A 144,179-nucleotide genomic window follows, 5' to 3' on the forward strand; every position below is an offset into this window, starting at 1 on the left:
CATAATGTAGATCAAGCCTAAATACATAAAACTCAGGAGTTCTGAATAGGATATAAACCCGCATGCTTCAGGGCAGAAACTAACCTCTAATTAACTGGGATTAGGAGAAAACTTTCCCTGGGGGTGGGTTATCCCATAACTGTCTACTCACTGCCTAACCCATCCTCTGAAGCAGCTGGTAGTGGCCACTGCCAGAAATGATATTGGATTAGTAGGACCAACGGCTGGATCCAACATAGCAACTCATAGGTTCCTAAGATGGACTGAGATCATCATCTCCTTTACTTCAGAGAGTAATGGCTTTCTGTTGAGTCTACTGACCTGTGGCCAGACCATGCAGCGGCTGAAGGAGATGCCAGGATATAGAAATGGAAGATACGCAAGTGACAGTCTGACTCCTCACTCTAACGACTGTGGTTGCCTCAAGCATGTATCTCTTGTTACTCCTGCAAGTGTACCCAAGTATCTATGTTTGCCTCTAATAGCTATTACCTTCCAAAGTTTGATGGCCACCTGTGTAAGGAGGTTATCACATGACCACCATTATTCTCCACCAACACCATGATGTATTTTTTGATGTGTTACGGTGCAAACTGAGAATGTTGGGAGCAGATTAGCAAGACTGCATATGGGTCATCTCTTGGCTGTGGCAAGTAAGGACCATTGACTCCCATGTCTTTTCCATACTGGCCAGTGCAGGATCAGTGTAGTTTCAAACTGGAGACCTAGAGGTAACAGCTTTGTCCTCGTCAATTGTGAAGCTTCTGAGCTATCCAGCGCCTCTCCAAACAGAACAGTTGGTGGTGTTGCCCATGAATTCTTCCACTGGTGTTTTAATATGCGAGTACATGATCATCTAGTTGCTACAATTACATTGTGGGACTCTGTTTCTAAAAATATTGCAGTCTGTGCTACCCTCCAACAATAGCAAAAGATAATGTGTCATGTTTCTTAGTTACCAGTAACATACCGGATGAAACTAATCAATACAGCTGTTAACATAAAAAACAATAGTAATTGTAGCTGATTTTCTTTTTGCTTCCGCCTTAAAGAAACCCATCATCATTTATCCTGCAGTATAACACCCTCACTCACACAATGAATTAAAATTCTCACATGGTTCTCTTTGCATATGCTGATTAGAATCTTGTTGGTTTTTTTGCCTGAGAGCATTTCTGAACAGTATAAAGTAATTAGTTTTATTGTGAGTCCCTAAACAAACTCATATTAGATCAGATCATCAGCTGGTATAAATCGGTGTCCCTCCTTTGAAATCAATGGAGCTATGCCAGTTTGTACCAGCTGAGGATCTAGCCAATCATTTTGTCTGTGGGACTGTGTGTCTATGTCGGCCACATCATCTTCTGAAAGACAGATGCAGCAAACTAATGCTTGTTCTTGGGCCTGATTTTCCATGCTGTATCTTTAATTCTGTATTATTTATATTGTATTTTAAAACGTGCTTCAGTAGTGGTATGCAAACACTTTTAAAATAATGTCAAAACCTCTGTTTGCAAGGTTTTATCATTGTGTATTTATTTTTTCTAAAACAGTCTGATTTTGGGGGAGGGAAAAATGTGCCTTTGAAATTTTGTTTTTTTTCATTGTGGACTATTTTTGAATGAAAAAGAAGGTTCTGGTTGGCTCTATTTAGGTATGACATACACAAATATTTCATAATTTTGAATTGACATTTTCTTTTGAACAAAATTCAATTAGAATAAAAATATGTGGAATGTTAAATGTGTTTGATGTGAGAAAAGGCCATTTCATGACAAGAATCAAAAATTCGGGGTCACAAAATGGCGCAGAATTAAAGGATAAAATGTTTGCACCAAATACCAGCATTTTTGCACAATTCTAATAATAAAATGTGCACTTCAATACTATGGAACTTTGAGACTGAGTCTATGGAGACCACACTGGCTGAGGGCCAACTTCTGCCACTTCTGTTCTTATTGTGAGCAGTGCTTTACTCCACAAATGGTCTCCTTCATTTTAACGGAAGTACTTGCAGAGTATCTTACTACTCAGTAGGAATAAAGGTGGAAGAATCTGGCCCTAAATATTTATCATCATAATGAACAGTGTTGTCTGGTGGTTGGAGCCTGCATTCAGAGGTTCACTCAGTGATGGGTTTGCTAAAATATAACTAGATAAATAGAGGTATTCCAGCTCTGTCACTGATGGCTGTGAAAGCCACCTATAACCTAATTCCTAAGTTTTCCTGACTGTAAAATGACACAATAAAAATTAAATGATATTTTGTGAATCTTATTAAGGGTTTGTAAAGTGTTTCGAAATTCTTCTGTGAGAGGTGCTATGTAAGTGAACACTATTATATACATATTCAGGTATGAATGAAGTTGTAAGTGCCTCCGATGCTGTGTGTAGAAAAGAGATGGGTCTGTGTCTCCAAGTTGGGATCCAAATCCAGATCTGAACTCCTCTGGAGCCAGGATTTTTCATCCAGGTCTATCTCTGGTGCAGATTATCTGTCACCATTAAGAAAAGTATGTGAAGGTGAGTGGTGATGAATGAAGAAAAGTCTCACATTTCTATTGATCCTTTCAGTACAATGATACATAGTCACTCCTGGGTTGGCTTTCTCTGACTGTGCATTTGTGTACACTGCTAAAAAACAAAACAAAACAAAAACCCCCTCCAACAGCAATGAGTCTCAGAGCCTAGGTCTACGCCTCAGGCGTGCAGGGCTTGCACTATGGTGCTAATAATAGTAGTGTAGATATTCCCATTCTGGCCCTGAAATCTAGTGTGGGGGGTAGGGTTCAAGGCCCAAGGTCCAGTGCAAATGGGAATATCTGCATTGCTATTATTAGCACTGGAGCACCAGCCCCGCAAACCCAAAATCTGTATAGCTGGGCTATTGTTTACTCTGTGCAGCCCCCTGTGACTTTTTCGCCATGCGCTGGGAGGTAAAAGGAGGCCCGTCTGCACCATCATCTATGTTATCTTTGTGTTTCTTTAATTCAAATATCTTGTTTTCATCTCTAGTGAGTAATGAACCTATTGGCTTTTTAAAAAATTCCTTTTTTACTATGGGTGAAATACCCTCATGGGCTCCAGTCTGTGGACGTTGAATAGGGTTCATGATGCATAAAGGCAGAGTAAATGGGAAGTTTCTTGGGGGAGGGAAAGAGAGAGAGAGTGTGAGGGAGAGAGAGACTCTTCTATCCCAGGCTATGAATCAAGCATGCAGCAGCTTTGCATCTGCTACTAAACTTGTCATGGATTATAATTCTGTGGGCACTGGCAGGGCTGGCCCTACCGTTTAGGCAGCCTAGGCAATCGCCTAGGGTGCCAGAATAATTGGTGGGCGCCGTTTTGCTGGAGGGGGCGGCAGGAGGCTCCGGTGGAGCTGCCGCAGTGGTGCCTGCGGAGGGTCCGCTGGTCCACGGCTCTGGTGGAGCTGCCGCAGTCGTGCCTGCGGACAGTCGGCTCCTCGCACGGCTCCGCTGGACCGCCCACAGGCATGACTGCGGCAGCTCCACTGGAGCCGAGGACCAGCGGACCCTCCGCAGGCACCACTGCGGCAGCTCCACCGGAGCCGCGGGACCAGTGCGCGGGGCGGCGAAATTGCCGTGCGCCTAGGGCACTCAAACCCCTAGCACCGGTCCTGGGCACTGGTTGTTCCCCATACATAGTGGCTTTTGGCCAATGGATCTGTGCAGTCACAGAGCTGCTGGGCATGTCTCTGAAATCTCCTGTACAATAACTCTGATAAGGTCCCTGCAAAACATTGTTTCCCTGGTACACAGGGGGTGAGGATCACCCACCAGGGGCTGATCTTGGTCCACACACCCACTTTCAGTATAGCAGAACCACTTCTGTTGTGCTGCCTTTTGGATACTGTGCACAAGAGGAGGGAACCAAGCAGGGTATGGCCCTATGTCACTGATACATTACAATCTGGTACTGAAGGCCTCTCTGTTCCACTTGAATTGCTGCAACCAAAAGGCGATACTATTCAGCCTCATTGAAAGTTTTCTTTAATTAACCCAACCTTCATTCTACTGGGCAAGCCAACTCCTTCATGCCATATTCAAAATCCTGAGAAGTCCCAAACCTTTATTGCTGCTCCACTCTTGAATCTCTATTTCAAAATTATCATTGGTCAGCGCAGGGAACAGGATGGGGATTCTTTCTGTCACATCAACACAGGTCTTTAATTGGCCAGGTTTGTTGCCGCAACACATCTCCTCCTCCTCAATATCTTTAGTTAGCTGCAGGGGCATTTGTTGAGGTACACCCTCCTCCTCAGGGTCTGAGGTGGCTGCCTCCGCAGCATTCCCTGCCTGTGCCAACAAGCTGTGTTCTGAGGATGTATACATGAAATTTCAGAGCCAGATTTAGATGAGCAGTGAACAGATTTCATACTTTAAAAAATACCTGCCACTGTATTTGCAGTAAGTAGCTACATTAATGGTATTTCTTCATGTAAATCCCTCCACATGAATGGGCTTCAGATGCACTCCACCAAAACGTGGAATAACGTAATCAATTCTCTAGATCACTGGTTCTCAACCAGGGGTACATGTACCCCTGGGGGGATGCCATAGATCTTCCAGTAGGTACATCAACCCATCTACATATTTGCCTAGTTTTACAACAGGTGACATGAAAAGCAGTAGTGAAGTCAGTACAAACTAAAATTTCATATAATGACTTGTTTATACTATTCTATATATTATATCAGTGGTTCTCAAACTGTGGGTGAGTTTGTTTTAATGGGGTTCACCAGGGCCAGCGTTAACTTGCTGGGGCCCAGGGCAGAAAGCCGAAGTCTGAGCCCTGCCATGTGTGACTAAAGCTGAAGCCTGAATTTTTAAGTGAAGTGAAACTTGGGGTAGGCAACACAAATCAGATTCCTGAAAGGGGTACAGTAGTCTGGAAAGGTTGAGAACCACCGCTCTAGATCGAGATGGGAGACTTTGCAAGGCTGAAGTGGGAGTTAGACACTCAACTATCATCGGGAATCATTGGAGGTTAGAATCTAATTCCTATTTCTGCTTTTTGAAAATCTCCCTCTCCGGGCACTTATATCACACTCGGTGCTGTAGTATCGGTTGGGGGGTGACGTCAGCCTTTGTATAAGGTTTTTGCTGTGCCATGATATTGGCATTCTCCAAACAGTGTGCTAAGACAGAGACACATTTCTAAAATGTCTGTGCCTGAAGCTAACAAAAATGGGGTGTGGATTGACCTAAAGTGGGAAGTTTAGCATCTATACTCCACCTATCTGTATAATACACACTGATCAGGAACAAATTTCTTAAGTAATTTATTCTGTACTTTTGCTGGAATAATCAATGCACAGGAACTGGCTGGCTACATATAATTTAATATACCTTTCAATTAAATCAGAGAACTAAATGCAAAATCCAGCTCTCAGGGGCAGCATTTGAGACATATGCTGAAGAGCACAGATGGATAGAATATGGCCAGTTTTCATCTAGTGAAATTCTTGTTCCTCTCTTTTCAAGTGCTGACAGCCCTTAATATAGCAGAGCTACAATCAGGGGCAGCTCTAGACACTTCACCGAAGCCGCGGGACCAGCGGACCCTCCGCAGGCATGACGCTGAAGGCACCCTGTCTGCCAGCCTCCCGCCGACACGTTTGGCGTGCTGGGGTCTGGAGTCACCCCTGGCTACAATAGTCCCACTGCACTGGTGTGAGGATGGTGGACATAGGGAGATGGCCCATGAGGTTTGTATCACCTACGAACTAGCGATCTGCAGGGGCTCTCTGCATCCTGACATGTCTGGGGAAAGGAAAGGTGAACCCACACCTAGGCAGATCTACCAGCCAACTTTGTCACCTCTGCCCCGTCTTACATATAAGGGTGCAGCAGCCCCAGGGGCTAATAAAACCCTAAGTCTACAGTCTGCTGCACTCTGAAAGGGCTACTTTCTTTCTCCTGCCAACACACAGCTAATTTACTCAGGAAGTGCACTTGGTCCACAATGTGAACCTTGGCATTTAAGGCCAGATCCAAAGCCCACCAGTCAAGGGAGAAGAAATGAGCTATAGCCCACGAAAGCTTATGCTGAATAAATTTGTTAGTCTCTAAGGTGCCACAAGTACTTCCAGTCTTTTAGTCAAGGAAAGCTTCCCATTAGCTTTGGGCCCCAGCGGTAGAATAATTCAGTGCAGTACAAAATGTTAGGTCACCATATGGGAGAGAAGCTCACTTATTTGTTAACAAAAGCTAATTTGTCCACCAAGACTGTTTGCCAGTGCCCCTTTCACATGGCTTGCTGGGGTTTCTTACTACACACATTCTGTTTAGAACAGTGGGGAAAAGATAGGGCCAGATTCAAAGTGGGGGCAAGCTGGTAACCCCTTTGATGGCAATGACTTATGCCAGGGGTGAAATTGGTCCACAGCTGCAAAAAGGTCAGGAAAGGCAAATAATTTCCCAGTTCCAAAACCTCCTTTCCATGCTGAAATGTAACATTTTTATTGGAAAAGGTTTACAATGGCTAAGTCTGAATGCAAATTCCCCAGCTGTCCAATGCTGTTTGGATCTGGGGTTTTGACTTGGACCCAGTTCTACCTTTTAGAGCACACTGTTTGCTATAGGGCCCAATCCTTCTCCCCTTGAAGTCAACTGGAGTTTTGACAATAACTTTAATAGCAACAGTATGAGACCCTCGGGCCTGGTCTGGGCCCATTTGGGTCAATATGAAGACGCCTAATGGAGTTCAGTGGGCACTGAAACAAGCTTTTAATCAGCATCATTCATGTCAAAAGCTGAAATATTGTAGTGTTACTTTTCTGGCATAGACCCAGGGCTCGATCCTGCAGGCTTTACTCACAGAATTAATCCTTATGAATGAACGTATTTCCACTGAAGTCCACAGAATGACATGCATGAGTAAGGACTGCTCATTTGGGTGTTGCTTTACAGACTCAGGCCCCTAAATCTTACAGCCAAACATCCATATAGAAAACCTGCTGTCCTGGCATTAAGAGCTGAGTCATGCTCATCTTGCATTGCTCGATGTCAATGGGAATTTTGCATGAGTAAGGCAAGTGGGATTTGCCCTTAAGAATGTTATCTGACTGTCCAGGATGGTGCATTTGAACTGAAAAGTCATTTCACCCAAGCAGCTATCAAAGCTGCAATCTGGAGCAAGTCTCATTTCAAAAATCCACACTGCTCTTTTATTAGGGGAAGAATCTAGAAAATTTTCCGAGGATGATGTTTGAAAGAAATGAAGAGGCTGTGTACTTCGAATAAACCATCCAGGTAAATGACACTACCAATTGACGGTTTCATGTTTTATTCTTATTAGAAGTTCATTATCAAATTGGCACAACACATAAAAATAGATTTGTGGTGAACAATACATATTATTATTGCCAGATTATCTCATGCACACCTCTTTTTAAACTCAGAATGTAATTTACGTGAAGCTTTCCACTGTGCTCACCTCCAAACCAGTATTACCGCAGAACGGAAAGGCCCTACTTTCTAATGGTTCTATTCAAATACATACCGCAGGCAAGAATATTCCCCTACTCATATTTCAAAGTAAATTTAGAAGAATAAAATATACTTATAAACTGATGTTCAAACAGGTCAGAATAACAGGACTGTGGTGTAGAAGATAGAAATATTCTCATTCCTATGGACCTACTCCCACTGAAGTCAAAGAGAATTTTGTCATTGACTTCAAAAGGAGGATGATACAGCTCTGTGCTAACAGACAGATCCAATAGGTCTAGCAACAGAAACTAGGGAAGATGTATAGTAACGTGGGCGTCCTTATTTTGATGTTGCACACAGTTCTGATTATCATACAGCAGGCAATCCCTAGTTACACAAATTGTATTTTTCATATAAATCACTGGTTGCTAGGAGGAGCTGAAAGGGTGTATCAAAACAAGACAAAGTGTCTACAGCTAATTTTTTCCTCATTTGGGTTGGCCCTAGTTATGAACGCAGATACAACTTTTCTAATTAATTGTGTAGCTGAGATCAGAATCTGAACCTTTTCCTTTAACACATCACACAAGCTACACAGCTCAATTTTCAAACACATCCCTGAAAACAGTTTAACACAAACAGAAAAATCTTTACTTTTTCTGCAAAAAGCAGGGAATCCATTAGTAGAGTTCGGTTTAGCTTAAGAAATTAGAGTTTGAAATATTTATTTGCACTCTTCAAAAAGCGGCGGGGGAGGAGATACCTAGATTCTGCCTTGGGACATATGTATGCAAATTGACCTATAGGGCCCGATCCTCAGCTGGTGTAATTGGTGAAGCTCTATTGAAGTCATGCTTACATGTACCAGCTGAGGATCTAGTTCATATATTTTAAGGAGCTGAGCACAGGTATCCAGAATTTGGCCTGTAGTCACCATCAGCCTGATTCTGATGTCACTTACTCTGGTGAAATACCATTGATTTCAGAAAGTTCTTCTTGATTTCCACCTAAGTGAGAGCAGACTCAGGCCCCATGGTGCTGCAGTTCTCTATATAGAAAAGTCAGCGTCACTGACCTAAGTGATCAAGGTACGGTGCACTATGGGTCTGCTCCTGGAACCATTTGGCACATGGTGCGTCCATGGATTTCAATGGGAGGCCCATGCAGGGAGCAGCTACAGGCCCATGTCAGATGTACTATATGATTGTCAGCATTACAGACTACTGCAATAGAATGACTACCATGCTTTTTTCCCCTAAGTTATCTTATTTACCCTCAGTCCCCGTTTCAAACAAGGAAGCTAGGAATTTAAGTATGGTCATGTCTTCCAAACTTAACAAAATCCAAAACTAGCCTCAGGGACATTTGCGCATGGGGGAAATGACTTACAGCATGTGGCAAACATACCTTATCAGAAAACTCATCTTCACTCACTCTCTTATGCTTTGGTGGGCTGTGGGAGAGAACGTGAACTCTGCCTTTGAGCTCACACTCCACTAGCATTTCAGCACAGCGTGCTACCACTGTGCCACTAGAAAGCCAGTGTGATGGCTCCATGGTTCTCATTTCCTCCTTGCGCACAATTTTAAATAATGGAAGATGAAATCTAACCCTGCTCCTACACATTAAGGGTCATCACCAAAACCTCTGGGCCTGCCTCTCCATTGGGTTGCACCAGCTTCACCGATCTCAGTGACGTTACAATGGCCTCAAACTGGCCTAGCAGAATGGAGAATCAGGCTCTCGCTCATGTCACACGCAGTACATTCAAAACAGCCCTCAAGCAAGTCGTTTGCTTGAAGCGGACTTTACACTGGTTTAGTGACTCTGCATATTCTTGTACAAACTGGTCATGGAAACAAGAGGAAATTCAACATCTCACACATAATTTGGAGGTTCACTTACACAACGTGAGAATATTTAGTACAAAATGTTCTTCTAGTTTAGTGCAAATCTCTCTACCTGTGACACAGAAATGTAAGAAGACATACTGCAACATTTGAAGCAGCTTAGCCGTGAAATATTTTCAGAGAAACACTATCTCTACATAATGCTGAAGTATTTCCAGGCTGTTTCTGAGTAGGCATCATTCTCGGATTTAAAAAACAGTAATGAAATCAGGTTGTGTTTTATCACTGCCAATTCCAAATGTAACAGTGTGGATTTTAAAGCTATACTAGTTAAGAGGATAGCATCTACTCCTATTGGTATTTAATCACATGGGGCTTTATTCATTCAACATGAGGTTACTCTCATCATAACTGATGGCACTAAGCAGAAATTTACAAGATACATTACAGCAAAATGTTTCTCTAGTAGATTATTAACCTGCTCACCCCAAGTGGGTCAGCTCAGCAACCAGGAGCTCCTATTGAGAACAATACAAGCTGCTAGCAGTGGAACTCTTTGGAAAACCTCCCATTGGGAGGTCCTGAGTCTTTCTTGGAGTCTGACCCACAGAGGCTGCATGCTAGATCATCCAGCACATCAATGGACTAATACTAAAGATAGATTTAAACAAAACCCCCAGAGCTGAATACTCCCCAAATTCCAGGGAAACTTGAATCCAGACTCTGCATTTTCCCATCAAATCACATAAGGGTCTGGTGATGGATTTGGTTCTAAAACTTACTGAATAGAAACATGTAGGGCCTAATTCTTCTATGACTTATACCACACATCAATTAGTTAAGAGTAGTTCCTCAGCGGAGTTAGCTGGTATAAATCCAGAGTCCAGGAAATCAGAATCTGGCCCTTACTTACACGCCATCTTGATTCTTTATAGCCTGGAACTGCTCAATGGCAAAACATGAAAAGGCTTCCAAGAATCTACTGAAGAGACTAATAGGCATGGAAGCTGTAACTGGGACTTCCTGCAGGTTTCCTCAGCATCAAAGGCTGCATATCTTTATGTTAAGCTAAGTCCAAACATACTATAAATGTGTTTATGATCTTCCCTCTCTCCGGGCCTGCTTCTAAACTCATATCAGTGTAAATCAGGAGGCTAGCCATTGAAGTCAATGGAATTATACTAGGCAAGACTGGAATCAGGCCCTATACGCCTTTTCCTGGGACAGAGAAGTATTATATGTTGTAAAGAGAGACCTGAATGCAGTTGAGAGCCATACAACAGTAGCTTATAAGGGACTGGTATAGCACTAAGAGCCATATAAGGGCGGGAGAATTGGATGGGCCACCTCCTGGGGTCTGTTGATCCACACAGAGCACCTGGCAGGGGCATGTGCTTAAAGTTCACCTTTGCACTCTCTGGTCCTGCTACTGGTCTGTACAGGGCTAATGCTGGGTTACAGCAGTCTGGGGGCTGCTATAACTTATACCAGCTGCAAGCAGTCCCAAGGGGCAGAAAACGCACTCAGAGATCAGCTTAACACAGTGACTGCCAAACCTCTTACCCCAGCTATACAAACAGCGGGGACAGGAAGCGGCCTAAGAGCACCTACACTGGCTCTCTGCTAGCAGAGGATTGTTCTTTCTTCGGCGATAGCCCCCTTGGGCCAGTTCCACGAGCATTATGACTGGATTCTGCTGGTAATAGGGTACAAAGAAGTAGCACCACACCCAAAAGCCTGCCCCTAAATGTTCAAGATTGAGAAAATGCTGGACCAGTTGGCTACTAATGTATCTTCTACCTGCATCTGCCTTGCAACTGTAAACAGTTTCAAAGCTGGGGAATAATCCAGAGGTTTCATGTAAAAGCATCTTTTCCTAGGATTTTATTTTTAAGAATATATTTTTGTATTGAAACACGGCCAACATTCTTAACACATTTGAAAATGACACAGTCATTTCATTACTTATGTATCATGTAAAATGGATAAAAACAAAGCAAGACAGGAACATTTCATATCAAGAATCAACCTGCAGTACAAACAGAGTCCAATTTACATATAAAGACACACACCAGAAAAAGTCACCTGAAAATAACATTTAGGCTCTGATTTAAAAGGGAGGGTGGTGCGGGGAGGGCAAAAATCACAGAAATTCAAAGATAAGGCTAAAACTCCATCTTTAATTTGCACTGTTTGGCTAGGGGCCCAATCCTGATCTCATTTGCATCAGCAAAACTCCACAGACTTTAGTAGAGCTACTTTTCATTTATATTAGTGTAAGTGAGATACAAATCAGGCCTCTATGTTTTTAGCTTATACGGCACCTCATCCAGAGGCCATTGAAGTCAACAGAAGGATTCCCGCTGATTTTAGTAAACTCTGGATCAGGGCCATAGTTGGAATTTTAGCTCACTGTCTAAGGCTTCCTGATTCAGGGCCAGATTAGCTCAAAGTGAAGACAAAATGAATTGACTGACAATTGGTGTTCTAGCTTTAACTCTGGCTGTTTCAGTTTTGGTTGGCTTAAACCAGATCTTTATCATAAATTTAACATAGTTCAGAGATTATTCTTCCTTTTTTTTTTTTTTTTTAAATGTTGTACTACAAAAAAAGGCTTCAAAATACATGTCTTAAAAAGTCCCTATAATACATTTTTATAAATTGTCTAAATAAATGTTTATGTTACTGACTAGAACATCTCAAAAAGACTTGTTGTAGTCCATTGTGTACATCCAAGGAAAAGTGTATGAAGTCCTAAAGAAACTATGAAAAGTTACCGTGTTCATTCGTAGTGTAGAGCAGCTACAGTGTTTAGAGAGCTATATTTATTATTTTAAAAGCTTTGGAAAAGTTATTCATGTGCAGTAGCTGATTTTCAAGTGCTAATAACTTGGCTGTCCACACACTATTTTCAATTTTAATACCAAAGACCAAATTCTGCCCTTCGATGCGAGCAGAGAATTTCCCACTTACCCCCAAAAGGCTAGCGCCCATTATGAACGGATGAGAACAGAATTAAATTCTGCAGACTAAGTTTCAAAAAGCACAATTAAACCTACAAACCTTCTATATAAGATTTTTTTTTAAATCGCTTTAGCTCAGACTTAACATTTACAGCAAAGTTATAAAGTCCTGAAAAACAGTCCATTGTGAATACATGAGCAGACCCCCTACCTTTCTGGGTCTAGAGGGCACAATTAGAATGTAACCGATCGTTCAGCAAGACACCTGTAGTGCTTCAATAATGATATGTCAAGTTTACCCAAAGAATCTAAGACATTTGTACATTCAAAATACGTATACTTTGCTGTTCTTAACTGTCAATAAAATCGTTCATTTTTACTAAGAATACATACAGAGATGAGTATAAATAAATAAACTACGAGTAAGCGTCAAAGTCTGTATTAACGTTCCATTGTGCAAAAACTTGTAACAATCTACATTCTATACAAAATACCCTGACTAAAATATACAAGCCAAATCCTGAAGCCCTTACTCAATTTTTGCACAGTCAACTCTTCCACTGGCATAAATCAGCCTAATTCCACTGAAGTTAATGGAACTATACTGATTAACATCAGCTGAGGATCTGCCCCTTTCTTCGGCAAAACTCATAGAAATCAATGAGAATTGTGCTCAGCTGAAGAACTGAAATTTTGATCATGAGTCATGACCCACTGAAGTCAATGGGAGTTTTGCCATTCATTTAAATGGAGACAGGATCAGGCCCTGGATAAGGATGTCAGCATTTGGCCCTGTGCTGTGCTACACTAATCCACTTCAGTGCAGAAACTATTTGAAAAAAAAAATGTTTTTTAAATCGTGGATCAATCGCTGGCTTTAGCACTTGTTTCAGAAATTGCCTCTCTCTGAGAAGGTTAATAGCTGCTGCAACTTATGACAAGTCTGTAAATCTTTCTGAATCCATTCTAATTTGATTATACTGCATGGAGGGGCTAGTCAGTCTGAAGAAAAATGGCTCAGTGTCTATAAATCAACAGCTTTCTTCAGTAGGATAAATATCCGTTCAATTCATCAACATATTCTTTACTGCACACAGGAAAGAAACAGTGATGCTTGCCTATGATAGTTGTGTCCAAACGCAGCTGTCACTGATCTTCCAGGCAGAAGATGGCACCTGAGCCAGTTTGGAATCCACAGTTTTCACTAGGTCAGCCAAGTTTAGTAAGACGAAGATCTCCATTTATCTTTATTGTGTCAATTGCTGACAGCGTTTCAATACGATGGTAAAAATCAAAAAGCTGATGTCCATCCACAAATACTCTAAAACGTGGGTGCTCACAAAGTATTTCAACCTGTAAAAAATAAAAAGGATGAACCAGGTTCACAGGGTAACTGGAGTGCTTCATTTCCCAGGGCACAAAATGTCACTCAATTATTCTTTACATGATAACTGTTGGCCATTTTATTACTGAAGTACCATGTACCAGTGAGGGCATCGTGGCCAAATTCTGCCTTCCATTACTCTCAGAGATCTGGAGTTACTTCACAGAGATCCTTGAGGTTACTCTGGATATACAGTAGTACAGTCAGAAGCATATTGGATCCCAGTCCTATTGTTCTGCGCACAAAAGTTCCACTGGGTTCAATGGCAGTTCCCAGTTTGGAATAATGGCAAAAAACAGGCCCCAGATGCTAAGTAACATGTAATTACAGAGGGATAGATCATGCCTCCAAGGTCACGTGTGGATTTCTACTCCCTCCCGTGCAGAATAAGAAGGGTAGTTGCTTCCACAGCACTGCCCCTCCCTTCGAAGGACTCTCTGGGTGTTGAAATTCATGACAGAGGAAGAAATTAGGGACAGGTTAAGCTGGAGCAGGTAGAGGATGGTACCACACTGGGTGTGCCTGGAGTCAGGGAAGGATGCACATCATTTCCCCCTACTGCCCTATGGAGACACCTTGAAAAAGTGCTGTAGCCTAGTGCTGTATCATCTGTTCTGCACAGCATTGTCCATGGTGACTACTCACATTTAAGGGAATCCCTAATCTAGCTGCAGTCAGAGGGAGTCACTGGTAACTAAGCTCCATCAGAGCCATATTGCCAGGAAGCAAGGATGTGAGATTGCTGGGGGCACAGAGTGGGTCCATATGATCCTGACCATAACAGATCCCTGGAGATCCTCGAGATATGGTCTAATTGTAATTTTTAAAGGTTAATAGGAGCAAACAAAGCACCCTCAGGCTTTCTGGGGCCTTGTGCAAAATCAGACAGGCAGTGCCTGAAGCATGCTTCCATAGCCTACCCTGTGTGGAAGACTGTTAGCTTTTCGGATTGGAGGATGATTATCTTAGGGCAGGAAGGTTTAGGCGGATTTGTTATGGGGGTCAAAGAGGCTTTATTACTAGGGAGAGGGGTGAGGCTTTTTCTGGGTTAGCTGCACGGAGAAGGCCGCCTGCCTGCCTTTCTTCTCTTTGCACTTTGAGGTTGCTGAGAGCAAGGCCCTGTGCAGAGGCACCCTTTGTTGGCCGTGATTAGCGAAGATGTCTTCATATAATCATAAAAATTAGAGATGGGAAAGGATATTAGGTCAATCCAGTCCATCTCCCTGCCAGTGCAAGATTGTTCCTTAGATATCACTTTCAAACTGCTACATCTTTACATTGTATAAGATTTAACTCCAGGGGACAGAATTACTAATGATACACACACACACACACCCCTCCACCTCGATATAACGCTGTCCTTGGGAGCCAAAAAATCCTACCGCGTTATAGGTGAAACCGTGTTATATTAAACTTGCTTTGACCCACTGCAGTACGCAGCTCCACCCCCTCAGAGTACAGCTTTACTGCGTTATATACAAATTTGTGTTATATCAGATGGCGTTATATCGAGGTAGCAGTGTATATTTTATATATATATTTTTAATCTATTAACACAATGGGCCAAAATCAACCCTGGAGTAACTCCATTGGGGACAAACAGTTACACCAAGGCTGAATAAAGCCCTCTTTAACTATAAAAATTACAAACACTATGTCCACTATGATTTTATAACCTGTATGGGAAAATATTCTATAGCTGCAAGTATGAGTGTACCTATTGGGTTTCTGGGTGCAAGTATGAGTGTAGCGGGTTGGTTACCTGCTTCTGCCCTGAGGGGTTTAAAAGCAGCCCTGGAGAGGGCTGCAGCTCTAAAAGCTGGGCTGAAGGGGGAAGCAGCCGCAGCTGGGCCACACCCCAAGCAGGCCACAGCTGGCCTGTATAAAAAGGCTGGGAGCCAGGAGCCCAAACAGTCTCTCTCTGTCTGTAGAGAGAGAAGGGCCTGGCTGCAAGGAGCTAGAGACAGAGTACCTGAGTGGAACAGGGCTGGGGAAAAGGCAGAGCAGCTGGGGAGCTCCAGCCTGGAAAGCCCCAGGCTGCGGCCTAGTAGAAGGCACCAGGTACTGGGGTTGCAGAGGGCAGCCCAAGGGGTAGGCAAAGGCAACAGGTCCAAACCCCTTTGCCTATGATGAGTGGCTGATACTGCAATCTGCCCCAGTGAACGGGGGCTAGATGGAGACTAGGCAGTAGCCAAAATTGAGGCAAAGTGAGGATAGTGGGTTGAGGGTTCCCCAGGGAGGGGAGACCCAGATTGGTGGGGTACTGCCTGGGGGCAGCACTCCAGTTAAAAGGGCACTGGGGTCCAGGGAGAGACACGGGGCCAAGAGGATAGGCAGATCACTGGCCCCCAGAGGGTGCGCCTGGCAGGAAAGAGAGCTAATTCTCGAGGACAACCAGCAGGAGGCGCCACAGGGGTGAGTCTGCATGTTTACAATGAGCATATGCATGAATACCTACAACTGCTGAGCAGTACCTTAATGCCTTTAGGTCTGTTAGTTGTTACCGCAACAGAGGAAATTCTTGTACCTTAATGTGATTTCTGAACATGCACACGCATCAAGTAACACCTTGTCAAAGATGAAGTATATTCTTCTGCTGGTGGTACTCACCCTAAATGGCTGGTCTGGAATAAATGGAAAGTAAGGAATTGATGACTGTTCTTCGCCCCATTCGCCAGATATACAAGAGTTTCTGAGGAACTGTTTGTCTGTAAATACAGCTTTCAGTTCAATGGCTACATCTGCAGGAGGATCTTCTGATTCCCCACATGTCAGACTGATGTCAAAGCTGAAATAGGAATAAAACTGCTCTCACTTGGCAAGAAAGAAGCAAACAAATCCAAAATGCAGCACGCCTAATTTCTAAGCTTATTCAACAAGCAAATCTGAACTGGTAATGGGAAATAGCTAGTCCCCAAAGTTGAGAAAGGGACCGTGACACAACATACAATCTGCTCTTGTATTAAACTGTGGCCTCCTTTAAAATGTTGGGAAACAACGATCCTTTAAGAAATGCCCCCTCTATAGGTCAAAGGAGAAATCAGCACTCTAGAATCTCTGATTAAAAATAGCTGTCTGCAGGAAATGATGGATGTTTTGGGGCAAATTCTTGTCATGGGAAGGTAGTACTTTCTTGGAGCTCTTCGTTGGGAAAATGCAGACAGGACTGGAGCAGCCCTGCCAACCAGAAGCAAGCTCTGCCTCTGTGTTATTACCTCTCGGGATTGAGATCCACCATGCCCATAACTAAGATCTTCTTTCCTGGCCTCATTCCTCCTTTGATGTGTCCACAAAATGGGACGATCTGGAAAAGAACAGCAGGGAATCAGAGGGAGGAACCCTCAAGCTGGAGACAGACTGAGCCAAATCCAGACCACAAGCACAATTATAGGAAAGGGAGGGGTAGCAAGTCAAAGTCATTTACCAGCCGTGGAAAATACACATCTGCTTGCACTGGCGATCCCAAGGAGTTGTTTAAATGCCCGTCCTCTATTTTCTAAAGACAAAACAAACACACACTGAGACAGAGAAACCACTGCTCCTTCTGTGCGTTTATCACCGAGCCTGCCTGTGATTGGGACGGTCTGCGGCAAACAACAGCTGGGGGAGGTCTCTCTGCCGCCTGCCAATTTAATTTCAAGTCACCTCCTCGATATGGTCCATATTCCGAACTCCTTTGCAAAACAAAGGGTGTTTCCTGCTCTCCGAGGGTGCTTCTGTTAACTTCCCCGGGAGTATTCAGGCTCCAATTCAAAAGCCAGACGTCGAGCCCAGGCAATATTTAGCTACACACATAGTCTTTCCCCCGACCCTCTCCCCGCCCCTACCAATGTCCAGCTGCACAGACACACCAGTATCTTCCACCTGGCGGGGGAGGGGGAGAGCCACACAAGGGGGTGGGTTGCTTCCCCCCATTCAGCCGCCGCATCCTCCCTGACCGTAACACACCCATAAGCCGCAGCCAGCCGGGCCGGTTCACCGCAGGGGCGTTGCTGCTGCTGCAGCCGCCGGTGCTGCTAACAGGTACGCTGGAGACGCGGCGGCCGCTGCCCGGAGCGGCGCTAGACGCCCAGCGGCTCAGTCCCGGGGGTGGGGGCTCTGCATGGCCCCAGGAGCAGGGCCGTGTCGTCCCCCACCCCGGCAGCAGGCAGGAAACGGGGCACTTACCAGCGCGTCCCTCTTCGCCACTGATCCCGCCATCTTGTTGAATCGGTGCAGTTGTGAAGGCGCAGGCGGCCGGTGCGGGGCTGGATCAGCGGGAAGGGGGAGGGAGCGGGACGGGGCTCAGAGGCGCTGCTCCGCGCAGGGCTGGGCGCTGACCCGGCCGGGCGAGGGGGCGGGGGCTCGGCGCTGGACCCGGAGCCCGCCGGCTCGCGTGCAGCCAGACAGGCTGCTGCTGCTGCTGCTGCTGCTGCCGCAGCGGCAGGGGAGGTGGCAGCAGCGAAGGCTGCGCCGCCTCGCCAGGCAGGCGGCATATAAAGCCCTGCCCCGGCCGTGGGCAGCCCGGGGCAGGGGCCGGGTGGCGGCTCGGCGAGGCTGTTGCAGCGTGTTCCACTTGCAGCTCCTTTGAGGCGGAGAGGAGGGGGCCGGGGCAGCGCCGCCAACGGGGAAGCGGAGGCGAGCAGCTGAGAGCCAGCGCCAGGCTCCGGGGGCGGCGATTCACAGGCCTCCTGCCTAGGAGAAGGGTCCCACGGAGAAGGGGCGCTTGGCTCAGCGCCTCAGGAAGAGAGGGGCCTGGATTTCACAAGCTCCAGCAGTCAGGGATGGGGGCCCCAAAACATCTCCTTTGTCACCTGGGCTGCTCCCAAAGCAAGACCCCGAATCTAAACACCCTCCAGCCTGCTGTGTTCCACCTCTCTCAGCCTGGGGTTGGACCAGACGTTTGCAAATAGCCCCTGTATTTATAATGGGCCAAATCAAAAGTCCAGACTCAAATGCCCCTCAAGCTTCGGACTCTTGTAAGCTGGGATTCAGATGTTGTGGCTTCTGCCACCCTGAAGATCTCTGCTCCTTCCTGCTGGAGACACAGCTCTGCTTCCATCACATTCCCTGCTGCCAAGAGTTCTTTGCTCCAGAGAGACACCAAGAGCCAGCTTTTCATTTGCTAGACCCCAAGCTTCCTGAGAAGGGTGTACTGCGTCATGAGTTGTCCCCTTTCTAGTTCCCCTAGCACCGGGGGGGGGCAAACTTTTTGGCCCAAGTGCCACATCTGAGTATAGAAATTGTATGGCAGGCCATGAATGCTCACGATATTGGGGTGTGGGAGGGAGTGAGGACTCGGTGGGTATAGACTCTGAGATAGGGATGAGGGGTTTGGGGTGTAGGAGGGTGCTTTAGGTTGAGACTGAGGGGTTTGGAGGGCAGGAGGGGGCTCCGGGCTGGGATCAAGGGGTTTGGACGGTGGGAGCGGGATCAGGGTTGGGGTAAGGGATTGGGGTGCAGGAGGGGCTCAGGGGTGCAGGCTCCAGGCAGTGCTTACCTCAAGCAGCTCCTGGAAGCAGTGGCATCTCCCCCCTTTGGCTCCTATGCAGACGCACAGCCAGGTGGCTCTGCTATGCGCCGCCCCATCTGCAGGCACTGTCCCTGTAGCTCCCATTGGCTGCGGTTCCCAGCCAATGGGAGTTGCAGGGGCAGTGTGCGGAGCAGAGCCCCCTGGCTGCCCACCTACATGTCGGAGCCAGAAGGGGGACATGCCGTTGCTTCGGGGAGCGGCCCACAACCCTGCTCCCCAACTTGAACACTGGAGTGGGGCAAACCCCAGACCCTGCTCCCCAGTGGGAGCTTGAGGGCTGGATTAAAATGGCCGATGGGCTGGATCTGGCCCTCAGACCGTAGTTTGCCCACCACTGCCCTAGCAGAAGAGGTTCTGGTGAGTGACCAGCTGTTCTCTCTCAGTCTGGTCATGCTGCTGAAGGAGAAGATACGCTCTGTGCCTGGTTGTAGAGCTTTGAAGTCAGCAAGACCTCAAGTGCTTGCTTCTTTCTTGCTTTGCTTGTACCTAGAGCTGGGCCCTGAATCGGCTCCCAAGGTGTCAGGGCAGGGGGATTTGAAGATGAGGTTTCTGAAAATCAGGAGCAGTTGAGCTGGAGAGCTGTTCATTGTGTTTGAACAGTTTGATTCATTTTATTTTAAAATTGTTGCCTTCACAGTTGAGTGGCTTGGGATGGGGAAAGAAAGGAGGTCACGGAGTCATCAGACACTTCTAATGGTCCCACTCCATCCAGGGACAGAACCCTGGCCCTCTAAATATCCGTTTCTTCAGAGAGGGATATTCTAATAGCGGTGACAGACATTTCCCTGCCTTTTCTACCATCCCACATTTTTGGCAGCAGTCTTGCTTCCATGGAAGTCAGAGTTTAAGGAACTGGTTTTGACACTGCTACAGTGTCATTAGGCCTTTTTCTGATACAGATTTACGTATATTTTGTTTACTTTTATACTGATTTTTTGGGGGTGGTATTTTTCTACTTGATTCAGAGTTATTCTGAGATCCACTGTGCCTATGTAAAGGTGCATCCCCGAAAAACAAATGTCTATTGCTACATTTATTTACATTTTACAGTCAATGGCTTTAAGTAATTTCATATATTAAGGGCCTGATCTTTCATCTCTTACTGAGGCAAAACTCTCATTGAATGGTAGTGAGATCTGCAGTATCAGGCCCTCGGTATGTATTTGCTGCTACAGAGTATTAGGTAATATACTAGTCTCTTGCCTATGTCATATAGCAAGTGTTTTGAATTTTTCCCTACAAACATTCTAATGACATAAGCTATTGAGTGAATCAATAGGGTGTTTATTGCTCATTACAGAGGCCCAAAGACTAGCTAACACCTACTCACTTGGAGAGTTCTTGCTTAGATGGTGCAATAGGGAATCCTAGCTCCACAAAATAAAATCTCTTGAACCCATTCTGCTCTCGGTCACACTAGTACAAAACTGCTGAAGTCAAGGAGACCTTAATGATGCTGCACCCGTGTGAATGAGAGAATAACAAAGCACCTCTGGCTAAGGAAATCACAGCTCTTAGTGCCTTGTGACTGTTAGAATTCACTATATTTATCACAAAATGATTGATTTTCTATTTGGGACAGTGTGGTAACTGCATTATTCATGAGCTCAGTGTTCTACTGGGATTTAAAGAGCCCCCTCCCCCGCCCCTGCTGCTAGGATTTGGTGACATGAATGTGGACAGATGAACATAATTTCTGCAGGGACCATAATGAGCAGCGTGGCATAGTGGAATGAGGATGGGACTTTTTCCTGTTCTGTTCAGATTCTTATGCCACTCCCATTATCATGGTCTCAGACTGCCAGACTTGCGGTCAGGAGACCTGACTTCTGATTTTGGCTGGACTGTGTGGCCTTGGGCAAGTCACTTCACTTCTCTATGCCTCAGCTTTCCCATCTGTAAAACTGGGTTGTTAGCACTTACCTCCCTCTCCTCCTCACAAAGGTGTTATTAAGATTAATTAGTTGCAGTTTGTGAAGTGTGGAGTGAGCACGTAGTTGTACTATTATCTGGGTTTTAGATACCGTAGTGAGAGGCCCCTATGAAATAAAGTGGCTGGATAATAATATTCACTCTGTCTAAATCTTCATTCACATCAAAATATCAAGATTCTATTGGGCACAAGCAAATGTTGTGAAAATATTAAATTATTGGACCACATTTTTCAATAATGGCTGATGATTTGGGGGTGCTTTACTTTCTGAATGCCCAGTTTCAGACTTCTTGGGCTTGATTGTCAGACATCCTTAGCACCTGCAGTCCACAGCAGGCGCTCAGCACTGCTGAACTTCACACTCACGGTTTCCTGAGTGGGGCTGGCACAAATTGGGGTAAAGATTCAGGAAGTCATAATGGGCCCAGTCTCAGTGCAGGAGCAAATCTGGGCTGGTTTGTTCAGCTATGGGCATTCACCGCTTGGGAAAAACACTTTCCTCAAATCATGTTAGGAAATTGAACTCGTAAACAGTTCAGTAACATGGTGCCATCATATATTAAAAATTATTGGCTTTGTGGTAAGTTTAGTGCATTTGAATAATCACAAGATACTCACAAAGAGGATTTTCTAAGTGGAAGGTAGTTTATTGGTTTTGTCAGTCCATCTACGACGCCAGTCTGTGCTCTCAGTTATGCTAATGCAGCCACACTGACTCCATTAGGGTTTGTACCAGTCTAACTAAGAGCAGAATTTGCTCTGAGGGTTTTAATTTTGTTTAACGGAGCAGGGACTCGTATTCAGCCATACACTGTGCTTTAGGAGCTCTTTTGTGAAATATTTCACCCCCTTCCATCTTGCTCTCATTGTAGAGGAACCCTCCCCCCCATCCCTTGTAGAGGGAGACCCTTTAAAAAGATTTGAGGTAGCTGACTTAAAATCATATAGGCAAATCCTTCAGGCGAAACGTTAAAAGGGGTCAGCTGTAGCAGGAAGCATGGTCATTATTACAACTTTTAAAAAAAATTAAACTAAATCTTTCATTCCTGTATAATTAAATAATAAAAATGTGGCCCTTCTAGCTTCTTTGCACTACATTTGTTTTGGCTTGTTTACAGAAGCTAGAATAAATGTCTCATTTGTTCTCTCGGGCCTGGAAGGATTTGGTTTAAACAACGTGCACTGTGAGGTGGTAATGAAGGAGCAAATTCCTTACGTTTTAGGTGGAAGGAAAGGACACGACAATCTGTGCCTTTTGCTTTCTATCCCATGTTCTCCTCCCCTACACAGTGGCCCATGCAAACTTTGAAAGGCATGCTTCATGCTACCCACAGGGCCAGCGTGGGACTGTGCCAGGTGAGGGAGCCACACAAAAACCTCACCACCTTCTGCTGCCAGGGGAAGGTCCAGCCCTGTTCCTCCCTCTGAGGAGCAAGACACCAGAGGGAGCAGGGAGGAGGCAGGATTCTGGTTTAGCCTCACCCTCTACATCAGCCCTTCTGGTCAGCCCAGCAGAGGAGCTATATGCTCCAGGCTTGTGATCCACTTGGGCACACAAAGAAGTCCTACATTCGAGCGTGGTTGCTTGAGAAATGACCTCCCTGCAGCTTGTTCTGGAATCATGTAGCTCCCCCTCTACACAGGGCTGTGGTGTAGACACTGCAGTCGAGCCCACAATGTTCTTCAGTAAAGAGAACTCTTGAGCTGAGTCTGCTCCCCTTACATGAGCAGCTCCATTAACTCCTCTGCGGAAAAGGACCCTAGCAGATGTGTGGACAGACCCTTGTGACTGTGTGCAGCCCCACTGGAGTCAGTGAAGCTCTGCGCAGACACAAGGGTCTGACCTCACAGACCTGATTGCAAACCAGGGGCTAGGTGAGCGGTATCTGGCCCCAAACTAGCTACTGCACAGAGAAGTGAGTATTGAATCCTTCACCAGTAGGCGTGAAAGCCAGGCAGGAAGTGGCATGGTGGGAACAAAACTGAGGAACATTTCTCATCCCTTCACCCAGGCAACAAGGCCATTGCTGGGGGCCTGTAAACCCCGCACATCTCAAGTGCTACTCCCCTGAGGGATTTCAAGAGGTGTATCTCATTTTTAGTTGTCCTTCACCGAAAAGGAATGCAGCATGATTACAGTTTTGGTGTGGCATAATTACCCTGCGTTTCTCACCTCATTACATCTGACATGGCTATGTTCATTTACAGGTTTATAGACTGACTCGTCTTGCCACCGTGGGTTTATGAAATTGCTGTCAAGATGTGAGGTGTATGCCGGTTTCATGGAAGCTTTGCCTGGTTTCAGGGTGGAAAGAAACTAGGGTCCATATTTAGTAGCAAGCTGGAGTGCCTGAGCAATGAGTAAGCAGATGCAGGAGAAAGTATAGCTACAAGTTCTACTCATATAAGCAAACTGTGGCTGGAGCCAAACTTTTTAATCGTGTTTTGCATGTGAATGAGTTCAGAAGAATGACAGTAAGGCTCTCATGGTATCATTAAACATCTGTCAGGGTCCCTGGCTTTTCATCCCCAGCTTTGTAACTCAGCCGTTGTAAATCATATGGGGCTGGAACCTGCTACCTGACAGAGGTTTGACAGACCGTCTATAATTCTGTGTAATTTGTCTGTGCTGGTGTGCCAGTTGGGAGAAGGGTAAAAGGTACTTTCCTTTCTCTTTGTGCACAGATTGGAACCAGTCGCAGCTCCTGTGTGCAGCGTGTACAAGGAGTCCATAGCACTAGCATTGCCACAGTGCTAGACTTCCAAAAGTGGGAGGGGTTTGTTGGGGATGAGTCTTTGGTCTTGACTTCTAATAATGAAGGATGTCATGCCAAGACTGGCTTTTCCTAGAGGATATGGGTCCCAACTTTTCCATACTATGTGGTGGTTGTTGCTGGGGAAAATGTTCCCATTAATCCTGGCTGCACTATAAGAATGGCCATACTGGGTTAGACCAATGGTCCATTTAGCCCAGTATCCTGTTTTCTGACAACGGCCAATGCCAGGTATCCCAAAGGGAATGAACAGAACTGGTAATCATCAAGTAATCCATCCCCTGTTGCCCATTCCCAGCTTCTGGCAAACAGAGGCTAGGGATATCATCCCTGCCCATCCTGGCTAATAGCCATTGATGGACCTGTCCTCCAGGAATTTATCTAATTCCTTTTTGAACCCTGTTATAGTCTAGGCCTTCACAATACCCTCTGGCAAAGAGTTCTACAGACCAACTGCGTGTTGTGTGAAAAAATACTTCCTTTTGTTTGTTTTAAACCTGCTGCCTATTAATTTCATTTGGTCACCCCTAGTTCTTGTGTTACGAAAGAGAGTAAATAACTCTTCCTTGTTTACTTTCTCCACACCAGTCATGATTTTATAGACCTCGGTCATATCCCCCCTTAGTCGTCTCTTTTCCAAGATGAAAAGTTCCAGTTTTATTAATCTCTCCTCATATGGCAGCCGTTCCATACACCTAATCATTTTTGTTGCCCTTTTCTGAACCTTTTCCAATTCCAGTATATATTTTTTGAGATAGGACGACCACATCTGCTTGCAGTATTCAAGATGTGGGCATACCATGGATTTATATAGATATTTTCTGTTTTCTTATCTATCCCTTTCTTAAAGATTCCCAACATTCTGTTTGCTTCTTTGACTGCCAATGCACATTGAGTGGATGTTTCCAGAGAACTATCTACAATGACTCCAAGATCTCTTTCTTGAGTGGTAACAGCTAATTTAGACCCCATCATTTTATATGTATAGTTGGGATTATGTTTTCCAATGTGCTTTACTTTGCATTTATCAACACTGAATTTCATCTGCCATTTTGTTGCCCAGTCACCTAGTTTTGTGAGATCCTTTTGTAGCGCCTCACAGTCTGCCTGGGACTTAACTATCTTGAGTAGATTTGTATCATCTGCACATTTTGCCACCTCACTGTTTACCCATTTTTCCAGATCATTTATGAATATGTTGAATAGGATTGGTCCCAGAACAAAACTGACTATTTATTCCTACCCTTTGTTTCCTATCTTTTAACCAGTTACTGATCCATGAGAGGACCTTCCCTCTTATCCCATGATAGCTTACTTTACTTAAGAGCCTTTGGTGAGGGACCTTGTTGAAGGCTTTCTGAAAATCTAAGTACAATATATCTGCTGGATCCCCCTCATCCACATGCATCTTGACCGCCTCAGAGAATTCTATAGATTGGTGAGGCATGATTTCCCTTTACAAAAACCATGTTGACTCTTCCCCAACAAATTGTGTTCATCTACGTGTCTGACAATTTTGTTTTTTTACTATAGTTTCAACCAGTTTGCCCGGTACTGAAGTCAGGCTCGCTGGCCTGTAATTTCTCTGGAGCCCTTTTTAAAAATTGGCATCACAGTAGCTATCCTCCAATCATTTGGTACAGAAGCTGATTTAAATTACAGTAGTAGCTCTGCAATTTCACATTTGAATTCCTTCAGAACTCTTGGGTGAATACCATCTGGTCCTGGTGACTTATTACTGTTTAGTTTATCAACTTTGTTCCAAAACCTCGTCTAATGACACCTCAGTCTGGGACAGTTCCTCAGATTTGTCACCTAAAAGGAATGGCTCAGGTGTGGGAATCTCCCTCACATCCTCAGCTGTGAAGATGAATGCAAATAATTCATTTTGTTTCTCCGCAATGGCCTTATTGTCCTTGAGTGTTCCTTTAGCATCTCTGGTTGTTTAGCAGGCTTCCTGCTTTTGATAAATACTTAATAAATTTTTTGCTATTACTTTTTGAGTGTTTGACTAGCTGTTCTTCAAATTCTTTTTTGGCCTTCCTAATTATATTTTTACACTTCATTTGCCAGAGTTTATGCTCTTTTCTGTTTTCCTCACTAGGATTTAACTTCCACTTTTTAAAGGATGCATTTTTGCCTCTCAGTGCTTCTTTTATTTTGTTGTTTAGCCACAGTAGCACTTTTTTGGTTCTCTTACTATGTTTTTTTAATTTGGGGTGTACATTTAAGTTCTGCCTCTATTATGGTGTCTTTAAAAACTTTCCATGCAGCTTGCAGGGATTTCACTTTTGGCATCGTACCTTTTAATTTCTGTTTAACTAACCTCCTCATTTTTGTGTAGTCCTCCTTTCTGAAATTAAATGCTACAGTGTTGGGCTGCTGTTAAATTTGTTAAATTTAATTTATATTATGGTCACTGTTACCAAGCGGTCTAGCTATATTCACCCCTTGGACCAGATCCTGTGCTTCACTTAGGACTAAATCAAGAAATTGCTTCTCCTCTTTTGAGTTCTGGGGCTAGCTGCTCCAAGAAGCAGTCATTTAAGGTGTCAAGAAACCTTATCTCTGCATCCCATCCTGAGGTGAATGTACCCTGTCAATATGGGGATAGTTGAAATCTCCTATTATTATTGAGTTTTTTATTTGAATAGCCTCTCTAAACTCCCTGCGCATTTCACAGTCACCATCACCATCCTGATCAGGTAGTCAGTAGTATATCCTTACTGCTATATTCTTATGATTAGAGAATGGAATTACTATTCATAGAGTTGCTATGGTACAGTTTGGTTCATTTAAGATTTTATTTAATTCTACAATATCTTTCACATATAGTGCCACTCCCCAACCAGCACAATTTCTTCCATCCTTCCAGTATATTTTGTACCCAGGTATTACTGTGTCCCATTGATTATCCTCATTCCACCAAGTTTCTGTGAAGCCTGTTATATCAATATCCTCATTTATACCAGACATTCTAGCTCACCCATCTTATTATTTAGACTACTAACATTTGTATATAAGCACTTGTCACTTTTTAGCTGTCTGCCGTTACATGATGTAATTGAATAGGACTCTTTTTCATTTGACTGTTTCTCATTAGATCCTACCTGTATTTTATCATCTTCCATCCTCTCCTCCGTACTAGGACATAGAGAATCTTCCATTAATAGATTCTCCCCTAAGGGATGTCTCTGTCCGAAGTACATGCTCCTCCGCACCTGTTGGCTTTCCCCCAGCCCTTAGTTTAAAAACTGCTCTCTGACCATTTTAATTGTAAGTGCCAGCAATCTCCTTCCATTTTGGTTTAGGTGGAGCCCATCCTTCCTGTATAGGCTCCCCCTTTCCCAAAAGTTTCCCCAGTTCCTAATACATCTAACCCTCTTCTCCCTACAACGTTGCCTCATCCATGCACTGAGACCCTGCAGTTCTGCCTGTGTAACTGGCCCTGCGCGTGGAACTGGAAGCATTTCAGAGAATGCTACTGTGGAGGTCCTGGACTTCAATCTCTTACTTAGCAACATAAATTTGGCCTCCAGGACCTCGCTCCGTATGTCACTGGTACCTATATGTACCATGGCTACCAGCTCCTCCCCAGTACTACACATAAGTTTACTGAGATGTCTCAGGCATTTTCCTGTGGTTGCAGATCGCTTATCACACCTGTATGCAGAAAGTCATCACAGTCCCTGGAGGACACAACCCTCTCTAGGCCCTACCATGGCAGTGCAAACCCCCACCAGTTCTTATGCCCCCGTCAAAGTGCTGCTCAAATACAAACGCTGTCCTCTTGCACAGTACTTATTGAGGAGGCTGTTCCCACCTGTCATGCATTTGGATCTCATGGGATGTCCTTATTGCCAGCTGAGCCTAACCCCTGTCATTACTCATTCATCTACCCACATACACTCCAAAACAGTGGGATAATTAAGGAAGGGCAGCAACTGGCTTTGAGAGAGGAGTGGAAGATACTGCATCTCCCTCAGGGGCTTCGCATGTAAAAGACTTTCATGTATTAGGATAAACAGAAGAGTACCTGAGTACGCAATGTGGCATGGGTAATTAAGAGATTTGTTTCTAATGAGCTACTGAGTCAGCATCCATTGGTGATGCATTTGCTGTGTTCACAATGGTCAGTGAAAACTTCTTGCCTGGATCTTCACACAACGCACAGTCAACCTGTGGAAATCCTTGCCAGAGGATGTTGTGAAGGCCAATTCTATAACTGGATTCAAAAAAGAACTAGATAAGTTCATGGAGGATAGGTCCATCAGAGGCTAATAGCCAGGATGGGCAGGGATGGTATCCCTAGCCTCTGTTTGCCAGAAGCTGGGAATAGGGGACAGGGAATGGATCACTAGATGATTACCTGTTCTGTTCATTCCCTCTGGGGCACCTGGCATTGGCCACTGTCGGAAGACAGAATACGGGGCTAGATGGACCTTTGATCTGACCCAGTATGGCCGTTCTTATGATTACAAAAAGTCCTAAGTTCCTTTTTGGTAGGATTTCTGGTCTGTTGTAGCTAGCTTAGATTATAGGTCAGTTTGATGACCATTAGATCATCTAGTCTGACTTGCTGTATAACGCAGGCCATATCATTTCATTCACTTACTCCCGTACTGAGCCCAACAACTTGTCTTTGACTAAAGCATATCTTTCAGAAAGGCATCCAGTCTTGATCTGAAGACTTCAGGAGACGGAGAATCCACTGTGTACTGGTATGATAGGTATGGAAGACATCAAAACTATATGCATTTATATCATTATTGAGCAGAAGACTTGCCTTCAGTTCTTATTCACATGTATTCACGACACAGGAGGCGATGGAGGGGTGGTGGTGTCTGTGGGGGACTGTACATTGTTGTAAATTGGCTTAGCGTTTCGGTTTTCCACTGGAGCTGAATAGCATCAAGATGTTGCTACGGAAGGAGAATGTGTGCAATCGAAGGGGCCCGGAACCTAGCTCATTGCCTCGGGTCTTTCCTGTTGTACTGGTACCTCAGTGGAGTGTACTGGAATGAGCAATCCTGGTGTAGTGTTATACGGGGCCTGATTCTCCTTTCCCTTCACTGCTGTTGCTGTTATATTAGAGTTTGTTGACAGGGGATACTCAGGAAAGTTAATCTGCGTTAACTAAAGGTGTGAATTTACAGTGGATTAGTTAAACTGCATTAAATCCCTGTGTGGATACTGTCATTCAGAATTAAAGTGGCCTTAATTCAGTTTAGTTGAATTTACTTCCAAGGTGTAAAGATGGATGATAATGAGGCGCACCCAATATGAATTGCAGTACTGGGTCAGGCCCATGGTCCAGCCTGTCTCCTACAGTGTCCAGCACCAGCAGCATCATAGAAAACAACATTTGCTTCGATAAACGTCGTGTATAAATGTAGGCAGCATTGTAAGAGCTTGGATGTGAGCAGAACTACTCTTCCTCAGGACAGTGCTGGGTTCCCTAGCCTCTCCCTTCTGCATGTCATGGTTGAGGTGAATTGGGTAACTGACCTCTCCACACATCACATACCATTTGGTGTGTTCATAGACACACTCTCGCACACTCACCCCTACGCAATGCAATTGATGGAGCAGCAGAACAAACAGAACAGGACGGGTATTTAACATGACTGTGTATTGTCATGCGTTAATTGTTTTCCTTTCTGACAGACTGATGAAGGAGGCCAGGATCCACTCCAGCACCAGCTGTTTGTTTTTCATAATTGGCTGACATATTATTTATACAAAGTGTTTTATAATTTCAGATTAAAAGGATCATTTATTTCACTCTATGAACCTTTTCTTGTTGCTCACTGAAATGTTTTGGTATGAGTATCGCCTCGTGGGTTCACACTTGCCTCATGTGCATGGTGGAGAAATCAGCCCTCCAAAGCTCTCAGTGACTGGGACCAAACAAACTCCTATTTGAAGAGATGGGTCAGATGAATGAGTCATTTAACCACACATACTGTTAATCCCCAGTTAGGATACTCTTTGGTGTCCATTTGTATTGCAGAATATTTATAGATTGTGCGATGTGTTTATTAAACAGAAGGAGGCACCTTGAACCGAGAACTTGTGCATAAATGTAAGTCAGATATGGGATTAGCTATTTTTTTGAATAGCAGTCATGGACAGGAGGCTTTTGGATCTTCAAAGTCCTCCCACAGCCACATCCATAACCTCCAAATGCATAGGGTGGGCAGAAGTGATAGTTACAAAGATCTGATAAGAATCAGGATATCCATAGGTTGTGAACCATGTCTTTGTGACCTCAAGGCAGATTTATTGTACTGTGTTTTATTTGGAGCTTACTTTGAAAAACACTGTGTTGCCATCTCTCATGATTTTATCATTAGTCTCATGGTATTTGATCTCTTTTCTTAAGCCTCATCTCCTGGAGTCATGTTATTTCACGAGACTATCAGCTTTTATTTTTTTAATGTAAGTTTTTGGCCCTCATGGGTGTGGAGAAAAGCCTGAAAATGTGACTCCCGAATGGCACAGAAACCAGAAGGAAAATAAAAAGAACTCTTTTTTTTCATGATTTTTAAGCCAATCTCATAAATTTTTGTGGCCTGACTCATGAATTTTGAATGCCTGGGCTTGGCTGTCGCATTGCATCTGCTGTAGCACTTGGAAGCATGCCTGCTAACAAGCTTTTGCCCATAAAGCCCATGCTCCACAACTCTCATTGGCTGCCTTTTGTCCAATGAGTGTTCACAAAAAGGTCCTTGTACTTCTCAATACGGACATCGTGAATTACTGTAGGACCACTCTGCTAGAGAGAGACAACCTGTTGCTTTCTGTGTTCCTTTACAATAATTGGAAATGGCAGGACTGAAGCTCCTGGCAGCCCCCCAACATAAGCTCAAGGGTATTGTAGCTGCTTCTCCACTGAAGACCCATGTGTGTAGAATCTGCTTCTCACCAATAAATAGTGCATATTTATGGCATCTGGAGCTGGGCTCCAGCTGTGAGGTTTGGAGCTGCATCTGGCTGTGAATTTCCCCACCGTTCAGGGCTTTTCAGGTCCATGTCTAGGGTGGCACGGTACCTTCTCAGTCTCCCCAGACTCTGCTGCTTTTAGCCCTGGTGAGACAGGCTTGAGTAATCTGGTCCCCTTGGGACACAGGGGAAGTCTGTTCCTTTCCTCCACCAGTCATTTTTAGAGTATATTTCTCCCTTGTGGGAGAGAATACTGCCTCTCCTGGTGAGGCTCGCTGTCTTGCTGCTCCTAACCTTCTGGCAGTAAGGCTTCTCTTCTCCCCTCTTTCCTCCCAGGGGAGGGTTTAAAAAGGTCTCAGGCAGCCCTTAGTTGGAATCAGCTGATCCTAATTAACTTCAGGTAGCTCTCTCCCAGCTGATTCTAAGTGATACCTTGGCAGCCCCTTCTCAGCTGAACCTGATTGACCCGTAGTTACCCCCCAGTTGATAGGGAGGAGGCCTTTTAACCCTCTGAGACTGGTTTCTACCCCTCCCTTGTAGCTGTCTGTACTGAGTTTGTCACACTAGTGACATCTTGCTGAACAAGCCTCAGTACTTTTTTGTTACCATTGAGCTTTATCTGGGTGGGTGGTTATTTTATTAATAGATACTGGAAGCTGGGTTATTATTTGTTGTGCTAGGTTCGGACAATGAAGCCTTTTAAAAATGTTTGTCAGGTTTTTAGTTACATTTTGTGGGATGCCCAGTTGCCTTTGGCCTTAATACTAAAATATGGAGCTCTAAGAATTCCGCATTTTAATTCCTCCTCACCCTTCTCTCACACTCACTCATGCCCGTCACCCCAATCGGGGTATGGGCCGCCAACAACATATCTCCAGAGTCCTCTATCCTGGGCCATTCGTTCTAACTGGTTCCAGGTATAGCTCATTTTTTGCTGTCAGCCTGAAGGTCACGTCGCCAGGTGTTTCTTGGATGGCCTCTTTTCCGCTTGCCTTGAGGGTTCCACCGCAGTGCCTGTCTGGTGATGTTAGTTGGCTGCTTGTGTAGTGTATGTCCTATCCAACCCCACCTTCTCCTTCTGATTTCTTCCTCTGCTGGGAGTTGACGGGTCCTCTCCAAGAGGTGGATGTTACTGATGGTGTCTGGCCTGCGGATCTGGAGAATCCTTCTGAGGCAGCTATTTATGAAGGTCTAGATCTTCCTGATGATTGTTTTGGTTATCCTCCAGGTTTCAGCTCCATACCCTTGACACCTTTAAATTGCAATCGGAGGTTGCAACTGAAAAATGTGCAATGCTTCACAGCTAGCGGGACTTTGTCTAGAGTGGACGGAGACTCAGCTGGAGTCTGAGACTGGGCCTTGCTCTCCTAACTCACTTTGATGGATCTGAAAATTCCCCCCAACTCTTAACCTCCTCCTCAGCTTTACAGGCCACCACCACGGCCTCTGTTGACCACCATTCCTGTTGACAATGCAGCATAGTGCTACCTCAGATACAAGCCCTGGCCTAAAGTGTGGTTCTGCTTTGAAAAATGAGCACAGAAATAACATCCTGGGATTTCATGTTTATTGTCTCAGAGACTCCATTCCCAATGTGCTTTTCTCCCTATGACGGCCAGCCCTGCAAATTCAGCCTGGAATCTGGGAGTCAAGCTGGGTCTTTATGTCCTGCACATCATCATCAGTAGTAAAGGTTCTGTAGGATAAATTCAACTTCAGTTGCAGCTGTGCAACCCCACTGCTTCTCTTATCTTCCTAGGCTCTGCAAGGCTAGCAGGAGTGAAGGAACAGTAACTGAGTCATGGAAGATGGCAGCTGTGGCTCTGCTGGCACACAGGGAGTGTATATGTTGGGTATGAAAATGCCACATTTTCACAAGTAACCTGAGGATTCCACTCCAATGAAGCCAGGGATTCCATGGCCTAATGGAAAGCCCACTGAAGACAACGGGAGTCTTTCTACTGATTTCAGTGGGCTTTGGATCAGGCTCGCAAAGCATCTGGAGCAGGGCTGAGGAACTGGGCCAACATCTGTTAAGAAACTGAGTATTGCTGGATTTACCAGTGACTGTGTAAAACAGGTTTCTCTATATTTTAACATTTGGTTTTTGGTATTGAATTCTTTTATTTTCCTTCAATAATGTAGTGTTACAGCCTTATCTCAACTTAGGCTTAAAAAATTTTTTGGGTTTTCATTTTTTTATGATAAAAGTGAGTAAACAAAGAAGAAAAGGCAGCAACACAGAAACATATTATCCACTTATAACAATACTACTTAGCTATTATACAGCACTTTCTGTCATAGACTCATAGACTCATAGACTCTAGGACTGGAAGGGACCTCGAGAGGTCATTGAGCAGGACCTCAACTCATGGCAGGACCAAATACTGTCTAGACCATCCCTAATAGACATTTATCTAACCTACTCTTAAATATCTCCAGAGATGGAGATTCCACAACTTCCCTACGCAAGCTATTCCAGTGTTTAACGACCCTGACAGTTAGGAACTTTTTCCTAATGTCCAACCTAAATCTCCCTTGCTGCAGTTTAAGCCCATTGCTTCTTGTTCTATCATTGGAGGCTAAGGTGAACAAGTTTTCTCCCTCCTCCTGATGACACCCTTTTAGATACCTGAAAACTGCTATCATGTCCCCTCTCAGTCTTCTCTTTTCCAAACTAAACAAACCCAATTCCTTCAGCCTTCCTTCATTGGTCATGTTCTCAAGACCTTTAATCATTCTCGTTGCTCTTCTCTGGACCCTCTCCAGTTTCTCCACATCTTTCTTGAAATGCGGTGCCCAGAACTGGACACAATACTCCAGTTGAGGCCTAACCAGCGCAGAGTAAAGCGGAAGAATGACTTCTCGTGTCTTGTTTACAGCACCCCTGTTAATGCATCCCAGAATCACATTTGCTTTTTTTGCAACAGTATCACACTGTTGACTCATATTAAGCTTGTGGTCCACTATGACCTCTAGATCTCTTTCTGCCATACTCCTTCCTAGACAGTCTCCTCCCATTCTGTATGTGTGAAACTGATTGTTCCTTCCTAAGTGGAGCACTTTGCATTTGTCTTTATTGAACTTCATCCTGTTTACCTCAGACCATTTCTCCAATTTGTCCAGATCGTTTTGAATTTTGACCCTGTCCTCCAAAGCAGTTGCAATCCCTCCCAGTTTGGTATCGTCCGCAAACTTAATAAGCGTACTTTCTATGCCAACATCTAAATCGTTGATGAAGATATTGAACAGAGCCGGTCCCAAAACAGACCCCTGCGGAACCCCACTTGTTATACCTTTCCAGCAGGATTGGGAGCCATTAATAACTACTCTCTGAGTACGGTTATCCAGCGAGTTACGCACCCACCTTATAGTAGCCCCATCTAAATTGTACTTTCCTAGTTTGCCTATAAGAATATCATGCGAGACTGTATCAAATGCCTTACTAAAGTCTAGGTATATCACATCCACCGCTTCTCCCTTATCCACAAGGCTCGTTATCCTATCAAAGAAAGCTATCAGATTAGTTTGACATGATTTGTTCTTTACAAATCCATGCTGGCTATTCCCTATCACCTTACCACCTTCCAAGTGTTTGCAGATGATTTCTTTAATTATCTGCTCCATTATCTTCCCTGGCACAGAAGTTAAACTAACTGGTCTTTAGTTTCCTGGGTTGTTTTTATTTCCCTTTTTATAGATGGGCACTATATTTGCCCCCTTCCAGTCTTCTGGAATCTCCCCCGTCTCCCATGATTTCCCAAAGATAATAGCTAGAGGCTCAGATACCGCCTCAGTAGATGTCAAAGTGCTTTACAAAGGGGGTCAGTAGCATTATCTCCATTTTGCAGATGGGGAAACAGAGGCTCTGAGAGGTAAAGTAACTTGCTCAAGGTCACCCAACAGGCCAAGTTGATCACTGTGGGTGCTTCACTGATACCAGTGGTGAAGTGGAGTGGGAACAGCCTGGAATGCCACTCCAGTACGATTTCAGAAGGTTGCCAAAGTAGCAGCTCACATGCACTGCATGGAGGATGCCACTTTGCAGAGGACGGTGCTCCACCCTCCCCATTCTGGTAGCCTTGAGAATGGATGTAGGACTCTCCCACTGCTGATATCCATGTGCACTGGGTGGGGATGGTGCATACCCATGCATGTCTGTAAGAACTCAGGACTTTTCTAAAAGCTGCAAGCGGGAAGATTCTGCCCTGAGTGACACTTTACCATTGGCAATGCTGAAATGTCAGTAGTGATTCTGGGGGACCCAGCCTGCCCCTTGCTCCCCTGGCTCATGAAGCTGTGTGCTGGCCACCTCAACCACACCAGAGACAGATTGAACTACTGGGTCAGCAGGGGCAGGATGATGGATCATTGAGAGTGTTCACTGACTAAATTAGATCTCAGTGAGAGGCATTTATTTCTCCAGTGGGTGAGAGATCCCTAGATATATGGCTTATAAAATACGTTTGGGAATTCCTCATGGAGTGGTTTAAAAAAAAAAAAGAGGGTAAACTAACTAAAACTAAACTCCATATTCCCCAAATGAGAAGTGGGTAAACTCCGTTTACCCTTGACTGCACTATGGCTTAGGATAAAAAACATTATTAGTGTGTTTAGGAATCTTCTGTTGAACGTATTGGTTCAGTTGTGCATTGCTTAGATTTGAGGGTCACTCCCACCCAGAAGACTAATGGAGTTGGAACACAGATGGCAGCTTTGAGGTTTCATTCCCAGTGGCTAATGTCCCTGCACTACCCCCACAAAGTCAATTTATCCAAATATTCCTAAAAGAACCACCAAGCACCCAGTCCTGCAATTGATAGGGCACATTTTCAGCAGTCAGCCCATGCTTATCATTTGCAACAGTGGAGCCCATGTCATCAGGACACAGGGAACGTGTTTGTCCATACATGTTTGTGAGCAGTATTGAGTGTTCCTGGTAATTGCTTTGAAATGTATTGCAGCATAATTTTTTCATTAACTTTAAAATGCATTACCTGTCGCTTTCACTCGTCTGTTTCGCTTATCTCCTCAAACAAATATATCAAGAATTGGATAGCAGGGCAGGGACATGTTTGCATATTAACCCTGAAATGATGCACCACAAGAGAATCAGAATATTTTACCTAGCCGCAAGTCTGAGACCACTCTTAGATTTGGAAGTACTGGCAATACGGATGATGATGATAGTAATTAATAAGAATAATGTAACAGTTCAAGCAAATTCTTTTCATCCTGGCTGTTCAAGGAGTGAAGTCTAATGGTTAGAGCAGGGGACTGTGAGTCAAATAAAATGTTGATTCTAGGTTACTGGGGTTTTTTGGGGGGGAGGGGAGGTTGTTTTTGTTTTGCCAGACCTAGGCAAGGAGGATAATTTATATTTGTCTTCTCAGTCCATGCTTACTCACACAAGAAACATTCACTAACCATCTTATTTAGGGTGACCAGATGTCCCAATTTTATAGGGACGGTCCTGATTTTGGGGTCTTATATAGGCTTCTATTACCCCCCACCCCCATCCTGATTTTTCACACTTGCTGTCTGGTCACCCTAATCTTATTGGACCTGATATTTTTTGTGCTGTAGGCAGTGTAATAGACTAGGCTTTGGCTTTATATGTAAACAAAGTTGTCTATGAATACCCTATTTGCTGACATTCTCTGGTGCAATGAGTGGGTTGATACAATGCACTGATTACTTTGCATTCTCCTGCATCTAGCTTTGACCCGGACTCGCTATGACCTTAAGCACCCTTGTGGTAGCTCAACTTGACAATCAATGAAATGGGAACAGCATTCTTACTTGGCTCATGTAGGTGCTGTGAGGATTAAATAAATTAACACTCATGAAGCTTTTTTAGATCCTCAAATGAAAGGCACTATAGCAGGGCAAATTAGTATTACTGGCAAACACTGCAGGCTCTTTATCGTACGTGCAAGCACTACAATAGCTGGTAACAGACATGAATAATATATTTGCCACTCAAATTAATAATGAGAGCTACACCATGTGATCTGAAAAGACTTTTCTTCTTTATATTTTAAATATTGTGTTGCATTGTGCCCTTCATATCATGCACACTGTATGCTAATAACAGCATCTCTATCATTATGGTATTTAATATTAATGTTGTGGTAGGGCCCAGAGGCACAATCATTGATAGGAGGATTTCAAAGATGAGCATTATTCCAGTTTTACAGATGGGAAGACAGAGGCACAGAGAAGTTATGGGATTTATGTGAGGTCAACCTGTAAGTCGGTGGCAGGGCCCAGCATAGAAATCAAATGCCCAGGCTCTTAGCCTCTTTCTCTAAGCACTGAAAAATGCTGCCTCTTCAAAACCACTAAACACCAATTTGAACGTTAGCGCTGCACCACAATCGATTCAAGGCAAGAGTTTTGCCAGACAAAGTCATTTCCCCTCCCCCTCCTCCCAGGATGCAGTGGCTATGTTGTTACAACATATTCATAGAAGAAGATCATTCATCAGGAATGTGGGACTTCATTCAGAAGACTGGTTATTGGAAATCATAGATCTTTGGGTCCTTTTGTAAATCCACAGGACCAACACATCCATTATCAATATATTCCTCAGGCCAGGGAATAACGACTACACACAAAAGTAAAGGATGGGGTGCTGTGAACAAAATGTACCTGAATTTCTTAACAGAACGTAGCTCTTAACTTATAGTTTCTTCTAAAACCAGAACTCTGTTCATTGTGGAGCTGGTAACAGGGGCATCCGCTATTTGAGCAGTCAAGTAATTTTTAGAGTGTCTGTCAATTTAAAACCGTCTGATGGCAAGGCAGGCTTCTTCCTCTCCCATTATATCCTTGAAAAGTAGCATGGAAGTGCAGGGAAAGGGCTGCCCAATTTATCCATAGAAAGGAAAGAGTATCCAAAGAAGTCTTCAAAGGGAAGGGCGGAGTCTAACACAATTTACTGCACATAACTCAGAACAGGGCCAGTTCTAATGTGTTTGTGCCTTGGGCAAATAATTGTCACAGATGGAGAACCTGGTTTGTTGACTCCCACATCCCTAAGTAAACAAGGCAGGTTCTCCATCAGATCCCATCTGTGAGTCTTACCCATCTCTTTCACTTGCCCCTTCCAACTTCCTGCTGTCCCAGTTTCCTTTGCAATACCTTAGCCTCCCCGCCTACTTTCTCTAGGCTTAGGACATGTTCTTCTGATGACCGTCAGCCTCGTCCTGTAGCTTGCACTCTGGAGATAGGCTCCCATAGCAAGGGTCTTTTGCTCTGGTAGGTTGTTCCAAATGAAACTCTGCCCTGACTGAGGCCACGTCCACACTACGGAGGGGAAATCGATCTTAGATACGCAACTTCAGCTATGTGAATAACGTAGCTGAAGTCGAATATCTAAGATCGGATTACTCACCCGTCCACACCGCGCAGGATCGATGTTCGCGGCTCTCCCTGTCGATTCCGGAACTCCGTTGGGGTTGATGGAGTTCCGGAATCGATATAAGCGCGCTCAGGGATCGATATATCGCGTCTAGATTAGACGTGATATATCGATCCCCGAGCAATCGATTTTAACCCGCCGATACGGCGAGTAGTCTGGACGTGGCCTCACTTATCTTTAAGCATAGCGCCCTGTGTGGTCTATGCCTAAAACACAATGACTCAACATGGAGTTCTGACCCTATGGTGCAACAGTCATGTTTAAATATTGTGTGTCAATCAGTTTATACCAGTGTGCATGCTCCTAGAGAGTCAGTGCATATTTTAAACATAACACTGCTGACCAAATCATCTGCAAAAGAACTAATATTTCCATTCACACTCAAAGCCAAAGCTGCAAATCATCCCAGAATCCATGGGCTGATTATCAGGTTTGGGCCCGTAAGGTGTGACTGATCCTGAAGCAGATATGGCTTTATGGTGCTTGTTTCAGTTGCTACAGTGGCTCCAATTTCCTTGCTAAAAAGTAGGACTTGTTAACTCTCACGATTAACTCAGAAAAATTAATCGCAATTAATCACAGCTTTAATTCACTGTTAAACAATAGAATACGAATTGAAACTTATTAAATATTTTGGAAGTTTTTCTACATTTTCAAATATATTGATTTCAGTTACAACACAGAATTCAAAGTGTACAGTGCTCACTTCATATTCATGTTTATTATAAATATTTGCACTGTAAAAATGATAAAAGAAATAGTGTTTTTCAATTCACCTCATACAAGTACTGTAGTACAATCTCTATCGTGAAAGCGCAACTTACAGTTGTAGATTTTTTTGTTATATAACTGCACTCAAAAACAAAACAATGTAAAACTTTAGAGCCTACAAGTCCACTCAGTCCTACTTCTTGTTCAGCCAATCACGAAGAGAAACAAGTGTGTTTACATTTACAGGAGATAATGCTGCCCACTTCTTATTTACGATGTCACTTTTATAGCCAGCATTGCAAGGTATTTACATGCCAGACATGTTAAACATTCGTACGCCCCTTCACACTTTGGCCACCATTTCAGAGAACATGCTTCCATGCTGATGACACTCGTTAAAAAAATAAAATGTTAATTAAATTTCTGACTGAACTCCTTGGGGAAGAATAGTATGTCCCCTGCTCTGTGTTTTACCTCCATTCTGCCATATATTTCATGTTATAATAGTCTCGGATGATGACCTAGCATGTTGTTCATTTTAAGAACCCTTTCACTGCAGATTTGACAACATGTAAAGAAGGTACCAATGCGAGATTTCTAAAGATAGCTATAGAACTTGAATCAAGTTTTAAGAATCTGAAGTGCCTTCCAAAATCTGAGGAGGGGTGTGGATCATGCTTTCAGAATTCTTAATGTGGAAACTATAGAACCTGAACCACCAAAAAAAGAAAATCAACCTTCTGCTGGTGGCATCTGACACAGATGATGAAAGTGAACATGCATCAGTCTGCACTGTTTTGGATCATTATAGAGCAGAACCCTTCATCAGCATGGAAGCATGTCCCCTGGAATGGTGGCTGAAGCATGGAGGAGTCATATGAATCTTTAGCACATCTGGCATGTAAATATCTTGCAACACCGACTACAATATTGCCATGTGCACGCCTGTTCTCACTTTCAAATAACGTTGTAAACAAGAAGCAGGCAGCATTATCTCCTGCAAATGTAACCAGCCTCATTTCTCTGAGTGATTGGCTGAACAAGAAGTAGGACTGCATGGATTTGTAGGCTCTAAAGTTTTACATTTTTATTTTTGAATACAGTTATTTTTTGTACATAACTCTACATTTGTAAGTTCAACTTTCATGATAAAGAGGTTGCATTACAGTACTTGTATTAAGTGAATTGAAAAATACAATTTATTTTATTTTTACAGTGCAAATATTCATAATAAAAATAAATATAAAGTGGGCACTGTACACTTCGTATTCTGTGGTGTAAATGAAATCAATATATTTGAAAATGTGGAAAACATCCAAAAATATTTATATAAATGGTATTCTATTATTGTTTAACAGTGCAATTAAAACTGTGATTAATCACAAGTAATTTTTTTAATCGCTTGGCAGCCCTACTAAAAAGTAATTCATATGTATCCATCGGTTATGTCTAAAAGCAGTAACATGAAGTGAATGGACTATACCAAAATGAAATATAATGACAGCGCCTGTGGATATTATGCATCAATGTAAAATAACCACAAAGTTACAAAAAGCGTTTATTCCAATGCTCTGGTTACTTTGCATCAACTCATTTATTGCACCAGAGAATGTCAGCACATGGGCTATTCATGGACAGCTTTGTTTACGTGTAAACCCAAGGTCTAGTCTACAAGTGGAAAAGCATTCTAAAAGCAGAATCAGAAAAGCAGCTAAGAATTTTGGGCTATTACAGAAATGCGCATGGCCCGGGGGGAGGGCAAGTATTGTTAAAGTAAAACACATGAAATTAGAAAACGGATGCTGGTAATTAGAGAAACAAGGTAGGTGAAACAATATATTTTATTGGACCAACTTTTGCTGGTAAAAGACAAAGCTGTCGAGCTTACATAGACCTGAAGAAGAGCTTTGTGTGTCTCGAAAGGTTGTCCCTCTCACCAATGGAAGGTGGTCCAGCAAAAGCTATGACCTCACTCTCTAGTATCCTGGGACCAATACAGCTGCAACAACACTGAATACAATGCTGCCAATTGTTATTTTTATTACAATAACATGTAGCGACCTCATCTGAGTTCAGGATCCCATTGGGCCAAATTGTAAAGGAACAATCCTGTACTGAAGAAGTTACAGTCTAAATAGCCAAGCCGAGACAGAAAGTAGTAGTATCCCATTTTACAGATTGAAACTGTCACCCAAAGACCTAAGTGACTTACCCAAGGTCACACAGGGTGTCTGTGTAGATCCTGAGTCCCAGTCCAGTGCATTAGGCACAAAATTCATCTTACTTTGCCTAGAACCCAGCTAGCCTAGCACTATAGTAAGCTTAGATAACGAGGTCAGATTTTTTTCAGTGACAGTTTATTATGTAAGCACACAGGATTTTCAATATTTATATTAATATCTTAGGGAGTTAGCTTGCCTTTCCTTCCCCCCCCCCACCAAAGCTGTGCAGGTAGCCAGCTGATTTTGTCTATTGGCTCATTGAGTTACAGAGGTCAGTGAATGATTGTTAGCCCTCCATATAAGTACACAGAGCTTTCCTTTGCATTCCTTTCTGGGTTTTGTATTCAGAGGTCAAACATTTTCCTTAGCATGTTGGTCATTACTTCCCCAGTACTGTGCAACCACAATTGCATTGCAAAAGCATGTTGCACCTTACTTCCCTGGCAGCGAACAATCACAACTGCATTTTTCAGACTAAACTGTATTGTTATCCTTTCTCTGGAAAGGTACAGTATTTTCATTTTTCTCCTAATTTGTTTCCAGTCATATCACAGAGTGCTGACCCATTTCCAAGACTCTTTGATCTTTTTCATATGATCATCCACGGTGTGACTGAGTAAACATCCCTGAGAGACTTAAGTTCATTAGAATCTTAATAACTGCCTTACCCATGGAAGCCTTAATAAGTTTCCAAGCTGATTAGGCCATCCAGAATAATCCCTTATAGACACAACACTAATATAACAAATATAATGGTGAGCCAGGGATCTTCATTGGAGGTCACATGTTAAAGGAAGATGCCTGCAAAAAAGACCCTCCTTATTTTCATGCAGAAACCCACTCTAATGTGTGCATTTTCCCATTCTGGGGACAAATACGAGTACAAACTTATTGTGGGTGCACCTATTGTGCACACCATTGAAAATTTGGCCCTAAAACTGAAAGCCCATACTTATGACCACCATTTGAAGAACCTGTAAACTTTCAAGGTAAGTGATCTCATTAAAATCAAATACTATAATATATCTTGATTATAGTGCCAGCCAAAACCCCTCATAAATTAGAGTTAAGGTTGTATTGTTCCTTAATTTAATGCATTATTACTATACTCCAAGGGTTCTCAAACTGGGGGTCGGTACCCCTCAAGGAGTCGTGAGGTTATTACATGGGGGGTCACGAGCTGTCAACCTCCACCCCAAACCCCGCTTTGCCTCCAGCATTTATAAAGGTGCTAAATATATAAAAATTGTTTTTAATTTATAAGGAGGATCACACTCAGAGGCTTGCTATGTGAGAGGGGTCCCCATTATACAAGTTTGAGAACCACTGCTATACCCTACTTATAAAACCCGCAAACATTTGAAACTGAAGAAATTCAGAGCAGAAGTTCCACTCATAACCTGATCCTTCTCACCAGCCCCTACCAGCCATACATTCATACTGAAACTCCTACAACTTCACGGATGTTTTAAATCATTGACTACAAACGGGAGCATAATATGTTTGTACAAATATGTCTATTTACTCCTCTATTCCAAGGGAGACAGTAATATCCTGGTCTGATGTAATGAAGAGGACTCTGTGGACTGAGGCCTAACTCTGTGTGTAGCGGACTCGGTAGAGATAGATGGGTAATTTGTATCTGGAGGGTCAGGGTCTTAGAGAATATTGAAGATATATTGCAGTTTCTTCTCCGTATAAGGAGAGAAGATGGGGGTAGTTGGCTTCCTGGAAGTGGTGTCATTTCAGGACTACATAGGACGAGCAAGGTATGCTACTGTGTGGTCTTTCAACCACAATGGAAAGTTGGGGGTTGAGGGTTAGTTGAGCCTGTTGTGTTAATTTAGATGGAATATAAGCACTAACGGTGATAATGTAACCCAGTCATTGGCCAACATTAAACAGTTTTAAATGAGGTTGGGGGTTTGGTACACCGAGACTTCAGACTCTTTAGTACCATGGCAAACACGCTATTAAAAATCCTTTTAATCTTTTATTAAAGATACAGAAAAGGTGAAAGTTAAGGCATTTGAAATGTAAAGCATAAATAAGGCTTTTACATTCATTTGTAAAGGATGCCTTTTTGCCTCTAACCACATCTTGAACTTTGTTGTTTGGCCACGATGCCACCTTTTCTGTCCTCTTGCTATGTTTTTTTAATTTGGGGTATACATTTACATTCAGCTTCTGTTATGGTGTCTTTAAAAAGTTTCCATGCAGCTTGCGGGCATTTCACCTTTGAGACTGTACCTTTTAATTTCTGTTTAGCTAGCTTCCTTAGTTTTTGCGTAGTTCTCCTTTCTGAAGTTAAAGGCTATTGTGGTGGGCTTCCTCAGTGTGCCCCCCCACCTCCCAGGGATGTTAAATTTAATTATATTATGGTCACTATTACCAAGCAGTTCAGTTATATTAATCTCTTGGACCCGATCCTATGCTCCATTTAGGACTAAATCAAAAATTGCCTCTCCTCCTGTGGGTTCCATGACTAGTTGCTCCAAGAAGTAGTCATTTATGGTGTCAAGAAACTTTAGCTCTGCATTCCGTCCTGAGGTGACATGTACCCAGTCAATATGGGCATAGTTGAAATCCCCCATTATTACTGAGTTTTCTATTGGAATAGCCTCTCTAATCTCCCTGAGCATTTCACAGTCACCATCACCACCCTGGTCAGGTGGTCAGTAGTATGTCTGTGCTGCTGTATTCTTATTATTTAAGCATGAAATTTCTATCCATAGAGGTTCTATGGTACAGTTTGGTTCATTTAAGATTTTTACTGTATTTGACTCTATGCTTTCGCTTTCTTTCACATATAGTGCCACCCCTACACCAGCGCAACCTTTGCTGTTATTCTTATTTTGTACCCTGTTATTACCATGTCCCATTGATTATCATCATTACACAATATTCTGCGATGCCCATTATATCAATATCCTTATTTAATACCAGGCACTCACGTTCACCCATTGTAGCATTTAGACGTCTAGCATTTGTATACAAGCATTTATAAAATTTGTCACTTTTTAACTGTCTGCCATTACATAATGTAATTGAATGGGCCTCTTTTTCATTTGACTATTTGTCGTCAGATCCTACCTGTACTTTATTATCTTTCATCATCTCCTCCTAGAGTGACCAGATGTTCCAATTTTATAGGGACAGTCCTGATTTTTGGGTCTTTTTCTTATATAGGCACCTGTTACCCCCCACCCTGTCCCGATTTTTCACATTTGCTGTCTGGTCACCCTATCTCCTCCTTACTAGGATATTGAGAATCCTCTTTAATAGATCCTCCCCTAGAGATGTCTCTGTCCAAACCATGTGCTCCTCTGCATCCATTGGCTTTCCGCTAGCCCTTAGTTTAAAAACTACTCTACGACCTTTTTAATTTTACATGCCAGCAATCTGATTCTGTTTTGGTTTAGGTGGAGCCCATCCCTCTTGCTTTCTCAAAAGGTTTCCCAGTTCCCAATAAATCTAACCCCCTCCCTACACCATTGTCTCATCCACTCATTGAAACCCTGCAGTTCTGCTTGTCTAACTGGCCCTGCGCATGGAACTGGAAGCATTTCAGTTAATGCTACCATGGAGGTCCTTGCAGCCTAAATTTGGCCTCCAGGATATCTCTCCTATCTTTCTTTATGTCACTGGTACCTACATGTACCCATGACAACTGGCTCCTCCCCAGTACTACACATGGGCCTGTCTAGATGTCTCGAGAGATCTGCAACCTTTGGACCTGGCAGGCAAGTCACCATGTGGTTTTCCCGGCCATCACAAAGCTATCTTTATTTCTCATATTGAATCCCCCATTACTATTACCTAACTCCCCCTAATAACCGGGATTCCCTTCCTTGGAGAGGTATCCTCAAGGTGAGAGGATACCATGACATCATCTGGAGGGAGGGTCCCATCTATGGGATCATTACCTCTGCTCCACTTTGATGTTCTCCTTTTCTGAGGCTTTCATCCTCCTCAGTCTCTGAGGGCCATGAGCTGCTTGCACCAAATGCACTCACATGCCACCTGTCCATAAGGCAGGTAATCATCCATACTGCATTCAGCGCAATCAAACTGGATAGCACCCACTCTGTTGCTGGACTTCCTCCTGCATTGTCTTTACTTCTGCAGCTTTCTTTGTTGTTGGGTTTTGGTTTTTTGTTTTGCTTTGTTATTTGTAGTGTGTGTGTATTTACTGCCTTAATTTTTTAGAGAATGTTAATCAGGGATATCTAGCTATCCTCCTCCCATTCTAAAAACTCCTTTGCAAAACAGCTGATTGCGGTCATGGGCTCGGTATTAAGGTGTCTGTAGAAACTTAGCTACAAATGTTTTCACTTTTAAATACTTGTTTAAATAACTGCAGCTTCTTATAATGCTTTGAATTAATAGATCTTTATTTTACAGCTTTAATGGTATTATAGTTATTGTCATCAGCATTCTTTTACCTTAGAATTTCCTTAGGGGTGCTTTTTAAAATTTATTTGCAGAGGCTACATAGGAACTGAAAGCTTGTCTAGGTATGATGCTAGAGCTTTTAACTAGAGTTGCATGAATAATTCACAGAACATTTATTTAAAGCAGTGTATCCCAAACTTGGGATGCCACTTGGGTAGGGAAAGGTTTACCTGCTGCATCCGCAGGTTCAGCTGATCACGGCTCCCACTGGCTGTGGTTCGCTGCTCCAGGCCAATGGGAGCTGCTGGAAGTGGCTGCCAGTTAAGTCCCTCGGCCCTCGCTGCTTCCAGCAGCTCCCATTGGCCTGCAGCGGCGAACCGCAGCCAGTGGGAGCTGCGATCAGATGGGGCAGGTAAACAAACTGGCCCGGTCCACCAGGGGCTTTCCTTACAGGAGCGGCGTCCCAAGTTTGGAAAACACTGATTTAAAGAATTCAGTATGGTTTTTTTGCTCATGGAATGTCCATGAGCACATCACGATTTTCTTGGAACTGTTTGTTGTTTGAATTCGCTAGGTATCTATTTGTCACTTCCCCCCTCTCTGTGGATTTGTATGTTTTTTGAATAGGAGATATTGGTCTTGTAGAACTGATCATCTCTTTTGAGTGTGTCTTTGAACTATAGCCACAAACACAGGAGAGCTTTCAAAATATGCAAGACCAATCCTGTAAAAGTCATGAGGAGCCCATTGTGCTCAGGATCAAAATGATAACTTTTAGATATTTTCAGATCCATAGGCAACATATGTTGACATCCTAAGTTTCATAGCCAATGCCTGCAGACCTTGTAAACTCCATGTTTACTTGGATGGCATTTACGAGGACTGTTGAATGGGCCTGTGCATATTGTAAGGGATACACTCCTCTGCCTTATGCAGCCCACTGGCGACACTAAATGCTTTATCATTGCAAGTGCCTTTATTTTTCGAGTGGGGGCCATTTGGCTCCCAGATTTCCCATATTGTGTCACGCGTCTGTCTGTAAAACGTATACATTGCTTCAGCCAGAACTATTTAACCGATGCATTTTACAAATATACTCATGGAGTTTATAATCTGCCTGAATGAAAGCTATTCCTTTGTAGGACTGTAGCGATTACTCTGGGTGTGTCTAGGAAGGTTTAAAGTTCTTTGAACCAAACTCTTAAACCCCATTGATGACATCTTTAGAATGTGTAATCTCCTTGAAACAAAGTTATGGAGATTCCAATTGTGCAGAAACTCATAAGAGTTTCTCAAACCCTTAAATCACAGCTATGGGAGTTGCTTCTACTTAGATCAGGGCTGAATTTCGGGTCATATATTTGTTGACTGGGCAATTCCTCCAGGCCAACAAAGGATACTGTTTTAGCTGCATTGGACCTTATCCAATAAGCACTGAAGACAATGCAAAGATTAATGAAAAGACCCTTAGTGCTTTTGGTCCTATTTGTCTGGGTATTGAATCTGATCATTTATTGCAGCATCAGAACAGTCTGTATTGTTGAACGTTGTACTATTATTTACTAAAATTTTTAGTTAAAAATAGACTCTTTTGTGATGTCTTTGATTACTAGCATGTTGTGACAAATCTGCTTTGTGGCCTCAATTATCATTGCTATATTAATAGTTTTTACAGAATCTACATGAAGTGACTAGCATGCTGAATCTGAGGTCCTGGTGAACGTACTGTTGGATAACATAGCAGAATAATTATGGCCCTTTGAGGATCCTGGCCATAAATTCCCCCAACAGGAGTTAGGCCCAGACCCTCAAATGGTATTTAGATGCCTATGTCCCTCTTTTTTCTCTCTCATATGAAACACAATGCTACCAGTATAGGGGTACATCTACAGATGCAAGGAGAACCGTGGTATTATAACCAACAACAACAACGTTTGCTACTTAGAGCTTTTTATTCATAGATCACTAAGCATTAGCTCTTTACAAAAATGGGTAAGTATCATTATCACCATTTAAAAGATGGGAACGCTGAAGAAGGGAAAAGTTAATTAAATCCTTCTCCCAAGAAAGTACAGCAACTCAGGGAACTGAGAATAGAGCCCAACTCCCTGTAATAACAAGGAGTCATGCCAAGGGCAGCTACCCAGCAGCACTCACTGTAATATCCCTGTAATTATGACGGCCACCACCCCTCAGGGCCACAGGTCGCTCTGTAGTATCCTGCCTCTGCTTTCCCTTTCTCACGGAGCACCTAAAATCCTTGCAAGTGTGACAGAAAGTCCCTAAAAGTGTGTGGGGCCACTGGTGCCCGAACCATGGCCCTGCCCCCCTGTTTTACGCCTAAGGCCCCACTCCACCCCTTCTCCCCAAAGCTCTGCCCTCATGGCACCCCATCCCCCTGAGGCCCTGCCCTCACACTGCCCCTTTCCTCTGAAGACCTGCCCTCATGTCACCCCTTCTTCCCAAGCCTCTGCACTACCTCTTTCCCCAAGGCCCTGCCCCCCCTGGCTCCTCCACCCCTTTCGCTCACCCTTACACCAGGTGAAAAGTGGGGCGGACATGGACCCCTTGCCACCCTTGTTCCAGTGCCCCTGCCTCCTTGTATTAGGGGCCAACGAACATGTCCACATTCTCCAACATATGTGACACAGCAGGGCTTCTCCCCAGCTTAACATGCACTCACTGCCATGCCCAGTCTCCTTTTAACAAGTTTACTTATCCAAACATAAGAACATGAACAGACAAAAAGAGTTCCTCAGCTCATCCTTTGTTCTAGGGTTTCCAAGCCTCTCCTCCCAGGTAATCCTGCTTCTAGCAGCTTCCCAATCCCAGCCAGCTCTGTTCCCCTTTTGGAACACCAGCCCCAGGGCTACCTCCCTGAGCACCTGGTCCCTTGTTTCAGGGACCCACCACAAGCGTGAGCTCCACTCCACAGCAGGTCTTCTCCACAGGCACAGCCTGCCCCTAACTGTTCCTCCTCTTCCGGGCCTCTGACAGGCCTTTAGAACCCCAGAGTAGCTCTGAAATCTTTAGTTCTCTCAGTTGGTCCCACCTGCTCAGATTTAGGGGTGCTGGGCCTGGCCTACTCACAGGGACCAGCTACCATGTGATACTCCGCTTGCCCTGCTAGAGATCTAGCACTGTGTGGCTCTTGTCAGAGGCATTAGGCAAGCCTTGAGTTAGTCAATAGCTCATGTTGTGTGGGACAGGGAGACGTGTGTTCTATATTATTTGTCCTTTCAATAAACTTCTTGTTCTCCTCCAGTGCGTCGGTGCATTTGTCATACCCTCTTCCATCTAGCTGATCTTGCCTCACTTCCCCCTGCAGCTACTGTTACCCTAGTAACTCTGTTGTGTGTGCAGTGTTTGGTGCTTCTTTCGTCTATGCTCTTTCTGGAAAGTTACTGGTCTAGCCTATGACCGCAGCTTGGCAGCATCCTTGTGCCTCTTGCTCTGCAACCTGCCTCTTTCCCTACCTTGCCTGGCCCCAGGTGCCTGTGTAGGCTTGGTTGGGATCCACAGCTGCAGAAACCTATGTGAATCCTGATGGCAATATAGCATATACCTGCCAGCCGGCTTTCTCCCCGCTGGCTGAGCCACATGCCTTGAGGAAGAGGAGGCGGTGGGAGGTGCACAGCTGAGGTCAGTATGGTATTAAGCATGAGCAATACCTTCTCAGGCTCCATCAGGAACGAGTGTTCCCTTGACTGACAGACAGACATCTAGGGAGGACAACCCGAACGTGGTGATTTTCTCTGAAAAAGGACTGTAAAAGTGGGTATCCATGTTTTTCATCTCTCAGTAATGTGGTCAGTCCGCAAGGAAAATATGTTTTCCCCAAATGCCAGCCTGGCACACTCAGCTTGAGGGCTCTGAGAGCCTCTTTCCTTTTCATGCATCATCATGAAAGTGCTGTGGGCCAAACACTGCCCCAGGTTCCATCTCTGGAACCTCCCTGAATGTGGATCTCCCCCTCCCACCCGGAAGGTTACTCAGCTGTCTTTGTGGCACCATTTCCCTCTCCTCTGCTGGACCCATGAGGGGTCTGGGGTCCATGCTGGAGAAGGAGAGGAGACTGAGCAGGCTGGGGAGAGGTAGTGGATGGACATCATTCTCCTTTGGCTCTGCAGAGACTCCTAGGATAGATAATACAACCCTAAGCTGTGCTAGCTTCTTAGCAGAGCCCCGTCAACCAGGTCGCAGGACGAGCTGCAGTTGGGAGAGCCCCCAGTAATGTGACGCCAATGGAGCTGGTCTCTCATGGATTACTGGGGATCTGCCAGGTTTGGGAGCAGGCCCTGAGATGTCCTCCCTGACGGCCATTTCCCTGGACTTGAACACAGGAGGGGATGATCCTAGCGATGGTTTGCACAGGAAGCTGCTATGCAAAGTTTGCTCTCTGCAAGCCTGTGTGGAACATTAGCTGGCGCAGCAGGTAGAGCTGAGTAAGTGGTCTGTTCTGGAATGAAGTAACAAGCAACACCTCTGTTCAGGTGAGCTTGTGGCACCCTGCTCCTGTGATGTGATCACAGTGGTAGTCTGAGGCCACGTCCAGACTACCCGCCGTATCGGCGGGTTAAAATCGATTGCTCGGGGATCGATATATCGTGTCTAATTTAGACGCGATATATCGATCCCCGAGTGCGCTTATATTGATTCCGAACTCCATCAACCCCAACGGAGTTCCGGAATCGACACGGAGAGCCGAGAACATCGATCCCGCGCCGTCTGGACGGGTGAATAATCCGATCTTAGATATTCGACTTCAGCTACGTTATTCACGTAGCTGAAGTTGCCTATCTAAGATCGATTTCCCCCCCCTAGTCTGGACTAGCCCTCAGGTAGGAACCATCAGCCATGTCTCCTTTCACATATTTCACCGAGAAAAAACAGGTTAAAATAAAATTCTTTCATAAACGGAGTCAGTTTTCATTGCACAAAGTGATTGTCATTGGGGATTGCTCATCACTCTACAGCTCAGGGAATCTTTCAAAGCAAGAGAACAGCTGTATGCCTGGCTGCAATAATGCTCGTTAGCACCGTCAGTAGATGTCCCTTTCTGCTGACACTCTGATCATCACATCAGCCTTTGCCCAGTCTATGCTCACAGTGGAAGAGGCAGCACGTTAGTTACATTGACAATGATGGCACAGAAGGCAGTTGTAAGTAAGGGTTCTGAATGTTGTGTTTGATAGGAAGTCAATATCAGTAAAACAGTTTTCCTGGCTGATCATTAGAAGAGCAAAATACACCGGCTACCAGGCCTGAAGGAGGTCAGAGATCCCTAGAATGCAGCAGCGCCGTACCTGTCATTCCAAAGATATAAATGGAAATCATACACATGAATAACAGGATATGCCCCCAATGTTGAGAACTGACATGAAGAGCTGTACGGAGACAGCCATACGTAGTGCTCAACAAGTTTAATTGGCCCTACAAAACTCAGGTTCTATTCTTGGGCACCACCTACTGGCACCTCATCTATTAACTAACTATACGTATACAGACGTGCAGCACTCTTGTAATGCTCAGGACCTAAAATGAAGAGGCCAGCTTGATTTTGCCAGACCTTGAATGAATGTTCAGGTTGCACAGTATGCGGCTGCTTTTATAATGGAGGAGAAACATGCTTCTGTGTCCTCTTAAAAGCCGTGTTAAGTAATGAAGAGAAGCAAAGATGGGACCAGGAGAAGGGATGTTGAAAGAAGTGAATCATAGAATATCAGGGTTGGAAGAGACCTCAGGAGGTCATCTAGTCCAACCCCCTGCTCAAAGCAGGACCAATCCCCAGACAGATTTTTGCCCCAAATCCTTAAAACCCTCAAGGAGTGAGCTCACAGCGCTGGGTTTAGTCGGCCAACACTCAAACGACTGAGCTATGGCTCCCCCTATAATGATTGAAGATATCCTATCTCCTAGAACTGGAAGGGACCTTGAAAGGTCATAAAGTCCAGCCTCCTGCCTTCACTAGCAGGACCAAGTACTGATTTTTGCCCCAGATCCCTAAGTGCCTCCCCCCCCCCGGATTGAACTCACAACCCTGGGTTTAGCAGGCTAAAGCTCAAACCACTGAGCTATGAAGTGAGAGGAGATGGATGAGAAAAAACAAGAGAAAGAAGTGAAGGAAGATGAATAGTGTGACGTCAATAGCTAGAAAAAGTCAGGAGGCCCAATTCTCCACTGGCCTGCATCTTTTGTAAAGGTGGAGTAAGATGCCACTGTTCTGACTTGGCTACATTTTACACCCATCTTGCACTGGTGTAAACAACGGTGACTTTGGCCCAGGCAGAGTTTTGTGTGTGCATCAGTAAGGGTCGTGTGGCGCAGAAAGAAACTTTATGAATGATTTGGAAGCAGCAGAACAAACCAGAAGGAAATAGGGAGTGGGATTGCTCACTGCTTTGCCCTTTGTGTAGCCATCTGCACTTGTGCCACATGGATGCCAGGGGGCTGTGAAATTCTACCATTGTAAGTCTGTGGCATTTGTTACCCTCTTTGCACAAAAGCTTAATATCTAAGTAGAGAAGCAAGAGGAAGAGAAGTGACTTGGCCAACCAACGGAGCCAGGAATAGAATCGGTGTCTCCTGACCCCCAGTTCAGTACCTTGGCCTCTGGCCCAGCCTGCTTTTGCCAATAGCTTTTCATAAGGCCCCCCACTGCATTGTTTCAATGACTACACAGGGTGCCAGACAGTGAAAAAATTAGGCCTCGTTTATCCAATGAGACATGAAAATGATTGACAGCCAGACAGGATTAGATAGGATTGAATGTTTTCTTCAGAGACTGAAACAAACTCACCCTAGTGACTAGCTTAAAGGGACGACTGGGTCAAGACAAAAACTCTGCACTGATAGGTGTTCTTAAGAACCATGGACCAAATCTTCAGCAAGGTTTGACCCACACAAGCTGCAGTGTTTGGAACAATCCGTGACCCATTTTTGAAAGAAGTTTGGTGTACAAATAGTTATGTAAGCTGTGCAGGAAATTACTGACGTTGTGCCTCCCAATTGGATAATTGTTCATGGAAATGAATAGAAATGATCATTTATGGGTGCAGTTGGGTAATTGCCAGGACCAACTAGGTTTTATGGGTGCATGACCCTGCAATGAGGAGGACTTGGGACAGAGCTGCTGTCCCTGGCATCATCCCCCTGAGAATCTGTGGGAAGTGTACTGTCAATGGGAGTGTTGCCATTACCATCAGTGGGAGAAGGATCGGGCTCATGATCCAACAGCTATCCAGTCTTCAGTGTTGTAAATACAGGGAGGACTATCCCGGGGGAGAGTTCCATAGTTAGTATTACGTGACCAAATCAATTGATGTTCTAATAGAGACGGGAGCACAAAGGGAGATATCAATATGCATCAAACCACAGCAAGCCAAAGGAATGGGACTCACCCACTGCCATGCTTGGGTTTGTCCCCACACTAGTGCAAGTCCATGATTGCAGAGGACGTACTCCTGATTCCCACCTGGAGGCAGGCTTGCTTTTTTTAGGTCAGTGTGTCTCATTTTTTCTGGGCCTGTTATTTACACCAACATCACAAATAAAAAATCCTAATTAGACAGTTTTTCTTGTTAGTGATGTTGATGGGAAGTTTTGGGTCACTGCTCTCACAGTCTGCAAATTGGTATCTCCTGAACTCTGAAATGATATTATTAACTGCAGTGATAAACTGTGTCTTTGGGTTGGGAGCTCTGTACCTTTGCGAAAGGTCTGTTGATCCCTGCACATTCTCCAGCCAGGAGACCCCAGGATGCAACCTCCATCCTTCTAGCACAGGGAGTTTCCCATCCCAAGCCTGTTAACTTTCTTCTTTAATCGACTGGCACCTACTGCTGTTTCTGCTTCCCTCTCAGGCCCTGTGTGATGTCTCTGCTGTACTGCAAACACAGGGAGCATGAGGCTGAGAATATGTGGCTCAAACTCAACTCTCCATCCCACGTGGCTGCATAGAGCACTATCACCAGGAATAGCATGAATGCCTTTTCCATCAGGAAAACGTAACCACTTCTTTACTGGTGCTCAACTCCAGCATCTCTCCTATAGCAGCACAGAGCAGGTTGCACTGATGGTTTGCAACAGAATGCTCTGATCTATCTATCTATCTAAGGGTTTTATACTGCTGCCCATCACCATGGTATCTGAGTGTCTTCCATGTAAAATCAATAGCAAGCATGAAGTCTCTGGTGGACATGGAGTTTCTAGCTGTTCTGTTTTCTTGTCAAAACTCTGTGCTGGGGGTACGGTTTTTTAAAAATATTTTATTAACTTCCTCTTTTTATTTTGAGGTAGTGTTGGAGGGGACTAGAATTAGAAGATGGTGTCAGGTATTATTGTGAGAGGTATCTGGTACATGCAGTAGCCCTTGGCAATGTAGTTTCCCAGTGAGCTTTACCAAGGACATTAACCAGGAGCAAAATGGTTACGAATATTAAGAGTTGTTTAAAGTGATCATGTTTACAGAAGTTTCTTGCAGTCAAAGCAGCAACCTCCTTGTATACTTTCGTGCTCTTTTCCATGATGTATGGCAAAAAAAACCAACAACCCCACAACATTTTTCATTTCTGTGCCATGTCTCCTTGCACATAAATCCATCCAAATGAGACAGGAATCTGTCCTTGGAAGACACTTGCATGATTTGAGGGTGTTTGTCTGGCTTGGTAGCTTTCCCTGATTGCACTTTTTTCAGAATTATTGAAATCCCTAATGAGATGTACAGATTACATCTGTATAAATCATTCCAGAGTTGGCAGCTATTCCACTAATCACGCTGAATAAAGGACCTAGGCCTTACTCTTTTGATTTCATTGCAAGCAGTATTACAGTACTTAACCATACCATGGAGCAGAATTTCGCCTACACACATCAAAGGCTAGGTCAGGTTAGTTGAAAAGACAAGACAGTTGTTGCTAAAATGGTCCACAGACATCTATAAGAAAAGTCTTCTTATGCAGAGTGAATGCACGATTTTTTCTTTCCGGTAGGAATATGCTCCTATCATACTGTTAACAGCACATTTCCCTGCTTTAACAGCAGAAAGCCACACTTCTATATCATCTTTCCACATTTTTGGGGAGTGGGGTAAGGAGAGGTCTGGTCTCACAGATAGAGCTGATGTGGTCATTAAGCTACAGTGTTTATATCACAGCCAGCGCTAGCTGTGATTCTCCATCATTCCCAGTTGTGTGGTGGTAGCTATTCAAAGGGGGCATTATATTCATTGCCGACAGTATGTAGGAGCTCTGCTGGGCCACATAGCTCTGGACATCTCTGCGAAACAATGTTACATCACACAGTCTGCAGGTTGCTCACTGGGCAATAATAATAATTATCTTTATCTTTCTGTGTCCATGATAGCTTTAAAATTGCACTAGAGGGAACGATTCTGGATCAGCAGGGAAGGGGACTGGATGATGTATTAGTCCTCTCCACCTTGCACTTCTCTGAATCCTCAATGGTGCCATTCCACACAAATGCTCTCTTGCACACAACTCAATCAATTCTCTAAACCTCTGTAGAAAATCCTGCATTGCTGCTCTGGATTATAGTCACTGACCTTTATAGTGATACTAACATCTGATTGTCAAGAGGTGCTGAGCACTGGCGCCACCTCTGGCTTCAGCTGACATAGCAGGTGCTCTGCATTCTGAAAATAAGGCCTCAAGACTTTTGTAGGCAATGCTCAAAAGTGATTCGTTGTCTCAATTTTTTTTTTGGGGGGGGGGGGAGTTTGAGGCACCTCAAAGGGGCTCGGTGTTCATGAGAGGTTGCTCAGCCCTTTCGGAAAATCAGAACTCTTTTTTTAAAGTGTCTCAAGTTGGGTATTCAAAAACGGAGGCACCTAAAATCACCAGCCACTTTTAAAAATGTAGGAGATTGCAATGTGATTGTGTGTATGTGTATGGGGGGAGAGAGAGAAAAGGCACACGCGCACACACACACACACACACACACACACACATACACACAAAGATTATAGGCAGCACTGGCAATGATGCCTATAGTTAGCATTGCTTGACACTTGCCACTATAAGCTCCTGCTTTCAGTTGCTTATAACGTAGCCAGACTTTAACCATTCAATTTTCCATGCTGGATTTCTGCCTTGGGCTGAATTTTTCTGGAAAGTTACAGCACAAATGATTCAGTTACTTCTGAGAACAAGGTTAGGGGAAAAAATGTTGTTTTGCCCTTCTTAAAGTTTTCTTACAACCATTTCACTGAGAAGCTCCAGTGCCTCCATTCTTTGGTGCAAGGGCTTGAAATTTGGTAGTGCCAGGGATGTTCCTTTTGCTGTCTCTGTGAAAATCTGCCCAATAATTTTAGCAGGTTATAAGCTTCTGAAAATCACAGTTCCCACATGCACATGCTGTTAGAGGCTGGCACCATTAGTCTCTGAAGATTCCACCTGAACTAAGCAGAAGGGGGCAGGGATTGCAGGGTGTGGGACAGTAGGATGGGAACAAGAGGGTAGAAGCAGAGAAGGGTGGGACAGAAGGCTGAGGGAGACATGCTGGGGAACAGGGTCAGAAGGGGGGCCAAAAAGGGAGGAGTGGGGCAAAAGGATCTGTAGCCAATAGAGAACACTGCCTTCCAGAATCCGGAACTTAACCCAGGAGGGAGTCCTGAGTCTCATCATGCCTTTACTGTCTGTGAAGAGCTGTGAAACCCCCTTGCAAAATGCGTCTCATCCCCTTGCTTTAGCTGAGCCACATAGAGGATAACAACCTATTACTGCTGCCAGTTGCTCAAGTAGTAGAGATTTGTGCTGTGGATTGAAAGGTTCCAACCTTACTGATGATCCATGTAGTAGTCAATAGCCTTCAACATGATGGAATTTATATTTTTTCAGGGCTTTTTTAAACTTAGGCAATTACATTCAACCCCTTCTTCGCACCAAAACCCCAAACCTCTATTAAGAAAACACTGATGTTGCAGAGTCAAGCGTTCAATACTTAGGAAATGCTGGAATTAGGGTTGACTATTCACAGATGGCCACTGCTTGTTTCTCATTTTCTCGATAGCCAATTGGAGATACCTCGTGCCAGATTTGCAGAAGTGCTGAGCACTCACCACTTCAGATAACATCTCTGAGAGCTGTACTTAGAACATATAAAGTGCTGTGCAAATACTAAATACCCCAAAAGATCAGGCCTTAAGCATCTCAAGTTGGGCACCCACTATCAGTGGAAACTTGATAGTTTAAGATCTCTGTGCCTCAGTTGCCCGTCTTTAAAATGGGGATAATATTCTCACCTCACGAGGTGTTGTGGAAATAAATTAATGTTTGTGAAGCACTCAGATGCCATAGTGATGAGCAATGGTGAAAATCCACAAGGAAATTAATAATTCTGTATTCAAAGCAGGGTTTGGCTGGTGTATGTTAAATAGACCTGAGGCGACACTCTGAATGAATGATGAGGATTAAAAGAAATATTAAATAGCTACCCCTTTAGGAAGCACTGTCCATCCTTTGCACGGAGTGAGGAAGGGATACTGTCAAAAAATAGTACGCAGTTAAAGACTGTATCATAATGCATACACATAAGGCCAGGGCAGCCCAGAGGATTCAGGGGGCCTGGGGTCCTTGGTGGCAGAGGGGCCTCCACTTCGGCAGTAATTCAGCGGCAGGGGGTCCTTCCGCTCAGGGACTCGCCGCCGAAGTGCCCCAAAGACCCAGCTCTTTGGCGGCGGGTCCTGGGGTGGAAGGACCCCTCTGCCGCGGGTCTTCGGGGCACTTCGGCAGCGGGTCCCGGAGTGGAAGGACCCCCTCGCTGCCAAATTACCGCCAAAGACCCAGAGCAGAAGACGCTCCGGGGGCCTGGGCCCCGCGAGAGTTTTCTGGGGCCCCCGGAGCAAGTGAAGGACTCCGCTCCAGAGGCCCCGAAAAACTCTCGTGGGGGCCCCTGCGGGGCCCGGGGTCTGGGGCAAATTGCCCCACTTGCCCCCTCCTCTGGGAAGCCCTGCATAAGGCAGAACATTTTTGAGCACTTGACTTTGCAATCTTAATCTTCCTTTAATATAGAAGTTTTTATGTCATTTTTATTAGGATGAAAAACACATTTATTTATACTGCATGTCAACACTGTCCAGCTGCCAGCTGCTGTACTCCATGTTCCTCAGTGCTGCTGTCACTGATAGGACAAGTTTTCCCTTATTGGCTAGAACTGGACTAACTTATCAACAGACAACCAGTAAATGAGAACATATGCGAAACGTTTTTTCAATTGTTTGTCTCTCATGATGTTCAGCCTAGTGGTTGGCAAAGCACTGTTGTTTTTACAGGGAGAGAGAGACAAGGAATGGAAGAGTTTTGATTTACTTAGACATTCAAATCAGCCTCTTTTAATCCAGAGCTCAAGCAAAAGATTTCATAGGGATCAATCAATGAGTTTTATCACGGCAACTGCTTCAAAGTCTGTTGAGGTAAACTAGGCATTACAATCTCATTAATTTATTAGTCTTTCACCCCAAAAAAATGATTCCCAGAGACACAGCTGTCAAAAGATGGACAGATCTCTGCCTCCAACAATAAAAAGCAGGCGCTCTTGCCTTCAAAACCAGACAAACTGGCTCGATAACCCAGATACTCTTGGCTTGCTGCCCTTGCCAGTGCACCAGCTCAAATCCCCTCCCATGCGGCAGTACAAAGATGTTAATCCATGGCACTGAAGACACCCAGATTAGCCCAGCGCAGGATTAAGATGCCGAGCTGTTGTTAGAGGATTAGTATATGGAGTTCTCAACATTTCCAAAGTTGTACTGGAAATGATTTCCAGCGAGGTCACTGACTTTTTGGTGCTGCTCTAAGTATGTCCTGATTTAAAGCATCTGGAGGGAATTTTTAAATCAGAAAAGGCCAGAGAAAGTGTCTGTGCATTTAGCATGTTATTCTCTGCAATAAATGGGACAATATTATGGGGACTCACTTGATTTTTATTTGGAGAAGTAAACAGGACTGGGAGACTAGATGGCTCAGGAGCTTGATAATGGCCTACAAGGACTTTCCTCAGTTGCTAGGTCAAATCCACCCGAGATGGTGTGGGTGGGGTTATTACTACTAAAAATTGGGGTTTATTACAGCACAGACAATGTGGTAGGTTCCTTATGGAAGGTACTGGTAAAGGCAGCGTGGACTGGAGTCAAGAGACTTGGCTCTTCTATTGACCTACTGGGTGACCTCAGGCAAGTCATTTCACTTCTCAGTGACTGTTTTGCCTCCTGGCCTTTATCTATTTAGATTGTGAGCTCTTTGAAAGAGGCACTCTATCTCAGTACGGGTATGGCTACCCTGAAATCAGGACAGCGCATATAGGCATACCCAAGGTAGCTCACTAAAAATTGCAGCGTAGCTGCTGTGGCATAGGCAACAGCATGGGCTAGCCACCAGCATGTGTACCTAGGTTCCTGGGCAGGATTGTACTCAGGTAGCTAGCCCAGGCTGCCAGGGCTATACTGTAATGTTTTTAACAAGCTGGTCTGATCAAAGCTAGCTTGGGTATACCTACACATATTTCTACTGCAATGTAGACATACCCTCAATGTATCTACGGTGCCTAGCACAATGGGGCACTGTCATAATAATAATCATAATCATTAATAAATGGTAACTGCTATTAAGCTAAGGTCCATGCCCCAAAGGTGCTACAAGCTAATTCCTGATCTTGCAAAGACTGCGGGGGTAATGTTTATTACCATTCATTCATTTCCATTTATATAACACTCCTCCACAGTTCTAGATGCTCAGCATTTTAAAATTCCATCTTATGCAACCATTGCAGGATTGCTGGGTAGCCATTTTAGAGACAGCTGTGTCTATTGATATGAGTGAGATGATGACGACAGATCAGAGAAAGTACTTGGAGGGACTTGTGGTTTGCGTTCCCCAACGCCCTCCAGTATTCAGAGGGTGAGGCTACCAGTTGTGAAGCAGGTTGGAACCTCAAGGTCACCATGGCCCCAGCAATTTCAGACTTCTCTGTCTCTTGCTTCCCAGTGCAGATCTCACCCCTATCATTCATATGGCCATTGCGTCATTGTCCTTCACTCCTACTTGGGGTTTATACTTGACTTTTGTCTGGAAGCTTCACCATTGCAGAGAGTAGCTACCCTTCATAGGAAGGAGACAGTCATCAATCCCCACCCTCAGTGATTTGCACTGGCAAGAGTAATGCAGCTCTTTTCACCAGTAGCCCTCAAAGCACTTAACCAAAGCAGGTCAATATTATTATTATCTCAGTTTTATAGTTGGAGAAACTGGGACACGGAGAGGGGAAGTGACTTGCTCAAGGTTACACAGCAGGGGTATCCATTAGGCCAGAGTTTCTCAAACTGGGGTCCTCAGAATGCTGAGGGTTCACGAGGGTACTTCAGGGGGTCCGCAGGCTGCTCTGATCAACTGCTTCCCCCCATCCTCAACTCCTCCCCCTCCCTCGCAGTGCCTCCTGCACAACAGGGAACGGCTGTTCAGCAGTGTGCCGGAGGCACTGGGAAAGAGTGGGAGGAGCAGGGGCGGAGTGCACTCAGGGGGACGGGACGGGACGGAGAGAGGTGGGGAAGAGGAGGGACAGGGGTGACGCAGGGGGGGAAAAAGGTGGGGTGTTGGTGGGGCCTTGGGGGAAGGGTGGAGTGGGGGCAGAGTCTGGGGCTGAGTGGGGGGCTTGGGCTCCACGAAAAATTTAAATCAAAATGGGGGTCTTCGGGTTACTAAAATTTGAGAACCGCTACATTAGGCCACAAATGAATTTAGTTCAAGGCTTTGCTTATAGTCCTCCTTGATCAAGTCCTGAGGTACCTGAGTAATTGCCTCTCCACAAAGACCTTCAGGCCATTGCGACTGGTCAAGTTGTCCTGAGGTACCAGCTGGGGTAAGGCAGGGACAGTCCCTCCTTGGTTCAGGGATCCTGTCCCTGGCATCCCTTCTGTAGTATGTCTGCCAGAGTCCCCTCCCCCGGCATCTGCATTCAAGGCTTGGCGCATGGACCTGCTTTTCACGTCAGCTCATCTCTCTCTTCCTTTTTCAGCCCTATGTAATGGCTATTAGCCAGGATGGGTAAGGAATGGTGTCCCTAGCCTCTGTTTGTCAGAGGGTGGAGCTGGATGGCAGGAGAGAGATCACTTGATCATCACCGTTAGGTTCACTCCCTCTGGGGCACCTGGCATTGGCCACTGTCGGTAGACAGATACTGGGCTAGATGGACCTTTGATCTGACCCGATACGGCTGTTCTTATGTTCTTATGTCCTTTTTTATTCTGTTTTCTTTGTCCATTTGGTTTGGTTTGGCTGGAGCGGTGGATGGCTGGCTGATTGGCACCAGGTGGGTTTCAATTATACAGTGCTCCAGATGTAAAGCCAAACAAATAGGTATCTATATTTAAATGCAAAGATGTATAACCAAATAGAGTACTCTCGTCTCCTTCTTGGAGAGAAAAAATCCTCCTCACACTCACGGTCAATGTCTGGCTGGAGTGAGTTCTGATGGGTAGCATTAGTGGCCTCTGTAAAGTCACTGAGAACAAAATCCCTACCCAAGAAGCGTATTTTTAGCATATTACGTACAGTGGCAACTGAACATATTTATATTGGGGAAGGATGGAGTCAGCCCCCAGAGCAAACTCTTTCTCAGGAGATCTCTAGCTAAAAAGCTCTCCAGTTCCTCCCTGTGTAGGTTGTAAATCAAACTCCATGACACTGCTTGCATGTGGTATTGCCAATGCTGGAATTCAGGTCAGAAGAATCATACTCCTGGCGTCAAGAGATTAATTTCAGGGTAGTGGAGTGCTCAGGCTAGCTTGGCACATAGAGCTCGACAAGTTGTTACTGCTGGTCCCAGTGTATATGGGAGTGGTGACTGAACAGTAGTCCAGATGTACCTCTTGCCTTGCACTCCAGCTTCTGTGGGGCTGCATCATGCTCCTGAGCTGTCCCAGAGTTGCACCGATGTCAGCAGGGAATGTTGTATCATGCCACAGCTCGGGAGTGCATTTTGGCCAATGCTCTTGGTATGCCAGGTGTTACCAAAGTCATTGTGGTCTCTAGTTCCTGCAATGCAGGATAAGGTTGCCCTGTGCAGGTATGAGTCAGCACAGAGCCACCCCTCCCCTGGAGACTCCTGAGCCTACATACCTGCTACTGCACCCTTTGTGGGTATAGCTTACTGCTTGCCATCCCTGCCAGCTAACTCCTCTGGCCAGTGTGTGGGAAGGGTGGAGCGATGTCCCTCAACCTCCTATTTGTTTCCTATAGAGCACTGTGGGCACCCTGAAGCAGCAGGGATAGAGCTCTCCCTGCCCTCCCGAAAGCACTGGGCACTGTCGTTCTGCCTGACCCTTACACAGGCTGTGCATGGGGAGGAAGACACCACACCTTCCCCAATGGATAAGGGGCAAGCAGCACCTAGCCATAAATAATCAGTGGATTTTACTGGATCTGGTTAGTTTCAAACTGTATTATTGAGAGGATATAAGGGCCACAGAGATTATAAACAGACGACTTGGAGGACGCCAACTCTCCTTCACTGATGATATGCCCTGCACTAACAAATCATGCTTAAACCTCATGGGTAAGGAGTAAATATTTGTATGAGGGGATAGAAGAAGTCAAGAGCTTTCCCAGTGCTAAGTATTTGGATTGTCTGATTGTTTTCTCATTCTAATTATTCTCAGTCTCACCAAAATCTAGGTGTTTCGTTGAATTTTCCCAGATCTTTATTTCCTTAATGCTTTTGTCTCCAATAGAACTGATGTGCTCCATGGAAATTCTCCGAATCATATAGGATCTGATTCTGCCGCCCTGACTCAGCATGAGAAAGTATGCTAGAATTGGGTCTGTAGTATTTAATCAGGGCCAAATCTGGCTGGCTCCTTGTTGGGTGGACAGTATGGGGGAGAGCACAAAAAATTCAAGATGTGGATTTTTTTCCCCCCTCGTTCCAAAACAGGGTGAAAAGTCAAAATCTTGAAAAACATCTACAAACTGATAATCTGGGAAAAAAATCCATTTGTGTCAATGCAAATGTGTTATTTGGATCATTTTGAAAAGTTTCATTTAGATGTTGGCATTTTAAAATCTTTTAAAACTTTTTTTTGTTCTAGTCTAAATTGATTAAAATTTCAAAACGAAAAGTTGTTTTGAACTGAAAAATGAAACTTTTCCTTTGTAAAATGTCAGAATGGGACATTTTGACAATTTCTAGGCTTTTGGCTTTTTCCAAAATGTTTTTCAAAAATGTTTGAAGGTGACCTGTTTGGGTTCTCACAAACAGTTTCTGTTTGAACATATTGACATTTTCTGATAAAAAATGTTTTGTTTGAAAATCCTTGACCATCTGTACTCAGCATTAGTCCTTCCCATCTTCTGTGCTGCAACTGTACAGTTCAGCCTGCAGGGTGTCACTCAAAAGGCTATTTAAATGCTCTAGTTTTATTCTTTTTGGCTAATAAGTCCATAAAACAAAAAACACTCTCAGTGGTTCCTGCTTGAAGAAGGGAGGGAATCTGGCAAGCCATCTCTTTTTCCAGCAGGAACATTGTGTTCCATCCAACACTTTTATAGCAACAGAAATGCAGGGGTGACAGCGAAGATGAATGTGCTTGTTAAAAGCCAGATTTTTTGGTTAAACAAAAAAAAGCAGCAGCTGTTTTTAAAATGGTGCTGGAATCTATGCTGTTTTGGAGTAACCCCTGCACTTTACATAACACATGCAGCTGCATGATGTACCATATCATCCTCTTTAGCTACAATAGTGTGTAAGTGTTTGTTTTCCACTGAATTACGGAGTGTTAGATTCATATATCACAGGGACAGCAAAATATGAACTAAGAGGGAGTCTACAAATATGCACTTTACTAGTTATTTTCTCTATCAGCAAGTTTCGGGACAGACAACAGGACTCTGGGTGTTATAACAGGTCTGAGTTAAATAACCACATTTCTGTTGTATAAGCTTTGCTTTCAAGATGCTTCAGCCAATCAGAGGCTACAATAAACAATGTGCAAAACAAAGAGTCCATTCAATAACCACTAACTTTCTAAGGAGGAGATGCTGCTGATCTTCCTAAGGTTGTAGAAATTCTTCTATACATAAGCCTGAAGGCACAATTCCTAGAGGCAGAGTGAGACTCCAGTTTGGAAAGTCGCTGAAGCACAGCAGAAAGACGTCCCAAAAATCAGCATTGGGAGGAACACTGTGAGTAATATTTCTAAATCTTCTAAACAACATGCATGACCTATAATTGCAGCTAGAAAAATAATGAAAACCTTTATTGTCAACAATGAATCAAAGGGAGGCAGTAGGAGAAAGGTGGCTTGTGAAAATGTCATTAAGACATAAATTATTTCCCTCCCCGATTTCCACAAGCAAGTACTTATTTCCCCAGTGCTCTCTAATCAAAGGCCTCTTCCAAATATGCTAGTAAAAGAGAGCTTGTGCTGGATTTTGATCTTGGTTACACCATTGTAAATCCAGAATATCTCCAGTAAAGTCAAGGGAATTACTCCAGATTTATGCTGGTATTATCCAAATCAGAATCTTTGTCTTTTATTTAAATGATCTCCCCTATATTTGAAATCTAGGATTTTAATTGAAGTAAATAGATAATAAAATGATCCAAAAGAAACTTGTAAGAAAAAAACTCACTTGGACTGAACAGAAAAAAACCAAGTTTCCCCTCCCACTTCCCAATGGTGCATTTGGGTGTAGGTAAATCCCGGAACAAAGCACAGAACTCTAAAATTATTCATTCATGTGTGACCTGGAATTCACTAGTTTAACCCTTATCAACTCAGAACCATTCACTCTTTATTTCTATCCAGTATAGAAGGAATTGCTGTGCGGCTGTTTATTTGATGCAGAAAACTTGAATTAAAAAAATCATATGCCTAAAGTATGGAAGTTTACTTTGATAGATGCCATAACATTTTTCTTGAAATTGAGATATTATTTGAGAAAACCGCAGTTATATTTTCAAATGCCTCTTTACAAAATTGATGTATAGGTTTTAAAATCTATAGAATACCCAGAAACTGTCAAAGCAGTTTAAATCTTATTTCTAGGCAATAGATGCAGAGGTAATACCATGATGAAAATAAAAGATTACTTTGTAGGATTAAAGACTCATAGACTCACAGATTTTAAGGTCAGTAGATGAACACTAAAAAGCTTCACTGAAGAAAAACAAACAAAAACGGTTGTGAAGCCAGAGTAGAAGATTGACGTAGCATAAAAACCTAGAAAAAAGCGGGGGATATGGCAGGTTTGCCTGATCCAGTATAAATACGATTGTGTTGTGAAGAAGACAGATATGCAGATCAGTGCTAGTTGTTTGGTCCATAAACACATTCACAATATGTCCCTGGGCATTTCTATCTATAATGTCCTTCCTCCATTGCTCCTCTAAGTAAATGGGTCCATGTCAAGGAGGCTGGTGCTCTGACCATACTCGGATGGTCCATTTGAATTTTTTAGTCTGCTGAATGTGCTTCCCTTATTCTGCCTCCTGCTCTGTTTCTCCATTCACTTGGCATCCAGTCCTTTACTCATGAGTAGTCCCACTGACCTAATGGGAGTACTTGTGCCCACCCTCCCCCTGCCCCAGAATAACAAACTGGGATACGTTACATTTGTCTTCCATACCCATGGGATTGCTGTGAGTTACAGCCACTTACTTCGCCATCTACAACCATGTGTAGCCCATTTTTGGACCACCTTATACTAGGCACGTGTGTTACACCACCACCACTACAGGCTGGGCCACCTTCCGCAATCTAAGAATAAGGGGATTAAAGTCTGCTTGGCTTCCTTCTGTTCTGATTTTCCTTTTCTGTCCTGAAGATGTTTACCTACAACAAACTGAAGATTTTCGTAATGCTTCTGGCACTGGCCACTTACACAGCCATGGTGGTGCTCAATGCTGGAGCCGGTTCAGGGGCATTCAAAGGTAACACTAGCAGCTGTTTCTGATTTGACTAGACACCTCTTGCTCCCAAAACACATGATTGCTTGTGTTCTGAAGCATGACCTCCTCCAAGTCAGTCAGGCACCTAATGGTAGAGATTCTCATGCTTTGTCTCTTTCACTCTGTCACTTTTTTACCCTCTGCTGTTTCCCAGTCTTTTCCCCCATCGAGGCACAGTCCTTAGTAAGAGATGGGTCTAGAGCATACTGGGGGACATTTCCCAGGTGCAAAGAGTCAGCACACTCCCTACTACTAGGCCCCTTGATGGGCTATAGCGTACAACCTCCCATCTCTCCATCCAGCCAACTACACTGGCTGGTGTGTAGGAGATGGTGACGCACCCTGCCTCCTTTCTGTCCCCCTTGGGATGCCATGAAGTGCCCAGGGAAGCAGGGAGGGAACAGCCTCTGATTTCCTCCCACTGCTGGGGCTGCAGTTGCCTGGTTTAGTTTCCGTTGACTTCAGTGGGCTTTGGGTCAGGCTCTATGTGAGCGGTGTACAAAGAAAGCCACCTCTGCCCCTCCCCCAAGCGAGGGCTATACAGCACCAGGCATCCAGTAACTTGGCAGCAAGAAAAGACGAGCGTCTTCAGTTACTGCTGCCCATTTATAAAGATCAATGCCGCCAATTCCCAACTCCAACAGAGTTCGTCAGCTGTGCATATCGCGGCTCACTCCCAGCTTTGGCTTTCAAGCTTGACCGGCTTTTCTGGTTCTGTTTCGCTGTCATTCTTTTCTCGTTGTATAACTTGCTCGAAGTCACACCCGGTCTTGATAAGTGTTGATTGCACAATCACTGAATATGTGACAAAGACAAACCCATTACAACACAGGAATCATTTTGGCAAGAGTCCTATCAGCTTGCACAGATGTATGCTGATGCAATGAGTAAAGCCTGAGCGAGGGCATGGAGAACCGTGGGCTTTTCCCATTACTTGTGTGCAGTAACATGTTTTCCTGCAATAACCTTCATTGCTCCAGGTGTATTCCTAAATACTGTTGGAAACGTCTCAAACAAATACAACACTGACTTCACGCCAGCTGGCCGGACCTTCCTCATCTGGAATGTCATCTATATCTGGCAGTTTGCTTGGCTGGGTTATGCACTGTCAGGAATCTGCAGAAGGTATTTTTTCTCCATATAATTTGAATGCAGGAGTCTCCCTCCCTCACCATAGCTGAGCTGACATTGAGTTGAGATCCTTGTCAGTCTTTTGCCTTTTGCCTTCTGATCCCATGTGAATATTTATTATTTGTTTGTGCATGGCCCTGTGCAAGACATAAGATACAGACAGGACCTGCCCCACCGGGCAGTCCAGAGGAGGGACTGTCTAGGATTGTTTTTATGTATGCCTCAGTATTAGCCTTGACTTGCTGCTTGTGGGCATGGTGGAAAGAGTGAGGCCGCAGGTGTGGTTTGAATGAAGATGGGGTGGTCAGTCTTTGATGATCCCTTGCCCCTAACCACCTCTGTGATACACAGCTCTCTAAGTACCACTGCCTTTCCCACTAAGGGGGCAGCAGAATTACCACGATCAGAGATTGACACCAGTGCACCATATTACTCAAACGGAGTGCTGGGAAATGATACACTGTGATGCTGCTTCACCAGAACACACAGGGTCTGATTCTCACGGCGGTGTAAATCAGGAGCAAATCCATTGAAATCAATGGCGTTACACTGATGTAGGAAGTGGTGGAGAAGGGCCACAGTGTCATCTCCACAATGCTCACAGTATAAGAGTCTGCAGACACTGAGATCTGAGTTTACTACATACAGTAGCCCCTGGGGAGCTTTTTGAGTGGGCAAGTACTACACAGGCTAAACAGACTAGCAATGATCTGTGGGGAAATCATGTAACAAAACTTGATTGGCCTGATTCTTATGGCAGCGCCTTTCTGCTGACAGTGGTATAACAGAGCCATAATGTAAATGAGAATGAATCTCCCAGACTGTTCCAGACACGTTGGGAGCAAAAACTGTTACTGGTAGCAATGTGATGACATATGTGAAATGAACTGGTGTTCTCAATCCAGGGCCGCCCAGAGGGGGGGTACGAGTGGGGCAATTTGCCCCAAGCAGGGGCCCCCACGAGAATGGCTGAGCTCCGGCCTCGGCCCTGCCTCTGCCTTCCCCCATCCCCTGGCACCTCAGTGTGCCACGTCCAGGAGCGGCCCTGGACAGAGCTAAAGCAGCGTGGCTCCAGTGGGGCCTCAGCTCCTCCCCACTCAGAGCCGCTTGGTAAGGGGAGGGGGCTGTGAGCTCCGGGCTGAACGGCGGGAGCTCTGGTCCCGCTGGAGTCACGCCGCTGCAGTGCTGTCCAGGGCCACTCCTGGACGTGGCGTGCTGAGGCTCCGGGAGAGGAGAGAGGCGGGGTAAGCGGCATGGTAAGAGGCCCAGGGGGGTGGGTTGGATAAGGGGCAGGGAGTCCTGACCCAGGGACAGTCAGGGGATAGGGAGGGGGCAGAGGTTCTGTGGGTGAGCGGTGAGGGGACGGGGAATGGGGGGTTGGATCGTGGCCATTCCGGGGGTCTATCAGGACTCAGCAGGGGTGGGGTGGATAGGGGTCAGGGCAGTCAGAGGACAAGGAGCAGGGGGGGTTGTTGGGGGATGGGGTCCCAGGGTGGTGGTTGGGGGGAGTTTCGGGGGGAGCAGTGAGAGGCCAAGGAGCAGGATGGATTGGGGACTCTGAGGGGGGCAGGAAGTGGGTGGGGGTGAGATGGGGGCAGGGCCAGGCTGTTTGGGGAGGTACAGTCTTCCCTACCCTAAAGGTCATTCAGCAGTTTGAGGCTTGTAGACAGCTATTTAACACAAAGAGCCAAGCTGTTATCTTTTCCCTTAGGGCTCCCATCCCTTTCACTTCTCAAATGCCAAATTATAATCTACATTTAATTTCAGTGCCATAGGGATATTCATATGAGGGCAGGGTAGCCTCATTTAAAATTAGCCACTTTAGATTAACAGTAGAGCTAAGAGAGCCATGGGAGAAGGGATCACATGAGAAGAGCAATATCCTACACCACCTACCTCCTTCCCAACCCTACCAAGGGAGACCCCCGTCCCCTGCATTCTCCGAGGCTCCAGAGTGGTTTAATTTTAGCACTCTGTGTCCATTCACATGCATGTGCTATTTTGAGCATTTCAGTTTTCACAGCATAGGCTCGTCCCAGATTCTGGAACAAGCTCAAATGCTCAGTTTGTGGAGTAGGTACATAAGCTGTACTAAAGACAAACCCACAGTAACCATCTTGTTTGTGAGAGACCCCAGGAGCCAGTCTCTAGGAAACAGATAAATTCATGGAGGTTAAGTCCATTAATGGCTATTAGCCAGGATGGGTAAGGGATGGTGTCCCTAGCCTCTGTCAGAGGGTGGATGGAGATGGATGGCGGGAGAGAGATCACTTGAGCATTACCTGTTAGGTTCACTCACTCTGGGGCACTTGGCACTGCCCACTGTTGCTAGACAGGATACTGGGCTGGATGGACCTTTGGTCTGACCCGGTATGGCAGTTCTTATGTTCTAACCTAAATGAACCCAAAGTTATGGAGACAGATATGAGTCAAGGAAGGCAGCAGAGTATCAGAAACCTGGACAAATCTCTGACTGGATGCGCTCAGGCGTTTGGTCACAAGCTGAGGGGGTTCAAAAGTTTTGGATTTTTTTTAAGCAGAATTTTTTTTATTGTTTCTTTAAACAGTCAAACACCGCAAGCAGCAAATATTTGGCCACACACTTCTGAAACCTCAAACCATGTTCAGGTTTTGGCACACTAATTTCAGCCTTTCAATTAAAAAAAAAACACAACAAATTTTGAAGGAAAGCAGACATTGTGATTTTTTCTGCTTTTTAAAAACCCCTAGTTTTCGATCCAAAAAAAGTTTTGACGGAAAATATTTGTCCAACCTTTTTAATGAGCTTTAGTGCCTTTTAGCACTAGCTGTTGCTGAGAACCAGTAATACCTTGTAAAGGTGTCTTGAAAAGAAGTTTTTTCAACACTGTGTTGGTGCCAAGATGCAGAAGGTTTTTAAATGTTTATTTTAACCAGGGCCGCCCGGGAGGGTGATGGTAGGGGCAAGTGGGGCAATTTGCCCCAGGGCCCCCATGAGAATATAGTATTGTATAGTATCAAAACTTTTTTTTATGGAAGGGGCCCCCGAAATTGCTTTGCCCCAGGACCCCAGAATCCTCTGGGTGGTCCTGTCTCAATCCTAGCTAGATAGGTATGCAGATCACAAAATGTTGCCATTACTGACATGAACCTCCCCACAGGTTTTTTCCAGTCTCAGTGGAGAGGCCAAGGATTCAGTAGGCTAAATGAGTCTAGGACATTGAGGTAAACTATCCGCATAGACACAAACAGTAGTATATATTGCATAATCTAGATGTAGTTGCTGTAGTGACTATCATGGGATATTATGAATGAATTAAATGCAAAGCATGCTTTGTAAAGCCACAAGGCCAGGTCTCATTGACACCAGTGTAAAACAGAAAGTGCTTCCTTCACGTCAGTGGACTTCAACCAGCGCCAATTCACTACTGTAAGTGGGTGGAGAATCAGACCTGCAATACTTGATCTTCCTAACAGTCAGTACTGCTCTCTCGAAATGCCTGCTTTTCATTGACAGGAATGAACTTGGATGGGTCTACACAGAGCCAGATTTACTGCCAATATCCTTCTATCTGGTGTGGATACTGAACAACGCCATTAATGTTGGATGGCTATTTCTGTGGGATCTAGAGTAAGTGAACTGTGAAGAGAGGATTTTTGCAATCCTCTCCTTGGGCCTGATTCACTGCTGCATTACACCATTTTCATCCCGTGTAACCCCTGCGAAGTAAACTGAGTCACACTGGTGTAAAACTGCCCAGGCCAGGGAATCAGGCTTTTTGTCTTAATACACTTGGACTAGGCAAAAGGTAGCCTTTATATCATGTTTGTTTTGTGTAACCTTTGCTTTTGGCCCATGAGTTGGATCTGTGATCTCTAAATCTAAAATCTCTTCCAACTTGCCATTCCTGCATATTTTCAATATAAGAAGGAAGCTAGGATTGGTAATCTTGTACCACTCTTCATGAAGCCAGTTAATCTTGTGGCTTTTGGTTATTTTTATTAACCCAATTCTTTCACGGGCACAGCACTGCAGCCATATAGTCACTGGCTGTCAGAGGAATGCAGTTGCTAAATACGAGCATGAATTGTATAAAAAAGTAAAACAGCCATAGGTTAAGTAAAGGCTACATGTAATGATGAGCTCTGTTAACTTATTACCAAGAGTAAGACTATGAGGTAAGGCACCAATTGAGTTAATATGTAGTACAATTTAGCTAAAATACTGTATCACATGTGTTTTCCCCCTAGGTATCTCATTCCAGCCCTGGTTCTCCTGGCAGTCCTTCCTTTTACCTGTTACGTTGGTCTCTTCATTTCACACCGATCCTTGCATATCCATGCCGATTGGTTCCTAAAGTCTCACAAAGCAGAGCTGTGGCTCATCCGAATTCTGGTATGCTATATGTGAGCACTGCTATTTACATGTTCATGCGGGGTTGAAGGTGGCAAAGTTCAGACGCACAATGTCATTATGATTGCTACCCCAGTGCTAACTCCCTCCCCTTGCACATACCTTCAGGTTTCCCTTGTGTCTCGGTTCCCCATCTGTTGACAGCATGGGAGTCAATAGGAGGAAGATAAGCCCCTCATCTGTTTCACGATTCTTCACATATAGACTGACTGTCCAGATTGCCCCAAAACAGTTCTTAATCCATTAGACCATTATTACGAATGTATAGATGGAGTGGAAAAACCCTACATATTTTTCAGGGTTTCTTTCTTCTGCCTTTTCCTTTTATTCCATGCTCTGGATGAAAGTATATTACACAGAGGCAATGAAGTTGAATATCTTCAGCCACATGTGATCCTCCCTCCCTCCTTCCACCTCCCCACAGCAGAAAAGAGCTCCATACCTGCTACCTCCTCTTATTATCCACCCTTCCAACCAAGAAACCCTACACCCCCTAGCTGTCCGGTCTACCGAAACCCCTCCCCTGACTGAAATGTGCTCTCTGACCCTTCCCTTGGATTGCTTGATTCCTAACTAGGACCATGCAGTGGAAAAGTGGGTTGGGTGAGAATGCAAGTCTGAGACCAGGGAGGATTTCTCAGCAGTAGGCAGTCTGTGAAGATGAGACTCTTGCCAGATCACAGTCCTGACCTACCCCAAATATGTGTTCCTGCCCCAGGCTGTCTCCCCACAACTGGTTATAGACAGATTCCAGGGCTCATGATCCGTATACAGGTACAGACAGTGAGTAAAACTCTGAATTCAGCATTTGGAACTATAGGCATCACCTCAACAAGATGTTTTAGTGTTTAGGAATGGTTCAGTAGGAATTATGTATTGCTGTTTATGGCCCACATTTTACTCCATGGAACAAGCCTGAATTTACAAACCCAGGCACAATGAAGGGTGAGGTTGGAGAATTGCACCCATCAGTAAGGGATGAATTCTGTTAACCTAGGCTGTGGTGAGGTAGTGCAGCCTCTATACAACCAGTCCTGCAGCTGTTGCACTACCCTGTCAGGGCCCAGTATAGAACCTAGGCCCACAAGGTCCTTAGGCAACATCCTTAACTGCAGCCCCTGACCAATAGCCTTAGGGCTGAAGGCCTGGAGACCCACAGCAGCCATGACCACACCCTGGTGTAAGTAGCTGAACAGGCAGCAGTCTCTGTGAGTACTTGGATTACATAAAGGCCTCAACAGGAAGAGGAAGCTGTCTGAGCAACACACCACTGCCTGCTCCCGAGACTGCCTTGCCTGTCCCTACCTTACCACCTTGCCCCCACCAACTCACTGACCTGGCCCCTTGCATTGGATCTTCTGGCTGATCCCTGTAGAACTCTGACTATTGGCCTGGACAGTCTCTGATATGGATTGACCTGCTGGCTACCCAACCACCGTGCACACTTGCCTACTGCTTTGGACTGCCCCTTTGCCTGCCTTGGCCACTAGGCGTTACATCCCCTCCCTGGAGGAGTATGACTGAGGATCTGCATAGGTGTGGAGCCACCAACTTTACTTCTTCCCATAAACCCTTCTCTGCAATAGTGCTGATGGAGCCTCTGTGAAGCTAGGAGTATACCTATTGAGTGGTCTTCCTGCATCCTGTACCTACTCCAATGTGCCAAACCAGTGCCAGTTTAACCACCCATTGGGGTATGGAGGGGCGATAGGTTTAGAGATATACAGAATGTTTATTTCTCATCCTCACTCAGTGTGTCATTATTGTGCCTGACAGGTGCAAAATGGGATTGCACTATACGCGACATGGACCACAATTGCCACTCTGCTGAATTTTACTGTGGTGCTGATCTTCAGTGGGAACGTGTCTAAAAAGATTGCAACTGCAACCTCTCTGGCCATCCTTACCTTTGAACTGGTAATATGGTAGGTGAGACTGATAAGTAGCCATTTGTCCCTAAAAAATCTGTGACCATCTGGATCCTGCTCTTGTCTTGACGCTTAGTGAATAGCATCAGGATCACTCTCAGACATTATGATTAGGTATTCGCTGGGCCATGTGTAGGAGAAGGGGCCTTATCAACTTCTTCAGTGACTGACCACAAGTGGAGAATGGTAATTCTGCTCAAGGTTGTGGAGTGGGGTGAGCTGAAAAATTATCATCAGAACAGTTTTTCAACAGAAAATGGAGTTTTTCAACTAAACACAATTTTCTTCAAAAAGTGTCAAAAAACCCTAACGCCAATAAACGGAAATATATCAGGGTTTGGGCTAGATATTTTGATTTGGAAATGCTGCCACAGTGCTTCATGGGAGATGTAGTCTGACCAGGGCACCCAAGTTATAAAGGAGAATGGGAGCTTCAGTCATCAAACTACAACTCCCAGGAGGCACCACGGCAGCATTTCAGAAACAAAACATTTTGGTTTTCAGCCAAAATTTTTCAGCATTGGAATTTCCACCGAAAAATAGAAACTGTCCATGAAAAAAAATCAGACAAAAATTGTTATTATTTGTTTTTATCAGTTTCCATGGAACCACCACCTTTTTTCATGCGCTCCATACTGGAGCTCTTCTCAGGCTCTGAGAAGCAACGGCGATAGTCTAATCCAGCCTGGGCAAACTCCATGCTTGTTCCCAACTGCTCCCTAAATGGGGGGAAAATCCACTGACAGGATGTTCATTTTTTTGCCACCTTTATTTCCTCCCAGGTTTTCTCTGGAAAACTTTGTGCTTGACAAGTATGTGCGGTATAATCTCACTGTCTACCCAGTGGTCATTGTAGCACTGACCGGCATTGTGTGGAAGAACTACTCCCCTTCATCTCCAACTGACAACAGTATGTTTACAGGTGGGTTCTTGTAAAATTTAAACTCATTTTATCTAGAAGAGGCCACTAATCTCTCCTGAATGTTTCCAGCATGTCATTCCCCCAGTGTCTTTGTGTGCAGGGAGAAGGTCCCTCCGGCTAAAGGGGACCTTTAAAAACCAACTAGGGATTTATGAGAAGTCTTTAATTTTTCAGAGTGAGAGTAAAGCTAGGTAGGACCCTTTAACTGCTGCGATTGCCCTGGGGTCTGCTGTGCTTGGGTGGAAAAGAAACCCTCAACATCACTCCAGTTCATTTGTTAGTGGGGCAGATTCCACCTCCTCCCACCCTCCACCTTTTCACCACCTTCTACGGGAAGCTGAACTGGTGCGTTCCCACAATGCAAGTGGGATATGACTTGGAGAGCTGCCCCAGGACATCTGCGCCTCTTCTGCTCCCAGGCGCTCCCTCTACTCTGCTGTTGAGGAGGGTTTGGGGATGGGGAGAGCCACAGGACGATGGGGGAAGGGCGGGTCTGGCAGAGCCTCATCTACACAACTCACCAAGGTGGAGGTAGCACATCAGCCATAGAGGATGTGGTAGTAGCAACAGTCAGAAAGCAGCTCGGCTGCCACTCTGTGGCCTGGGGGATGATTGCTTCTGATTTCCTCATAGCCCCAACCTGGACACACTCCTATTTCACTCAGGCTGGGGATATGCTTATAAAGTTTTACTGGTGTAGTTATGTCAGTTAAGGGTGTAGTGATATAAATGTGCTTCCACCAATAGTGCTTATGCTAGCTTGGGGAACCGGCATAAACTCTAGCTTGAGTTAAAGTTTTGCAAGCTATGTCAGATAGGAATGTGAAGAGATCACCCCCCAGCCTACATAGCTGTGTTGGCAGAAGTCCCACTGTAGACACAACTATATTGGCAAAAACCATGGTTTTAACTTATTTCATTCAGGAAACTAACATATACCGGCAGAAGAACTCTTTTGCTGATATAAGCTGTGTTTTGATTAGGAAAGCTTGCCAGTATACCTGTACAGGCAAACCCTTTCTAGTGGAGACAAGGCCTCTGCTGGTATAAGCCATTTTATACTGATATTACTGCAACTAAACTAAGAGGGTTTTGCTGGTATACATATACTAGTTTAGTTAAACCAGCAAAACTTCTAGGTGGTGACAGACCTTATTCTGGCTGAGGGGCAGGCTCTAGGGTTTGCTCACGGTACATGTGAAGACATGGTGTAAATACTTCAAGGGGGATATTGGGCCCTGTTTGGAATTCTCCTCCTTTGCTGTTTTTGTAGCCCTTCTCCCAGTTACCCCCACCCTTGTAAAAAGAGACATCATTGATTTGCTCTCACACACATAATAAAGGGTGTTCTGTTTCTTTTATAGTTGTGTTGCTGGCGGTGGCTTGTGTTACCTTTGCTGTTCGGCTGGGAATAGTCATATGGAGACATTGTAAAAGGCCTCTAAACCTATCAGATTCTCCATCCATGACACTGTAAAGTATATTTCCAAAGTGAAGACCTTAAGGGGGAGATTTTCAAAGCCATGAATGGGAATCAGGCACCCAACAGCCATTGACTCTCTATCCCAACACCCACTCCCCTGGTGCCTTGAAAATCTCTGAAATGTGGAACAGTGAACAACACAAAGAGGGTAATAAGGTGGTTATAGTGATTTCGTATAAGCTTTCAGGGTCTCTTTCTTTTTCAGGATCTCTCTTTCCTTCCACTCTGATCAATTACACTTACCCTACCACCTTTAATTTGACCGCTATGTGGTTTATTAAATGGTGTTTTAAGTTTACACCAGAGGAGTAGATGAACAGATCCCTCTGACAAAGCCTAATGCACTTCTGGATAAATGGACAGTAGCACTCAGGTACGTCCAGCCTGAGGCAGGCCCATGAACACAGTTGCCACACTTGCACTTTTGCACAGAGACATTATCTTTTCCTGTTTAAAAAATGGCTGTAAATAAGCAACCCCTCTATGGTGACTGAGATGCATAAACCAATGGCTCTCTCGCTTCACTGGCCCAGACCTTTGGCCTGGTTTTTGTCAGTGCTGATCCTCTGCAAGTCCCATTGAAGTCAGTGAGTGCTCAGCACCTCTAAAAATCAGGCCATTGTGCCCCTTTCTAGCTCTCTCCACCATGGCAAGAGCAAAGTTGCAGTAGTGCGATATTTTTATTTTTGCAGCATCTGTTTTAACATTCTGCATCAAGTGTGTTGGAGTGGTTACAACTACTGGTTAATTATTGTTACTCACACCTTCTTGTCAGCTGTTGGAAATGGGCCATCCTGATTATCACCACAAAAGTTTTTTTTCTCCTGCTGATAATAGCCCACCTTAATTGATTAGTCTCATTATAGTTGGTATGGCAACACCCATTTTTTCATGTTCTCTGTGTATATATATCTTTCTACTGTATTTTCCACTGCATGCATCTGATGAAGTGGGTTTTAGCCCACAAAAGCTTATGCTCAAATAAATGTGTTAGTCTCTAAGGTGCCACAAGTACTCCTCGTTCTTTTTGGTTAACTCAAATGACTTTTAAGGATGTCTTATGCTTAAAGCACATGAATGTATGGCAGGCGATCTGGATTCTGGTCCCAGCTCTGCCATGGCTTTCCAGCATGAGCTTGGCCAAATTCATCAACAGTGCTGTGCCTCAGTTTCCCCACGTATTATAATCCCTCACACGCATATGTCATTCATGGTTATAAACTAGGTTGAGATCCTCGGATGGATGATGTAAAATGCAGCGTATCCTGTAGTGCTGATAGAAAGATGAGACTTACTAGAATATGTGATGTTGTTTACTAGTACAATGGATGAAATTTTTGTGATGCACTTTTTGTTTCCATTCCTTCACATTTTTTAAAACAATAAAGCAGCTAATTGCAGGACATCTATATTTTCAACTAATAAACCATTCATACAAAGACCTGCTGTTAAATGTTTATTCCCTGACCCTATAAATACTAAGGCGCTGAGCCTCCAAAGAGCACTGCATGGATAGATCCCTGTATCTGTGTAGAGTCCCCTGGAGCTCTCTGTGCTTGCAGGATGCCACCTTGTTACTGGATTTGGGCCACAGGCATGTGGGAAATGTGATACTGCTAAGGCGTCCCATTGCCCTCCTGTGCCTATGTTGTTGTTGTTTATGACTTGTATTTGCAGTAGCATCTAACACCCTCAGTCATGGACCAGGACCCCATCCTGCTAGGTGCTGTACAATCACAGAACATAAAGGTGCTCCCTGCCCACAGAACTCACAGTCTACATAGTGTTTCCAGGATGGGGACCTTTGTTTTTCTTTTGTACAAGAAAACTATCTATTATACATCAAAGGCCAAACTGGTATCTAAGAAAAGAATGAAGGAGGATTGTGGGTAAAAGGATACAAATAGCACACCATGCAATGGGTCAAAGAGCACAGCAATGAGCTGTGTGTTAACCTCAAAACACAAATACTATCCTGGGCTATGAGCTGGACTGACTGCAGTTTGACTGAGCTGGAGGCTAGCAGAGGCTGCATGTCATTCTTTTGATTACAACAGCTGGAGTGAATTTAGCTGGACGGCATTAGACTGGCAGCACTAGCAGCTAAGTCCTCTGGTAATGCCCAGACCAAGTACAACACAGATAGCAGCCCTGTAACTTTCCTACTCTGCTCAGCCGAGGTGTCACTCAATCCTGACCTGGAGGGACACGAAATGGGAGACCCCATGTCCCTTGGCTGTGATATGGAGATTGCCAAAAAGGGGGGCAAAATACACTTCTCTGAAGTCATTTGATAGGACCCCTGCAAGGGCAGAGGTCAGTGTGCCCCTGCAGGGCTAGAAATGGGGGCTTTACATCAGTGGGAAGGGGAGAGTCCCAGCTACCCTTCGGGACCCAATATTTGCTTCCAGCCAGAAAGGAACCAAGATAATGGACTTTGAAGTCACGACAGTTTTAGGGAAAGAAAAGCTGTGTTGGGTGAATTTTAGAGCTTGACTCTGAGATTCCCTCAGAGCCTTGGATTCATGAAGTTAATTTGAGGGAGTTAATTCTAAAATTGTCCAGATTTTCTCATCTGTGCCATTAAGTGAGTGCCTGGTAGTGTGGGGTGGTATAATTGCACAACTTCGCCAGTTGCCATAGAATCTGTAAAGTTTTGGCACCAAGAGCTGTTTTGTTTGCTTGTGTGAGTTTAACCTATAGGCAGCAGCAATGCCTTCAAATATGCTTAGGCAAAGCTATAAGGAGAGAAACTTTTACTGGTGAATATCTGACTTCTATGCAGCCAGATAAATAGAATATGTAACACTGGGCTAGATCATCATCAGTCCTTATTCCCTCATACAGATTATGCATATCATGGATTGCAGCGTGGGAAGGGAAGCAGGTTCCATAAACTCACAGTCTGCTTCCTGGACTGCTCAGGGCAGATCTAAATGTGACACTCTAACCCACATCTTTAAAAGCACAGCCTGGTGATTCCCAGTGGCATTACATTCTTCCATATGAGTTAGCTGAGATTTAAATTCCTACTGTAAAAGCCAACAAATTTTTTTGTATATAAACATTTCCTGCTCTCTCTCTTTTCATCATAAAGTAGCCAAAGAATGCCCAAGCCCAGCGCTGTCTCCCTGTTGCAGGTCACTGTTAATGAAAGCGTGTTGGTATAGGTGGAGCTACAGCAGAAGTGGAGTGAAACTGTCAGACTTCCACATATGTGGATAACAGATGGGACAGCTCATTATCCAGCATTTCTGGCTCAGCCATGCATCAAATGTTGGTTCTTTCCTTTCATTTGGCTAGGTGTAGCCCAGGTTCCAAAGATGCAATTCCATCTACAGGGGCTGACCAAAGGGACTGATTTACTCCTGCTCTGTGACCCGCTAGCTGAGCTTCCAGGAGGCATTCCGAATACTTTCCTGCCCAGAGCAGCACTGAATGCTTTGCAGGCCTGTCTGTGAGCAGCCCCCTTCCAGCCCACTTAATATAATTGGCTTTATTTAGCACCACTTCGGTAGTTCCCAGAGGGGAAAATTATGCGCAGCTCCAGTCAAAGCACTATTTCCTTAGAGCTGGGTGATGATTTAAATAGGACTGCAGCTGTGACTGATCTCACAAGATGGGACAGTCCAGCAACCTTTTCTAGCAAAACTTGATCTACCATGGGTGTCTGCCAACTGTAGGGGCTCGAGCAGCAATCCTGCAGTGGGGCAGAGGGTGTAGGCAGTGCACCCTGAATACAAAGCTTGGCTATGGAAAGAGGGTTTTCTTATATTTATGGCAGTAGCAAAGCTAAGTACAACACGTTGGAATTCCCTGCAGAGCACTCACTGTCCTCACAGCAGTGCAAAACAGGTATAGAAAGTTACCATTTGGATCTGGAAGTATTTCACATCCAGGGCCGGTGCAACCATTTAGGCAACCTAGGCTGTCGCCTAGGGTGCTAGGATTTGGGGGGCGGCATTTTCTTTGGCAGTGACCGCGGCGGCGGTATCTTTGGCAACCCCAGTCGCCGCTGGCATTTAGGCGGAGGGAGCTGGGACAGGGGACCGCGGGGAGGGCCACCTGGAGCAAGTAAGGGGGGGCGGCATGCAGGGGAACTCCCCGCCCCAGCTCACCCCTGCCCCGCCTTCTCCCTGAGCACACCGTGGCTGCTTCACTTCTTCCGCCTACCAGACTTGTGGCGCCTAAGCTGTTTGGCCTAAGCTGTCTCAGGGTGGGCGCCTCAGGGTGGAGGGGGGGGAGCTGCCGTGGGGGGGGCGCCTCAGGGCAGGGGCTTGGGGAGGGTGCATGGTGGAAGTTTCGCCTGGGGTGCGAAACATCTTTGCACCAGCCCTGTTTACACCCCTGTGGCATGGAAGTAAATGACTACATAGGTGGAGGGAAACAGTGAATCAGTCCGTAGGCTGTGGCTTTACCAGCTGCTATTAGGATGTGACAGTGCCTAGAGCCCCTGTGGCTGGAGAGGGCAGAAAACAGGACTTAGGCTCTTGTCACCAATAGGCTTTTGAAAATTGTAGCTCAAGTGCCTGCAATGCTCACCCCCTTGTCTGTGCTAATATGGCCCACAACAGGATGCTCAGTGCTGGAGTGTCGGAACAACGGCAGCAGCAACCCCTCTATGGCCATGCCCACAGCGAATCATGCAAGTGTTTGAGAATATAACACAAACCCAGCTATCCTGGTCTCCCAGATGAACAGTGCTGCCTGACTTCCCTCCAACGACAAGCCAGCCTCCCACCTGTAGGGGTAGAAAGCATCTAGTATTTGAAATGTGAGGTATTTAATGGATACTGCTACATGGAGGGGATAACCCACTCTATGCATAGAGTTTGTGTGTATGGGATTGAAGGATTAATCCAGCAGCTAAACAACCACCTTGTGCAATCACAAGGATAGCCAAGAAGACTGGGTGACCACACTAAAATCTATGAAGGAGGAATAGTAACAATTTGACTCACAGTCACAGCATTGAAACCAGACTCACCAGGTCCCCATGGCACAGGAAAAGACCCCTACATATTACCTCTTGTCCTAGTCCAGTCCCTTCCATTGCCTTTTGTCTAATGCCACCCAAATGCCTCCACTTCCTTTCCCTCACTAACTCCTCCTTGAGGCCAGTATATGTACCACAGACCATGAGAACCCACATGCTGTCTGCTACAGCCACTTCACTATCATGGGTCATACCCTTGGCACACAGAAAGATATAGCGCTGTTCTAATTAAGTACAGGTCAGATTTTATCACAGACTTATACTTCAATAAAGCACAAGAGTTGTCTAACAGAGTAGAGAGGAAGGATGGCCTGGGAGCGAGAGCACTAGTGTGTGACTTAGGAGACCCAGGTTCAATTCCCAGTTTCTTGTGTGACGTTTTGGGTAAGTCATTTAGCCACTCTGTGCCTCAGTTCCCCATCTGTGAAATGGAGATAATAGCACCTTACAGAGGTGTTTGAGGCTAAATACAGTAAAGACATTGAAATGCTCAGATACCAAAGGTGCCGATTCTGTGGGTGCTGCAGGACTCAAGCAGCTATGGGGAAAAAAATAGGGGGTGCTCAGCACACACCAGCTACAGCTGTTGGGTGGCCCAGGGCTGGCTGCTGATCAGCTGCTGAGGGGCTGGCAGGAGGCACTTGGAGGAGACCAGAGAGGAGCCATTGGGGGACCTTAGGGGAGGAGGCTGAGAGGAGCAAGCAAAGAGTGGATGGGGGAGGGGATGGCAGAGCTGCCCAGAGGATTCAGGGGGCCTGGGGCAAAGCAATTTCACGGGCCCCTTCCATAAAAAAAAGTTGCAATACTATAGAATACTATATTCTCATAGGGGGGGCCCTGCAGGGCCCAGGGCCTGGGGCAAATTGCCCCACTTGCCCCCCCACCCCGGGCAGCCCTGGGTAGTGGAGTCGGGGTGGAGTATCCACTGGGAAAAATAAAAGTCAGCGCCTACATCAGGTAGTATGGTAATGGTGTCCATAATAAACATCTAAGCTGGATCTAATCATCCCCTAGCCATGCTTGGTAGTGTCTGCAATAACTGGACCAAGGGAAGACAGTACAGCAAATGTTCATCAATATTGCAGCTGTTGTTCTGGAGAGTCATAGAGGTGCTATTTATGGATATTTTATTATGTATCAGAAACGAACCCTGCCTCTTGCATTCTTTTTGGCACAGAGCAACATCAAATATAATTGTTTATGGTAGGCAAATCTGAACTGGAACAATGCCTAATTGAACTAGTTCTGGGTTTGGAGAAATATGCATTTGAAGCAGGAGTCTCAAACACATGAGTGAACCAGGCTCACATTTAGGATACACAATTCCCTGAGGAATATGCATCTAGTTTCTTAGGCCTGGATATACACTGAGGGGCGGGGGGGCAGGAGGGATCGATCTAAGTTACACAACTTCAGCTATGTGAATAACGTAGCTGAAGTCAACAAACTTAGATCTACTTACTGCAGTGTCTTCACTGCGGTAAGTTGATGGGTGATGCTCTCCCATCGACTCTGCCTGCGCCTCTCACCCTGGTGGAGTACCGGAGTCGGCAGGAGAGTGCCCAGTGGTCGATTTATCATGTCTAGACGTGATAAATCGACCACCACTGGATCAATCACTGCCCGTCAATCCAGCGGGTAATGTAGACAAGTCCTTAGTGTGGTAGGGTGAACTAGGTCCGGAGGCCTCCTGCTGGAGGCCTTGTGGTCCTGTGACACCTTGCCCAAGAATAGAGCAGAGAGAAGTCCTCCAGGCAACCTAGAGTGGCTGCAGAGGAACAACCAATCAGAGGGGCTGATGGAGAGACCAATCAGCATTGAGAAAGGCCCTATATAAGATAAGAAGCAGAAGAGGGACCTCAGTTGCTATGTAGAGCTTGAGGAGTGAAGACTGGCTGACTTGAAGAGTAGCACAGTACTGTGAACAGCTCACTGTGGAGTACTCACTGCAGGCAGGACTGGAGCCCAGGGAAGGCTGCTGAAGGTCAGGTGCCTGGCTGGTGGGAAGAGCAGCAAGACCAGGAGAAGGTCGGTGCAGGCAAGCTAAAGCCCAGTGGGACTGAGCACAGAACCTGGCCATGCCAGCGAGGTTACTGAGGTAGGTCCCACTGGTCTGGTTGAAGACTGAGCCCAGGGCAGCCTGCTGAAACACCACCAGCTGTAGGTACTGAGATGGGCCCCAGCTGGGTGGCTGAAGAAGGCAATGCCTCTGGGAGAAGCTTTAGTACCAGGGCAGTGAAAAGAATTTGGACTGTATATCCCGGAAGGGGGTGGACAGTGTGTGTGGCTCAGCCAGAGACCTGAAGACCTGCCTAGAGAACCATCGGCCTACGGGACTCACGAGAGGTGGGTGCTGACCCCGTTAAACTTGGGTCTGAGGGATAACCAAATGTTTATAAGAGGAAACCCCCTGCAGTGTCTTATTTCAAGCAACAGTTTGTAGCTGCTTCAGATTAGGTACAAAGTAATTGGGCGAATAAAACTGCACAAAGAAAGAAAACAGCCAAAGGGAGGAACCATAAAGGTATAACATTGTTAGTAATGGAGAAGAGTAAAACAAAAGCCCGCTACACACTGCAGATTCCTCAGCAAAGGAAAGCAAAGTGTAAACAAGGTGGCGCCAGTGTTTTATTCATTCTGGGCTGAGGGCATCCATCTATCCTGCTTACCTCCTTCATGTCAGTTGGGCGTCCTTTGCTGTGGGGTCAGAAAAGGAAGAGATGAGCCCGAGGGTCAGAGAGGAACCATGCTAGTCGCACACCAGGGGAACCTGAGTTCAGATGCAGCAGCAGGTGACCAAGGAAGTGAGCACATGGGGTCTTTCATGCCCACTAATGTGAATGGGGGGGAATGGGTGGTCCTCTAAGGAGGTGACAGGAAAATGAAGAGGCTTCCCCAGCACTGAGACAATGGTTGATACAGAGTTAGGGGTTCATGTTGGCCTGCTCCTACAGGCTCTATCTTTAGAAGTTTGCAAGGAATCAGCTTCTTTTGGATCATAAGTGCTGGAACGAGGGCTGCAGGGAATGCAAATTCACATACAGAGTTTACAGTTTGGTTCAATGGCTCTCAACACCCCCACTATACAAATTGTTTCAGCGCCCCTGCTCTTGATAGAAGAGTAGGTCACTTCCTGCTCCCTAGACTCTTTCCTTTCCCAATTCTTTATCACACAGTTTGGCAGGAAGCAAAACTCCATTCCTTGACGAAGTCATGTGGTCTGACAGCTCCTGTCCTAAAAATAGAAGAGTCAAAGTATCCGAGTTTGTTCTGTATGTGGAAAGGTCAATGTCAAAGCTACCATTGGCGGGAGACCAATGACAAATTCCTATCTGAGTGACAGGCTGAGGCAGTGCCAAGGTCTCCAGGGAATCTGAAACCAAGTTTTGTAAAGATGGCCATGTAGCAGAAAGAGGCATATTCACTGGGGTTCATTTGGATGCACTGGAGGAGAGTTTCCCTTCCTGTCCCACTGCGTGGCCTTCTGAATAAGTCCAAGGCTGAAGGTCCTATCAAAAGAGGTAGTAAAGCCCTTTGCAAGAGAAATCCATCTCCTTTGCAGATTAAATCTGCACCACTTAATATTATGCCTATTTTTAAGGTGCTCATCCCTGTAATATCTGGGCACCAGATCCTCAACCGGGAAATAGATGTTCATGATAAGAAAATCACTGTGTGGATGGCAGCATAGACACTTTCGGCACATTAACTATGGGCATGTTAGAAATTCCTAGACAAGGAAGAATTATGAGCTACCATGAGCAAGAAGGAACTTTTTAGATTGGGACAAGCTTCTCTCTGACTCCATCAGTAGAAATATGCAGCCAGCAAATGCCTGCCTGCGCCCACTCCCAGACTGCAATTTGGTGCATGATGCTTTCTTTGACAATCATCCCTTCTTGATAGGTCTGTAATCTGGGGCCATAGAATGACTGCATTCAGGAGTATCTTCAGACAGGCTCCAAAACCAGACCATTGCAGCCAGGGATGGGTGCAGGGAGGAGATCATAAAATCATAGAATATCAGGGTTGGAAGGGATCTGAAGAGGTCATCTAGTCCAACCCCCTGCTCAAACCAGGACCAATCCCCAATCAGATGAATGATTTGATTTAGTTGGAGATGTTGCATCATGATCTAATTCATTCCTGTCTTGATGCTACCCTTGGTGCTAATGAAACTGTATTAAAACATCTAGTGAAGGAATGATGACTGCTGGAGAGAAATATAATATTTTAACCTTGCTAATCTGAAGCAGAACCATGAAACAAAATAGTCTATTCCAGAACCTCTGTCTAAGCAGAGTATCCTAACCCAGTTCCATTGCTGAGAAGTACAAATGTGTCCTCTGGTGATGCCTTGCCAATTTTCATATTTCATAGCATTACTTCAGGCTTTGGCTTTCCAAACGGGAAGCAAACTAGCCTAGTAGTTAGAGCATGGTACTGGAACCCAGAACACCTAAAATGCTTATCTGGTGCTGGCTTTTTGGGTGACTGCAGCCTCTCTGGGCCTCAGTTTTCACCATCTGTACAGCTGGAGTAACGTTCATCTGCCTTTATAAAGCACTTTGAGATCACTGGACAAAAGTGCAAATGATGATGATTAAAAGGAGTGGTGTGCTGTACAGTGTATAGAATCTATATATGTTCAGGGTGTAGTTGGCCCATCATCTTTGAAAACAGATGGCTTGAAGTCAAATATGTATTTCCCCAGCATGCAGGAGAGACACTGATTTCTCAGGCAAGTAACTCAATTTACCCTTTTAAAGGCATTTCTGCCAAGAGCTATGGGATCAGGCATGACTCATGAAGCCACTGAACACATGGGAAAAAATGCCTTAAATAAATTAAGGACCTGACCCTGCTCCCCATGGAGTCGGCAGCATAACTTCCAATGGGAGCAGATTTGAGCCATAAAATAGGATGATAAAGGGCCTGATCCAAGCCCACTGGAATTCTTTGGATCAGACCCTCAATGTTCTGAATAGGAAATTAGTGTTTTTCTCTCCTCTTACTGGGGCATTCTTCTACAGGGGACCTTTCATGAGGCTTTTCTAAAAAGTAATGTTGAGAATGAATGTAGCTTGCTCTGGGCCGTGTACAAGGCAAATAGGACCAACAATGCATTGAAAGTAATGGTTACGTTAGATGTATAAGCATTGTTTTGTCTTGTTAACATAATTCTAAGATAAAAAGTTCAGACTGGAATGCACTGAGCAGCTGAACTTGAGACCCCTGACAAAAAATGCTTCCATTAGCGTGAGCGAGAAGGAACAGAGGACTCTGTTCTCCTCCAGGATCCACAGCTTTCAGCTCTGAATCATGAGAGCAGAAGGTGTTTGGCCAATGATGGCTATTCCCTCACCCTGGATAGTCTGCATGTGCTGGATGAAGAAGATACCAGGAACCTACCTCTCTCGCCTTTTCCATTGCTTGTGCTACCAAAGAGCCAGGGTCAATCAAAGGTTCTTATCTTGCCGAGAGCAAAGGCACTGCTCCTTTGGTGCACACAGTATACACCAAAAGGGGCAGGGCCACAGCAGAGCTGGCCAGCTGCAGAGAGGAGGGCAAACTGCACCATTTGAAATGTGTGCCTGGGGCTCAGACAGGTATTGGGCTTCCTGAAGCATATTCCACCTAAGAGCATCCCCGGGGAGGTGAATCTTTGCATCATATCCCCTCAAAGGCACAGCCTGGCCCCCTGAGAGCCTTGGATAATGGCACTGGGAGTTTGTCTCTCTGCCCTGCAGAGTTAAAGTGCTGAGCTGGAGTGACTTTCACAAACCACGTCAACTGTTGGCTCAGAAACAGGTAAAGCAGCAACTGGGGGGACTCTGAAATCAGGGACTCTGAGAGGAGATTAGAGGCCTCTGGCCACAATGGGAGGAGCTACAGATTTCCAGAGTACCTGCTGGATTGGCTACATATAATGATTCCAATCTGGAGTTCATCCAATATTATTTATGCATTCATTGCATTGCATTCGGTCCCTAAGAGCATAGTTATTTCCATTTTAAGACAAATGGAAATAAGCCATTTAAGCCATTCTGGTCAGCGCACTGTTCTGAGAGTCCACGCGGCCATAGGGATGTCTCTGCCTGTGTAAACCGTGAAATGGATGGGAATGGAAAGATTGACATTTAAGCACATATATAACAGGTGCAATGGAAACTGATTTGCAGTTACTCATTCTGGGCTCTTAGGCTGCTGATGTTGCTACCATGACTCCCAACAGCTTCTAGGAACATCTTGGATAGACATATTTATATGAGCAACATGTTTCAATTTGTTTGAGCTCTAGTCACCTGGCCCTGTTCCTTTATCTAACCCAATTACAAGAAGACAGAGCTTGAGCAATTTTGTGTCTGATGTTCATTCACCGCACCAGCTGCAAGTTGTCACTGTGCAGAATCCAGCCTACCTAAAGAACTGCTGCTGCACCATTTCTGATCTTGAAGGGACAGGGCAGCATGAGTGGTTTTCAGAAGGGCTATCTAGTGCTGCTGGGTGTTTGTGTGTGAGAAAGAAACACAGCAGGGGCATAAAGGGAAAGTGTTGGGAACTGGAGAGATACTAAAATAGCTAACTATTCAGAGTCAAAAGGCAAACCCAGTCCAAGTATTCCAGCAGTACCTACACCAGATTTGAAATTGGTCAAGAGAGATCCAATTTCTTTGGACAAGGATATCCATGGGTCCTTCTCCTTTCCACATCCCTTCACTCCTCTTCCCTGACCCCGCACACTGTTCCTTCATTTTGGACAAGGGAGCTGGCACTCACAGTTGGCATATCATTTTCTCAGAAGAGCAGCTTGCATGCCATGTGTGCTGCAATACCTGGCACCACATGCCTAGGCACGGGGGGTGGGGGGGAGGCGCTGGGTAAGTGCACAGAAGTGAGGTTGTGTTGATTGGTTGTGGGCAGGGAGTCACCATCCTGTAACTCCTTTTGCTAGCTAATCACAAGGAATGGAATGTAAAGGTTCCTAGTATTTTACTGATTTTTTTTTAAACATTTCATCTGTTTGTATGGTGTCTGCTACAAAGCACTGAAGCGCCATCAAGCTAAAAATTAAATACAGACAATTACAAGTCTCCAAGACCTGCAGCAAAGGTAACCCCTCAGGCAAACCACCCTAGGGCTGAGAGGAAGTCATTCCTAAATCTGCTGTATGATGGGGTGTATAAACCCCATGCTGTTGCAGCTGTCTTACCTATTTAAGGCTATTACCCCAGTTGTGACAAAGTGACTCGTTAGCAACAGTTGAGATAAAAGGCTGTGCCTAGAAAGAGAAGCCGTTAAAGGAGAGGAGACCTCAATGGTGAGGAGGAATTTCCAGCAGAAGGAGCTTAGGAAGAGACCTTCTTGATGGCTGGAGAAGGCCTTGCCTGTGGATCTCTAAGTGTTGGGTATTTAAGATGCACTATAAAACACTGGGGTTGGCAGTTTAGCTGTTGTGTGAAGTGGTCTGCTGAGAGAGAAGTGGGCTCAGACCCTTATGTCTGAAACTGCATCTGTGCAATCGCATTAAGTCTCCTCTCTCAAGCATTCACAGTGGGGATGACTTGGTAATAGGTCCTTGCCCCAAACAGCATATGGTCTGAAGACAAACTACAGAAAGGAAGAGGAAAAGGGATGTAACATAAAACAAAGGCTAAGCCTTCCCGAAGCTCACACCACAGCAGGGGGGGGGAGAGTTGTAGATTTGGGGGCCCCTGAAAAATCTCCCCCCGTCACAGGCCCAGGGCTGGAGAAGCTCTCACCTCCCGCCACAGCTTCAGAGCTGCAGTGCGGGCACAGACCTTTTCTGGTCTTGGGGTGGTGGAGAGCAGTGGGGGACATGGCCTCATGGGGGAGGAGGCAGAGTAGGGGTGGAATGAGGTGGGGCTACGGTGGAAGGGTCTCTGGGCTCGGCTCTCCAGCCAGGGCAGAGAGCTCCACTGCAGTCCCAGCTGAGCTCTCAGGCCCACTCCCCATGGCTCTGACTGAGCTCTCAGTTCCCCTCGCCCCACTTTGGCCAGGGCAATGGGGGAGGGAGGGGAGACTGAGAGCAGTGAGTGGGGTCAGGTCCTCAGCCGGAAGAGGCAGGCAGGGGGCTAGCTAGGAAGTTTCACCCATGCCTAGGGCCAGCTGTGTAGCTGGGCTGGGGGAAGACCTATACCTCTAGGGGAATGCAGCTAACCTGTTGTGAGTCTGATTTGTAATCTGTGCAAAAGGCTTTAATTTGAAGGGGGAAGGGATCTAGGGATTGTTTGTTCGTAGCCTTTCTAGCTTTCAAGAACTGAGCCTGTTAGAGTCCTGGAGTCTGTTCACACACTGGGCTACAGCCTGAACCTCACCGCATGCTGGTGGAAGGGAGGGCCGGGGAGTGTACACAACCAGGGCCTGAGATGGGGATCCCAAAGAGCAGGGTGGGTTGCAGTGCTGCCACTCAACCTGACAGAGTTACCTGATGTCTGGTGGCGCTATCAGGCAGTCTGTAGATTGAGTGGGGAACGTATATACACATACCCTGCTGGGCCCTAGTGGGTAGCACACTGGAGTAGCACACTTAGAGCCACTGGAGGAGCGGTCAGTGCAGTAGGGGGGCATATGGAGGCGGAGTGGGCGAGCAGTGATTCAGAAGGCAACTGTGTGACTCAGCCTCCTGAGGGATGAACTGTGCTGTTGGGGTGGATGGGGTGCAAGTCAGCACAGAGTTCAGTCCTAAATCTGTGTGTTAGGGACTTTAACCCCGACGGCAAAGTTTGTTGTTTGACCGCGAGAAAGACAGGCAACACCAGCAAGGTTTGATCAAAAGCTTTTTATTGACAAGTGCACGCATTAATAGAGAGCAGCTTGTCTTCTGAGAGAACCAGCCTGCCCTTTACATCTTAGTATAAGCCTATATAGACAGTTTTGTTGCGTTATAAATTATTTACTAGAGCAACCCACCCCCTTTTTTTAACAACTAGAAACTAGACACCTTTAGTATACATGCATGCCTAAAGTTAGAAATGTAGGGGAGTTAAAAACAAACAAAGAACAGAACCAGGGAGTGAAAACAAGGAGGCTGGGGAACCAAGGCTTTTATTAGTTTTTTGAAGGAGCTGCCCGAACACAGCACATCTGGTACTATGCCAGGAATGCAGCTTTTTTTTTATTTTACTTTTTTCCAGCACTTGAGACATGCTGCTGCTTTTTAGTGTTTTTTACTTAGGGGTTACCCACAAACCTTTGTTAGCCTGACTTTGGTCAGGTTGGCATACCTGGTTTTGTCTGCTATATTTTTATTTAGGCCTAACATGTGTAACAGACTCAGTGAAACAAAGGGGAGAGAACTCATGGTGGCTCTTCGTGCCTTGTGCCCCTCTAACGGCACAGTGATTCCATGGAGCTGCTTTGCATTCTGATTTCCCTTGCGTAATACAGGCAGAGGGACGGACTGCGTCTAGTGACCTGCATTTTCATATCCCCCCAGAGAACTCTGAATATGCATTGGTCTCAAGTCAGCATGCAGCTAATTAGTCCAGAAGCGGAGCCAGGAGGGAGCTCTCCACTCTCCCTGCTGCTTTCATGTCCTCCAGAGAAGCCCACATGGCCTACTAGGCAGGGCTGGGCTCCAGGCACTGCCAGGGGAATGGCTGCCACAGGGGAGGAACAGGAGCTGGTGAGCACTTTCACCCAGAGCACTCAAGGTCTGGGCAGCAGAGATACTAGCTAGGAAAAGTGCTCCTTGGACATGGCAAAGAGGAGAGCACAGGGTGTACCATCTCACAGAGAACCAAGAAGAATGTATACAGATTTAAATCCTTACCAAGTGGCAATCTGGAGTCAGACGGGGGTGTTGTGGGCTGAGGAGGAGGGGCTAGGGCTTCCTTTTACCTTGGTTATTCCTCAGTGCACAAGGCCCAGCCAGAGTGCAGGTTAAAGCAGCCTCCAGTAGCCCCACAACTGAGGACATGTAAGCTGCTAGCCCTACCACTGGCACAGGGAGGGACTAATTCCCCACATCATCCCTGCAGCCCTTTTGAGTTGCTACCAGAGCATGCTACCGTGGGCTGTGGTTTAAAAGCCATACCTACAGCCCTTAAGTATTACCCGAACGGGTAGAGCTCTTTGGCTTCCTAGTCTCAATCTGGACCTGAGATTCCGCAAGGGTTGAGTCCAAGAGTTTCCCTATAGGACTGCATGAAGCAGGACCATGGAGACCTCAGCTTCAAGGACTTGGAACAAATTCACTGACTCTGAAGCTGAAATTTCAGTGGTCTTGCTCCATGCAGCTCTGTGGCCTGGTCTCTGTATTACTGGGTAGCACAACATGCAATAAAGGCACGGCACAGCAGTGATCTACAAACACTTCTGCACCCAACAATCACTTCTCCCACCACAGAAAAGAGGACACCTCCCAAGAGTGCAGTGGGCCTGGCCCTGATGCTGACCTTACCAGGCTGTAAATCAGAAGTGACTCCAGGGATGTTGATGGAGTTGCACAGGTGAAAGTGAGGAGAATTAGGCCCCACGAGCTCTTCCTCCCTGTAATAACAGACTCTGGGAATCATTCTTTTTTCTCCTTTTTTCTTTCAGGGTTTTTTGAGTCTTTCTTCTGCCTCCTTCTCTTCTGTTTCCAATCGTGCCTCTCAATTCCCTCTTCTCTCTGATATTTAAAATCACCAGTAATGCAAATGGACAGACTCTGCTTCACCTCTCCTTGCTCAAGCGCTGACACTGAACTGCCCACTGCTCTGGGGAAATGCTGTCTGGCATCAAATGGGCTGCCATGGAAACCACTCATTGTGCCACTCTCCCCAGCTCTCTTCTCCACAGTGATCTCTCTCTCTCTCTGGGCTGCTGCCAGAGCCCGTGGCCTCGCGTTGCTGTGGTGGTGACTGCTCAATGGTACAACTGACCGGGAACCAAGGTTATGCACCCAAATTAAATTAGTCATCTCTTCCCGTTGCACTGGTATTTCTTTGAGAGAGAGAGCTACTGATTACAAACTGTGCACAGTTTTAATTCCCGAGTCCCCTACAGCAGAAATGTACCACCGTAGCTTCGACATATAACCCAAAATGCATATGAAAATAAAATCCAAGTCCTGAATGCTGTCAAGTATGTGAATGTAATAGGAAAAGATGGACCCAAGCTGCAAGGTTTGTATCTGATCTTCACCAAAGTACAGGGGTGTTTGGGTCTGGCCCATCACAGGAAGGGAGTAATCATCAGTCTATAGCTGGACCCAGTCCAAGCTTCCTGATGATTTGGGGGATTGTTTAGATTCTACTTATAGGGTATTTGTTACATTACAGCTTGATGTGTTCTCAGTGATTCCTCCTGGGACTGGAGGTGGTGAGGAAAACTGGGCCTGGGAGTTGGGATCGGGGGGAGACTGAGACGGGGTGGGCAAGGAGCCTGCGATTGAGAACCAGTGGAAGAAGGAAAGAAGGACAGAGCGCTAACTAGGAGTTAAAGGGCAGGATTAAAAGTGGAACTGGCTGGGCAAAGACTAACAAGGAGGTGGGGACAATGGGACTGGGAACTGATGGGGAACATGGGTGTGTGGCAACTGGAGGCCAGGATGGTGAAGAGAGGCAGATCAGGTGAAGCACTTGGTGCAGGGGGAAAGAACAGCAACAGGTGGGGTGGAACTGGGATAGACTGGGCCTGGGAGACACTGCGGAGATGAACTGTGAGTCCAGTGGGATGACACTAGGACTGGCTGGACAAGGGGACAGAGACTGGGATGAGATTTTGAAAGTGGATGTCAGTTATCTGCTGATAGCAGAGGAACGGTGAGATTCAGGAAGCTTTGGTTCCATTCCAGGCTCTAGAGAGCACAGACTCTTCTGCCCATTCCCCCTGCCCTCCAAGCTTGCCCCTCTCTGCCACCTCCCTTCCCAGCTGTTCCTCTGCCAGTCCTGTCTGTTCCCCACCCCTGGCTTCTCACCCCAGTTCCATTCTCCTCCTTTAGCCAGTCTGTCTCCACTCACTCCTCAGAAGTCTCATCCCGGTCCTGTGTTGGTCCATACAGAGGATGACAGCCCACATCTGCTATAATTTACTCCTTAGCTGAAGTGGCAGAGATCTGTGTCCTAGGAGCTAAGTCCATGGGTGCCCAGGGGCTGGAGCACCAACAGGGAAAAAATAGTGGATGCTCAGCACCCACCAGCAGCCCTACCGATCAACTCCTCCCCCTGCCCTCCAGCACCTCTCACTTGCCAGTGATCAGCTGTTCAGTGGTGTGCAGGAGGTGCTAGGGGGGAGGGGAAGGCGTGGGGGCAGGAATAGGTGGAGTGAGAATGGGGCATGCTTGAGGGAGGGGGGGTGGGGGCAGGAAAAGATGGATTGGGGGGTGGGGCCTTGGGAGAAGGGATAGAGTGTAGGTAGGGCCTGGGGCGGAGTAGGGGTTGAGCACCCCAGGGAAACCAGAAAGTTGGTGCATCTAGTCTGCATGGTGGATCTAAAGGTTCCCACCCTGCTGATAAACCCTTTGGATGTCAATATAATGCCACCTGAAGGAATTTCTGGTTGTTCAGTTTGGTTTTTTAAACTAGCAAATCTCTCACAATGTTAAAAGTACACTATTAAGGTTGTAAAGTCAAACACTCGAAAGTTAGGAAATGCCAGAGTTAAGGTTGCCTGTACAACCTTAATTCAGTCCCCTTGTGTGTCTGCATGATGATAATCTTTAGTCACATACTATTCGTTTTTCAACAGAACATCTACCTCACTTAGGGCATAGGATGGACGGTGCTTTGAGAATCAATTAGAGTTGTGCAGTCAACGAGAGTGTCTTTTGTAAGATCCCTGCTTCATCTGCTGCAGAATTTGAAAGGGGTGTTGTGAATGAGGGAGGGTAGGCAAGAAGAAAAAGAATCATCTCAGGGTTCAGAAAGCTGAATGCTGCCTTGAAAAACTTGATTCTCTGCCATAGAGTTCCAGTGTGATGCTGGGCAAGTCACTTAAACCAAACTTTTCAAAAGTGGTTACTAATTGTGTGTTCCTCATTTCCTGGGTCCCTGATGTGAGACCATAGGGTCTGACCTATAGAAGTGCTGAGCACTCACGGTGGCAACTGAAGTCACTGGGAGCTATGCTGTAAATATATAAAGTGCTGTTTAATACCAAGTGCCCTGCAAAATCAGGCCAGAGGCATCTCAAATTGGGCACCCTAAAATAGCGGATTCTTTTGACCATAATCTCTCCGCTCAGTTCCCTATTTTACAGATGGGGATAATAGCACCCCCACATCCCAGGGCTGTTGTAAACATAAATGTTTGTGAAGCTCTCACATACTGCAGTGATAAGTGCCCCAGAAAAGCCCATGAGGAATCTAATAATTCTGTCCTCCAAGCAGGTTTGAATAGTGTGCAGTGGGCCACACGCTGAACAGTGAAGACAAAACAAAATATTCAACAGCTGCTCATTAAGAGAGCACAGTTCTTCTTGTGTACTGATAGAGGGGTTCTGTTGTAGGGGGAGTTGTGATCATGTAATTAGACTGTATCATAAGGAGACTGCATTAAGGTTGCATAGTTAACCTTAATTCTGGCATTGCCAGACTGTTGAGTGCTTGACTGTATAACTTCAATGTTCTTTTAATGTAGTTTTTATGTTTTTTGAGGGAATACACACTGCCTTTTTATTTCTCCTTTCAGAGCTGTAGGACATCTCTCCCAGCAGTGATGATGTATGTGTGAGGCACAGTCATGCGCACATCTTTGAGAAGCTAAGTCCCATCACTATATGGACTTCACCATGTATCTGTGCACCTCACAATCTTTTATGTGTTTACTCTGCAAATTTCCCTGTGAAGCAGGGCTGTATTACCATACCCATTTTACAGATGACAAACTGAGGCACACAGAGATTACAGGAGTTGCCCAAGGTGATAGTGCAAGTTTGTGGCAGAGCAGGGAATTGATCCCAGGTCTCCTGGCAGGGCTGGATTTAGGGGCAGGCAACCCAGGCGACCGCCTGAAGCACTGGACTTTGAGTGCTCTTTTTGTTGTTAGCGACAAAAGGGAAAATAGAATGTTTGAAGTAAAATGTTTTGGGTGTGTGGATTCATTTTTCACTAATCTCCTAGAATGTTCTGGACCTTTGTAGAATCTCACAGAACCTTTCCTGACTTTCTGAACACTACATTTTCTTTGAACCTCCTAAAATGTTAGCTGTGCCCTTGCAGGTATATAAGGGCAAGGCGTTGCCAGCCAGTTGGTGAGATAAGAACGAAGTGAAGTGAGAGCCCAGCTGAGATATTATGAACCTATTTTATAGTGTAATTGTGGATAAATCAGGCATGCAAATCATGCATCAAAGTCATGAAATGGGCTACAAATGCAGTAAAAAATAATATATTCAAAAGTTTAACAAATGGAGGGGAAGGGGGTGGTGAAGACACCCCTTGCCTGGGGTGCCACCTGGTTGAGGGCTGGTCCTGTTCTCCTGGAGTCTAGGCTTCACTCCTTTGCTGCTCAACAAAACATGTCAGAGAGGAGGTATATCAGACTGAGAAACACTGGTGTAGATCTTCATAAAGTGTAGGACACCCCTCCTGGTAAGGCATGGAGGACTGGCTGGGGCAGGAGGTGTGAAAGATGTAGGCTGGGAATTTCAAGTGCCTAACCACTACACCATCCGTCCTCTAATTACACTACTTGGATATGCTGCAAATGCCCATTAATCTCTCCATTACAGTACATCTTTCTGGCCCATTACAATTGTGTGTGAGAGGTAATATTTACTCGCCAGACTCCACCCTTGGAAGGATGAGCAAGGGGATACAGTAAAAGTTTTGTGTCCTGTTTGCTGTACTGGATCCTTGATTAGAAATACAATGTTCACTGTAACAAAAAAACAAGTCAATTGATGTACACAATCCATAGGAAGACCCTATTCTGCTGTCGGTAAGGCTGAAATGAAGTGCATTCTGTGGGTCAGCTTGACTATTTACAGTTTCCAGTGTACTTCAATCATCTTTGGAGCAGGATCTAGAGGATACTTGGCAATCAAACCACTCATTAACCCCAGATCACAAAGATTTGTCCTGGGGTTACTGTTTTTTCATTTCAATTTTCATTTTCCACATAGAAATGTGTGGAATTGAAGGTGTAAATTGATGTTGGTTTTTAATACAGATGCTTAACTAACTTAGAGCACATTCAGCAAAATTTTATTCTCAGTTATATTGGTGCAACCTGGTTGATTTCAGCTTCCTCTGTGTTAATTAGGCCTCCATACAGAGAGAAGGATTTGGCCCCTATGAGTGAGACTAAAACCCAGATTTAAGGTTAGCTACCAGCAGATATATACACAAAAAAGCAAAGTAGGGAAAAGAAGTAAAGATGCTGTTGAACCAGATCCTCAGCAGCTGTAAATTGGCAGAGTGCCACTGAAGTCAGTGCTGATTCACTGCAGCTGAAGATCAGGCCCTTCATCTAACTCTTAACAAATCCACTCTCACCTCTCAATTCTGAAGTAGCGTTCCCTCCCTGCCCCCCACAGCTGCACCACATCTTCCATCTCCCCTTTAGATTCTAGCTGACAGTTTCACTGCCTTCTGAGCACCGCTTAGCTGCAACCTGACTGGTATGTGACCTAATTCCCTACATTCTGTTTCAGTGCCTTTCTGTCATGCTGCTTCACCTTCTGAATTACTTTATTAGAAACCTCTGCTCAACATACTGCATGCAAATTGGATAGTGTTCATTGTTGTTAATTCTAGCAAAGTAAATCAAATGTACAAACTTTTACAGGACTCAGTTCTTACTATTATTATTTTCATTTGTGAACACTAAGGCCAATGTATTCCTGTCTGAATACCAGCTTGAGTGAAAGTTCCTTCTTTCCTTAAACATGTACAAACACTGGGCAATATTTTCTTGGGTTTTATTAACTTTATTAATAAATATCTTGTTAAGAGGTTTAAAAATCCTTGCCATGCAAATATCAGAGAGAATCAATCCTTGCAATAGAGAGCTTTTGTTTGGAGAAACATACGGTAATATAACCATCAGATTCAGATCTTTCTGCTTAACAGATATTAGCATGTTAGATTGAATGATGTCTCTTATTACACATTTAACAATGTCTGTCAAATGTTAATAATTTAAAAAGTTGGACAGGTGTGCTGGGTTATTTTGCAGGTGAGTGTGCTTTGCCTGAGTACTGAATAAATGGTAGGCAAATATCTAAGTAGCTGTTTGTCCTCTATTCTGCTGGGTTCATAATTGGTAGATTAATTTTATGATGACAACCCATATTTTTTGAGCCATTCCTCTAGAGTTGGACTACTTTTTTCAATGGGAGGCTATGAATAGCCATGCAGCTACTAGCAGGTGAGATTAGTTCTTCCTTTCTTTCCTGTGACTATTTCCATAAGGAAGCCCCAGGAGGATTATTACAGGATCATTTGATATTTTGTTTATAAACTATGTCCTAATATGCTCTGACTGGAAGTGTCCACCGTACATGCATAAAATCTTCCCTTTCACCACAATTTCTCCACTTCTATAGATTGAATGGCTTGTTTTAATCTGACTCATGTAAGGTACCATTAAAATGGTACCTTAAACTTGCTTTCATTGTGCTACAGACTAAGGTTGCTGGTCCTCTTTCCAGATCACAATTCATTTCTCTGGGATAATTTGTCTGTCGAGATCCTTTTCCCAGCATGTAGTGTGCAGACACTTTTTTTGTTAGGAAAGCTATCTGCAAAGATTGATATCAATTAGTTATTTTTTAAATTGACTAGATGTCATTGCTTCTATTGACGTTAACTCTCTGTATAAAACAACTTTCCTGCAAAGTTGAGAAATGTAATGCCTAACTTGAAAGAACTGGTACCATGAGATAGTGAGCCAGCTTAAGGTAGTTCTGATCTCTTAAAAAAAGTTAGAAAGTTTCTTTATTGAATAGCTGGCCATCCGTAGGTATTCCATGGTTTTCCGAATCTTTAAAACTTTCTGATCTGCTATTTAGGTTAAGATCTGGATTATTTGATCTGGATATCACTGATGGGGAAAGAGTTTTTTCTCTCTAGTTCTGTCTCAGATTGCTTCAATAAAGGAGACATGTGAGACTAAAAGCAACACACCTTCATCTACAGTTGTCTTCATTTGTGACCCTTGCAAACAGGCTACAGGTCCAAAATTGGTCTTTGGTCTCATTTTTCAGGAACCAGAATAAGTGACTACTACCTCATCCATCAAACCCAGTGGGAGACTCCATCACTTGTATTCCAATCCCATGGAGTAGTCTTTGCTAAAGGATATTGTAAATTTTTAGGCAGTGTGATTTGTTTTTCCCCAGTTAATCCATGGTAGCCTAGCGATATTTCCTCTGTCACAATTTTCTTCTTCAATAAAGCCCCACTGATTGGCTGGATTAGAGCACATCCAATCCAATATTTGGAACAACTAGTCTACCGTGTTTAATGGGTCTGCACAAAATATCTGCACTCTCTCTTTGTCTCTTCTTATCCTATATACATTCTAACTATGGCCTCTGTATTCCTGCTAGGGTTTTATCTGGGATGATCACAGAGCGATTTTTGAAACAAGTAAGATGTCCTTGGGAAGATATCAGAGGGGTAGTCGTGTTAGTCTGGATCTGTAAAAGCAGCAAAGAATCCTGTGGCACCTTATAGACTAACAGATGTTTTGGAGCATGAGCTTTCGTGGGTGAATACCCACTTGCATCTGAGGAATGCATCTGAGGAAGTGGGTATTCACCCACGAAAGCTCATGCTCCAAAACGTCTGTTAGTCTTTAAGGTGCCACAGGATTCTTTGCTGCTTTCTTGGGAAGAGTCTCATTTTTGACTGTGACTATTCTTCCCACCCACAAAACTGTATTTCCCCTATCACTCCAGATTTTGTTTACATTGGCTGTAGTAGTGGTTTGACATTTAAAGCCTAGAGCTCTTCTAGATTGTTTGAGATTTGAATTGCTGGGCATTTTCTAGAACTCATTGGCCATTTGTACCCAAATGTTTTCTGGAAGAATGGCTTCTGAGTCTGACAAACTAAGAGCTAGCATTTCAGATTTGCCATAACTTAATTTGAATCCAGCAGCTTTCTCAAAGTCTTGGATTTCTTTAGATACTAATTTTAAGGAAATGTTTGGGTTAGCTTTATATACTGCTAGAGTGTTTGTATTTATTTCCTGATGTGTTCCCAAAAGTTTTATTCTGGTGACATTCATTGCTCCTTATCCTCTGTGCAAAAGGCTCTATGGCCATTGCAAAAAAGTAAAGGAGACAATGGACATAGCTACCTAGACAATATTTTCTTTGCATACCTCATCTCCACACATTAATGTCCTTCAATGGCCTTTAATTCTTGTCAGTCAAAATGTTGGGGGCCAGCTTTCATTACCATGACAGAGAGTGGCTGGATGAAATCTGCCACCCTAGGCCTAGGGGTGTGGAGATAGCACACTGAAGTTCTCCTTAGGGCAGCAGATTATCTTGAGCAATTTCTGCAGAGACTATTTAGATAAGAGCTCAGGCTCACTGCATTAATACAAAATTATAAATCACATATCCCAATATAGTTAACTGTCACAGGCATGCAAATGACCAGGTGTGAATCTCATACTTGGTAGCAGGGGAGAGAATAAATATTTAATAAAAGCTAATTACAAACACTAACTAGATTGCCTAACATCCCATTAAGCTGTGAAGTGTTATGCCCATTTCACAGGTTGGGAAACTAGAGGCAGAGCGCATAAGTGATTTCCCTAATAGACAGAACCCCAAGGTTCTGCAAACTTACACAACAATTAGAATAGTCATTTTTTATAATAGGACAAGAGTACTCCGAAGCCCCAGTTGGGACTGGTGCTGTACAACCATATAATGAAGACAGACAGTATTATTAATATGAACCCACACCAGTCAGCCCTCTGCGTGTTAAACTCTGACTGTCACTGAAAGAACTCCAGCAGACCTACTGGTTAATGTATGCAGCATTGTTGTAGGCATGTTGGTCCCAGGATATGAGTGAGACAAAATGGGTGAGGTAATATCTGCTATTGGTGAGAGAGCTCCCAAGCTTTTGAGCTTGCACAGAGCTGTTCTTCGGGTCTGAGACATTAAGTATGTTTGCCAGACCTGAAGAAACAGCACTGTGTAAGCTTCTTATAATCTTGCCCCTCTCACCAACAGAAGTGGTCCAATACAAGATATTACCTCACCACCTTGTCTCTCTAGAGGTTAATGATCATTCAGATTCCTCTGCGAGGAATTTCAGTGGTTTCATTTGGGGGCAATGCATCATCTTTCCCCTGGCTGCGGGCTCACATACCCAGGCACAAAGCTGGTGCCAGTGAAGTGAGCTCCTGTGAGGGAAAAAGTAGAGGCAGCCAGATGGTGGTAGTACCCTGCTAAGATATGACTGACCACAAGGAAAACCTATGCGATCTTTGGAATAAGAAGTTACTGGGGACTGGAGTTAAAATGGTCTGATTGGTGGCAAGGGATGGGAGCCAGATTTTAAATCTATCCATGTAGATCTGACTGATACTCATCAAATGAGGAGCTAGCAGGCCTTTAATAAGCCAAATTAGCCATCTTATTCTTCATGGAGCTATTCTGGCTCCTCTCCCAAACAACTGCAGCCAGTTTCAGGTAGGCTTCCCCATTACTCATCTCTTCAGACCTAGGTTGACCTAATAAAGCTTTCAAAAGGCAAAAGCCTTTGGGGAATTAACTAGTATATGTGATGTGTTGCAGGATTATGGACGGGTGTGTCCACATAGCTAAGCTCAAGAGAAGTCCACGAAAGAAGCTGGAAAGCTCTGCAAGGGAAATTTTTGTATTTTGGGTGGGGAAAATCAAGTTTCCTGTTTTGTCCTCCAGGAAGGTGCTTCATGGTGACAAATGGAGAATGGGATTGTGTGTTATCCAGTGGCTCAGTGTTATCACTGTTATCCCTGAGGCTGCATCTCTGATTCTCTCCCGTCTTCTGCCTTGTATAGTCATTTACACCAGCGCAAAGCGAGTGTGAGCCACTCCCTTTCTGGCTTAGTAGCTCTTTTCACCCACTGTGCACTAGTGTAAATCACTACACAAAAAGACAGGCAGCATGTTCTTAGGACTGCTGGTGTTACTAGGTCGTACTGGTTATAATTATGTATATTTTTCACTGAAATTCTTTTCAAATAAAGACCTGTTCTATTCTTCATGTTACAATCCTATCCCTGTAGCCGCTCTGGTGACATCAAACTTAGCAAAGCTGGGTTTCAAGGGCAAAAGTCTGATACTGTTACTCAGGCAAAATCTCCCTTTGGCTTTCATGGGAAATTTGCCTGAGATGGAAACTTCAGGATTTGGCCCCAAATTATGAACAAATGTCTGCTCAGTTTTTGGACCTGAATCTGAAAGCTGAGCACCCTCCATACCAGTGGAAGTCAGTGATGTTAGACTCTTGAGGACCTTCAGGCCTAGTTCTGTTCTCATTGGCACTACTAGGAGTCTTTTTTCAAGGAAGGCAGGATCTGACCGTTATGCTCTTCTTGATACAGGAGACAAGGAATCACCCCCAACAGTTAAGGAGGGGAAGCCTCATACCCCTAAGGCTAGGAGGTCTGCTGCTACCATTGATAATAAGAAACGTAGGGTAGTGGTGGTTGGAAACTCTCTGCTGAGGGGGACAGACCGTTCATCCGGGGAGGTATGCTGCCTGCCAGGGGCCCATATCCGAGATGTTACAGAGGCATTGTGGAGGATTATCCAGCTTTCTGACTACTACCCCATGCTACTCATCCATGTGGGCACAAATGATACTGTGAGGTGTGACACTCAGCAGATCAAGAGTGACTACAGGGCTCTGGGAGTACGGGTTAAGAAGTTTGGAGCGCAGGTGGTATTCTCTTCGATTCTTCCTGTCGAAGATAGGGGCCTGGGCAGAGACAGATGCATCGTGGAGGTGAATGCCTGGCTGCGAAGATGGTGTCGCCAGGAGGGCTTTGACTTCCTCGACCACGGGATGCTATTCGAGGAAGGACTGCTAGGCAGAGATGGCGTTCACCTTTCGAGGAGGGGAAAGGCCTTATTTGCGCACAGACTGGCTAACCTAGTAAGGAGGGCTTTAAACTAGGTTCGATGGGGACAGGTGAGCAAACCCCACAGGTAAGTTGGGAACAAGACCTGGGAGATGGTTCAGAAACAGGAGGGAGCATGGGCTATAATGGCAGAGAGAAAAGAGGGTCAGGGCAAAGCTGGGAGGCAAGATCAAACCAGTATCTTAGATGCCTATATACAAATGCAAGAAGTATGGGTAATAAGCAAGAAGAACTGGAAGTGCTAATAAATAAATAGAACTATGACATTGTTGGCATTACTGAAACTTGGTGGGATAATACACACGACTGGAATGTTGGTGTGGATGGGTATAGTTTGCTCAGGAAGGATAGACAGGGGAAAAAGGGAGGAGGTGTTGCCTTATATATTAAAAATGTACACACTTGCTGAGGTGGAGATGGACATAGGAAATGGAAGTGTTGAGAGTCTCTGGGTTAGGCTAAAAGGGGTAAAAAACATGGGTGATGTCGTGCTGGGAGTCTACTACAGGCCACCTAATCAGGTGGAAGAGGTGGATGAGGCTTTTTTCAAACAACTAACAAAATCATCCAAAGCCCAAGGTTTGGTGGTGATGGGGGACTTCAACTATCCAGATATATGTTGGGAAAATAACACCGCGGGGCACAGACTATCCAATAAGTTCCTGGACTGCATTGCAGACAACTTTTTATTTCAGAAAGTTGAAAAAGCTACTGGGGGGAAGCTGTTCTAGACTTAATTTTAACAAATAGGGAGGAACTAGTTGAGAATTTGAAAGTAGAAGGAAGCTTGGGTGAAAGTGATGATGAAATCATAGTTTGCAATTCTAAGGAAGAGTAGAAGGGAGTACAGCAAAACAGAGATAATGGATTTCAGGAAGGCGGATTTTGGTAAGCTCAGAGAGCTGATAGGTAAGGTCCCATGGGAATCAAGACTGAGGGGAAAAACAACAGAGGAGAGTTGACAGTTTTTCAAAGGGACACTATTAAGGGCCCAAAAGCAAGCTATTCCGATGGTTAGGAAAGATAGAAAATGTGGCAAAAGACCACCTTGGCTTAACCATGAGATCTTGCGTGACCTACAAAATAAAAAGGCGTCATATAAAAAATGGAAACTAGGTCAGATTACAAAGGATGAATATAGGCAAATAACACAGGAATGCAGAGGCAAGATTAGAAAGGCAAAGGCACAAAATGAGCTCAAACTAGCTATGGGAATAAAGGGAAACAAGAAGACTTTTTATCAATACATTAGAAGCAAGAGGAAGACCAAGGACAGGGTAGGCCCACTGCTCAGTGAGGAGGGGGAAACAGTAACGGGAGACTTGGAAATGGCAGAGATGCTTAATGACTTCTTTGTTTCGGTCTTCACTGAGAAGTCTGAAGGAATGTCCAATATAGTGAATGCTTACGGGAAGAGGGTAGGTTTAGAAGATAAAATAAAAAAAGAGCAAGTAAAAAATCACTTAGAAAAGTTAGATGCCTGCAAGTCACCAGGGCCTGATGAAATGCATCCTAGAATACTCAAGGAGTTAATAGAGGAGGTATCTGAGCCTCTAGCTATTATCTTTGGGAAATCATGGGAGATGGGGGAGATTCCAGAAGACTGGAAAAGGGCAAATATAGTGCCCACCTATAAGAAGGGAAATAAAAACAACCCAGGAAACTACAGACCAGTTAGTTTAACTTCTGTGCCAGGGAAGATAATGGAGCAAGTAATTAAAGAAATCATCTGCAAACACTTGGAAGGTGGTAAGGTGATAGGGAATAGCCAGCATGGATTTGTAAAGAACAAATTGTGTCAAACTAATCTGATAGCTTTCTTTGATAGGATAACGAGGAGAAGCGGTGGATGTGATATACCTAGACTTTAGTAAGGCATTTGATACAGTCTCGCATGATATTCTTATAGATAAACTAGGAAAGTACAATTTAGATGGGGCTACTATAAGGTGGGTGCATAACTGGCTGGATAACCGTACTCAGAGAGTAGTTACTAATGGCTCCCAATCCTGCTGGAAAGGTATAACAAGTGGGGTTCCGCAGGGGTCTGTTTTGGGACCGGCTCTGTTCAATATCTTCATCAACGATTTAGATGTTGGCATAGAAAGTACGCTTATTAAGTTTGCAGACAATACCAAACTGGGAGGGATTGCAACTACTTTGGAGGACAGGGTCAAAATTCAAAATGATCTGAACAAATTGGAGAAATGGTCTGAGGTAAACAGGATGAAGTTCAATAAAGACAAATGCAAAGTGCTCCACTTAGGAAGGAACAATCAGTTTCACACATACAGAATGGGAAGAGACTGTCTAAGAAGGAGTATGGCAGAAAGAGATCTAGGGATCATAGTGGATCACAAGCTAAATATGAGTCAACAGTGTGATACTGTTGCAAAAAAAGCAAACGTGATTCTGGGATGCATTAACAGGTGTGTTGTAAACAAGACACGAGAAGTCATTCTTCCGCTTTACTCTGCGCTGGTTAGGCCTCAGCTGGAGTATTGTGTCCAGTTCTGGGCACCGCATTTCAAGAAAGATGTGGAGAAATTGGAGAGGGTCCAGAGAAGAGCAACAAGAATGATTAAAGGTCTTGAGAACATGACCTATGAAGGAAGGCTGAAGGAATTGGGTTTGTTTAGTTTGGAAAAGAGAAGACTGAGAGGGGACATGATAGCAGTTTTCAGGTATCTTAAAGGGTGTCATCAGGAGGAGGGAGAAAACTTGTTCACCTTAGCCTCCAATGATAGAACAAGAAGCAATGGGCTTAAACTGCAGCAAGGGAGATTTAGGTTGGACATTAGGAAAAAGTTCCTAACTGTCAGGGTAGTTAAACACTGGAATAGATTACCTAGGGAAGTTGTGGAATCTCCATCTCTGGAGATATTTAAGAGTAGGTTAGATAAATGTCTATTAGGGATGGTCTAGACAGTATTTGGTCCTGCCATGAGGGCAGGGGACTGGACTCGATGACCTCTCGAGGTCCCTTCCAGTCCTAGAGTCTATGACCCTGGGGTAGGGAGGAGGGGGGAAAGAACACAGCTAGCAGCTGCATTTGTATGTGTGTGTATGTATGTGTATATGTATATATATAAAGGAAGCTGAACTCCCATGAGATACATAACTCTTCAGAAACTCCCAGATCGACAGGCGTGCCTGATGATCCACAGTCACACCTCTTTGGATCTGCTAAAAATGTTTTCCTCTACCTCTGACCGAATACTTAGTTTCCTCCTGTCTATCAAACATGTCTTTGCTCACAGTATAAGGCAGGGCCAGGCAAGCTTGTGTGACCACAATTCAAGTAAGAACAGTTTTTTTTCATTAAGGCTTGTACCTCAGTGGAAAATGTAGGTGTGTGTATAGCACTTCTCTAAGGCACCAAGCTGTTCTTGTCTTTGGTAGTGATTTACAATCTGAAATCTCAGCAGTATCTTGTGGCTTCCAGGGCTATAACCACTATATAGAATATCAGGGTTGGAAGGGACCTCAGGAGGGCATCTAGTCCAACCCCCTATTCCAGACAGATTTTTGTCCCAGATCCCTAAATTGCCCCCTCCAAGGATGGAACTCACAATCCTGGGCTGAGCAGGCCAGTGCTCAAAGCACTGAGCTGTCTCTTCCCCCCTGAGTGCTACCTATCGACTGAATCCAACACCAGATCTGAAAACACCGCCCCCCCGACTTTGAAGGTTTTAAATTCAGATCCCATTCTGAATTTTGTACCTTAAACTCATCTTTAATGGCCACAAGAGCTTTCCTGCTCAATGTGCTCCAAGCCTGGGCCAGACTCTTCCCTTAGATCTGATTTACACCAACAGAACTAACTCCAGCAAAGTCAATAACATTACATGTGTCCATAAAAGAAGAGTCAGCTTCTAGCCTTTGCAAAGTTTCTTGGTTTATTCACTTTCCTAGATGGGGTGGATAAAGTGGTAAGGATCCTTTTAGTACCGCTGATAGTGGTCAACTGTAGACGATTTATGCTATGTCTGTATGTTTAATGTGTGTACTGTAAGTTGCCTAGAGATGTGCAATAAAATTTGTGTGCACACATGAGTTTTGCCAACTGCCAAGTATTCAGGCCCTCAAATCATAAGATGGGCTTTAAAATGGGATTTTAAAACAGAAAAAAGACTAACTTTATTATATTTGCCTTCTGATTTTTAAGCTGAGTTGTGTTTTCATGCTTTTCTCCATAGCCATGAGGGTTAGAAGCAAGCCTCTTTAGGAAAATACACAAGATTCTCAGCTTTCAGGTTATCACTTGACTCCAGGAGCTGGGGTTTTAAGAACACCAAATATCACAGGACTTGTAAGAAAATAACAAGTTGACAATACTGACAAAGAAAGAGAATGCGCAAATGAAAATCATAATAATTTGAGAAATTTTAATAAATACCAGCAACAACCCCTAAGTAGTATCATCTTCACTTATTCTTTTAACTACCCAGAGTCGTTTGTATGCAGTACTGTCCTTTATTTAGCTGACAGCTCTCTAGTAGTGTGGGACATTCAAGAAACTCTAGCCACAAAAACGTGGCTCTTATCAAAGAGGACATCAAGCAACAAATGGGAAATTTTAAAAATATGTATAGAATGTTTCAAGCTCATGGTACATTTTGTTCTTCCTAATGCAAAGTGGGGTTCTTTAGAATCAGCCATTTAAGATCCAGGAGCTTCTGGGAAACAGGATAAATGGTCAACTTCATCAGAGACAGGGGTTGTAGAATGTGTAATGCAGGTGTATAGTTTGGTGCTTGAGCCAGAGCTGAACGCAGGGCAGTTCTGGGCTCTTGTATCATAAAGCAGGCAGGAGCGGTGCCAGGGTTTTTGCCGCTCTAAGCGGCAGTGCTCCTCCTCTGAGCATTCGGCGGCGGGAGGGGGGTCCTTTTGCTCCGCGTCTTCGAGCACTTCGGCAGCGGGTCCCGGAGCGAGTGAAGGACCCGCTGCCAAAAATCCACCAAAGACCCATAGCGGAAGGATCCCCCTGCTGCCGAATTTCCGCCAAGGACGGCAAAATGCTGCCCCCCAAATCCTGCCGCTCTAGGTGACCGCCTAGGGTCGCCTAGTGGAAGTGCTGGCCCTGTAAGCAGGTCTACAATAGGAACTGTACTTGATGGTGGTTTCAAGCCAAGTCTTTAGCAAACAAAATATTTCACCATAATAACAAGCACTGACTGGCATCAAAGGTAGCAGTTTAAAGAGCAAGGCCTGGGACTGAATGGAGAAGGAGAATGCATTACCCCCTCACCCTGTGTGATAGCACTATGCCAGGTCCGACATTCCTTTAATGGCTGGAATAGGGAAGTGTGTGGTAAGGGTAACAGAACAGCCCTGTCTCGCCTGCCTCACCCATTTTCAGAACCAAACGCACAGCATGTCTTCATAGAGGTAACGTGTGTGTGTGTGTGTGTGGCTTTGACTTTGTACTGCACTTCAATTTTCCAGCTGAACCAAGCCCAGAGTACACTGGTGGTAGAATGGAAGGCTGTTCTCATGCTATTTGCAGCCAGGAGCAGAAGTCTGGTAATCTGGCAAGAAACTCTGATTTTCCTCCGGGACTTGCCGCCCAAAACTGCCGAGTCAGACGCTTCACACACGCTCTGGATTCACATCTAAACATGAAGTGAGTCTGAGGGGAGCTTGCTGAGGTTCATTTCCCCCCGGTGGTTTGGCACCTGCTGCATCTGCTGTACCTGTTTTACGGCTAGCGGGCTTCAGTCATCCCTGCTAACAAATGGACAGTCTTACAAGCACTGACTGTACTTTAAAACAAACTACATTAAACTTATGCTAGGAAAGTGGGAAGATTCCTTGTTAAATATATTCCCCCTTTAGTTCTGGTAATAAACCCTCCGTCTATCTAAGCAGTGTCCCCCTGCTAAATGATGAACCCAGAATGCGTCATTGCGTATGTCTTATTTTTGAAAGCAACCCTGAAGTGACTGTATCTGGGGCCCTGACAGCACAGGCACATAAGAACTGTACTGGTTAGAAAGCAGCTCTAGTCAGGGGTGAAACTAACTTACAGGAATTAACCGGTACTGCTGGAGTCCTGAGGGGGGTTGCCTGATCCAGAAGAGGTGTGGCCTCTCAAGATTTAAAGGTCCTGTGGCCCCATCTGTGGCTGGGAGCCCCAGGGCCTTTAAATCAAACAGGGGGTCCCAGCTGAAGAGGTGGCTGGGAGCCCTCCGGGAGTCAGGGGCAAATTAAAGGGCTTGGGGCTCCAGTTGCCGGGGGGATCCCTGAGCTTTGTGGGGTTGGGGGAGGGATTTAAAGGGCCCAGAGCTCCTGCTGCTGATGGGAGCCCCAACCCCTTTAAATCCTGGCCCCAGCCCACCACCAGAGCTGTGTCCAGGATTCAAAGGGCTCTGGGCTGCCTGCAGCCATGGGGAGCCCTGAGCCCTTTAAATCCAGGCCTTAGCCTGGCCGCCGGAGCCGCGGCTGGGATTTAAAGGGCTCTGGGCTGCCCGCAGCCATGGGGAGCCCTGAGCCCTTTCAATCCTCGTGGTGGAAGCCGGTGCGGTCCAGCACAGCGTACTGGCTCTTGCTGGTACACCGGACCAGACTGGACTGGCTTATTTTCATCTCTGGCTCTAGTTAATGCTAATCCTGCAGGGAGCTGAGGCCGGGTAGCACTTCATAGAACTGGGCCCTATGCTTGTGCTATGACAGGAGCCTGAATATAGGGACAGCCCAGGGCAGACCAGGATACCTGGTCCCTCCAGGCAGGCTGTAAATTACTCTGTGCCTCTGACTGTGTGATGCTGCTCGTTCTGTATCTCTGCAGGTTGTTCTGATCTTTTAGTTGAAATATTTTTCCTGGTGTATTTTAACATTGTGGGACTTGAAATAAAGTAGAATCCCAGTGAAAACTCCTATTATTACCATGGCGCTTATCCCACCATGTGAATCACATACATGGAAAACTCCCTCTGAACTCTCTTTCCCAAAATAAGTTACATGAACCCCATTCTATTCAGACAAGGGAGGGTCTACTGAAGTTCTAGGGCTACTGAGAATATAAATACAGTAGCAGCTCAGAGTTATTACGACCACCAGTTAACCACATACCTCATTTGGAATCAGAAGTACACAATCAGGCAGCGGCAGAGACAAATAACAAGCAAATACAGTCCAGTACTGTGTTAAACGTAAACTACAAACCCATAAAAGGGAAAGCAGCAGTTTTCTTCTGAACAGTAAAGTTTCAAAGCTGTATTAAGTCAATGTTCAGTTGTAAACTTTTGAAAGAATAACCGTAACGTTTTGTTCAGTTATGAACATTTCAGATTTACAAACAACCTCCGTTCCCAAGGTGTTTGTAACTCTGAGGTTCTACTTTACCTTTCCAGGGAAGGAAAAGGTAGTTTTCCTATGATAATCTCTGGGAAATAGTGTCACCTAGTGGACAACCTAAAATGCAGAAATAGTCATGAGTGTTGCTACAACATTTTCTGAGAGTTACTGTGATCCCAGCGAACTGGAATGATGTGCTGGTGCCGGATATGTTCTGCATGTGTTTATGTATTTGCAGTGTGAGTGCAGCGAGGCAAGAGGGCTGATGTGAAAGAGACGAGATACTGATAGGACGTCAGGAGCAGCGGTAAAAGTAAGAAAGCTGTCAGATTGGGGGTCGGGGTAGGGAACAAGGTGTTTCTTCTCTCTTCTTCTGCAGCACTGGATGGTTGGAACTTGTTTCACTGTTAGTGATCTCCTTGGTGTAATTTCTACTCTAAAATATGACGTGTTCCATGAATTTCCTAATTTCCCTGTGGCTCCAGCTGATTATTCTGATGGCAGAAACACGCTCAGTTATTGGACGCTTCATGAAAGGGCTTGGGGAGGCAATTTGCTGCTGTTCTTATATTCACCCTATAGATGTACTTGGTCCTTTGTTGTTGTTGTTTTTTAAAAAGAAAAAAAAGGCCTCCTCATGCTGCTGCATTTGAAGAGGCAGCATGGTCTAGTGCAGGGGTCGGCAACCTTTCAGAAGTAGTGTGCGAGTCTCTTCATTCATTCACTCTAATTTAAGGCTTTGCGTGCCAGTAATACATTTTAACGTTTTTAGACAGTCTCTTTCTATAAGTCTATAATATATAACTAAACTATTGTTGTATGTAAAATAAATAAGGTTTTTAAAATGTTTAAGATGCTTCATTTAAAATTAAATAAAATGCAGAGCCCCTCGGATCAGTGGCCAGGACCCAGACAGTGTGAGTGCCACTGAAAATCAGCTCACGTGCTGCCTTCGGCACCCGTGCCATAGGTTGCCTACTCCTGGTCTAGTGGATAGGGCTGTCAGCACGGATTCAGGAGATCTGGGTTCTATTCCATCCCCAACTCTACAAGGGACTTACTGTGTGAGGTTGGGCAAGTCTCGTTCCTCTCTTGCTGCTGCCTGTGTCGTGTGTAAGCTGTTTGGGGCAGTGTGTGCCTCTCACCATGTGCACGTTTAGTGCGTAGCACGATAAGGCCTCTGGGCGTTCTTGTTACATTAATACTGATAAGTGCAGAATTAAGCCAATAGAATTGTGAGGGGAGTTAGGTGGGGCTTTTTCTTCGCTTGCCACCTGCAGTTAGGTTAACTGAAAAGAAATAGGAAATGGAGACGTATTTAGAGCCTCCAGCTGCTTTAGGCAGCATCGGTGTTAAACTGGGGATGCAGGAATGAGGTTATTAATGGTGAGATTAGTCGTGTTGGATTTTGTGGCAAAACTATTAGAGGATCGGTGCAGCAGGTTCATTGGAAAGATGGAACAAAAGCCCCTTCGGGTGATGCTGGAATGAGCAATAGAGTGCAGCTCTGATTACAAACTATTAATTACATTCGATGATGAATATTGCTGGGGCAGCGATAGACGGTAGAAGTGGGGACACGTGTTATTTTAGGGTCTGATCCCACACTTAACCGTAGTACTTTTGTACACTGGAGTAGTGTCATTGAACTGAATAAGGCTGTTCACACACATGCCTGTTTACAGGATTGGGTCCCCTGGGGTTGAATTGCCTTGAGCTGACAAAGTTGTGCTTGTCTGTATGAGAATGAAGGGATGATCCCAGTCGTGTGACATACTTGGAGCATGGGCTTAATTAAGATTGACAGTTTATTCAATGTGTATGTCCTGAGGAGCTTAAAGGCCTGTGATTAAAAAAAAAAAAAAAAAATCAAGTGATAAGGGTGGATAATGCCAATAATCAGAAGCTTTGTAATTATTCTTCTGTCTGAAATGAATCCAGTCAAGGGTACCTGAACCCTGGCTCTTATTTTATCAATATTATTAAAAGTATGGAAAGATACAATGGGTTTATGAGAAAAATGGTAGTAGGCCATAAATGAATGACTTGCATACCTAAGGCTGGGTTAAACAGGATCCCTTTCCTTAAGGTGTAAACCACAGACCTTATTGGGGATGGTTTCTTGGAAAGGTATTTTTGCACCATGTGTTGATAGCAAAGAGGTTGAATAGTGAGATTTTTCCACAACTCCATTTAATGCGCAACTGAGGGGAAAATGAAAACCATTTAAATGTAATCAGCTAAGATCTCATGCGCCACACGCCAGCTGCCAGTGTGTGCAGAGACCACATGTGGTAAAAAAAAAAGGTGTTTCATACCAATACAAACCATGCATTTGCATCCACTCACTTGGTTTAACCTCCCACCTATCCCTGATCATACAGATATCATCTGCCAGCTCTTGTAGTGTGTGACAAACAACGAGCCTGTCTTGTCAATGAGAAGTGTGTAAGTGTCTTTTTGATACAAAAGAATGGGCTAGCTACATCCCTGGTGTAACTCTCAGGCCCTTACTTTGGCCTAGCTCATAAAAATGAGCTGTTCCCCGTGAGAGGGATGGTATCTCTCACCCTGCAAAGGGAGGGTTAAAATCCAGACTGGACAACCCCACTCACTGTAAATGGGTGTTGTGTTCTCACCCACTGACATCATACTGTATTAACAGAGCAATGCAGTCCAATTGCAGGGAGGCGTGTGTCCTAATAACTCGAGTGGGAGTTATACTATAATTCCTGTGTCTAGGCTGGGAATATATTGTAGCCCAGGGAACTTTCTCATTCCTGTGCCCACTAAGATGGAAGTGACAGGGCCCCTGCAGGCATTTGTAAACTGGGTGGGGATTAGAACTGTCCTCACAAATAAGATATTAGCTGCTCTCCTCACTACACCCAGGACTGCACTTGTAAGCAGTTCTTGAAGCCAAATAAGGACGCTCCTATATTGCTGTATGTCTGGTTTTGGTTTTCTTCCTGCCTATATGTGGCTACTCGTTCCTCGAATAACTGCGACAGAGGCGGCATATGGCACCCTGCCTCTTGCGAATTGCAGCAGTGCTGACTGCTTATCGGGGGAGTCATGCCTGTCTCGCTTCTTTCCAAATAAAGGATGAGTGTTGGCAATGGGGAGGGGGGAGGGGGGGCAACAACAAGCATTCTGTTTGCTTGGTGGGTTTGTAATGATTGCACCTGTGTAACTGATTTATTCCGAGAAGGGAACCCACACCCCGGTAGAACTAATTGAAAGCGTTTTATCATCACATCTTCCCTGGCACAATTACCTTGACAGTGCAGAACTGCTTTTCCCAATCCATCATTCCCTTTTCTATATCATTAAAGGGACTGGGAAATGGTTTCCTATGCTCTGATAGAAATAACGCCCTATTTACGTTACAAAGGACGGCTTGACTCTGTGGCATAGAGCTCACCGTCAGATGGTAAAGGAGTTGGGTTACCTATATAGTTTCACACTTCCCCTTTAAATTGTGGGGTATGTCTACCCTGCAGGGGGGAGGGGTGTGTGTGTGTGTGTGTTAAGTCAGGTTAAAATAGCACTGAGGACATGGTCACTCTGCTTTTTCCACAGGATAGCCACTCACATTCAAGCCTATAGGGAAGCATGGATTTGAACTTGAGCTGTTACCCTGATTAGAAGCTGAGTGGCCCTGTCTGCACTGCTGTCTTAGCCCATGTTAAGAACACAACCCACCTTTTCTTGCAGTGTAGAGCCCCCTGGGCTGGTTCTCCCTTTCTGTGCAGCGCACGCGGTGGAAGCCAGGGTTACACTCTTAGGACTAGGTCTCTAAGAGTTTCCCCTCTCCAAGTACTTGATTTGTACCATTTACATTCTAGTAGCACCTGGGGGCCGTGGCCAAGAGTGTGCTGTACACAAACCCATTGAGAGACGGTTATTGATGCAAAGCGTTTACACCAGAGGTTCTCAAACTGGGGATCGGGACCCCTCAGGGGGTCATGAGGTTTTTACATGGGGGGGGCCATGAGCTGTCAGCCTCCACCCCAAACCCCGCTTTGCCTCCAGCATTTATAATGGTGTTAAATATATAAATAAGTATTTTTAATTTATAAGGGGGGGCACATTCAGAGGCTTGCTGTGTGAAAGGGATCACCAGTAAAAAAAAAAAAAAAGGTTTGAGAATCCCTGGTTTGATCCAGCCTTGTAACCTTGCCCTTTAATGTTCTCTGTCTGGCTGTAAAAAGCTGCAGCCTCCTCATGCTGGCCCTGTACAGATGCCAATCCAGACAGCATCGTCTGACATGTATTCACAGGGGTATTGGCCTTTCCAGATGGGCACATAACTTGGGGGCAATTGAAGGGTTAAGGTGCAACATACACACGGACTGTGAGTGTAACTCCTCCACTGCTTTCCTACCTAATCTTTGGCAGCAAACCCATCTAAAGCACTCCCAGGGAGCTGCCACGTCCTCAGCTGACGGGGACTCCCTGTAATTGGAGCTTATAATGCTGCAATACGAAGCTACACCCCCTTAGTTGTCACTGCCTCGCCCTGCTCTCGTGTTTGCCCAGGGCTGCATTGTTGTATACCTCCGTCACCAATGGGTCACGTGTTTAGCTGCGCTCCTGCCGGTGGGTGCAGTCTGAACCTGTGACCTGCTCTTTGCCTAGTGGTGCTGCTGGGTTCACCACCCAAACCCCTCCCTCTAGTCTAGCCTCTCCTTCCCAACAGCCTGATCCTGGCAGGAGCTGAGTCTCTTGCACTCCCACTGGGAACAATGGAAACTGAGTGAGTGCTTCTTGCTCATCACTATGCTTAAGTACCAAATATCCCTTCCCCAGTGCAGACCCAAAGCGAAGCGTTACCCCAGAGGTGAGAGGCCCTGCTCCCCGGTCTTGTTCAAGGGTGCAATTAATCCCTTCTTGGTGAGTCTTACATTTTCTTGAAAGACGTTTAACTGCCCTTGCTAAACAGTTGTCTTGAATGTCCATCATTAAGCGAATGAAGCTTTGCCATAGACTTCAATGGGGCATGGCTGTAGCCTGAATGGACTTAACACGTTTTTCATTGCCAGGCTTCTGGGGACACACATTAGTTGCAGAGCTGGCTGAATCAATGCTGGCAGCGTGCTACTTTTCCTGGCCCAGTACCGAGGCACCTTCATTTTCCCCCTCCTCCCTACAAGTCCGTTTCCTGAATAACTGCTAGTCACCTCCTCAGTTGCATGCATCAGGCTTCAGTAGCTCACAGGACAGCAGCAGCCTTCAGCTGTGGCCATTGTGTGGACAACACCAGAGATTGAGCCCAGTGCCCATTGCTTCCCAGCCTCCCCTGTGCTGAGAATCCCTGCAAGCCCAGCTCCTAGCAGGAAAATGTCTGATACGGTTGAACCAGGAGAGTTGAATGTGGGGCCTAAACTCCCTTAAATAAGTAGCCTGGTTTTTCGGAGGTGCTGCTAACAGCCACAATTCCCATTTGTGTCCATGTGGGCTTGCCTGGGCTTACCCCTCTGAAAGTCAGCTGATGGGGATTCCCATTAATTGGATCTTATAATGCTCCAATACTAAGCCACACCTCAGGGGACCATGTGGGTTTTGATACCTAGGATTAGGCCCCTGAGTATGACAATAGGGGTCTTAGTGTCTTGCTGTTGCATGCATGGTCAGGGTACTTCCTTTCCATGGGCATCTGAAATCAGACACCTGAATGTAGAATTAAAATCTGTTTAGCCCAAAATTACAATCCACAAACCTGTCCATATTCTACCCAACCTGCCCTTAAGTGGGTCAGTCATGAAGGGCTGGACTGGGCCTGGCTTTATGTGGGGCAGGGGGAGGGAGTAAATCTTCTCCACGCAGCCCGCCTAAGAGTTTGGCAGAACTGATTCCTTGCTCCAGCCACGCTCCCCTGGGGGTGGGGGATGCCTGAGCCTACTCTACATGCCAGCCACGCAGGAAGCGGGGAGCTGCTTCTCCCAGTGCCCCCTCTCGTGGCCTTGTGTGGCTCTGCACTACCCTCTCCTACAGGCTATAGCAACTTACAGTCAGCCCTTAGAGTTAACGCTGCAAGCCTGAGTTATGGTTGACCTGTGGCCCCTCTGTATCTATGCCAGCTAGGCTGGCAAAGGCAGCTCAAGGGAAGGTGTAAGTCTCCCTCCTACTGGCACCCTTGCCCTAGCCCAGGCATACAGCAGTCCTGGGCACTTAAGACAGACCAGAGGAGGGTGGGGGGATGTCAGGGGCAGTAGGAAGCATGACGGGGGCAGTTCTGTGCCCCTACAAAGCCCCATAGGACCCTCGGAATCAGGGCACAATTGACAGCTGTCCTGAGGGCTGGCCTCATCTGTGCTGGGGCTGCACTGGCTCCAGCAGCGCCTCACTAGGTGGCAAGCTGCGCCCTGCCCACTTGGTCGCTGTGCTGGCGCGTGAATATGCCCTTCCCTCCCACACCCGGCCTGGCAATCTTTGTTACTGTGTTCTTGGCAGCTGAGGATGTGAGCAAAGACAGAGAGTAGGCAGGGGAAGTAGGGCCGGTTCTGTAAGTCTGCTTCAGAGCCATTGCGGAGACAGGGACGTCCCACCTTCACCACAGGAGTTCCCAAGAATGAGGAGCAGCTCAATTTTCCGGGCACCTCTGCCAGTCATGACATGTAAATGAGAGAGAGGAGTGAGTACATAACCTGCTCAGCCCATCTGTGCTCTCCTCTGCTCACCAGTCTGCATGAGGAGCCCTGCTGACTGCCTGCATTGCACCGCTTTTAATATTTTTAAATGGAAGCTTGTTACACCCATGATCAATTGTGATCCATTATGTTTTATCACTTCAGTCAGCAACTCCATCCCATTACAGCTAAACTGCATTTACTAAACATGGGCACTTTTTCTGATCCCTTTTTTTTTTGGCGGGGAGGGGAGCCCTACCCATGGTGAAGCATCATTCTTATGCTTGGTCAACCTGGAGAGGAGGTTAGATGCCGCTATGCAGCACAAATATAACAGAGGCACAAATATAACAGAAAACAGTATTTTTTCTGTTGCTCTGTGGTGCTCCTTGTTCCACATAGACAGACGGTTCTGTGTGCATCTTCGACTGTATAAAGCACCCCAGAGGGAAGTCCTCAGCCATCTTCACCATTTAGTGGAGAGAAATCCCAGGAGAGTTAGACACCTAAATACCTTTGAGAATCTGCACTTCACTAGCCGGTGCTTCTGTTGTACTCTGATCAGTGACTAGAACTGATTTGTTTCCCCTTCATCAGTACCAGCCCCCAGAAATGATCACTTTGTGGGTTCATCTCCTGCTACGTTTCTGGCTATGTCTTCAGACAACAGAAATCCTGAACAGAACACAATGAATAATACTTGCTAGCTACTCTAGGTGGTGCAGTGGGCTAATTAGTCTTGCTTCTGTAGGCCCAGAGAACAATCTATTTTAGCTCACAAGAGAACAGGCTGTGACACATTTGATCAGTCAGTGCTTCCCCATAGCACCAAACTCCTGTACGCAGTGTCCTGTTGGTGAAAAGACACCGAGCCTAGCTGTTAGGTGGGATGTCATGAGCTTGTACTGTCTTTGCAGCAGCTTATATTGTGCACTACGTGTCCATAACTAGGACCCTATCAAATTCACAGCCCTGAAAAACACGTCATGGACCATGAAATCTGATCTTTCGTGTGCTTTTCCCCTATACTATACAGATTTCAGGGGGAAGACCAGGGTTTCTCAAATTGGGGGTCCTGACCCAAAAGGGAGTTGCAGTGGGGATCACAAGTTTATTTCAGGGGGGTTGCGGTATTGCCACCCTTACTTCTGCACTACTGCCTTCAGAACTGGGTGGCTGGAGAGCAGCAGCTGTTGACTGAGGGTCCATACCGTGCCATCCTTACTTCTGCTGCCTTCACAGCTGGGCTCCCGGCCAGCAGCCACCACTCTCCAGCTGCCCAGCTCTGAAGGCAGCACCGCCGCCAGCAGCAGCACAGAAGTAAGGGCAGCAGTACTGCAATCCCTGCTACAATAACCTTGCCCATCCCCCCCCCATAATTCCTTTTTGGGTCACGACTCTACAATTACAACACAGTGAAATTTCAGATTGAAATAGCTGAAATCATGGAATTTACAATTTTTAAATGACCAAGAAATTGACCAAAATGGCCCTTGAATTTGGTAGGGCCCTGTCCATAACTGAAGTCCTGTCTGGACTTCATCAACTCACCTCTCTGGCTCGTTGTCGTTACACCCTCGAGCTCCTCTCTAAAGAAGTGTCCTAGCAGGATTCTACAAGGGCTACTAATGTGCATGGGTTTCCCGTTGTGCATGTTGGATATCTAGCAGTTCTTGTGCCTGTGCAAAGTCTAAGTCAAGGTATTTAAGAGAATGTGAAGAGGAGCTGTCATAGCTATGTTCAGCCTTTTCTGTCTGACCTGAGATATTCTGCCAAGTTACCAGTACATGAGATGCTGATCCTGTACTAAGACATTATCACGGTAGCTTAGGGAAAAAAACTCTGAGAGGAGGGTAGCCGTGTTAGTCTGGGGGCTTGGCTACACTCGAAACTCCAAAGCGTTGCTGCGGGAGCGCTCCTGCGGGAGTGTGGTCGCGGCGCCAGCACTGGGAGAGGGCTCTCCCAGCGCTGCAGGTACTCCACCTCCCCGTGGGGATTAGCTTGCAGCGCTGGGAGCCGCGCTCCCAGCGCTGGGGCACTGTTTACACTGGCGCTTTGCAGCGCTGTAACTTGCTGCGCTCAGGGGTGTGTTTTTCACACCCCTGAGCGAGAAAGTTGCAGCGCTGTAAAGCGCCAGTGTAGCCAAGGCCTGGATCTGTAAAAGTAGCAAAGAGTCCTGTGGCACCTTATAGACTAACAGACGTATTGGAGCGTGAGCTTTCATAGGTGAATACCCACTTCGTCGGATGCACGTGTGCTGCTGGTACAATCCTCTCACACTCACACTCTAAGAGGAGTGTGGCCTGTGAGTTCCTCTTCAGCCAGCCTAGGAAGTTCTGTGGTAGGAATGAAGGAAAAGAGGAGGAGGCCACAGAGAGATCCATGGCTGCGTTTCTCTGAGGAAACAACCAAAGCTGCCGCCAATGAGCAGGCTGACTGGGGGAAGAAAAGCACATTAAACCAAGACCAGAAAGCCCTTGACCAATGAGAGCATAGAGATAGGAACAGTTGGATTTGGAGAATCTATTCTTGCCAGCACTGTCTTTGCTGGCAATAGACCAGCTGCACATTTGGTTGATAGCACAAATATCTAATCAAAACATGTTTTTAGTTCTTTTTCAGGTCTGCATTATCATCTGTCCAAGTATTAATGGTTCTTATCTAATAGCCAGATAAAACTGGATCTTTTGCAAACATCAAACATTAAAATTCTATCTCTTGCAAGATCTATGGCAAAATGATGCCCTGAATAGGAATTATACATAGCACCTGTGCTTTCAAAGCTCTTCTCTAGCTAACTAATCTGCCCATTTCCTTCTATGAGGAAGGTAGTGCTACTTCCTTACCTGTCTATCTCCAGTGTACGTAGGGAGAACCTGAATCAGGGAGGGTTTGGCACATGCCAAAGGCCAAAGAGAGTTAATGGCCCACAGTCACCAGACTAGCTGTGCAAGTCTGGAGGATGGCATTAAGCCACTCTAATAGCTCTGCCACCTTGTGGGCAGTAAGTGCTGACCCTGCTTCCTGATGCAAGGCAGAGTAGGCTCATGGCCCCTGCCAGGGTGACCAGACGTCCTAATATTATTGGGATAGTCACAATATTAGGGACTTTGTCTTATATAGGCAACTATTACCATTCCCTCTTCCCCCTGAAAAAGATCCTGATTTTTCACACTTGCTATCTGGTCACCCTACACCCAGGTATCAGACGGTGGCTTCCTAATCACACACCCCTATGTAGGTGCCAGCCAGGGACCTCTATGCAACATAAGGATCCCCCTACTTGGAGAATCCCAAGGTAGTCAATTAAGCCAGTTTTGAGCCTGCTTTGCACAGCCAGAGCGGCACAGAACAGGTTTAACGGGCCAGCGAATCTGACCCAATATCAGAACCAGGATTAGATCTCTGACATTTCTGGCTGCCAGTCCCATGCTTTCAGACTGCTAGACTGTGCCCCTCTCTAACTGCTTAATCGTTCACCAGAAAGTAACTGATACAGCTATTCAGAAATAATTGATACAGATACTTCGAGCTGCTTTCCTCTTTTCTTTAGAATAAAATGGCATTTGAGACTCAGAAGAACATTTTGTGCTGAATTCCATCCCTTTGTTGTAAGCTGATGGGAGAGGGACCACTCCTGCACTCAGGAGGCAGTAAGAGTTCAGTCATTATAATTTGTGTCGGCTTGAGCTATAAAACAGCTATATATGAAAACAGTGCTCTTGTAGCCATGTTGTTCCTGGGATCTCAGAGAGACCAGGTGGATGAGGTCATATCTTTTATTGGGCCACCTTCGTTTGGTGGAAGGGATAAGCTTATGAGGAAGAGCTTTGTGAAGCTTGAAAGCTTGTCCTTTCCACCAACAGAATAAAAGCTATAACCTCATCTACCTGTTCTGTTCCATATATGAATACAGTCCGTCTTCACCCTCCCCTTGCCCAATGCCTAAGCAACATAAGCAAGAGAATAGTAAATTACTGAAGTGCTGCCTCCCTGTGTTTGTGGTTAAGTACAGTACAATCTATGCAAGATAGAACTAGGGAAATGCTTGAAATGCAAAAAGGAAGGAATAATGTCCGACAAGCATAAGGATAATTGTAATTCTTCGGTAGGCCACTAGGTGGCATGAGACCAAAGTGTACAGAGTCTGAGCAAATTCTTGTTAGGAAGGTGCAGTAGAGAAATGGCTGCATTGCAATATCCAGTGCCAACTGTTTTTATTGTGTTGACCTGTTAGATTGGTCTTCATACAATTAACCTCGACTGTCAGATTTGTTTGGAATCGTGCCTAACAATTAGTGGTGGGTGGAAAATGACAATGTATATATCACACTCTTGAGCAGTGACACCCGACTACCTCCACATCTGCAAATTCACTTCAGGCAAGGACTTAATTTGTACTTTCGTAATTGTTAAAAAGGTCTGTCCTCCCTTCGCAGTGAACCGAGGCCAGGTTAGTGGATGCTCACACTTCCTCCCATTTGTGAACCCTTTTCAGGTATGGTTTGAGCACATCGTACACACCAATGACCACAATTAAATATGGCTCCAATCTGAGCAAGTTTAGTAATCTCATTCTATCCTAATGCAACTTGCCACTTCCAGTGCTCACAGTTGTTGTGAGTTTAGTTGATCTACAGGGGAAATTTTTATGATAATGATTATTACGTGTGTTATGATAGCACTTAGAGGCCAGGGCCTCATTGTGCGAGGCACCATATAGACTTATCAAAGAGACAGTCCCCCGGTCCCCCAAAAGTGTAAAACTATAGACAACAGGTGGGTACAACACACACTTGGTGGGAGCACCAGAAAACAAACTACACTGGCCAGCATGAAAACTGCTTATCGCGCTGACCAATATTGTCTGACTGTTTCCTTGTGCTCTCCTTTCTGTAACCACATGTTGTTTCCTGCCTTATACTTGGACTGTGAGCTGGTTTTGCATCGTGCCTAGCACAATGGGGCCCTGGTCCATGCCTGGGCTCCTTCCTGCAAAAAACTAATGCTGGCTGTCAGGAGCCGACCACTGAGAAGCGGCCATCTTCCCACGACTATTTTCACCTTTCTTCTTCTCCTCAGATCTACAACAAGCTGCTGTTTCAGTAACTTATTTTACAATCTTCCCTCTTTTCCTGTCAGAGGAACGGCACATCCTTGTCATGAAAATGTTGTTCCCCACACAGCATGCAGGAGAAACAAATACCAAGTTCCTGGCACGCTTTGAAGATTTTTTTTTTCCTTACAAATACACATCTCAGAGATGAGACAGAATCAGTTGATAGGGAAACCCCCCGACTCCACCTTACCCAAGGCCCCAGCAGTAAAACTAAGTACAAATGTTAAAAGAAGGTGTTATAAAAATAAAAATCTTGGTTTCTTTAGAATGTCTGTAAATAATCAGCACTCTTGGTGTGAATAATTTTTGTTTTATAATAATTGGTGTTGTTCTGGGTTGTAAAAAATATATATATACTTTTGCCAGAACACAAAACTAAACAAGAAAACAATCCAAAGTTGTGGCTGCAATAGGGCAGTCAAGGCCAGGAGAATGGTAAAAGATTTTGAATCTGTTTTGGTAACAAATAGCAGATAGAAACCATTAAAACTTGGCCTGCCTACAAAACAAATACAGAAAAATATGGGGAGTAATTTAAGTAATTCCTCAGTTTTGCCTGCAATCAGCAAGGATATTTGTAAAGAAAAAAATATTTTAAGCAAAATAATTTTATTTAAATGTTTAAATGTTGTAATTGCAAGATTTGACCGTAAATAAGGTCACAGACCCCATCCCTTGGACATTAAAGGCTAATAAGACTTTCACTCAGGTTAAGCATGTTCTGGCCTGAGCATTGGCACTGGGCCTCCCTGATTATAAGAAACCCTTTACTCTCTATTGTCATGAAAAAAGGAGGGGATGGCCCTAGGGGTCCTCAGGCAAACCCGTTGCATATTTTAGTTCCTCTTTGGACCCAGTAGCTGATGGTTTCCCTCTGAAATTTTTTGTCTTTGTATGCTGCAACCTCTTTCTCCAGCTGCGTCCCCTCATGACCTGGCACTATTGCAAGAGTCAGTGTCTAAAAAGGAGAAGGACGGATGGGGAAAAAATGGGTGTTCTCCACACCTTGTGGTGCACTCCAGATGGTCATCTGGTTGCGCCCCGGGCTATGTTCCCCTACCTTGCTCGCGTGGCCCATGGTTTGGCCCGCGTGAGAAAAGAAGGGATGATTGCATCAGGAATGTGGCATTGGTATGCCTCAAAATTTTTAATCATGGCTCAACAATATTGTAATCCTTGCCCTATTTGTCTGGCACACAACAGTGGAAAACCAGTCCAGACTAGACCTGCAGCTCACCCTACTCCATGAGGACCCTTTGTAAATATTCAGATTGACTTTATAAACATGCCAAAATGCTGTTCTTATCAGTATGTGTTAGTTTTAGTAATATATTTCCTTATAAAAAGGCTTATGCCAAAACGGTTGTGAAGCTTTGGCATACTTGTAAATAGCAACAGTGAATGTAAACCTAATTTTACTGGACAAATTATAACTAAGTTATGTGCAGCTTCACAGATCTAGTATGGCCAAATGCACTTACAAGGCCACTTCCAACGCACTCAGCCCTTATAAAATTTCTATCAGGGCACCCAATGCAACTATCAACAGTGCCCTGCTGGCTTTGGCCCAGGTGGACATTTATTTAATAGATGACACAATGCATAATTATCGCCAGGCACTAATAAAATGTGTTAAGTCTTTTTAAATACAGTAGCTCTGCTGCTTGCTGAAACCAGAAGACTGGGTGTACATGGAGGTCCACCAGCGAGGAACTGCCCTGGCTCCATGCTGAAAGACCCTTATCAAATCCTGTTAATTACCAACATTGCTGTGAAGTGCCAAGAATTGACTACCTGCCCATGTTCCTCACTGTGATGACTCTCTGACTAATGATTGGTCTATCTTTCCTTCTGGCGTTGTTGCTCTTTTTGGACGGCAGGAGTGAAGGGCAAGGTAAAAGAACTGGTAACTTCTCCTTTGTTTGCTGACAGACCCACTGAGCCTTTGAACTTTGCTAAGAAAACAACCTCTCCACCTGAGGACATAATAAAGCCTCCAAGCAAGCAAGGTGATTGTGCTAGTAACCTCTCCCTTGCTGCCTCACTGCTGGACAGCTAAGTGAATTAAGACTACGAAATCTTGAAGAATAGCTTGCGGAAGCTAGCCAAAACTACCTGAAAATGAGACTTTTAATGTTCCTTAGCCTCTCCTCTTTAATGAACTTGGGATGGGGATGGAAAAGTAATATTTTCTAAATATTTTTCCAATTAGTAGCCTTACTTGTAAGCTCACTGCTGACACCACTAGTAAATAACCAAACATATACCTACAGGACTTGTCTAACCACAGGAATATTTTTCTACTTAGAGGCTATTTCAGTAACCAAAAACATAGCCTGTACCCTGTTATAGTATTTTCTCTCCCATATAACGAACCTAAAGCCTCCTGAAAAAGTATCCGAGTGTATGACCAGCAGTTGTGGTATGGTTCTTCTAGGAAAAAGAAACCCAAGGGGGTTCAGATGGACCATACTTAATGCCAGGCTAGGAACTATCAAATTTGCCCTGCCCTTATCTCACTTCCAGATCACTTCTACCTGCCCCAATTGCTCCTGAGGGGCTACCCTTGGGTTGGTATAGACTTGGGGTGCATCCTCCTACCAAAAGAGGGATTTAACTGGCTCCTTGCGGGACGGGGCAAATAGTGCCGCTCCTGTCTGAAATATTTACAAAAATCAACAGCATAATGAAAATTGGGCCAATTGGCCCAGGACATAGGCTTATCTCCGGGCACAAGTAAGCAGTATCTGGGCTGGAGTGGACGAATTACATGTTGTCTCCACCCTTAGTTCTTTAACCCAAGATTTACTGCTAAAATGCTCTTAAGCATCGCTGAAACAGGCATGGCAATGTGGGATAAAATGGATATTGGGATTTATTCCCAGTTCAGGTGATTGCCATACAGGTGAGGTCCCCTGGCCATGCCAGGCTATTCCAGAACTACTAGACGAATCCCATCCTTCCCTTGCTCCCCCCACGGCCTCCCCTTTAGTTAAGCCTCCTGTAGTAACTCCATCCCTCAATATCTCAGAAAATCATACCCGTCCCGAGCCCCAATCAGATCCATATTTACCCAAGACCTCGACCATTATACAATGGCCCAGACCCTCTTCCTCTGGTGATTTGTTTTCCTATTGCGTATCCAAGTTAATCTTCTCATTGCATGGCCATGTATACCAATGGTATGTTAAATGGAATGCGTTTGGTATGGTGTATCTTAGTTACCGTAATATAACCTCTTATGTTACTTATACAGGAGAACCTGACCAAGCTGAAATTTACATAGACACATGGGACACTGACCATGATATAGACCTCGTGTTAGTCCCAGGCACTTGTTGGCCACTTACTGAAAAGGGTCCAGAATGTTTTATAGCCACTCGTGCCACCAGAACTAATGTTACAGTTGAAAGGATATGCTTAGCCACTGTAGGATTTCTTTGTGTCCAGGATCTTCCCCTCACTGTAAATATCACTTGTACTCTACTTCAATACACTCCTTTGCATTCAATTGACGCCACACTGGCTAAGGAGGGCATTCAGGTCCAGAGCCAACAATTATGGTATGAGCCTACCGAAAAACCTTACTTATCAGGATTCAAATGGACAGTTCTAAATGCTACTTTGGGAACCGTCCATTTCTCCCTACTCCTCACTCACTTTCAAATTACCAGCACTTATTCTAACCGCTCTAAGGGTGCGGCTATACGCCTAATGGAACAGCAAGCTCGACTTACAGAAAGCAGAAAAAGGAGAGAGATTGTTGACACTCTGCTGCATGGTGCTAACACTGCAGCATCAGCTTGGACTGTTTACAAAACGCAGGAACATGAGGGCCATCTGGGACAATTAGACCAGGCCGCAGGGTTTATCTCTGGGACTCAGATTACTGAGGAAAAGGCCGGTATAGGCGCACTCCATACTATTTCGGCACTAAGCATTGTTACCCAGGACCTGCTTAAGCAAATGGTCCATCAGGTTGCTACGTCAGGAAAGGTATTGCAGTGGGATCAAGCGTGTTCAGAAGTACAGGATTATCTTAACACTATTCTTTTTTCCTTACGTAAGGACCTCGAACAGCAGCGTTGGCCCACTGCCCTTACTAATACATCTGGCATACCCCTCGATTTGTGGCCATGGAGGCATACGTGGAAGTTCTCTAAATGGAAGTGTTGGCGCTCACAGTGTTCCTTCCGGGCTTATGGACCCGTGAAAGGATTTTGGGCCCCCACTTATCGTATTCTTCCAGGTCCTTGGGGTGGTTGCTTGTGGGACTGGGTAATTCATCGAGATGTTTGGAAAATTAAACCCCCTGGCGGTCCTAACCGCTTCTTAATCGGTGCCCCAGCTATAACCCCTGACCTTTGGATAGGTCTAGGTGATCTCTGGACCTATTGGCCTTTACAGCCCCCACAGCTGCAATGCTTTAGAAAACTACACCCCGGAGAGGTGGTAACTGTCCATCACTGGGTATGTTGGGAGGGTCTTGGCAGTCTGCAAGACTTAGCCTCCCATACCCTTTTGTCCGTCAATAGCAGTTGTGTTCATGTCAATTCATCAATCATACATGATGTGGCCTTTAACCTCCACACTAGCTCAGGTACTCATAACATCTACTGGCCCGCAGAAAAAGATTATCAGGTTTATTTAGAATTTCAGGTTCCTTTCGACTGGACCTCTATTGTCCCTGACCGATTCCACTCATTGTTATCTCTCCTACCAGACATTCAATCTATTTTGCAATTGCAAACTCAAATTCATTATTTAGAAACTGTTTATCAGGAAGCTATGAACGCCCTCCAAACTGTTCACTTAGTATCTTCCCTCTGTGTTAAAAGCGACATTCTCTGCCAATTCACAAAAAGTGTTCAGTCACCCCATCACCCCTGGTACGTATGGCTCCTCCTTGGCATTAGCATGTTTACCGTTGTGTGTATCTGCTGCTGGTGTTGCTGTTGTTGCTGGTCACATTGCACATGCCCTTGTGCAACTTCCCGTTCCTATACCCCACCACAGTTAGTACCCCTTAACCCATTAATGGAATCGACTTTAGCCAATGAGGATCGCCTGCATTATGCCACGCTAAATGCTTCCTTAAAAAAAGCCACCTATGCCAGCATTCCAAACTTAAAGAACCCTCATCCGGAGATCCAGGACTTAATGGATATCCAGAGTGAGGCGTTTGATGCCATGTAAGACAAAGGCATTAAAAAGGAGGGAGTTGATAGGGAAACCCCCCGACCCCACCTTACCCAAGGCCCCAGGCTTTTTTTCTGAGAATAAAGTAAGAGTAGGCCCTTAGCTAGAAGCAAGAGTTTTAACTCATGCTAAACTTGTTTTTCTGTACAAAGGGCACGCTGAGGGAAAAAAAAAATGTGGTCAGGGCCCCAAAAAGAGGAACTAGAATTGGATAAAGGGGAACCAGAAAATCTGTTAAGTTATAACAGCTTTTAGTTTATTATGGTTTATTAAGTTGCTTGTGTGGGCGTAAAATATAACTCATGATCATTTGACCACAGGTACACCAATAGGTATTTTTGGACCCAAGTTCCTCAAAATTTGCTTCAGAACACAGCTGCTGAAACCGCAAGTAGGTGGAAACCAGGTGTCAAAGTCCTGACAATTACAAAAACCCGTAAAAAGGGGAAGTAACAAAGAGCAGGCTTGCAAATTAGCTCATAACCGGTATATTAATAGTAATTGTTTTTAGCAGATGGTTAAAAAATGTCATTGTATTAACCAAATATGGTATCCTCGGATGTATAAGTTCATATGGTAATGTGCGGTTTTTGGCTTTATAAACCCAGGTATCACTGCTGTAGGGCAGAGCGACTTACCTCTTGCTAGAGGACCTGTCGTCTCTCCATGCATATGCATGTATTCTCTGATTAATCAATAAAGGAGCCTCAGGCTGTCTGATCAACTCAGCTCGGTGGTGGTCATTTTCCACGACACAGTACAGCCCAGACTCGTTGCATTGGGAGCTCACGGTTACAGCAGCTTCAGTTTGCTGTCTCTCAAATGCGACATCTGCCTCCTAGGCTGTGAGCAACCCTGGTCCCTGACATCCTCCCACCCACTTCCCATGTGCTAGTGCTCAGTATTCCTTTACTAGGCTAGCAACCGTTTAAACCAATCAGCTACGCCACTATTACTGCTCCCCCTCTCCCTGCCCCGAATAATAAATCACTTCAAGCCAGACTGAGTCAATGGGAGATGTATCCAGCCCTTTGAGCCTAACTCAAAACAGCACCTACCTCTCCGGGTACTTCCAGAGAAGAAGCAAAAAAAAACTGCATGTGTGCTCCCCTGAATGTGAGCACATCGTAATATCCACTAAGAGGAAAACTACACACCATGCTGAGCAGAGACTAGATAGGTGAAATGCTGCCCACCCACTCCCCCCAGCACCACACACTTGAAGTCTGGGGGAGCTTTGACAGGATTTCACTCTGTGCAGTACCCAAAGACGTTCATCTTCCATTTTGTTCTTGTCCTAGTAAGATCACACCCTTGAGTTTCGTATCACATCTCTTCCCAGTCACAGTGCGCAGGATAAAGTCTTTCTGGCTCAGACAACTTTTTGTCTTCAAGGGCTCAATTCTGCAAGATGCTGAGCAACCTCAACTCCAGCTGACTCCACGATTGGGCCCTACATAGAGGTGGAGAAACCAAAATCTCTGATCCACAGACCCCTGAAGCCTGAGGGAAATCCAATCCAAATGTGCTGGTTGAAGCCACTTGCTAGCTTTCCTGTCTCTCTTAGCAATACCAGGAGATAGTAGTGATCAGACAGAGAACTGGATGTCCTGGGACTATCAGAGAGCTCAAATCTGCAAGGTGTGGAGCACATTGGCCTTACTGCAGCAAAGCACTTGAGCTCAAGCTTAACTTTAAACGTGTGTTGTCCCGTTGCCGTCAATGAGAGTACTTCCCTGCTTAACTTTAAGCACACAGCTGGATCAAGGCCAGACTGCTCAGCATCTTGCAGTATTGAGCCCATACAGTGCAATCTCTTCTCTTCTGAACTCCCTTTACGAAAGATTCTAGCTTTCACCCATCCGTCTGCAGTGTAATGGTTGCCATTTAAAAGGGATTTGACACATCACAGTCATTTCCCTCTTTTTAGCTATAGGGAAATGACTACAATGTCTCTAATACCAGGCTCAGTGTGGTAACATGTAGATGGTGACATCTGAATGGTAACTACTGCGTTACTTTAATTCTGTACCCTTTTAGGAACATAGGAATTGCCAGACTGAATCAAACCTGAGGTCCATCTAGTGGCCAGCACCAAGTACTTCTCAGGAAGGTGTAAGAACTCCTCAGGAGGCAGATGTGGGATAATTTGCCCCCAGTCTGTCTCCTCCTAATCTCTAACAGCTAAAGATAGAATAAACCCTGAAGCATGAGATTTAATATCCCTTCAAAAGCTGTTATAATTAATTGTGAGGAGTCTGGATAGTCTTGTTTATAATAATATCCAATCCCTTTCTGGAATCTTGTAATATTCTTGGCCTCAACATCTTCCCATGGCAATGAGTTCCATAATCTAGTTCTATGTTGCCGGGGAAAAGTATAATTAATTTTTAAAGGAGACAACTGGGATGAAAGTAAGATAAAAGACTTACCGGTACAGGACCCGGCTCTGGGGCCTCGGGAAGAAGGGGTGGGGCCTCGGGTGGAAGGGGCAGGGCTGGGGGTCAGCCTCCCCCAGCCAGCCCTTCCACGCTGCCAGGCGCCACCCAGGGTTCCGGCAACAATTTAAAGGACCCAGGGCTCTGGCTGCTGCCGCAGCAGCACTTTAACATCAGCTGTATTCAGGCTGGTACCGGTGGCCATTTCTTACCAGTACACTATACCGGGCCACTTTCACCTCTGAGAGAGAAGTCTCCTTCACAGCCTCACTTTCTGGAGGGCTCCTTCCAGTAATTCCCCTTGTGACATTGCACTCTATCTGATTTTATGAAAGTATGCTGATGAGTGTGAATATAATGTAATTAAAATATGCTTCATGCAAAAGGTCTCTTGTAAAGTATCATTGCAAAGTTTATAATGTACTGAGTGTGGTCATTCTATTTGAATAAATATATCACTCTTGTATCTGAAACTAGAAATATGAAATATAATTCTGAGGGCCTATTGTAATTATGCAAAGTGTGGGCCATTAATGGTGGTTTGGAATCTTGATGGCTCCCATCAACCAGGACAATTGACTGTGATGGCTCTGTTTGCCGGCAAGCCTTCCTGTGAGTCAGGCTGGGAGGAATGAAGGCTTGGGGTCTTACAGTGACATGTGATCATGTCACCTGAACTAGAATCCATCTTTAAACTGGTGTTTCTCCATTGAGAAGGAGGGATGGGAACCCTGATGGACAAAGGATTCCCGCCTGGTGCAAAAGATATATAAGTGGGTGGAACAGAACAAAGGGGAGCCATCATGAGAAATCCCCTAGCTACCACCTGAGCTGGAACAAGGGCTGTACCAGGGGAAAGGATTGTGCCCAGACTAGGAAGGCGTACAGTCTGTGAAAGAAACTTATTGAAACATCTCTGAGGGTGAGCTTTTATCTGTATTCAGTTTTCTTACTGTATTAGGCTTAGATTTGCATGTTTTATTTTACTTGGTAAATCACTTTGTTCTGTCTGTTACTACTTGGAACCACTTAAATCCTACTTTCTGTACTTAATAAAATCACTTTTTACTTATTAATTAACCCAGAGTATGTATTAATACCTGGAAGGGGGGCAAACAGCTGTGCATATTTCTCTATCAGTGTTATAGAGGGCAAACAATTTATAAATTTACCCTGTATAAGCTTTATACAGGGTAAAACAGATTTATTTGGCGTTTGGAACCCATTGGGAGTTGGGCATCTGAGTAGTAAAGACAGGAACACTTCTTAAATTGCTTTCAGTTAAGTCTGCAGCTTTGGGGCACATGGTTCAGACCCTGGGTCTGTGTTGGAACAGACTGGCGTATCTGGCTCAACAAGACAGGGTGCTGGAGTCCCAAGCTGGAAGGGAAAGCAGGGGCAGAAGTAGTCTTGGCACATGAGTTGGCAGCCCCAAGGGGGTTTCTGTGACCCAACCCGTCACACACCTCTCCCTCTCTTCCCTCCCACAGCCATCCTACAGCTCTTTACCATGTTTTTTCTCCCATTTGGGCCTTTAGCCCTTTCTCCAGTGCTTAATTTTGTGCCAGGGCTTGCCAAGGCTCAGCCCTGGCACCTCGAGGCTTGGCAGTTCATAGCCCTGGCATCTCTGCCATTTGCTGCATCAGTTATCAATGTAAAAAAATTGCTTGAGCTCTGGCACCTAATTGCTTGAGCCCTGGCACCTCTTCCATTACAAATTAAGCACTATCTTTCTCTCTTTTTGGCCTAGAACCAGGCATCCAGTTAACTAGTGTTCCTGCAGAGAAACAGGACACCTTGTGATCCAGAAAAATGACCAGGCCACAGGATGTTGTCCTTTAATGTAGACTTCTTTCCTCTCCTCTCCAGTCAGCATCTCTCCTCCACTACCTGTTCAGGGCGTAGTGATACTTTCAGACATGCAGAACATTTAGGAGAAGCCATGGGTCAGTGGTCAGACTTTAGAAATGCTTATAGACCCTGGATCTGAGATACTCCAGTATAAATCAGTGATAACTAGGTAACTAACTCCTGTAAGTCAGTGGAATGGCAAGTAACTCTGATGTGAGATCAGAATTAGGCCCAGTGCATGTAGGATTAGACGTATCCCCAGCAGCTCTGTTTAACAAATGTGTTGTACCATACACCAGATCCACCTGTGTGATTCACTGGAAAACTCTCCCTTTGTTTCAAGATGCAGACGTGGCTATTGCAAAGATATTTTGTACTGTTTCTTTAAACCTGTCACAGAAAGCCAGTCGGGAGGGGGTCTGAGAGAGATTCTAATCTAAAGTTCTACAGGGAATGAAAAAGAGAGAGAGACAGTAATTTTAGGGATAATACTGACTCCTTAGTCTAATGGAGTTCCTTGTTCAGTATTAGTTGAAAGTGACTCTTGCTGTGTTTCTAGACCCTTGTTGCCTGGCAGCTACAGATATGTTATTTAGTGGGGTGCAAGAGTTGAAAATACTGAGCTTTTATTCTCCACTGATGTCCACCACCTTCTCTGTGCTTCTCTCTGACATTTAAAAAACAGTTAAATACAGTTTTTTTTTAATTGCACAAATCATAGATGTGATTTGATTTCTATATCTGGAGGGGACAGGGGGCTTAATACTATTAATAATAGGTATAGGTCTAACTTCTGGGTTTACCGATTGTTAGTGGTACTTAAATTACAGTGTGGGTGGAATCTCAAATACAGTTTATGTTCATTATTTCATCATCCTTAATTTTTTGTTTTAACTTGATTTGACATGTTTACCAGCTACCACTTAAAAATCAACATTAGCCTAAAATCAAATTTTTAAATAAAGAGAACCAAGCACTTTCATGTAACTCTGAATCATGTCTCCCTGGTTTTAGAGCTACATAAACGTTGTCTGGATATAGAAATACCATATTTACCTTAATATAGATGCAATCGTCTTTCCCTTCAGTTAGCGTAAATGTTCACAGAGTTCTCTGGAATCAGCTTTGCAGTTGTTCCACGGTTCTCCCGTGGTTGAATGCAACCAGTTTATAATCCATCTCATTGTAGAAAAGCTTCATTCTGATGTGGCCATCCCAACTGGAAATGTGAGAGCTAACTGAATGAGTTTGTAATCATTTGGATATATGATCTGAGACATTTCTTCTCGATGTCTGTGAAAATTAACAGGAGAGTCTGTTCTGGTAAAAATATCCATTTCTCCAGCTGCAAGGTGAGGATTTCTGTTGAGTGGGTCTGCGTATTTCTGCAAGAGTCAATGAATGCCATTTTTGTCACACCTTAATACTGAGTCACATGCTGCAGCAAATTCCACTGATTCTTTTGAGAATTGCCTCTTTAGCTCTGCAATTATGACATCCAAAACAGGAAGGTACAACTGCAGATGCTGCCTGTTTTTTTTCAAGTGTAATTCCAGTCTTGGGTGTTTCACATGCATTTGTTGCCCCTTATACACGCTCTCTTTGACCCAAACTTACTGGGACAATGAAATCTCTAAGAGCTTCTGACACTTTTACTATTCTTTTTTTTTTCTTTTTGGTGAGTGAAGAGTATCTTCATCTGGCACTGCAATGTTATGGTCTTGAGAGAATTCTGTAATTTCTTTCCACATTTCATTCCAGCCTTCTTCACTTCTGAGTTTCTCAAAGTACACTTTTATTTTTTCTATGATATTGGAAGTTTTTGCAAGCATGCTATCGATGCCTTGAAGTTCTTTGCAAGCAACATGAACAATTTTCATAATATAATATGTTGAAAAATAATCAAGCATGCAAAGAGTTAAATCCTGTGATGATAAAGACCATCATCATAATCTGATCATAAAGACCATTTGCTCCCACGGACCACTTTTTGCTTTGTTCACTCAGATCTTTTAGACACTGCATAATGGCAGTATGCTGAGCTTTTACTGCATACACTTCTCCATTTACATGCCCAACACGTGTCACTGGATTGCACAGGCTCTTGATGCTTAAGACCCAAAGCTGTCTGCTGGTCAAGAAACATCTGATGATTGGTTGGTGCCGCAAAGACTGAATACAAATTTTCAAGTACATTTAGAAAGCCTGCAGCACTAGGACTTACTTTACAGCACTCCACAAGGATGAGGTTGAGTTTGTGATCCATGCAATGTCTTCTTTCATTCTCTGCTGAACCCCACATGTCTTGACATCACAGAAGCACTACGTGACCGGAGTCCCAGGGAGCCAATTGAGGTCACTCAATTAGGATGAACGGCAAAGAATGGGGCAGACAATCCCCAAAGCTGTTGGATATTCCAATACTTAGATTTATCAAACCAGGACAAAATGGCTTCTATAACACCTCACTGGTTACCCAGAAGCCAACAACACAGTTCTCGTAAAGCCCAGCCTCAGGCCTCCACCCAGACACCCAAGTCAAATATGATGAGGATTACTGAAAATCTTATCATATAAAAAAGTTCCACCAATCCCAAATGAGCAGACACATTACCACCCAGGTTAATGAATATTCCAGATCTTACCCAAATACACGCTTACAGCCAAATCTTATTAACTAAACTAACATTTAAAAAGGAGAGAGTATTGGTTAAAAGATCAGTATACATACAGACATGAATACAATTCTTGAGGTTCAGATTCATAGCAGAGATGGTGAGCTTTGTAGTTGCAAAGAGTTCTTTCAGAATTAGTCCATATTTATAGCCCAATACTTATATTCAGGGTAGTCCAGTCAGGACTGGGATCTCAGTCCTTATGGCTTGAGCTTCCCCTGCCTGAAGCATCAAGCAAATCTGAGATAAAAAGGATTGGGACCCAAGGATCTTTTATACAGTTTTCTAGCAGCCACTTGACATACAGTTCTGGGCTTTTGATGTAACCTCCTTTTTCCTAAACCTCACCGATAATTATCTACATGGATTAATATAATATAATTTATCCATTAAGCAGTTTATCACAAACTTTAAAGAGATATATAGACAATGACATTATCGCACCCAAGATTCATCTATATGTTAATATTCCCTTTTGATCTCTGAATCAATAGCTATAGGAACTGTCTGTTTACATGGCTAACATTTATGAGTACACACATACAATTAGTATCACTTCTAACAACATAAGTTTTCATTTCAAAGTTCTAGCCTATTTAGCATGGAATGGCCCTAATTACCATTTCTAACATGTCTCTACAGGTTGACTCAGAGTCAGTTAGCTGCAGGATGCTTAATCCTTTCTGGACATGTGTTCTACTTTGTATAAGATTCATTGCAATTATATAACAGTAGTAGCAATAATGATTTGCATGATCATACTCTAATTAAATAACATCACACCACCGTCATAAGATTGAGCAACTATCAGCTCATTCTGCAATCCACTTGTCTCTAAAGCTGTCTTTGTGGCAGTATAAATGCTATTTGCATTTTGGGAAGATGAACAATTGATGAAGCACAGGATCTCTTCTTTAATCTCTAGGCTTTCTAAGTATTTGATACAAACTGAAAGCTGACTTGTCTTAAATGGAGTGGCCTCATCTGCAATAAAAACAAAAAACAAACAAACAAAAAAAAGGTCTTGTTCACTGCCTCTACAGTTTCTTTGCAAACCAAATCTGCACAAATCTGCAGCACTTCATTCTGAAATTCAGGCTTGTGTAATTAAAATAACTTGCCTGAGTTTTCTTGAAAGTTTTATCATACTTTCAAAAGAAAATCACAAAATTGATGGAAATTCCCTTTCATTTTAGGTTCCTTTCTCTCATCATGCCTTGGTAATGGTAAACCGAGGGCTGGTCTCCACTACGGGAAGATCGATGCTGGTGCTGCTGCAATCGAGGCACCAGGGATCAATTTTAGCTGGTCTAGTAAAGACCCGTTAAACTGATGGCAGAGTGCTCTCTGGTCAACCCTGGTACTCCAGCTTTCTGAGAAGAGTAAGGGAAGTCAACCAGAGAGAGTCTCCAATCAACACAGCACCATGAAGACACTGGGTTAAGTCGACCTAAGCTACATTGACTCCAGCTATGTTATTCATGTAGCTGGAGTAGCGTAACTTAGGTTGATTGACCCCCGTAGTGAAGACAAGCCCCAAGTTTCTAAAATAATTTGCCAATATAACAAACTTTAGTAAGGTAATCCCGGTTTCTCTCAGCAGTACTCTTTTGACTTACCAAAAGCTTCACTGCTACTCATTCAGTTTCTTTGTTATGTTTGAAGCATTGCCACTTTTCACATGAGCCTGGTTACTGGCATATTTAGGCAATTTTTTAGAGATTTTCTTCCAATCCCACAACCTTTTTTTGATAAATAAATTGTCCAGATAGCCTGTTTCAGAGTGGAAAGTGATGGCAGGGAAATCGGAATACAGCATCTTGTTGAACAGAATATTCAACCCAAGGAAATGTATTGTAATGGAAAACTGAAAAAAGAATGGTTGTGTTTCCTAAACAGTCTCCTTGGAAAATCGGGCAGATGTGGTTGATTAGGCCCATTGATCTTTTTTTCTCCAAGATCTGTAGGAACAGTTATGCTTCCACATCATCTTCAGTTGTTTCTGTGCTGAGAGAACCTGTACTCACTGCATCCAAAGATTCTAGATCCTCTTGTTGTATTTGCGATAAGTTGTCCAGGGTCGAAGCAGGTGCAGGGAATCAGCAGTGAATCAGTTGCCGACGGTTCAACAGTTTGGTTTCACAAAAATCTTCTGAATGTCCATTTTACTTTTTTCTCAGTTTTAGGTAAGTCCATCACATTAGGAATCTCAGGTGCATAGAAAATGTTTTAACCTGAATTGTAAACTACTGAACAAAAATCAATGTATACAGTTTGAGAGAGGAAACGCCCCTCCAAGCCCCCTCCAATCTCCGCCCTGGCCCAAACCCTGATATCCTCACTTAGTTTTCACTCAGGCCACGTCCAGACTAGATATTAAAATCGATTTTAGATACGCAACTTCAGCTACGGGAATAACGTAGCTGAAGTCGAATTTCTAAAATCGAGGTACTCACCCGTCTGGACGGCTCTGCATCGATGTCCGCGGGTCTCCGTGTCGATTCCGGAACTCCATTCGGGTTGATGGAGTTCCGGAATCGATGTAAGCGCGCTCGGGGATCGATACATCGCGTCCAGTCTAGACGCAATATATCGATCCCCGAGCAATCGATTTTAACCCGCCGATGCCGCGGGTTAGTCTGGACGAGGGCTCAGTCCTTACTCATGGAAATCTTCCCTTGACTTCAGTGAAGGTTTAGCTCAAGTAAGGCCCCAGGACTAATATACATCTCCTATGTCCTTAAATATTAACACTCAAGACCTCCAGGATTGTCTTTGTGGCCTGCCTGGATGCAGACTCTGCCCGCTCTTATCCCTTTATTCATCATCCAGTCCTGTGAATTCACAATGTGACGTCTGATTTCCATCAGCCTGGACGGCAGCTTTACTGTTTTCTCGTGGTCTCTGTGATCTCGGGCAAAGGTTCTCTGCAAGGCATTCTGTACATGTATTTGCACTGATTTACCTCTTAAATAATGGAATGTACAGTAAGAGACAAAGTTGTGGGAAGATCAGGTGGAAAACCACAGAATAGTACCATGTTTCTTAGTGGCATTCCTCTTAGAGACTGAAATATATTAATAGAGACCTTCCCATATATTAAAGGCAGACTCCCTACACTTTTAAAATGTTACTTTCCCTTTTGAAGATGGATTTGTCAGGCTGTCGGAGTTGCAGAAATTCTCTGTGAAGTTTCCCCCCTGCTTCACCCCTCCCAGTCCTCAGTTCACCAGGCTTGGAACAGATCATTTAACTTTAGGAAACATCCTATCAGCTTTTTCTTATCTTAATCACCCATTAATCACTCTGTTTCTAAACAAAATCCTGACTCCCTGCCTCACAGGCACAAGCTGGGAGCAGCAGTCTCCTGTCTACTCTCTGGAACTCATTATTACATTGCACACTCAGGCTGCCTGCCTGAGGCTTGCAGCTCGGGTGACCAGATATCCCAATTTTATAGGGACAGTCCTGATATTTGGAGCTCTTTCTTGTATAGGCACCTATTACCCCCCACCCCCGTCCCGATTTTTCACACTCGCTGTCTGGTCACCCTACTCGCAGCTTGCAGGGGCAATGCCCTGCCATGCCCCCACCCCCCTCCAAATCTGCCTGTGGATCTGACCTCAGTAGGGAGAATTTGGGACATTATGACAGCAAGTCAATAGTCTGGGGAAAAAACAAAACAAAAACCCTGCTGACTGCCAAGATTCTCTGCTATGATGCAGATGAGGGTGAAGCTCACTCAATATTCCACTTTTGGGAGGGCTGTCAGACATTTCCTCTAGTTTTATTGGGAGGAGAATGAGTGTGTATGACCCCTAGGAAACATGAATTACCGACTGTAAACTTCCATGGTGAGAGATGTACTTTATTTTGCATTCATTCAATGATGCACACATTTGTTTTTACTTGGACATGCATCCCCCGCTGTACAGAAACCGCGATTTTTAGAGGAACAGTGAGCTCCATGAAAGCAGATGCCTGCACCCAGACAGAGATCCATTGAAATCAGTGAGTGAAGCACTACATAGTCACAGGAATCCATCCACACAGAGTTTTTTGCAGGATCGGGGCTTTACACTGCACACTCTTTGCAGTACAGACTTTGTATTCTTATGTTTGGAAAGCACAGGGTAGATGCTCCCACAATCTAAATAGTAAGGAGAAATTCAGTCTTGGCTAATTATACACAAGTTCCCGTGACTTCAGTAGGGCTTACATTTACTTATGCCAGGGCTGACTTTGGTCCAATGTGTCAGAGTTGAAACTACGGGGAAAGAGAAACAAATCATCAATTTTAAGCTAAAAGTGTGACCTTAAAATTGTGATCCTGTTTGGTTTTTAATTCATTGTTTGTGCTGAGACAGTTGAAATAAATACCCACTATTTACATGAGGCTCCCACAAAAAACAATGCTGTGTGATTGATTGATTGTGTGCCCCTGCTGCTGCTTCCACCGCAGCTGTACTGGAGATCTTTACAGAGTTACATAAACAGGATCAGTTATTATATGTCAGTGTGAAAACCAGGAAGTAAACGAGAGCAGTCAAGTTAGCCGAAGTTTCATTAGAAACATTGGAAGTTGGGTTAAAACCAGGGCTGTGATCCAGGGTAATATGTCCGCAGCCTTCTGGGCTGCATAAACTGCAGAAAACTGGCTGCTGATTCCATATATGGCCAAGCTATCCAGGGGAAAGAAAGTCAATGGAGACTTAGGCTCCCAAGTAGCTAAATCACTTTTGAAAATGGCACTTAAGGCCCAGATCCTCCAAAGGTGTGTAAGGTGTCTATTTAGGCACTTAACTCCCTTTCATCTCAACACTTTTGAGGATCTCGGCCTTAGGTGCTTTTGAAAATGTTATCCATGATCCCTAGATAATTCCTCCCTGGTCTTATATGGGGTTGAGTGCACACTTGGACAGTGAGTGTAGAGATGTCCTGTCCAAGATGCCCCTCCTACTTTCCTGACATCCTCTGGGGATGGTGGGCCAGTATTTTACACCCCACAATCTCCTCTTCCTCTTGGCAAAGTGCTACTGACTACTTCCCCTACCTGACTTTTCAGGGCACTGGCAAGTAGGTTTGCTGCCTAGCACACACAGGGTCTTCTCATGCAAGGTCAGAAAGCCTTCCTTCCTGCTACATTTATCAGACATGGTTCCTGGGATACTAATTTCCAGGACAGCCAGGCTGCCTCTATGCATTATGAACATTGCTCCCGCTTAGATCACACGGACTGACTGAATAATGTTTGCAGTGGGGGATCCCCACTCCAAGAGGGTGAGCAGCCTCAGCAATGGATCCTCAATTCCACCCTTGTTAAGAGCACTAGGTTAAAAAATGTCCATTCTTCCCTGACCCCACTCATCCTAGCCAGATTGCAAACCTCACAGTCCTGCTGGCAAGTAGTTTACCACATCAGTAACCCCACTGAAATTAAAAGGACTCCTGCTTGTCCATGGCAATAAGGGGTTCATAATTTGCCCCTTTAAGTTACCTCAAAATCTTTTGGAAGTAATTGCCAGCGCCTATAAACTAGACTGCATTAAAGTTGTTAGCAGAGCTGTATTAGTTAGGGATGTTTGGGTTTGCTGTCTAAACAAAAAGAATTGTTTTGGGTCCTCTCACAACAGACTGGTCTTCTTCCGTAGGGGAACTGGGCATTGCTGTGACAGAAGCCAATGCATTCAAGGGGATTACGCATGTGGTTATAGTTATGCACGTGCTTAAATACCTAGCTCAGACAAAGCCTTAGATGGAAGTTCCTTGAGGCAGAGACCGCACTACCTTTGAACTCTGTACAACACCAAACTTACTGTTCAACAATAAAATATAAGAAATAATTCCCTTAATCCCTATGATGCTGAACGTGAATTGAGCCCTGCTCAGGGGTGAAGGCGTTCAGCCAGCATTCCAGCTGGAACGTACCAGGTATATGAAGCAGTCTCAGATTTGCAAGGACAGTAACACCACTGTTCGATACAGTATGGCATGCTGATTTCTCCTAAGTACCACCACATGGATTTGAAAAGTGGAATTGTTTCTAAATCTGAAATCACAGAACACACGGGTCTATGGAGTTAGCACAGGGGATGAATACCCTGAGCTATAAGCATCCCAGAACATGGTTGTTCTGAAGCTGGTTTAGTGAAGTTTGGTTAGTGGCAAAGGCACTGCGTTGAGTAACATTTTAGGACTTAGTGTAACAGAGCAGAATTTAGCCCAGCCTTGAGTTCAGAGAAACCACTGAATTCAGTGGAGTTACTTCAGATCTATATGGGTATAATGGAGCCGGTTATTTGAGGTGTCGGTATCTTCATCGCCCAGTGAGATCTAAGAACCTTGAAATTCTAAGCACTCTGTCATTGGGTCAGATAATCAGCTGGTGTATGTATGAGTTCTTCTTCGAGTGATTGCTCACATCCATTCCAGTTAGGTGTGCGCGCCGCGCGTGCACGTTCGTCGGAAACTTTTTACCCTAGCAACTCCAGTGGGCCGGCAGGTCGCCCCCTGGAGTGGCGCCGCCATGGCGCCCAATATATATCCCTGCCGGCCCGCCCGCTCCTCAGTTCCTTCTTACCGCCGTGTCGGTCGTTGGAACTGTGGAGCGCGGCATAGCTGTCCTCCACGTCCCTAGCTCTCCTAGTTATCTATCGTTATCTATTGTTATTCTCTAGTTCTATTACAGTTGTTAAATAGTCTGTTAAGTTGATAGTTAAGTTAATTAGTTGTAAAGTACTTCTTCGCCGGGGGCTTAGCCCTTCCCGGCACCCGGCACCGGGCTCATGCCTGGTTCGCCGGGCTTCAAGCAGTGTGCGGCCTGCAAGAAGCCCATGCCTACCAGCGATCCCCACGAAGCGTGCCTGAAGTGCCTCGGGGAGTCGCACAGATCTGACAAGTGCCGCATCTGTAAGGCCTTTAAGCCGAGGACAAAGAAGGAGAGGGATCAAAGGCTCCGAACTCTCCTGATGGAGGCGGCACTTGACCCGGCGGCTTCGCAGGCCGTGGTATCGGCACCGGCACCGGATCGCTCCGGCACCGAGAAGACTCCTCGACACCGACCCTCTCCGGCACTGGAGCCAGAGCCAAGGCCGTCGAAGTCTAATACTCCGGCCAGGCAGACCCGGCTAGAGCGCCCGGCCTCGACATCGGCCGCGGCGCCGCCGGCACCGTCAGCACCGTTGACTCCGGGCCCGGCGGGTCCGTTGAGTCCGGTGCCGCCGAGCTCCCCCATGAGATCTGGGGTTGAGATCGTGGTCCCATCCACACCGGAGACCTTCGCCTCGGCTCGGGACCTTATTGCCCTGACGGAGCCTACTCGGCTGCCACCCCCGGTACCTCCGGTGCGGGTCGCGTCCAGAGGCAAGCCCATGATGTCGGCACCGCCCACAGACAGTCGTTCGCCATCCAGGTCCCGACGTCTTGGGCGCTCCAGATCCCGACGCCGCTCGCAGTCCCGGCACCGCTCCCCTCAGCGGTACCGGTCGCACTCGCGGCACCGGTCGGCATCGAGACGGTCGCGGTCAGGCTCCAGTCGACACCGGCACCGCGACTACAGGAGCAGGTCCCGACGCTACTCGCCGCACCGGTCGACCTCCCGGCACCGAGCTGGTGGCAGGTCCCAGTCCCGGTCTCGCTCGACCTCCCGGCACCGAGCTGGTGGCAGGTCCCGGTCGACCTCCCGGCACCGAGCTGGTGGCAGGTCCCGGTCGATCTCCCGGCACCGAGCTGGTAGTAGGTCCCGGCACCGAAGCGGCGCCCGGTACCGAGGCGACGCCCGGCACCGTGACAGATCCCGGTCCCGATCCCGATCCCGGCACCGATATGACTCCCGGCACCGGTCCCCGGCACCGAGACGATCCTCCGTGCCGGCCCGCGCGGACCCGTACTATCCAGGGTCGGCCCCACCGTGGCCCTCGAGGCAGCCGTCCGTATCCTCCCAGGCGGACAGCGGCTATGCGCTGGGCACCGACCGGCAGGCGGCGCTGTTTGCTGATCCGCCGCTGCAGGACCAAGGCCCACAACAGTGGGGATTCTGGACACCCTGGGCGTACCATCAGGCCCAGGGCCCCCAGCAGCTCCCTGCTAGGCCGGCGACTGCGGAGCGTAGGGCTCCTGAAGCCTCTTTGTCTCGCCCCCCTCCCTCCCCGGAAGGGGACGAAGGGTCCAAACAGCAGGACTCCGCTGTGGCTCCGGAGACAGAGGCGAGGGCTGAGGAAGACCCTCAGTTGGACACTGTTGTGCCTGGGGTCTCATCATCCTCCTCCCCGGATGAGGCGGTGGCGGGTACCTCTTCCAACAGTCCCCCCCCGCTGGATCTCAGGGCGCACCAGGACCTCCTCAGGCGATTGGCTCAAAACCTGAGTCTGCAGGCAGAGGAGGTCTCGGAGATAGAGGACCCAATTGTCACCATCCTCTCTTCCGATGCTCCCACCAGGATCGCCCTGCCGTTCATACGGACCATCCAGGCCAATGCCAATACTATCTGGCAGTCCCCGGCCTCCATCCCTCCGACAGCGAAAGGAGTCGAGAGGAAGTACATGGCCCCTTCTAAGGGGTACGAATATTTACATGTTCACCCCACTCCCGGTTCACTGGTAGTGCAATCGGTGAACGATAGGGAGCGTCACGGCCAGGAGGCTCCGGCCCCCAAATCCAGAGAAGCCAGGCGGATGGACCTCCTTGGCCGTAAGGTGTATTCGGCTGGGGCGCTGCAGCTCAGGGTCTCTAACCAGCAGGCCCTGCTGAGCAGATACGCCTTTAACTCCTGGGTGGCAGTGGACAAATTTAAGGAGCTGCTGCCACAGGATGCTCGCCAAGAGTTTACGGCCATCCTGGACGAAGGCAAGAAGGTCGCGCGCACGGCCTTACAAGCCTCCTTGGACGCTGCGGACTCGGCTGCCCGTACCCTCGCATCAGGAGTTACGATGCGTCGCATCTCCTGGCTGCAGGTTTCCGGCCTTCCGCCAGAGCTCCAGCACACGATACAGGACCTTCCTTTCGAAGGCCAGGGCCTGTTTTCCGATAAGACAGACCCCAGACTTAAGAGTCTAAAGGACAACCGGGTCATTGCGCGGTCCCTCGGGATGCACACCCCCGTGACACAGCGTAGACCCTTTAGGCCGCAACAACAGCAGCACCGTAGGCCGTTTTCCCAGTTCCGCCAGCGGCAGGACCTTTACAGGCGCCGCGGCAGGAACGGGAGGCGCAGGCAGTCGGGGAACCAAGGGGGGCAGAACCAAGGCTCCTCAAAACCCCCGCCTGGTCCTAAGCCTTCATTTTGAAGGTGCGCTCGAGGGCGCAGTAACAGTTTCCCCTATGGATCCTTCCCCCCCGTTTTCCAACCGCCTTTCGTTTTTCCTCCCGGCGTGGTCCCAAATAACATCGGACCGCTGGGTCTTAAGCGTGGTGCAGACGGGGTACCGCCTGCAGTTTGTTTCGTTTCCTCCTTCCCGCCCTCCTTCCTCGTCCCTCTTCAGGGACCCCTCTCACGAGCAATTCCTTCGGCAGGAGGTGCAGACGCTCCTCAGCAAAGGAGCTATAGAGGCGGTTCCCGAAAACGAGAAAGGCAAGGGGTTTTATTCCCGCTATTTTCTGATCCCCAAGGCCAAGGGGGGCCTCAGGCCTATCCTCGACCTGCGAGAGCTCAACAAATACCTCGTGAAGTTGAAGTTCCGCATGGTATCCCTGGGGACCATTATTCCATCCCTGGATCCGGGAGACTGGTACGCCGCCCTCGACATGCAGGACGCGTATTTCCACGTTGCCATTTGGCCACGCCACAGACGCTTCCTCCGCTTCGTTGTGGGGGCTCGTCATTATCAATTTGCGGTCCTCCCGTTTGGCCTGTCCACGGCCCCGAGGGTGTTTACAAAATGCATGGCAGTTGTCGTGGCGCATCTTCGGCGCAACCGTGTCCACGTGTTCCCTTATCTGGACGATTGGTTGATTCGGGGCACGTCGGAACAGCAGGTCAACAGCCATGTCCGCATGATCACCGGCCTGTTTGCGAGTCTGGGCCTCTTGATAAACACAGACAAGTCCACCCTGAGGCCCACTCAGAAGGTGGAATTTATCGGGGCCGTCCTGGACGCCACTGTGGGCAGGGCCTCGCTGCCTCGGCAGCGGTTCCAGACCATGGCGGCGATCGTTCAACGCTTGCGGTCAGCCCCGTTGACGTCAGTGAGGACATGTCTAACCCTGTTAGGCCACATGGCGGCGTGCACTTTTGTGACCGACTACGCTCGGCTCCGCATGAGGCCTCTCCAGCTGTGGCTCATCAGTCATTACAGGCCAAGGCAACCGTTAGACATGTTAATCACAGTCCCCCAGAAGGTCTTAGATTCCCTCGGCTGGTGGTTGGACCAGTCCGTATTGTGTGCGGGTCTTCCCTTTCACCCGTCTCAGCCCTCGGTATCCCTGACAACGGATGCCTCAGATCTAGGCTGGGGGGCCCACCTAGGGACCCTGCGGACGCAGGGCCTATGGTCCCAGGAGGAGGTGGGGCTACACATCAACATGAGGGAGTTGAGAGCGGTCCGCCTTGCTTGCCAAACGTTTTGTCATCAGCTTCAGGGTCGTTGTGTAGCCGTGTTCACGGACAACACGACGACCATGTATTATATCAACAAGCAGGGCGGCACCAGGTCCTCCTCCCTGTGCCTCGAGGCGATGCGACTCTGGGACTTTTGCGTAGCCCACTCCATTCACCTCAGGGCTTCCTTCCTTCCCGGAGTGCGGAACACGCTGGCGGATCGATTGAGCAGATCCTTCCTGTCACACGAGTGGTCCCTTCGCCCGGACGTCGCTCTCTCCATTTTCCGGAGGTGGGGTTATCCCCGGGTGGACCTCTTTGCGTCCAAAGGGAACAGGAAGTGCCAAGCGTTCTGCTCCTTTCAGGGCAGGGAGCCGGGGTCGATAGCGGATGCCTTCCTCATCCAGTGGTCGACCCACCTGTACTATGCGTTTCCTCCGTTCCCTCTGGTTCACAAGGTCCTCCTGAAGGTGCGCAGAGACAGGGCTCGTGTGATCATGGTGGCCCCGGCATGGCCCAGACAGCACTGGTACACCATGCTGCTGGACTTGGCCGTAGCCGACCCAGTTCCCCTGCCCCTTCATCCGGACCTGATTACCCAGGACCACGGGTCTCTCTGTCACCCAGACCTGCAGTCGCTGCACCTAGCGGCGTGGCTCCTGTGTGGCTAGCTGGTTCCGAGCTGCGCTGCTCCACGCCCGTGAGAGAGGTGCTCTTGAGCAGCAGGAAACCGTCCACAAGAGCCACATATTCGGCAAAATGGAAACGCTTCTCCTGTTGGTGCGTAGAGAGAAATCTCCGCCCTATGGAAGTTTCGGTATCCGAAATCTTAGACTATGTTTGGTCCCTCAAAGAACGTGGTCTGGCCTTATCGTCGTTGCGAGTCCATCTGGCAGCTATCTCCACCTTTCACCCGGGTGCGGACGGTCGCTCCGTTTTTTCTCACCCGACGGTGTCGAGATTCCTTAAAGGGCTGGAACGGTTATTCCCTAACGTCCGTCCCC

At 45.4% G+C, this 144,179-nt stretch overlaps 2 protein-coding genes across 2 annotated transcripts; one reads left to right on the plus strand and one right to left on the minus strand.

Moving 5' to 3' along the window:
* Positions 1 to 11,845: 11,845 nt before the first annotated feature.
* Positions 11,846 to 17,979, minus strand: LGALSL (galectin like). The gene is made up of 5 exons (XM_030557908.1): positions 17,819 to 17,979; positions 17,076 to 17,147; positions 16,867 to 16,955; positions 16,262 to 16,439; positions 11,846 to 13,620 (listed from the first exon to the last, which is right to left on the minus strand). The coding sequence occupies exons 1-5, from the start codon at positions 17,849 to 17,851 to the stop codon at positions 13,477 to 13,479; spliced, it is 516 nt and encodes a 171-aa protein (XP_030413768.1). The 5' UTR covers positions 17,852 to 17,979; the 3' UTR covers positions 11,846 to 13,476.
* LOC115649198 lies at positions 17,587 to 76,207 on the plus strand. Its single transcript, XM_030557907.1, has 9 exons — positions 17,587 to 17,674; positions 63,608 to 63,760; positions 65,405 to 65,510; positions 66,509 to 66,653; positions 70,156 to 70,269; positions 70,890 to 71,034; positions 72,829 to 72,977; positions 73,763 to 73,902; positions 75,267 to 76,207. Exons 3-9 carry the CDS (start codon positions 65,405 to 65,407, stop codon positions 75,377 to 75,379), a joined length of 912 nt encoding a protein of 303 aa, XP_030413767.1. The 5' UTR covers positions 17,587 to 17,674; positions 63,608 to 63,760; the 3' UTR covers positions 75,380 to 76,207.
* The last annotated feature ends 67,972 nt before the right edge of the window (positions 76,208 to 144,179 follow it).

This window comes from Gopherus evgoodei, chromosome 3 (genome assembly GCF_007399415.2).
Source record: "Gopherus evgoodei ecotype Sinaloan lineage chromosome 3, rGopEvg1_v1.p, whole genome shotgun sequence".
Classification (NCBI taxonomy): Eukaryota; Metazoa; Chordata; order Testudines; family Testudinidae; genus Gopherus; species Gopherus evgoodei.

What these genes read in the sequence shown, in the direction of transcription:
- LGALSL (XM_030557908.1), bottom strand. Translation starts at nt 17,851, where the DNA reads ATGGCGGGATCAGTGGCGAAGAGGGACGCGCTG. An exon ending in ATGTGTATTTTCCACGGCTG is followed by an intron (nt 16,956 to 17,075) that starts GTAAATGACTTT and finishes GTTCTTTTCCAG; the next exon opens with ATCGTCCCATTTTGTGGACA. An exon ending in GTGGATCTCAATCCCGAGAG is followed by an intron (nt 16,440 to 16,866) that starts GTAATAACACAG and finishes TTCCTATTTCAG; the next exon opens with CTTTGACATCAGTCTGACAT.
- LOC115649198 (XM_030557907.1), top strand. Translation starts at nt 65,405, where the DNA reads ATGTTTACCTACAACAAACTGAAGATTTTCGTAATGCTTCTGGCACTG. An exon ending in CTGTCAGGAATCTGCAGAAG is followed by an intron (nt 66,654 to 70,155) that starts GTATTTTTTCTC and finishes TTTCATTGACAG; the next exon opens with GAATGAACTTGGATGGGTCT. An exon ending in TGTGGCTCATCCGAATTCTG is followed by an intron (nt 71,035 to 72,828) that starts GTATGCTATATG and finishes TGTGCCTGACAG; the next exon opens with GTGCAAAATGGGATTGCACT.